Genomic DNA, 121,896 nt, shown 5'->3' with positions numbered 1-121,896 from the left:
TACGTTAAATAGATATCCCCTATTTCCTGTTCCCTGCTTTATTTTTCTTCATGATACTTATCGCCATTTGGCATGTGTTTTTTTTTTTTTTTTAACTGTCTTCCTCCCCACCGGAATGAAAGTTCTTTTAACAGCAGGGTAGTAAATATTTGCTGAATGAATTAATTTTTGAACAACTGAATAGATGAAATCTAGCAGCACCTGATATTAGGCTCAGTCTGACAGCGCGAAGTCTCCTTATGATAGTACTAATTTTGGGGGCCCTCTGCGGGGGTACACTCCCCCACGAAGGCGGAGGTTTGATAGCCGGGTCTGGGTTTCGTCAGCGCCCCTTTAAACCAGCCGCGGTCGCTGAGCCGCTAGCACTCGGTCCAGGTCGGGCTGGCCTGGCATCGCCCCTTTAATCGGAGTATCGTCCAGCCAGGCAATTTCCGGGGCGGTGTCATTGCCCGTTTAAGAGAGGAGTGCTCCGCCTTCGGGGGCGGAGCTTAGAGGGGGCTTTAAGGGGTGGGCCGGCGGGCAGCTGGGGTCCGCCGGGGGATTAGCACGGGGTGGGCGCGCGCCTCGGGCCGCCATTTCTTGGTGTCTTCCGAGGAGCCGCCCCCTTCACAGCCTTGCGTGGGACCTCTTCCCTCTCGCGTCCGCGCCCCGCGCCCCCTTCGCCTGCGCGCCGTCGTTCCAGCCCAGGTAAGCGCGAGGCCCTGCAGCCCCGGCCTCACACTCCGCTCCCGACTCCCTTCACGCCCTGCTGCCCTCACCGCTCCGGGGACTCCTTCTCGGCCGCACTGGGACCCTGCGCTCGCGACTGGTGCTGCGGCCTCGCCCCCGGACGCCCCCCCTCCCCCGACCGCCCGGTGCTTCCCCGACTGGCCGGCAAAATATTAAACACGCCGAGAGGGGAGGGGCGGCGGCGGCCAATGGGGCAAGGCCGCCGAGTTTCGGGCGTCTCCTTGCGCGCGGCGGGACCGGAGAGCCCCGGGCGAAGCCGGTTAATGTGTGCGGGACCGACCTCGCTTCTCGGCCCGACCCTTCCTCCGGGGCAGCGGGGCGGGTCTCCGGCGTGGTGGGAGGGCTGGGGCGCCCTTCACCTGCGAGTTGGCGGCTTGGTCGTCCAGCTGGCGAGGTGGATGTGGCAGGTCAAGGAAAAAACACGCCTTGGGTTTGTGTCAAGAATGCACTTGGGGGGGGGGGCTGATTTGCATTTGACTAAAATTTAAGTTGTTTGAAAACTGAGAGGCAGGGGTGCTCCCAGGAATGAAGAGGTCTCCAGGACCCTCCCCGCCCCCACCCGTGGCATGGGGCGGGTTAATGATGGGCTCTTTGGTGCGTAAACTTTAATTGTACCTGTCACTATCTTTCTGGTTACTAAGTCGTGTGAATTCTACTTTAAGAGCAAGAACACCTAAGTCTTTTAAACCGTTTGGTAACGTGTTGAATTAATATCAAAAGCTTTTTTTTTTTTTTAAGAATTAAGGGAAAATTTTCCCATAACTCCCTTGCTGTCGTAACTAACTTGTTGCTGAACCCTACCCAACATAGTAGATTATTTGTACATAAACTAATTTGCAGGGTTTTCTCCTTTTGTTAGGTGAACTTCATCAGAAAACGGTATGTTTAACTCTGCTGAATTATTGTCTTACAGACGTTTTCTGTATTGGTATTACTGAGACAAAAGATACTAGTATCTTTATAGTGTTTGCTGTATGTTGGCATATTGCTTTATTAAAAAGCAATTGCTTGCCAAAGATTGTGTCCACCGGTCATGTATGAGAATATGCACACTTTTGAGTTTTAGATAGGTATTTTTTTTAAACTTAAGTAATTTAGGTAATAAATGGATTACTTAAATTTGCATTTTTAGGGTTGTAAAGGAAACCCTTCTTGTTAGTTCATAGCTGAAAAATTAGGAATAATAGATTAAAAACTGATATTTAAAAAAAAATGTAAACCTACCATTCAGAAATTCCATTGTACTATTTTAGACAAGTTCTTTCCTGAGTGCCTAATAGTGCATATTGTTGTGCTAGCTAGGTCATAGTGGTGAACAGGGCAGACTAGGTCCCTGTCCTTGTGTCTCAGTCGGGGAAATACCCAGTAAAATAAACAATTTGGTAGTTAATTACAGTTTCCTTAAGTGTTATAAAGAAAAGACTGAGGGTACTGAAAGGAGAACCTAACTTAGAAGTCGGGGAATGCTTTTCTGAGGAAAAGACATTTCAACCAGAAATCTGATGGTAGCCGTGTGAAGTAGGAGAGGGTGGGGGAGAGGTGAAGTTGAAAAGGAACATTCCAGAAAGATGGAACAGCTAAGGTGGGAAAAAAGGCCCGCAGTGAAAAATCACTCTGAGTCTGAGTGGAAGGGTTACTAGAGCAGAGTGAGTAGAAGGGAGTGGGCTGCCAGAAGGGTTAGGGACGGAGGAGGAGCTGGATCAGGGAGCAGGCCATTAAAGATTTTTAAACAAGGATCAGATTTGTGGTTGCTAAAGGTCAGCTGCTGCAGCGGGAAGAATGGAAGTGGGAATGTGGTGGCGCGGGCCGGGGATGGGGAATAGAGAGTGAATATGGGAAAACTTTTTTAACAGAAAATTTTTAAAACTTATGACATGTTCATATATTATTACAGAAGCATTAAGTACTTCCATATGGCTCTCTCCAGAGCTAACCCCACTTAACAGTTGCATGTCCTTCTAGTCCTTTTGTGTGTGTATAAGGTATAATAAGGGTGTGTATGTATGTGTTCCACCGTAGTGTGGAATAAAACTGTATTCATTTTTCTGATTTTATTTTTCACTTGTACATTTTGTCAATATCTGTATCAGCTGTACTTTAAAAGCAACTTTGTTGTATGCCATTGTATGGACCATTATTTAACTACTTGCATGTTGATGGACGTATTTAAAATTTTCTTAAGTTAATTATGCCCTAATGATTCTTGTTTCTACAACTTGGAGCACATTTAGGAGTATTTCTTAAGGATATTCTACCAGAAATAGAATTGCTGTGTGAAAGAGTATGCACATTACAATTTTTGAGTATGGTCACATCTTCCCCCAAGTGGACATTGTGTGAAGGGTGACAGTTTTTCCCATATCCTTTTCAACACTGGCTACCTAGAATCTTTTAAATAACAGACTATCTTATTTTTTAAATTTGGATTTCTTTGGTTACTGTTGAGGTTGAACATCTTTTTAAAGAATGTTTTTATTGCTTGTCATCTTTTAGAGCTTGTTTCTTCATATCTTGCCCTTTCTTTTTCTCCTGGTTGTTTATCTTAATGATTTGTGATAGTTCTTTATTAAATTACATATTAATCCTTCAAAAAATTTTTTGCAGAAAAAATTTTAAAAGCCCTTCACCCTGTTACACTATTTGGTTTTTTTCTAGTATTCATTTCTTTCACTTCTTTAGTTCATCTGAAATTTTTTTTTCGTGTAAGTCACTTTCATATTTTTGTAAAAAGAACCTGTTGTTTGTGGCGATGAGTTTCATAGTTCAAAATACATAGTTATTAAAATTATAAATCAGAAAGAAGCTGAGTTTTTCCTTAGCAGGTTAACTCTGCTTGTATAGTGAGTCTGTTTTCAAGGTGTAGAATAAGGTAAAAGAAAACTTACTTTTATAATTCATTTGCTTCCTAGGAACCACAAATTTGTAGTACATTTTGAACACTTTTCCCTTAAGGAAACTTTTTATTACAGAAAAATTCAACATATACAGAAGTAGTCAGAAGAATATAATGAGCCCCCATGAACCCATCATCAGCTTAACAGTTATTGGCCAGTTATCTGGCCAGTTTGTTTCATCTCTCTTTCCACTTAACTCCCTTCCTTATACCTTTCATCTAGCTTCCCTCAATGATAACATCTGACAATTAAAAAACATTTTTTATTTGAATGAGGATCCAAAATAGGTCCATACATTGTGATTATTTATGTGTTTTAAGTCTTTTTGAATCTGTAGTTTCTTTTGCATCTTTTTTTTTTTTTACCCCCTTGCAATTTCTTGAATACGCTGAGTTCAGTTTTAAAATTCATTATGTACATTTTGTTTGCATTTTCTCAGCATTTTTTAAGCTATGATCTTTGATAATTTCTCATCTCTAAAATCTGAGTTTTACATGACTCGTTCTTTAATATAGTAGAAAGACCAAGATTTAGAGTCAGAAAATCAGAGTTTGAGCCCCTCTTCACTATTTACTAAATAGCGGGCGTGGTCATTTGTTTAATTTCTGCGACCTTTCGTTTGCTCATCAGAATAAGAATACTTTGGGGAGTTTTTCTGAGTACTGAGTAAGATTATTTACTAAATGTTTGTTGTGCTTGATGAAATGTGCTGGGTGGCTAGCTATTCAAAGTAGGAATTTTGTTATCAGGGATCTTATAGTAAAGGAGACAGGCATATAAATGAATAATTAAAACCTGATTAGTGAAGTAGAAAAGTATTTTCAAGGTTCAGTGGAAGTGTGATGGTGGGAGTTACTAACTAGATATCAGAGAATGTTTCTCACGGGAGGTTTGGTGGAGTTAAATTAAAAGGAATAAGAGATCCTGGACATAAGGGTGTTATAAGTCTGGAATGACAAGTACTACCTTTTCTAGGCAGCTGAAATGAGACTGGCTAGCAAGATGCAAAAGGAGCAATGCCTGAAAAAAAGAAAAAACCCTGCAGAGAAAGAGATGAGGGCCAGATACTATGTATTACTGCTTTGAAAACTGAAAAGCTATCTAAAATTTTTACCTGTTTTCTTCAGATATAAGCAAATGAATTTACAAATGACAAGTACCATGACTTTGCCAGTTTACCTAATTATGTGGAAATATTCATACTTGTAATATGTGTACAATAACTTCATACACTTTTTCATCTGATAGTATTATTTTAAAATTAACCTTTATTTTTGTAGGTTTATAAGGGTATCTAGTTGAAGAGCTCATCTGATCTGAAGGCTTCTTACATAAAAGAGCATTTTCCTGAATTCTGCTTCCTCCTCAAAGCAATGAGTTCCATGTTTTAAATAATAAATGCTACTTCTTGATTTTTAATTTCACTAATTATTTGTTGAATTCCTACTAGGCAAGATTAGTTCTTTGTTCACACCTAACTCTACTATATACTTCCTTTGAGTTATAGTTACTTTATGGTTAAGGTTAAATCAATATTAGTCTTTATGTATTATGACTAAATTATTAGCTGAGTCATGTAATGTACTGTGATTACATTCCCTTTTCTGCACACCTTGTTTTCTCTGCAATTGATAATTGTCTTTTTTTTTATTTGTTGGCATAGTTACAGGTATTTTTCTCGAACTCTTAGTTCTTTAAATTAAACTTTATGCAAGGTAGTTTTTATGATGTTTCCATTTTATATTTAACCTGTTTTGATTATTTGGATTAATCTGAATGTTCTTAATAGAGATAAGGAAAGAAGTAGCATTAGTTTGACATTGTAAAGAATTGTTTATATTAAGTAGCAATTTAAAATCTGAGTAATAGTAGAAAATTTGATAAAACTTATGTTTGAATTATATTTGTACTTTAGGTGAAATAGGTGGTTATTTTTGTATTTTTATTATGAATGCTCAGAGAAGAAATGTAACTTCTTAGGAGTGTTATTATCATCAAAGGATATCTTAGTGTATGGCATTGTCTCCTAATGTTTGTAGGGGTATATGGTTGTTGTACGTATAATTTATTGACCCAAAAGACCAGATGAACTTCATAAATATTTGCCCTCTCTTATCAGATTAGCACCTTATAAAATAGTCCAGTAAGTTTAGAAATGATGTAAGCCATAGGTCTGTTTTATGTTAAAATCTTTAAAAATTTTGAATTAAAGTAGCTAGTTTTAATTATTTTTTTCAGATTTGCTTGCCCAGGCGCTCTTAATAACACCTACTAATGCTCTCAGAACTTTACTAAATCACAGCATTTGTCTGACTGCACATTGTGGAGAGTCTTCTGATACCTTTTCTCTCTGGTTTTATAGTGACAAAAATGCTGAGCTTCTTCCGTAGAACACTTGGGCGTCGGTCGATGCGTAAACATGCGGAGAAGGAAAGACTCCGAGAAGCTCAGAGAGCTGCCACACACATCCCTGCAGCTGGAGACGCTAAGTCCATCATCACCTGTCGAGTGTCCCTTCTAGATGGTACTGACGTTAGTGTGGACTTGCCGGTATGTAGATCTTGGTGACTTACAAATTCTTTATGAGGTCACTTTCTTCTTCTGAGCTTTCTACTGATAACTTCCTGGGAGAGTTAGGTTATGTTGTTTAGTATGGATCAGGTGCTATTGCATACATGTACATGGATCAGGTGACATTAGGTATCTGGAATGATAGTATTTCTCTGGGATTAGCGGCAGTTAACTGAAACTTTCAAATGTTAGTGCAGTTATTGTCATGAGTCATTTTTGTGTGTACTTGTGTGTTCTGTACGATGGCAGTCTGTGGATTTCTCACAGTCCTTATTGAGCAGTTACTAAAGCAATGAGAATTTTTGGGAATGATGTTACATGGATACTGTAAGATTTTTAGTTCTCTGTACTTTTTTGTAATTTTCAAAATACTCTTCAGCTTTCCTCAAAACAAATATTTCCTCCACAGTTTGGTGTGCTTGTAGAAATTTTAATGAAATAAAGTGAGAAGAAGGACTTTCTTTATATACCCCTCAGCTCTGGCTGCCTAGCTCTTTGTTCCCAAGTAGTTTGCAGGGTAGGTGTTTCATACACTGTAATCTTTATTTCAAGGTTGGATTTTTAAATTATATTCAAATTTTGGATAGATTTTTTTTTTTACTGTTATGAATAATCATAACTCACAGTGTGAAGCAGTCCAATATATTTGAAAGGGGATAGCTTATTCCTTACAGGTCTTTTTTTGAAGGGAGGGGGAGGTAGCTGTATGGTTTGCAGGGAGCTGAGTTTCTGAGCTATTTGCTAAACCAAATCTCTTTCTCATGTCTTCATTCTGTATTAAAAGATTTATGTAACTGAGCTATAAGATGTGTGATTTGATGTCATTAAGTGTTCCACAATGTCTTCCCTCCCTACAAACTTTTTTTAGTACACACTCATTTACCCAAAATGCAATTTAAAAAAAAATCTCTTGGTGTGAGGTAATAGCCTGGGTGCTGCAACAGTACATAATTGAATAGTCTCTGGAAGGCCTTAAACTCAAAGAGTGGGAGATTAAGGAATTGGATAGTTTGTTTAAATGAACATTCTGATTAATTTGAATAATCTAGAATATACTAGGTATGTACCTACACATTTTTAAAATAATGTAATATAAAATTAAGACACAGGATTTCTTGAAGTGTTTTGAAGTCATCTAGTAAGTATTCATTATATTTGTACATTAGACTGGGCATTTTCAGAGTTTTTGTTTCTGAAAGACTTTAATGTGGTTTAATTTTCTTCTTATAAGGGCTTTTTAAGGGTGTGTCAGACATTCCAGTATTTGATAATTTGTGAGGATAGTTTTCATATTCATTTCTTATGTGATAAGTATCTTAAGTGTTTTGTGTACTATTCCATTAAAATATCATTAGATATGTGGTTGAAAAGCTTGAGATTGCTATGTAAGAGAGTAGAAAAAAGTTTCTTTTTGCCTAATGTTTGAAGTAGGAAGTCTCTGGGTTATTGATAGAGAGGCTGATAACCAGGAAAGTAGAATTTGAAAAGAAGTTTTCTGAAACGGCAGTGTAGTGTGGAGGAGAAAGCAGCACTAGGTTTTAAATGGCTGGTGACTGGTACAGGTCGGTTTCCTTTGCTTGGTATGCTCAGAAAGTGTGTGTGTGATGCTTGATCAAGGGCAGAAATGTTAGCTACCCTCTTATGCAGACAACTGCAGTGAAAAAACCAAGAGTTTTAGGTTAGAGTCTATGTGGAACTAGAACAATTGCCTTTTCAACTCTGCAGGTGAAATCCTAGAGTTAGTAAACTAATGCTAGATGTGTGCGTGGATATAAAATGGCCACTGCCCGCTCTCCCTGCCTTCCAGCTAAACTGTCTTACTAAAGAAAATAGGCCAGAGGAATGATAATTTCTAGGGAGAAAAGATTTTCTCTTTTTTTGATTTAGCTTCTCAACTAGTCTAGTATGATTCTGAAAGAAGATTTAGATTGTTCTTGGAAATTGGTGCACATGCTTACTTCCCATTAGGATTAGTCACTATTGATCATAGCAAGCGCGTAGAATTAAGGTGATTGCCCAGGCAATGTGTAAGGGATTACCTGTAATTAAGTAAAGAAGTTTAAATCTGTACACTTCAAATTAATATGTACTAGTTGTAATGGTCATTTTTTTTTTCTGTTCTTCTCACAATAGGGGGAGGGATTTGAATACCTTCTACTTCCTTTTTTTTAGGGACCTAGTATAGTAAGAATGTCTTTCAGTAAATGATAAAGGCAGCAGGTAGAAATTTCTAATTATCTGACTTTAATTTTCTCTTTGGAAATGCCATAATAATTCCTTTGATTTATGAGCTTACTGTTGTTTAGTAAATAGCCTTTATCATAAAACTCTGCATCTTACCAACACTTGATATTATCTGGCATTTTTATTTTAGCATTCATAGTTGGTGTGAAGTAGTATCTCATGGTTTTATTTACATTTCTCTGTTTTAAGTTTTAAATTAATAGGTAATAGTTGATTAACCATTAGATAACAATTTTTATATACTTACTTTGCTGATATGGATGCCCAAGTCCTTAAATTGTATAGACCATTACACCTTCAAATAAATGAAAAAAAATCCCATGTTCACAAATTAAAGGTCTTAACAGTGCAGTGTTAAGATGACAATACATTCAAAACTGATTTACAGATTCAACATAATCCCACCAGAATATCAGCTGACTTATTTGTAGAAATTGACAAGCTGATTTTAAAACTTATGTGGAATTTCAAGGCACCCAGAAGAGCCAAGACAATGTTGAAAAAGAACAAAGTAGTAGGACTCATACTTCCCAGTTTTGACTTACTATCAAGCAGTAGTAATCTGGATGGTGTGCTTTGCTGGAGCAAGGTTAGACACATAGACCAATGGAACAGAATAGAGAACCCAGAAATAAACCTATACGTCTGTGGTCAGTTGATTTTTGACAAGGTTCCCAAACTATTCAATGAGAGAAAGAATAATCTTTTCAATAAGTGGTGCTCAAACTGGATAGCCACATGCAGAAGAAATGAAGTTGGAACCTTAACATGTACCGTGTAGAAAAATTAACTCAAAATGGATCAAAGTCCTAAACATAAGACTGTAAAACTTTTAGAAGAAAATACAGGGGTAAGTCTTCATCACGTTGGATTTGATACTAGTTTCTTAGATATGACACCAAAAACGTGAACAACAAAAGAACAAATAAATTGGACTTTATCAAAATTACAACCTTTTGTGCCTCAGAGGACAGCATCAAGAGAGTGAAAAGATTCCTAGAATGAGAGAGAGTATTTGCAAATATGTATCTGATAAATACCTAGAATATGTAAAGAACTGTTAGAACCCAATAATAAAAAGACAAATGACCCAATTTAAAAATGGGCAAAGAATCTGAACAGACATTTCTCTCAATAGGATATGCAAATGACCAATAAGCACATGTAGTGCTTGTCATCATTAGTCATCAGAAAAATACAAATAAAAACCATGAGATACTACTTCACACCAACTATAAAAGCTAGAATAAAAATGCCAGATAATATCAAGTGTTGGTAAGGATGTGAGGAAACCTGAATCCTCTTACATTTTTTAGCAGGAATGTAAAGTAGTCCAGCTGCTTTTGAAGACAGTCTGGCAGATCCTTAAATGATTAAACCTAGTTACCATGTTATCCAGCAATTCCACTTCTAGGTATATGTCCAATAGAATTGGAAACATGTTTACACAAAAACTTGTACGCAGATGTTCATAGCAGCATTATTTTTTTTTAAAGGAGTAAAAAAATTTTATTAAAAGTAAAAGGCACAATACAAATCATAATTCATCAATATAAAAATTTTATAAGTATTTAAATAAAATTGTACTTTAATTTGTTGAAAATTTATTTAAATCTTACTAGATAAGTTTATCAAAATAAAGCCATTCACAATTCCAGCACTCAATGTCCACCTAATTGCACTATGAAGAATTATTGTTATACTTAATGTTTATAACATTCAGATCCATTGTATCAGTAAAGGCCAGAAATCACACCAGTCATTTCAAAAGCAAAAACATAAGGAATTGGATGAAAAAACTGAAAAGGAGTCATGAAAGTAACATGAAGGTAGTGTCTAGAGAAGCTACCATGCCTACGGCTGGGAGAACAAAGAAGATGCTAGAAGCTTGAAGAAGGGCACTGCAGAACTCGGGTGGAGACTAAACAGGGAAGGTGGCCTGGCTAGTGGATGTGAGGATGCTGGTTCTGGAACTGCAGCAGCATTATTCTTAATAGCCAAAAATATAAACAACTTAGATGTCTGTCAGCAGATGATTGCATAAATGTGTTATATCCATGTAAGGGAATACTACTTGACCATAAAGGAAATGGTACTGTTACATGCTGCATGGATAAACTTTGAAAACATTATACTAGATGAAAGAAGCCAGTCACAAAAGACCACATATTCTATGATTCCATTCACATAAGAGTCCAGGATAGAGAAATCTCTGGGGGGTGGGGAAGTAGAGTAGAGGTTGATTAGGGCAGATGGATGGGGAGAGAGAGGATAGTGTGAAGGGTGGTTGGGGCCAATAGCAAAAAGATATGAGGTTTCTTTTTGAGGCGATGAAAGTGTTCTAAAATTGAAGTGATAGTTGTACATATTTGTGAATGTAATACCTTTGAATTGCATACTTTTAATGGGTGAATGGTATGGTATGTGATTTATATCTCAAAGCTGTTTAAGAAAAAGAATGTATGGATTTTTGTATACTTGTGTTTTATCCCACTTAAGGTTTTTTAGTAGTTAAACAAAAATTACATACAGGTTTAATTTAGAGATGATATGCTTGACTCATTACAGGGGGAAAAAAAGCAAGCCTAGAGATTGTACAGGGATAAAGGCACAAGTAACAAAGGCTGCACACCAGTAGTGGCTGTAAGTTTGCTGTGGGAGAAATACTTTGTACATGGACATGGGAGGGGAGAGAATGAAGATTAGAAATGAGTAAAATATGGTTTGGTGTGGGAGTTATATTGATTGTGTAGAAGATCATGAGAGGGTAATCAACTCTCCTGGGGAGAAGGAGTAAAAGAATGAAGTGGGGAAAAAAGCTTTAGTGGAATGTGCTTGGAAGCTGTCTGTCAGAGGGTTTAAAAGAATTATTGGGAACAAACATATTTGAGCTCTTATAGTCCCTTATGCCTAGCAAGTGCTAAATAAATATTGTTTGGTTGTTGGAGGGAATGCATAAAGGGAAAATGGAGGATTGCCATGAGATTTGGCAGTAAAAGGAAGAAGGAAGTAACACAGCAGCTAGAGAATGGCTGGATGGGTAGATCTGAGTTTGTTTAAATGTATAGGGGAAATGTTCCTCAGGAATTGGTTTTATATACACAGATAGAGATGATAGGAGGAACATTCTTGGAGGAATACCATCTTTTGCTGAGAAAGATGAAAGGCTAATAGAAGGATGCTGTCTTCTGAGTCTTAATCTTCCACAGAAGAGGATATGAAGTGAGGATTGGGTCTAAATGAGATGGTGACCTGGATTAATTTGTTAGGAAAGAAAAGGATATAAGTAGTAAGCACTGGTCTAGATGTAGCTGAAAAATGAATTTGTAATGGGCCAGAGCTGTGTGGATCTATGTTTTCACTTTTCCTTTTTCACTTGGTTTATATTCAGTGGCTGCGAGGGGAAAGGGTACATGAAAATGAATAAGATCCTGACCTCGGAATCAGTGATTCCATATTCATATTCTATACACTCTGGCCACACTGGACCTTCTTACTATTTGCCCAAACATGGTGGACCATTTTACAACTCCACCTTTGCATTGGGTTTATACTAATAAGAATTATAAGTACAAAGTAGCACAAAGGGAGGAGGATTCATTGTGTGGCTTTTTGAAAGTAACATAGATGTACTGATTCTTGAAGTCAGAATCAAGAATTCATTAGCGACCTAAAGGGCATTCTAAGCAGAAAGAATTGCATTTTGCTAAGGCTCAGAGGTATGACTTACTGGGGAAATTATAAGCAGGTAAAAATACTGGACGGACAGGAGATAAGGCTGTAAGAGTAAGCAAGGAACAGTTAGGAAAGACTGTTTTATGCCTTGGAATCTACTTTTATCTGTAGAGGAAGAGAAATAATTGAAGGATTTTAAAGACAGAGAGTGACATTCTGTTCTGCAGTTTTAGGAAGAATCACATTGGCAACTTCTGCCACTTTGTCTTCTGATTCTTGTCTGTCTTGAGTCTGTCTCTTTCCTCAACCCCACCGTAGACTGTCAAGATTTTATGTATTTCTTCATTTTGTTTTTACCTAAGGTGACAGATTTCTGTTAACTATTCCAGGCTGAATGTCAAATATGAATTCTTCTGAGGCCTTCATTGCTTTCAGGCAAACTTAACTCATCCTCATTTCTTTAGCATTTTGTTTATACTGCAAGAATAGCACTCATGTTTATTGTGTTTAAGCTAGTTTTATATAATTTTATTCTTAGTAAGAACTTTGTGATTGCTTGAGGGCAAGTAGTATAAGCATATTTATCTATATACCTCTAGCAGCTAATACATAATAGGTGTCTGTCCAGTAATTGTTGAATAGAATTGATGGTATGTCAAAAACATATATTTCCTGTAAACTATTAAGTGCATAATGAAATGAAAAACCCTTGAGAGAGTATGGAATGGGAAAGAAACAAAAACACTAATTTAGAAAGATACATGCACCCCAGTATTCATAGTAGCATCATTTTCAATTGCCATTTGCAGCAACATGGATGCACTTGGAAGGTATTATGCTAAGTGAAATAAGTCAGACCAAGAAATACAAATAATATATGTATCACTTACATGTTGAGTCTAAAAAAATAAAACAAACTAGTGAATATAACAAAAAAGAAGCAGACTCACAGTTACAGAGAACAAATTAGTGGTTACCAGTGGGGAGGGGGCAATATAGGGGTAGGGGAGTAAGAGGTACAAACCACAAGGTATAAAATTAGCTATAAGGATATATTATACAACACAGGGAATATAGCTAATATTTTATAATGACCTTCCATTTCTGTTTTTGCTGTTCCCTGCCCTAGATTCTTTCCCAATTTAAGACCGATCTTCAAGTCTTCACTGATTATTATAGTCTCAGTGACTCTTCTCTAAAATCAGTCGGCAAATAGTTCAGTATGACTTGTACTTAGGTGTTCTAAGTTTTCTTCTTTTCTTTCCAGTTACATTATAAAGCTCCTTTAAAGTAGGGACTCTAAAAATTGTCAAGATAAGAGTCTCTCCTTGCACACAGTTTAGATAGAAAGTAATATTTGTTGATTGATAGGAAGTAACATTCTCCAGGAAAGCACATAGTAGATCACAAATTCTCTTTTTGGCCTTAAATGATTTATTGGAAAATCGTGGTATCTTACCGATTACCTGCTACAAGGTAATACTTTTGGTATTGCAAGTAATTTTTTTTAAGAGATCTTGTATAATTAAAAATATGTTAATCTTATAAGCCACTTACTGGTTTATTTTCTTGCCATTTCAGAAAAAAGCCAAAGGACAAGAACTGTTTGATCAGATTATGTACCACTTGGACCTTATTGAAAGCGACTATTTTGGACTGAGATTTATGGACTCGGCACAAGTAGCAGTGAGTAGCTGTTTTTTGGAGGCTCCGAAATGGAAAATTTCAGATGATGTGCTAAATGCTACAAAACTATTTGTCCTTAATGTGTTCTTTTTTTGTGTAATTTTCTTACTATGGTCTGAAGCTTTGACCCTGTGCTTCAGAATAACCCGAGGTGCTTTTTTTTTTTTTAAAGTGAGTTCTGGCCCTAACCCAAATTACTAGAGCATAAATCTTTGCGGATGAGGCTTTGAAATCTTGACCACTGGATTGATTCTTGGGCACACTAGAGTTAACACTGTGCAAGTAAGAGAATGCTAGGATGGGAGTTTTGTGGGCTCTTGGTAAGTGATAGAGGAGTTTCTAATTTGCAATTTAAGGTGAATGGCCTAAGATATCCCTAATATCCCTTCCAGATCTGTGATTCTGTATCTGTAGATAGATGTTCTTTGTTTGACTTGTGCATTTCAGATGAGATAACAGCATATGTAATATGGTAGGAAGTTGGAGACTTTTTCAAAGAATTGAGTACTTTAGTAGGATGTGACTGGAGGGTATTTGAAAGAGAGTAAGTAGTAAATTAAGATTAGAAGGTGGATTAGTGGCCATATCATCTAAACTGAATGCCGAAGTGTTAGTAATAGATTGGCACTATTCTCTGGTAATCGAGATTAGGAATTTTTCAAGCAGGGAGGTTATATTTTGCTTTAGGAAGTTTTACGTAGAAATACTGTGTAGGATTATTTGGAGCAGGCAGGGATTAAAGTCAGAGAGAGTTAGTGCAAATACTTTGGAGAGAAAAGTAGTATTACAGCCTGAAACACTCTACACTGGAATTTGACACATTGTAAAACGATTATAAATCAAAAAAAATGTTAAAAAAAAAAAAAAAAAGCCTGAAACAGGGCACTTACAGTAGCAGGGAGAGGCGCGGAGCAGAGATGAAGATACCAGGACATTAAGCCTTATTTTCTGGAAAGCTGATGGGGCATGTGTGTGTATTTAGTAACACAATAAATGCAGTGTTTAGGACCCATATGAACAGTATATATAATAAGAATTCTCAGGTTCCTTTTGGAGTAGGTATGTGGGAGTAGTTTTGGTGTGATTAATTAACTGGAATACCTCTATAAGACACTTTACAAAACTCACATCACTTGGAGATGAACTCCTAGACTGATTTTATAGAGCATCTTGGCTAAATTTACAGCTGTTAATAATGTTAGCTGCAGTTGTTTTCTTGATTGCCAACTCCTCTCCATTTAAAAAAATTAAGCATGAAGACTTAGGTACAGGTTATTGGTTAGGTTATTTTTGGTACAGCCTTGCAATGGAATACCTGCAGCTCATTAAAAATGGTGGTATTTTAAAGTATACTAATTGACATGAATCATGTAAAAATAAGAAGGGTTACAAAACAGTATAACTGAATTTTTCGATATTTAAAAATGTAAATTTATGCGCACACGTATACATGAACAAATTTGAAAAATTATTTCCCATAGCTGCTGCTTTTTGATTCTAACTGTATTAGTTGTTATATTGATTTGCACTTCCCTAATAGAAAAGGTGTGAGCATCTTTCCATGTACTTATTTGTCATTTGTATATCTTTTTTGGACAGTTGTCTATTCAGATTCTTTACCCACTTTAAAACTGGGTTATTTCTTCTTTATTGTTGAGTTTTAAGAGTTTTTATTTTGGGAGGATACTAGACCCTTCTCAGATGCATGATTTGTGAATATTTTCTCCCATTCTGTAGTTTGTCTTTTTATTTCCTTGATAGTGTCCTTTGCACAAAAGTTTTTAATTTTGATTAAGTTTTATTTTTCTACTTTTCCTTTAGTTATGGTTTTAGTCATATTTATAAAACTGTTGCCTATTCCATGGTCACAAAGATTTACACATGTTTTCTTCTTCATCCATTTGGAGTTAATTTTTGTATATGCTGTAAGGTTCAGACTTCTGATACCTAGTGGTCCTAACACCATTTGTTGAAAAGATGATTCTTTCCCCATTGAATGGTCTTATCATGCTTATTGAAAGTCATTTGAGCATAGATACATGGGTGTGTTTCTGGGTTCTCTATTGTGTTCCATTCACCTATGTGTTGATCCTTATGCCAGCACCACATTGTCTTGGTTACTGTACCTTTATGGTAAGTTTGGAATTGAAAAGTGTTATAGTAAGTTCGAAATTGAAAAGTGTGAGCCCTTCAATTTCATTCTTCAGTTTTAAGATTGTTTCAGCTTTTTTGGGTCACTCGTATTTCCATATACATTTTAGGATTAGCTTGTCCGTATCTGCCAAGAAAGCAATTGGAATTTTCACCAGAATTGTCTTGAATCTGTATATCCATTTGGGAAGTACTGCCATCTTAATGATAAGTCTTATCCATGAGCATGGACCATCTTTCCATTTATTAAGTCTTTATATTTCTTAAAATAATGTTTTATAGTTTCAGCTTATATGTCTTTCACCTCCTTCGTTTAACTTATTCACAGGCATTTTAATCCTTTGATACTATTGTACCTATGATTGTTTTCTTATTATCATTTTTGGATTTTGTTTGGATTCTAGTATATAGAGTTCATTTTTGTATGTGTATCTTGTATCTTGCAACTTTGCTGAACTTACTAGTTTTTACATGTTTTATGCGTAAGATTATGTCATCTACAAAAAGGGATAGTTCTACTTCTTCCTTTTTAATCTGAATGCCTTTTATCTTTTTCTTTTCTCCTATCTCTTTTACTTGCCTAAGTGCTCTCACTAGAACATATAGTAAGATGTTAAATAGAGGTGGTGAGGGTGGACCTTCTTGTCTTATTCTTGATTTTAGGGAGAAAATGTTCAATCTTTCACCATCAAATATGATGTTACCTTTGGGATTTTTATAGATGCCCTTTATCATTTTGAAGAAGACCTCTTCTATTCCTGTATTTATTTTATTTATTTCTTGGTGGAGGTACTGAGAATTGAACCCAGGATGTCATGCATGCTAAGAAAATTTTGGGGGGGCGGGGAAAGTAGATTTATTTATTTTATTTATTTCTTGGTGGAGGTACTGGGAACAATATTTTTGTTAAATATACATATGTATATATTCTGTATTGTGACACACACACACAGGTACAGATATTTGCTAAACAAGGATGAACTGTTTACAAAAAGTGTATTTCCAAAATAGATTATGTGCTCTATGTCCAGAGAGTGAATATATAACCTACCTAAATCACCTACATTTCCATTATAAATTTGACTTTTTTAGGATCCTAAGAAATTGTATTAATAATACACAGAAAGGTATAGTGGAAAATATATTTTAATGGCTCATCTAAGTCTTCATTTGGAATGTCTTGTAACACAGACTTTTAATGCCAAAAGTAATTACCTAGATAGAATAAGAATCTAGAGTAAATTGAAGTGTTTTCAGTTAGATTACAGCAGTGCAATGTAGTGATCTTCTGTTTTCATGGCATAGATTTTCAACATTTGTTAATTGTTAAAAATGTTAAAATTTGCTTTAAAAAAATCCTTTGATTCAGAGCATAAGCCTCTACTCCTCACAGGTGAACTATTTTTTGCACAGGCAATTGTTTCGAAAAATGATTAACATTTCTCTGCATTAAGTTCTTTGCTCTCTGGCAAAAGTGTTGGTGCATTTCTTTAGTAGAGCCATGTGGGTGGTTGGAAATTGGGGATCATTCATTTGAAGAGCTGTTTACAGACTGTTTGGCTATAAGGACTGGGATAAGGGTGTGTGTATGTTAGTGTTTTGGAATCTCCCTAGGTGATTCTTTGTTTGGTTTCGTGATGGCTGTGACGTTTGTGATTGTATGTTATTTATATTTTAAGACACGCACATACGTAATTGTTCTTTCATGCCTAGTTCAACAGAATGGAACAGTTTTCCTTTGAATTCTAAGTTTACCAACCAAACTTTAAAAGTAGGAAATTAGAAGGAATTTGTTTCCTTTTTATGGTACATGAGGAAAGAACCATATTAGTTTCACATTATTCATCCAAAAATCTGTATCTGCATGTTCTCACCTTTATCTTCTGTTGTAATTTAAACTCAACTCCTGAAGACCCTGATTCAAGGAAAATACTATCAGTGCCTGTCTCTGAGCTCTGAATTTTCCAGTCCCTAGGTTTGGAATGTGGAGGAGATGAAAGAAAACAGACTTGAGAGTATGCAAACATGAACTCAGACCTTCCCCAGAAGAACATCACCAGGAACTCCCCCAGCTCCTAAATTTAACTTTAAAATTTGCTTGAATCTTTATCTGAGTTTTGGGCTGTCTTAAAGGAGGGCAGTGTAGAAGCTATTACATGCAGGTAGAAAAGGGACTAAAATGCCTACTTGGAAGAAAACTGTGGTCCTTTTCTTACCAGGATGATTGTATGTTTAGTGTGCTTCTCAGAAGAGTAGGATGCAAATTAGAGATTAAAGGTACATTTATGAGACTAGCCTTAAATATTCTTAAACTAGAAATTTGTAACTGTCTAAAAAAGACTTTAGGTTCTTGAAATAGTAAATGATCTATCTTAGATTAATGTTTCCTTCTCAATATTCCTTAAAATTCATTCTGTCAAAATTTATATTTAGCTTCTTGATTTTCAGTCCATTGTTAATTTCTTTATTCTTTGCCAACACATGCAGTTTTTTTTTTCCTTTTATGTTTGAAAACTCTGGAAGGAATCAGAAAACAATAACATCCAGAGGGGAGTAGTGTTTGTGGTGATAGAAATTGGCTGTATGGGGATATTTCAGGGGTTGAGGGGACTGTTGACCATATACCTTTTAATACTGCAAAAAAAAAAATTAAGCCGTATGAATATATTACTTATATAAAATACTAAAATAAGGGATCTATAATTACTGTTTTAAGTAATAATGTGCTGAGTAAGCTGATAATATAGGAAAGCACAAAGAAAAATTATCGCAGCCGTCTCAACCACCTAGAGATGACACCTCTGTTACTGTTTTGTTACAGATTTTGTCTCAGTCCAAAAGAAAAGGCACGTTTGTGTACACAGTTGACCCATGAACAATGTGGGGGTTAGGCATACTGACAGTTGAAAATCCGCGTGACTAACTTTTTTCTAAGTCAACCCTCTGTATAAAAGGTTCTGCATCTGTGAATTCAACCAGCCAAAGATTGTGTAGTACTGTAGTGTGTGTTTAGTGAGAAAAATCCTTGTATAGTTCAAACCCTTGTTGTTTAAGGGTCAGCTGTATAAATTTCTACAATTTTGATAAAACAACTTAAAACATGTTGTAATCTGCCTTTTAGAATTTTAACAATGTATTATGATTTTCCAGATTCCTAAGAGTTTTTGCTTTCATTCTTTTTAATTGTTGCATTGTTGTATCATATTGAAATACTTTATTTAACCAATTCACTATTGTTGGATATATAGATTGTCTTTATTTTCTGATACAATTCCTTGTGGGTTAAATCATCCATAATGATTTCTGAATGTAGAATTGCTGAGTCAAAGACACATGGTTATTTTTAAGGCACAATTAAATTGCCTCCTGGAAGGTTTGTGCTCATTTGTACTCATTATGGTATATGAGAGTCCCCCCAACTGAGGTTATGTGAGACTGCCCAGGTGACCAGCCATTCGCTTATTAATTCATTGCAGTCTAATAGATGGAACCTCAAGATAGAGCGACTCCCAGATCCATGATTGTGTGGAGAAAACAGTCTAGGGCACATAAGCAAATTTTATCTCATACCCAGTATGTGATTAGCATTAGGCTGTAGTAGTATTTTGCACAGTTAAGTCTTTGATTTTTGAATATTAGATTTCTGGGCTTGGCCTGATGGATGCACTTTACACTGTCCTAGGTGAAGTATTTTCAGCTGATAGGTTGAACTATGTTCTGCTTATTGGCTGGCTTAGCATTATATTAATGGATGGATGTGTAAAACTGAACACTTGCTAGATTGAAATATGCTTAAAAGTGGGTATCCACCTGAATTTACTGAAAGACGAAAGATGGCTAAGTAGCCTACACATATGGATCCAGAAAAATATCATGCAGTGTTTAATTGCCTTTTGAATTGTTTATTGACCATCGTATTTCGACGTGCCAGAGTTACTTTGCCAACAAACTGGTGGTTCTATGAATTTCACTTTTGGATCTTGGCAGAGAATAGGGAGAAGAGGCTAGGCAAATAATTGGCAAGAAAAGCAGATGGTTACAAGTCTTTTAACAATGCGGCCTTGTTTATCCACTCTTTGCCTATCTGGATTTCTGAGACTGGATTCCTTTGCTCTGTGAACTAGCTAGCACAAGAGCACTCCTTTCCTGTAGGGTGCTTGGAATTGTAAGCATGCTGAATAGAACACAGTCATGTGTATCTTAGTGGGATGAGTGCATCCTGTCCCTGTTAGAGCTTGGTGGTGTAAAGGGATTAATAATGAGAAGTGAGCTGGGAATGGTTTATCAGTGGACGTCTCTGGAATTGGTTCTTAGGTCTGTTTGTGTTTCAGAGTGAAGAGGTTACAGAAATCAAAAGTCTATTACTCTTAAATTGTCACAACATTTTAAACTGACTATAACTCAAAAAAAAAAAAAAAAAAAGTCTGTTACTCTTGAAACCAGAAGTCTGCTAATCACAATGTTACCATTTTTTATTTGTAAAGCAAAGGAGGAAAGACCGCTTATTTTAATGGATAGGGGCTTGGTTATGACAAAGAGTTTAATTTTATTGTGCAGGCTCTTTCAAAGACTACTACTTTGCGTAGTATCTGTTTTGTAAAATATGAGTGACATTTTTTCACCAAATTTGGGGTCATGACCGGTTAATAAATCTCACCTTTTTAATTACAAGAATGAACCAAGCACTAGAATATGAGGATACTTTTCTTCTGTCTGATTGTACCATTTTTGAGACTTATCTTTTGGGGAACAGTGAGAAAAACTAAGGCCAGAATTTAGAATATCATCCTGGTTACTAAGAGAGCAGAGGAAATGTTTTAAGAAGTCATATGTCTGGTTTTAGGTCTTTTTATTATATTCATATATATCGTAAGCTTGCTGTAGAGTCTGGGCAGGTTAACCCCCTTCCCCCGAATTTTCAATCTCACTTTTATTTTTCTCTTATGAAATATTTCCTTATGGTTATAAGCAAACGCATGATGAAAATTAACTTTAATAATTAAAATGTTAAGTTCTCTCATCTGCTTAACAGCTAACTTTGTTTTTATTTTTAGCATTGGTTGGATGGTACAAAGAGCATCAAAAAGCAAGTAAAAAGTAAGTATTGAAAAAATCGTGGAAAAAAGTGGAAATCCAATTATATATAATTGTATATTATTAAACTTCTGATTTCTAATAGTTAAAGACATAAGAAATCACATTTCAGATGAGTTTCTTAGCATTTCTACTTTCTAAAAATAATTTCAATCTGATATACTGACCCATCTCTTAAATTATACACAGTTGATGGTAATCTGGATTCAAGTGCCTTTAGTTTGTACCCAGGAAAAGGCTTGCAGTTTGCAAATGAGATTGAGTTTCCATGAGATGCTTAACTTTTATGTAGTAATTACTTTCGTTAGGATTTTCCTGTTTGGCACCTGCCTTACTCTAGAAAATCTTTCAAGACCTTTAAGACTGTAAATTTTTTTTTTTAAGGAATCAAAAGAAGCAATTCACATAAAATGTCAGTATTATTCCTAGTGATAGTCAGGGGGAAAATACCAGTGTCCGATCCATAATCTGTCATGTTTTCTGTTAATAGAGATATCAGGGCACCTCAACTCTTTTCTTTACAAAATAATGGGACCACTGAGAATATAGAGGTTAGTGAAGTAGGGGAAGTGAATTAGAAAGTATGTGGGAGGATTTGCCATGTGCCATTAATAAGGTAGGCATTCCTCCGTGCCTGCAAGAAATACAGCTCTGTGGATTTTTAGGGCTGTTAGAGTGCATAGTCAAGACTTTTATTTTATTTGATATATTTGGCCCTATACTGTTAGAATTAATCTGGAGCTGTCTGTTCTCAGGAGGACAGATGACTGGTAGTAGGATATGATGGCTGGCACATTTAAAACATCTATTGATTACTCTTGTGGTGTTGGGTTTAATCAAGCCCACAGTGTAACCTGAACTATTGCCACAGTAATCTGTTACCTTCTGTCCACTTCAGTAGATTTTTGACAAATTTACTGGCTGAAAATTCTTACTATTTAAATAGCTGTATTTAAAAAATTAAAGCCTTTTTTTCTTCTTTCCCCAAATGGCAGTTGGTTCACCCTATTGTCTGCATCTTCGAGTTAAGTTTTATTCCTCAGAACCAAATAATCTTCGTGAAGAGCTAACCCGGTAAGACCATTATCTAGAGTTGTGTACAAGAGTAAAGTTTTGGTCAGGCTAGCTGAAGATGTTGGAAGATTGTCTTTATAATTCTTTCTAGTTTACAAACAGCTAAAAATGGTTACTTTGCCTCTGGTAATAAGACATCAGACAAAAGAATTTCATTTTAGGACAGTATTATTTTAAGTGCAGGATTTTTTTTTCTTTGTTTACCAGTTTTCAAAATAAAGAATTAGTTCTCTAGCATCCACTAGGAAGTTCTTTCTTTTAACTGTCATTATCAACTCACAGATTTTAAACAGGACTGATGTGTTTCAATACATTACCATATTATGTTTATTGATATTCAAATGATCTGTCTTTAGCCACTGGGAATTACTTCGAATTGGCTCCTGACTTTACCTATTGAAATGCCATTGATTAATGAAAAATGTTAAATCTTGGCTTTGCTTGAATAGTTTTGAATAACTTTGAATATGTTATAAACATATTTTTATTTTGTCTTGGCTCCTTCGTCTTTATTCACTAACTCAGTTACAAACCTGTGACTCATGAGCACATACTATTTTTATTAAGTAAAAACTTGAGTTGCTGAGTCTCTTTGGAAGGGTTTCCTCTTGAACACTCTGCTAATGAATGAGATTGTAGTTATTATCCATATGTACAGAGCTGTATCCCTTTATGTATAAGGTGGCTGTGTTGTCAGAGTAGGATTAAATCAGATCACAGAGCTCAATGCCAGGAATTCATTTTAAACCTTTTCTTTTAAGGTGCTATACAGTACTCTGTGGCCTGCTATTCCTTGCTGCTATCATGTGGACATGCTACCATCCTCCTGATGTTTATTGCCTCCTTTTTCATATTCTTTTTTCCTTTACAGACTTTATTATGGGTAAAATTCTATAATTAAGGATATTTCTTGTCCAATTAGACAGCAGGATTATTTTTCACAGCAGATTATTCTATTTGTATAATTTATACCTTTTACTTTTCTTAGGTATTTATTTGTTCTTCAGTTAAAACAAGATATTCTCAGTGGAAAGTGAGTATTAGTTTAAGGTAAACCACATTTTCTTGACTAGTTGAAAAATGATTCTGAAAAATAAGTTTATAGTTATAAATTATGAAAAAGAAATGTCCAACATAAAGCATGTATTTCCATTTATCATAAAACAAAGGCTGTGAAATTGTCTTGTCTAACAAATTTGTGTTTTGGTCTCAGGTTAGAGTGTCCTTTTGAAACAGCAGTTCAGTTGGCCGCTTACAATTTGCAAGGTAAGCAAGTTTTACCTTGACTGTTCAGAGTAACGCATAATTTTTCTATGTGTGTGTTTAAAGGATTTCAAAAGATTCAAAGTGATGTCCAAGAAAAGAAACACCACTGTTGTATAAACTTGTATCAGTATCCAACTCTGACTTTCACTTGTCTTGGAACGTTGCCTTCTTTTTCTTCCCTTTTCGCTTTATTTGCTCCTTTTCCATCTAATAGTGTTTTCAAAGAAAAATTGTAGTCTACTTGATAATTCAATAAATGTTAGGATTGGACCCTCAGCTAATTTTTTTCCTTTAAAAAGAATACAATGAATGGTATATGAGTAAATTGTTGCTTTCTTTAGTCTTATTCTTAAAAATAAGAAATACTTGAAAGAAATATTTAGCATGTATTTAAAAGTTTCTGGTGATTATTTTAAGAATTGAAAAAAAAAGCACTTTCTGGTAAATGAGATGAAAGAAAAACTCGCTTTTTTGTACCTTGTTACACTGATCAAGTACTGTTAAACCTAGATATTTTCTTCTGAAAAATGAACATTTTAGGAAAATTATAATTTCAGTCCTTATTTATAAGATGGAAAGAAATATTCTGATTGGAGTACCTGCATATACTAGAATAAAATTAATATTTAATGATTATTAAGATATTAATAATTCTGTGCTTTTTTTTTGGGTGATTCCATATTATCCCCAATCTCTCTAAATCGGTAGTATTTATTTTCCATTGTATGGATAATAATAAGACTTAAGTTTTCATGGTAAGCCTAGTAGTTTGCTTATTTTGTATTTCTCCTATTTTAGAAAGCATATTTTCCTGTTGATAGAGGACTGGTGACTGTGTTAGCGGATAGAGAAACCCCCAAGTTGGAAAGCCCATGAAACCTGTGGGCAAGCCCCTCCACAAATTTGTGGGTCCTTACCTGCTGATTGAGACAGAATTGTCAGTAGAGGCAGAAGGACAAAGTGAAAAAAAAGAGCTGCTTTATTGCTCAGAGAAAGAAGGGGAAAAAAGCAAAAAAAAAAAAAAAAAAAAAAACACCCCAAAAACTTCTGCAGAGAGCCTTCAACCAGCTCAAGACAGCTCCAGCCCCCCGTCGAGCCACGAGGTCTTTTATTGGAAAGCTCTGCCATCATCTTCTTTCTCGTGACGCCAGTCTTCTATTACTGGCTCCTTCCTCCCGAGCTCAGCCCTAATTTAAAAACTTTGGCAGGAAAAAAGGGAACAAAGAGATACTGGGGTATGCCCTTGGAATTGATGCCGCAGTTGTGGAACATAAAATGTCTTGTATGGCTTTGTCCTTGGAATCAAGGTGCCAGCTGCGGGATAAGAGAAACAATGTGTTTTTTTGTTTGTTTGTTTTTTGTTTTTAAACTGCCTGGCACTTTCCTTCTCTTGTTAATCAGCCAGGGTCAGTAAGCCTGCCTAATCACATCTCTCAACTGAAGGAAATTTCTGAACTTCAAAAATGTGCCACTAGTGTAAATTGTTATGTCTGCCTCCATCTACTATTGCAGTCTGTCTCCAGATTAAAACATGTTTTCTCATCTGCAGAATGTCAAATAGATACTAGTTTGAAGTGCTATGCCTCCTAGCATTGTAATAATCAGAAGTGTGTAATTGCATGCGTCTTCTTGAAAGCACATTTTTTTACATTTTATTAATTGCTGTGTGGAGTTGTTAATTCTAAAACTCTCAGATCTGCTGAAAAGCTGTACTTTTAAATATTTGTGTTCCACCATTTATTGCTTCATGTATTCTGTCTGTGCCTCATTGTGTAAGTTTCATGACAGCCAAAGTATATGCTTCTTGAAAATAATGATTTTTACACCTTTTTGTGTATTTAACAAAACACTCACTCAGAGTAATGCCACTAAATACTTATTGTTTGATTAATGCATGTGGCTCTATTATCTCTTAATCCTACTTACCACATTTTTTCCCTAAAATAATATCTTTCCTGCTTTTTCCTTGATCCATGGCACCCTTATTTTTATGATTCCTCCAAACTTCATGCTATGTCTTATGCATCTTTTTTGTCCCATGTATAACAGTTTACTGAATCCTACTTATTTATTATTAAGGTCCTTAATAATAAATCTGCTGAAGTATTATTCCTATCTTCAAAAAATGATCTCCTTGCTTCTCATTTATGATTTTCTATCTTAACAGAATAATTTTTATCACTTTTCTCACACTCAAGTTCAGTTTTTCTGTACCATTTTAGTATATATCCTGAACAACATTATGTAGCAAATTTGGTTGTGATCCAGACAGAAGAGCAATTTCTTTAGCAGTAAAGTGGGTGTGATATTTTCCAAAGTTGTTGTGAAGTTAAATGACAATATATCTGTAATATGTCTAGTGTGTGGAGTAGTTGCTCAGTAAACAGTAAGTTAATATCATTTTTATGATTATCTCAAGGCAGTTCTCATGTATTCTTTTTTCTCCACAGCTGGTTTTTTTTTTTATCACAATGAAATATTTTAAAGGAAATATTTTATATTTCTAAAGTATAGAAAATTAGATTCATTTTTTTCCCTCCTTCCCCAAACCCAGTCCAGAAATAACCACAGATGGGTACATAAATGTGCATTGTCCAGTTCTTTTCCTGCTGCCTTCCTTCACCAAGTACTTTTTAGTAATTTTTCTTTGTTTTATATCTTACAGTGATATTTGATGTCAGATACTGTGCATATTAGCTTCTTAAAATATACCAGCTAATTGTTCTTTAAGGATTGCTAAATATTTTTGTTTATTCAGTATAAGATGTGAAGGTATTTCTCTATGGAAGTCTAAAAGAGGTTTTCAAAAGCTAAGCATTGTAAGGTATGACTGAATTAAGAGAAAGACTTTTAACTGAAAATACAGTACCAACCACAAATACGTGATTTGTGTGTACAGACAATAAGTCATGAGTCTAAGCTAGATTTATTTTTGGTAGTGGTCTGGGTGTTATGAATGCCTGGTAGTTTAAGAAAGAATCTTTCTAATCTTCTTAGCAATTTTTCCTAATTAGTATTAAAGAAGGATTCAGCAGGAAGTAGACTTATTAACAAAATATAACTTTGTTAAAATTATGTTTGTAGCTGAACTTGGTGACTATGATCTTGCTGAGCATAGCCCTGAACTTGTATCTGAGTTCAGGTTTGTGCCTATTCAGACTGAAGAGATGGAGCTGGCTATTTTTGAGAAATGGAAGGAATACAGGTACTTGACATTTAATCACACTTTAACATCATAATAGTGGTTTCGTATTTGTTTTCTTCTATCTCAATGCTTGATGTAAAACTCATTTATTATTTCTTACTATCTTAAAAATGATTATTTTTAAATTTCAGAGGTCAGACACCAGCACAAGCTGAAACCAATTATCTGAATAAAGCCAAATGGCTAGAAATGTATGGGGTTGATATGCATATGGTCAAGGTGAGCACTGTGTTGTGATGCTTTTTAAAAAATTGATTCCTTCAAGATTCAAGGTAACTATGGAATTTTTCAGTATGAGGGAGATTATGGAGTTTCCGTGGGCTAAAACTGGGTACTTAAGATGTAAATAAATGGTTATGATGATTGAGTTTAAATACTGAATGATGAGAATCACAGAAAAGTTTATCATAAGAAAGAAGAAAAACAACCAAAATCTCAAAAAAGGCGTGTCTGTGCTTTTAAGTTTTTTTTTTTTAAGTTCTTAAAGCACTTTTTATTCTTTAAATTCCTGTTCATATCACCTTATGTCATGTAAGCTGAGTAGGCTCTGTAAAAATGAACATAATTTTAGAAGTAAAGTTGACAATTTGGAAAAAGTTTCTTGAGAGGACTTTGATAAGCTGTAGTATAATATAGCTTGTGTAGTGATTTAAGCCATTTTTGGTTTAAGAAGCTAAATTTTCCCAGAAAGGCAGTCTTTTTCAAAATTTGTGAATTGAATAGTGACTAGAATATGGGAAGAATCTGGAAAGCTTTGTCATGGCAGTGGAACTACCTGTTTTCAACGAAGTGTTTCAGTGAACTAGATATGCGTGAATTTTTCTGAGAATGTGGTTCTGGTGGTTTTAGTTGTTGAAAACTCCTTATGTATTAGTATTAGCCTGTATATAATTAGAATAATTCAATGTGAAAATAAAATTAAATTGTGTGAAAATGTGAAACCTGTTTCATGCAAGTAAAGCTAACACGTTTTGCTCTCCTTAAATTAGGCTAGAGATGGGAATGATTATAGCTTGGGACTAACCCCAACAGGAGTCCTTGTTTTTGAAGGAGAGACCAAAATTGGCTTATTTTTTTGGTAAGCAGACTTAATGTCAAAGATAATTATTTTTGTATAGTTTTTTGAATGAGTTAAAGCACTTATATGATGTTAATGCATAAAATAGAATGGGTAATCAAATAGTTCTGAAAAGCTTAGAAATGAATTTCACCTCTCTCCTGTCATACTTGTATTCATCTTTAGTTCTACTCTCCAAGGCAGTGAGGCAGTTTTTAAAACTCCTCTAGTTGTATTTTCCATTATTTTCAAGCTATGTCAGAATACATGCCTTAATAAAAATATTTTATATGTGTATTAAACATTCACATGGCCACTCTCTCCCGTCATGTAGTTATGTCGCTGTTTTTAGTATTTCTTGTTCTGCAGTCTTTTTCCTCCCTACTGCTTATTATGTAAGAGGAAGATATTAGCACTTTTACCCCCACTTTGAAGCTATGCTTCTCTTTCTGTGTCTCAACTTCTATTGTCCATACTTTAAATTATATTTACTTTTACATCAAAAATATTACTTGGATTTCATAACTGTAATTGAGTTTTTCAGGTTTTGTCTGGTCATTTCTAAAAGCTGAAAATTAGAAAATAACACTTATACTATTGTGTCTTGGTTTATATTATTAGGTCTTTGTGTAGAGCTTAGTGGTGTACTGGTGTTACATACATGGGCTGAGGATGGCTCTTGTACATTGGTCCCTCTGTTTACTTCTTCACAGCATACCAGGACTGTCAGCTCAAACTCTGCCAGTGCCAACCTCAAATTCTTATACATTCAGTTGCTTTAAATAGAGCCCAGCAAGTTTAGTTTTAGCCATTTAGAACCTGCCTGGTGTGTGTATCTCATTGCAAACTGCACTTCACATTTGTTAGCCATAGAAAAGCAAATCCTGTACCTGTAAGAGACCCCAAACCACTTCTGCCCTTCAGAGCTCTGTGGCTCAGAGGCTTCTCCTGTGCTGCTGAGTGACATTGCCTAGACACATAAGCCCCCTCTCTGATTGTCCTCCCTCCTGGGAGTTCCCTTACTCTTCTCCCCTCCTAGGTGGTGGCCCTGTTGCCACTTTATCTGGAAGGTCTCCTGCTATGAAGGACGTCCCCACTTACGCAACCCTGTGCAAACCTATCAATAAAGCTCGTGCAGTACTGCTATCTCCTGGTCCTGTCTTTATCAGCCGTGAAATCCTTGAACTCAAAACTGGGATTACATTTCCTTTCTGTATAGTTTTTTTTTTTTTCTCTAGTACTTTTAGCTCTTGTGCACCCCACACATCTTTTTAAGTGACTTGCCTTTGTTTTAAGTTTTTTCACATTTTCAAAGGTTGCATGAAATGATTCTTTTCCAGTTGGAACTGTTTGCTCTTCCAGGCTGCTCTACAGCTTTTTTCTTGGGACTTCCTTTCCCTTTTTTCTCAGGAATCTGTGTCTTCTTTCCATATTTTCCTCTTTCTTTGCTTTGTTTTTTCTGTTTTATACCTTCAAGTAACTGCCTAAGAAAAGGGTGAATGAGGTAAATTATTTGAATCCTTGAATGCCTTAAAATGGTTTATTCTTCTCTTACGCTTTCTTGATAATTGGGCTGAGAGTGGAATTTTAAGTTGAAAATTATTTTCCCTTAAAAAGTTGAAGATCGTATTTCATTTATTTTTGCATCCAAAGGTCCCTCCTAGAGACTCTCTGGGAGACCCGAGTGTAACACCTTTATAATTGTCCCTTGATGGGTGAGAAAGCTGGGCTGTGTATTTACCCAGCCCTTTAGTGTTAATTCTCTGACATTTCCAGCTTGTCCACTGGGCACATGGAACATCCTTCATGGCCAAAGAATGTCCTAGGTAGAAAGATAAAGCATCTTTTGTACTGCCTTACAAGAATCAGTTGAATTAATACATGTAAAACACTTAGAGTATGTGACACTTAGTAGGCATTATGTATTTGTTACACTTAAGTGCTACATTCTTCCCTCGTATCACACTTATTTATTTACTTATTTAGTACAGCTCTCATAAACAAGTTATATTTTATAATTGTATTTTAGGTAAGATATATTTAAAAATTAGAGTGAGAATCATGTTTTGACATTCACAGTTCATAGAAGTACAGAGTTAAATTTGGTAAATTGCTTAGGATTTTCGTACTGGTGGGAGATGGAGTTGGAAAGTGGGCCATAAAGTGAGGTTTAAAAACATTTTTTTTAATTAAACATATCTTTAACCAAAATTGCTATAGAAAATAGAGTTGAAGATCAGTAATTTGGTTTTTTAATCCCTTTTAAAAAGCTTTAGTTTTTCCTTTATCCAATTCCTGTACTGCTGCTTTAATATTAGGCTTAGAGAATCTCTTACACCATAGTAAGGGGCCTATGAAATACATGTGTATGTATTTCTTCATTTTCTTTTTTCCTTAACATTTTTGGTGTCTTACATATGAACAGCTTAAATTTTTTCAGAGGGATTGCTTTTGAAATTTTTTCTATTATCTGAACTATTTTTTAGATTGGGAGCTTTTTCACTGGACAGTACAGGTTATGTTTATCCTCTTAACCAGTTTTCAATTCAGAAGTTAGATAATTAATGTGCTTGAAGTAACAACAAATTTTTTTCAGTTTAGAGTACATGTATTTGAAATCTGGCTGTTATTCTCATATTGTTATAGGCCCAAGATAACCAGATTGGATTTTAAGAAGAACAAATTAACTCTGGTGGTTGTAGAAGATGATGACCAGGTAGGAATTATATTGTATTACATATTTAACAAGAACTGTGCTAAGTGGTAACTTAAGTATCTGAAAGGGGAAATGCACTTCATTTTATAGAGCCGTGAGATAGAAATATAGTATAACTAATAATTTAATTAAATAATTTCCTACTTTAGGTCACACAGTCCTGAAACTATAGTTTTTTTACCTTTAAGATTAAAGATTAAATAAAAGACTATTCTTGTTTCTTTGTTGTTAATACATCTTAAGTGTATAAAAATTACATTTATAAATGGCTTTGTCCCTTTAGTACTTGATTAAAAGATTAATCAATAAGAGCTACCTAATAATATTCTTTAATAAAGCCTTTTATACTAAGGATTACCCTTTTTTTGGTTAAATTTAGTTCCTGATTGATACTCATACAACATGGATGCATCTCAAATGAATTATGCTTAGTGGAAGAAGCCCAACTCAAAAGATTGTGACTGCCATTTGTATGACAACCTGGGAAAGGCAAATCCATAGGAATAGAGAATAGCTCACTAATTGTTTCAGATTAGGGGAGTGAGGCGCCTTGACTGCAAAGAAACAGTACAGAGAATTTTGGGGGAATTAGAGAACTATTCTGTGTCCTGATTTTAGTGGTGATTGTGTGATTCTGTGCATTTTCAAAACCGACAAAATTGTGAGTAAATAAAAATAAAGTAATTTTACTGCATGCGAAGTAATACATTTAAAATGTACATGGATATACATAAAAGCAAGTAGGCACATGTTAAAAAGATTTGTATACACAATGAGGTGTGAGTAGGGCTACTTGGCAGAACCTAAAAGAAGATTCTGAAAATTAGAGGAAACAGCTGTAAGTTTTTTGAAAATTGTAAGTTTTATTACTGTTCCATGCAAAGGATTGCTCTATCACACAGCTTAGAAGAAAATCAGAGACAATAATAGAGCATTTTAAAAAGAAATCTCTTCATGGCACAGATGATCATTATACTGTCAACAAATGAGTTGAAAATGATTCAGAAGAGGCAGATTTCACATCTAAAAACGATCTATTTTACAAGTATTTTCCTTTTTATGTAAGCACAGATGTGATTAAATGTTACTTGTATCTAAATCTAAAAGAATCATTCAAGAAGAATAAAATATAATTTTATGTGATAAGGAAATATGGTCATAATTTAATTGATGATTCTTTTCTTTCTGGGCCATAAAATAATTGTGCATCTTACAGTTGATGGCATTTTAGATTTGATTTAATATAGTATTCGCTTCTTGGTTATCTTTTTGAAGGGTATTTTACACACTTATACAGGCAAATGTGTATATCAGTTCTTTTTTATACACAGGACTCCATGCTTATACACTGTTCTCTTATCCTTTTTTAAACTTCACATTGTAACTTGGAATGTTTACTATATTGGTTCTTAAAAATGTTCTTCATTCTTATAAAAGCAAACTAAATTGCATAGTATTTATGGTGTACCTGAATTTATTTGATCAATTCTCAATGAATTGACATTTATTCACTATATATAATTAATTTGTAATTGGCAAGTATCTGTGCGATAATTTCCTAGAGATGGATTTGCGAAGTCAAATGGTTATGTTCACTTGTCCTGAATATAGAGAGAGCCTATCGAGTTGCATAATTTTCAGTGTACAGGGCTGTTTCCTTAGAGGAAATTAATCACATTTTCACCTGAAAGGTGAAAAATGGAATTTCATTGTAGGTTTAATTTTTGTTATTATGAGTGACACTGCATATCTTTTCATACGTTTGAGTTACTTGATTTCCTTTTCTCCAGACTTTCTGCTCCTATCCTTTGACCATTTTTCTTCAGGATTATTGGTTTTTTTCTTACAAGTTTTATCTTTTGTCATGGACGTTATACATATTTTATGTAATTGTTGTTTGTCTTTTAACATTGCTTACTGTGGTTTTGCCATGCACTTTAAGAAATTTTAAATAGGGAAATTTATCAGTCTTTTATGGCTTCTGGGTTTTGTGTCAGAAAGCTTTTCCCCTTTTTGAGGTTATACACTTTCCCATGACTTTCTATGTGTAGTTGTTGCTAAATATCATTGAAGTATAGCTTACATTCAGATAAGTGTGAAAATAAATGTACAACTTGTTGAATTTTCTCATACACTGGTATGATCAGCCCTGGGCCGAGGAAATAGGATACTACCAGAATTATGGAATTTCTCTTGTGCTCCCCACCAAGTACAGTTTCCCATGGGTAACCTCTCTCCTGACTTTAACACCATAGTTTAGTTTTTGCCTATATTTTGAACTTTATATAATGAAACCTGACTGAATGTTCTCTTTGTGTTTTGCTTCTTTATTTTAGCATTTTATTTGTGAGCTTTCTGCCCTGTTGTAGCAAGTAGTTGTAGTTGGCCCATTCTTAGTATCATATAATATTCAGTATTATGAATAGACTGGTTATTTATCCATCCTGCTGTTGATAGACATCTGAGTTATTTTTAGTTTTCGGCTGTTAAGAAGAGTGCTGCCACGAGCACTGGGATATGCATGTGTTTGGCTTTTGTGGATACTGCGAAACCGTTTTCCAAAGTGTTTATACAAGTTTGCTCTCCCACCCGCAATGTGTGAGAGTTCTGTTCTTCTGCTTGTGTTTGGTATTCTCTTTTTTATTTTAGCTGTTTTGATAGTGGAATCTTTTGGGGGTTTTAGTTTGCATTCCTCTGATGACTAGTTCAGTTTTGCACTTACTTATACATTTATCAGATGTTTGGATATTCTTTTTTATGAAGAACTTGTTAAGATCTGTTTATTTTTCTGTTAGGTCATGTGCTTTTTTCCTCATAGGAGAAGTTCTCTGTATATTTTGGATATCAGTTCTTTGTCAGATACGTATGTTGCTACTACCTTGTGATCCCTGGTTTACCTTTTGACTCCTTTTAATTGTATCCTTTGGATAAATAGAGGGTTTCAATTTTAATGGAATAATTTAAATAGGAGGTTTCAATTTTAAAAACAGAGGGTTTCAATTTTAATAGAAAAATTATACAATATTTCATTTGTGACCAGTAAATTTTGTGTCTTAAAATGTAGGGATCTTTGCCTGTATTAAGGACATTAAGAAACTACATATAAAGTTTATGAAGTATTTTTAAATGATAAAGTCATTTAAATTACAAAATATATTCAAAATATACTGGAAAGTACCACAAATTATAAAACATATCCATTTCACTCATCTCGATATAGCATTTTTTGCATTCTTGCTTCAGATCTCTTCTAGAAATACATAAATTAATAAGAGTATATTTGATACAGCTAAGGTCTAAGCCCCAGCTTGTCCCTTTCTTCCTCATTCTTGGAGGATATCATTCTCATATTTTCTAGTGTTTTGTAAATATAACCATATCATGACACATGGTAGAGTGTTTAAAAATTTACATATGTATGTATATTATATATAATATATATAAAATATATCTGAGGGCTTTTTCTGCAGCTTGCTTATTTTACCTAAACAGATGTAGATCTAGTTCATTCATTTTGACATATAGATAATATTCTGTAATATGAATAAGTAGTAATGCAGTAGTTCATCTTTTATTCATTTATCTCTGTATAGTTTTCAAATAGATCATTATTTACTTGATTGTCTTGTTTTGGACATTCAGGGTTTTGTACCAATTTTTACTATTATAAATGAGACTGTGAAGAAAATCTTTGGGTATAAATTTTGGCGTTTAGAAAATCTTTTTCTCTAGAGACACAATATAGCTTAGTTGTTAACAAATAGAGCTCTGGAGAATGAATGGTTAGGTTTAAATTCTGGTCTCCTCTCTTACTAGCTTTGTGACATTGGGCTTAACTTCATGAGCCTCAGGTTTTCTAATCTATGAAATGGGGATAATGATAATGTCTACTCATTAAAGCAATTCTTGTGAAATTCTTAGAAAAGTGTCTGTGAATGTTAACTAGTATAATTAGCTTCCTGCAAGTATTTAACTAGTAATTAAGTAGCATAATTAGATGACAAAGAATGTGGCCATTTTTAAGGCTGTTACATATATATAGTGAGACCTTATATGATCCTTTAAATTATAATTAAATATTTATTGATAAATATGGCAGATAAAGGCTCATTTTTTGTATCTGAGAAATGATATCAGTGAAAGTAGAACACTTAGGAATAATTTTATATTGGCTGAGAAAATGGACAGCTTGATTTTAATTTGCCTTTTTTTGGAGATAGCTATAAATAATGTTGGAGTTTCAGGAAACAAACTAGATGCTTTATTATTTGATTCTTGGTATTGCTGTGGTTGTATTTGTAGCTGAGTAGCAGGGGACAGGACTGTTTGAGTTACTAATTACCTCTCTTAACATCCATTTCTTCTTCAGGGCAAAGAGCAAGAACATACATTTGTCTTTAGACTGGATCATCCAAAAGCATGCAAACATTTATGGAAATGTGCTGTGGAGCACCATGCCTTCTTCCGCCTCCGAGCCCCTGTCCAAAAGAATTCTCACCGATCGGGATTTATTCGATTAGGATCACGATTTAGATACAGGTTAATGTTTATAGCTGCTTGTGACTTCTTTCATTATTTCATAGAGGCCAGAAAATTACCCCAACTCCTTGGGGTAATTTTACAATTGTATAACTGAGGCATAGAGAGATGAAGTGGTTTGCCACTGTTTTCCAGGTTCAGAATGGTTCTTTTAGGGAGAACCTCAGTGTAGAGTTTCTCTCACTTATGTGTATCTGATTACTGTAGACTTCAAGTTCTCTTACTCTCAGTCATATGCCTCATGTATTTTAGTGGGAAAACTGAGTATCAGACCACAAAAACCAACAAAGCAAGACGATCAGCGTCCTTTGAGAGAAGGCCCAGCAAACGATACTCTCGACGAACTCTACAAATGAAAGGTGAAATACAACCCTGTTTCGAAGGACTGTTCTTCTTGAAAGTTCATCCTGTGCTGGTATTGTTTCCTTGAGAGGAGGTTATCTCAGTCATAAGTCTATTCCAGTCAACTAAAGTGCTCTTATTTATTGCATTGGGTTCTAGCATAATCAATTTAATAAAACACAGGAGGAAAAACTGCTTATATTGTAGCTGAGATTAAACTTTATACTAATTGCAAGTCAGACACTGTGCTGAGTTTGTATTCAGTTTTTGTTTTTACTGTTTTTTAATTCTCTAGAACAATATTTTCCCTCTCTTTTTGACTTCCAGGTCTCATTCATGATAGTCTCTTAAATCCCCTTAGGTTTTAAAAAAAAACACACACATTGGTATATGATGAATACATTTTAAGTAAACGTTATTTTGTATTATAATAATATTAAAGATTCTGTTAAGTATAATTTTTAAATTTAATCATCAGTGTACATCATACCTAGACATTCCCAAATTCATAACTGTTACGTGCTGTTTAAGTTACTTGTGTAATAAAAAGAATGGTTTACTTTGATGAATAAACCAAAACTAGTGTTTGGTTTCACGAATCTGAGTTTACATTAAAATACGATTGAATTTTAAGTTTGTCCAATGTCAGAGTCATCACCAGTTATCCAAGAGCAACTGCTGTGACCTGATGTTTGGCAGTATCAATTTTTAGAAAAACTGATTTATAGCCATAATTTTTGATGTGCCTATAAATTAATAATATATAGCTATAAGTGAAACCACTTCAATTTGTTTAAAACCCTAAGTTACCTCTTAGACTCCACTGATGATGTTTCATTGTCACTGAGCTCACTTTAGAAGCTTGCAGGTGGTTCTGTTTCCAAAAAAAAGTGTATACTTATTTTATTGCTTTATTTAAAAATGGAAATAATTGTCATTATTCACTTTAATGATGTGAACGCTAGAACCCTTGTGAAATGAAGATTTTTAAATCTGTAGTTGGGAAACAGCTTACAAAGCAATTAATCAAGATTTACTTGTGAATAGTAAAGGTGTTTACCATGTAGGAGGAAACTAATGGGATTTTTTTTTTTTTTTTTTTTTTTGTCAGCAAGTACAGCAAAACCTGAAGAACTCAGGTGGGTAATGTCTTACAACTTAGGAATTAATAATAGAATGTTTTAACATTTATGTAGTTCCTGTCATTAAACAGATATTTGTTGAAGATCTGTCAAAGATTTATTAACTTGTCCCTGAGCATTGTGGATATAGCAGGGAACAGATAAACACATAGTGCCAGATAAAACTGACACAAAGAAAACTAAAGCAGTTTTAAAGAAAAAGAGTAGAGTTGGCTAGATGTGCTATTCCTAATGAGAATGACGTACATTTGTTATTGACATGTGAATGAGGATATAAAGATGAATAAATTATGGTTCTTGCACACAAGGAGGTCAAAGAACAAAGATTGTTTTGTAGGTAAGCAGTTCATTTTATTCCTGGGATAAATCCTGCTTGGTCATGGTGTATAATCTTTCTTTATATTATACGTTGCTGGATTTGGTTCACTAGTTTTGTAGATTTGAGTGTCTGTATTCAGCAAAGATACGGTCTGTGGTGTTCTTGTAATGTCTCCATCTGGTTTTGATATCAGGGTATTATTGGCTTCACAGAATGAGTTGGAAAATGTTTCCTTCTCTTCTGTTTTTTGAGGAGAGTTTGTAAAGAAAACTTCACACAAAGAAAGATGGCAAGAAGACTTTAATGGTGAATTCTACCATTTATTTAGTCATCTTGCCATCATTCTTTATGTGAAGTTTTTAAGTTTCCAGTTCAGTTTCTTGTTATTAGTCTATTCATAGTTCATTTTTCATCTTGAGGCAGTTTGGGAGTTTGTGTCTTTCTAGAATTTGTTCATTTATCTGAGTTATCTAATCTGTGGTACACAGTTGTTCATATTACTCTTTTTTCATTTTTATTTCTGTAAGCTTTGTGGTGATGTCCCTCATTCATTTCTGATTTTAGTAATTTGAGTTTCTTTTTCCCTCGGTCAGTCTGCAAAGGTTTGTCAGTTTTGTTGACCTTTTCACAGAACCAGCTTTTGGTTTCATCAGTTTTCTCTGTTCCTCTATTTCTTATTTCATTAATTTTCACTCTGGTATGTTATTTCATTCCTTCTGTTTGTTCTAGGTTTAGTTTTCTCTTTTTCTAGTGTCTTTTAGGTGGAAGATTAGATTATTGGGATTTGAGATCTTTTGTCTTTTTTACTATAACATTTATTTCTTTTTAAATATTACATTTATACCTTATAAATGTCTCTCTAACTAAGCACTGCTTTAATCACATTTCATAAGTTTTATCTTGTACTTTCACTTTTATTCATCCCAAATTACTTTCTGGTTGCTCTTAGGATTTCTTCTTTCACCCTTTGGCTACTTGGGAGTGTGTTGCTTATTTCTTGTATCTTAAATTTTCCCTTCTCTCTCTCTTTTTTTTTTTTTTTTTTTTTTTTTGGTAATTTTATTCCATGGTGATTGGAGAACATACTTCACGTGACTTTGATCCTTTCACATTTATTGAGACCTGTATTATGGCCTAGCATGTGATTTGTCTTGGAAAATGTTCTGTGTGCACTTGAATGTATATCCTCCTGCTAAGTGTAATGTGCTATAGATGTCTGTTAGGTCTGCTTGGTTTATACTGTTGTTCACTACTGTTTCATCACTGATCTTGGCCTGTTCTATTTATTATTAAGTATGGAGTCTTAAAGGCTCCAGCTATTATTGTTCAGTTGTCTGTTTCTCCCTTCAGTTCTTTGTGCTTCATGTATTTTGGGCTTTTTGTGAAGCATGTATATGTTTATAATTATTCTTTTATTAAAAAAAAAAGTTTCTTTTTTGTCTTATAGTCTATTTGGTCTGATGTAAGTGTTGTGAGTCCAGTTCTCTTCTGGTTGCTTTAGCATGGTTCATTTTTTCATCATATTTGGGAATTTTTCACTCATTATTTTTCAGGGTTTTTTTTTTTTTGCTACTCCTCTCTCTCCCTCTCCTTTTGGGACTCCCATTACACATATGTTGCTATACTTGATGGTACCCACAGGTCTCCGAGTCTGTGTTCATTTTTCCTCATCCTTTTTCTCTTTGTTCCTCAGACTAGATAATCTCATTTGACCTATCTTCAAATCACTGATTCTTTTGCCTGCTAAAATCTGCTTTTATGTTCCTCTAGTGAAGTTTTCATTTTAGTTATGGTACATTTCAACTCCAGAATTTCTTTCTTTCCTTTATTTTTTCCAGTAATTTCTGTGTTTATTGATATTCTTTACTTGTGGACATGGTGTTTGCATACTTTACTTTATTTCTTTACATTTGGTTTCTTTAGTTCTGGAGCATATTTAAAATAGCTGATTTAAATTCTGGCTTGCTAGAAGAGAGTTCCACCTTCTTGGCCACACTCACCTGGAGTACACCTTCCACCACACTGAACTTGGGAGAATGGGGAAAGGGAGTAAATTGTGCCTCAAATGTCAGACTCATCTCTAAGATATAGTAGATTTTCTTGAATAAATGTTTCTCCACTTGATGTATGGCTTTTAATGATTTTTTAAAAAATAATTTGACCAGCTAAATATTTGTTTTGCTGGGGAGAGGGTCTGCTATTGTCCTCAAGCCACCATTCTAGAATCAGTTAATTTTAATAGTGTATATATTACAATGTATAGTTTCATATAATGCTTCTCAACCACTGGTATGTATCAAAGTCTCCGGGAATGCCTGTTAAACTGTTAGATTCAGGACATACCCACAAATCTATTTTTTTTTTAATTTGTTTATACTCCTATGTGGTGGATGTATAACTATAGCTCATCAAAAGGAGAAGTTGTTTGTTTTGGGTTACTGAGTATGGTCAGCCTTACCTTGAGATATCCCATTCAGTTTTTTTTTTTTTTTTCCCAACTTAGGAAACCATTAAAGCCAGGCTGCGATAAGTGATTCATCACAAAAGCACTCTGCTTTTTAAGTAAGGATTCCCCTGAATTCCCTTTAACTGTCAGTAAGCTGTTAAAGATAAATAAATGGATAGAGTAGGGAGGAAGTCTGAGGGAGTCTTTCCATTGTGAATTTTTAACTAGGTAAAAAACAAAATTTTCTTCCTTTTCTGAGCTATACATTTTAATTTTCCTTAGAGTTATTTTTAAGCTATGCTTTTAAGAAAAATGGTGGAGAAATGTTAGAGGTGTTCTTTATATTTAAAGTATTTTATTCGGTTTTGTTTGCTTATTTGTTTAATGGATCATGTCCTGCTTTCCTGAAAAGGAGGCTGGGACAGAATATTAGAGCTTTAAGTGAAGAAGATTACCTGGTAAAATTAGCAGAAATGTAAACAAAGCATTCATGCAATGATATGTAATTGAAAAATCAAGGCTTTTATTTGCAGAAGTTTGTCCTTCTTTAAAATGTTCTGAAATACACATTTCTGACCAAAAAGTATGATTATATAGTTTCTTTCCTAGAATTAAGATTAATATTAATTCAACGTAAATAACTAAATGTTACTGTATCTTCTCAAGTGATGTTTTTGGCTATGGAAAATGCAGCAAAAATGGGATATTTAAGCAGTGATACTTTATTATTTTTTAATTAGAATAAATTTTTAGGAATGCAACCCAGCTTTCCTGCAGGTTATTGAGCACTACTCGTAACAGTGCTTGAGAGATCCTGAGCTTGGACTGGCGTGAATGCCCTTTCATTCTTGCCCTTACAGTTTTGTTTGAGTGGTCAGTTTTACTCCAGTGAACCATGGAAAACAGTACTGTTTGAAAAAGCACAACTCTTTGTCCTAAAAAGCTTCTTGACCTTATACTGTGCTTACTTGAATAACAGGTTTTTAAATTGGCTGATGTTAGTTTTCCTTGTACTATTCTCTTTCTAACTACTCCCTTGTGAGTCTTGACTAACATAGAGTATCTTAAGAGGTGACATTTGAAAGGCTGGTTCACATTTCATTTATTAGTACTTTTTGCACAGGCTTAGCAGATAGAGTCTTGAAGACAGAAGAGAGGACAAGAAGAAATGGTGGAGGAAAGATGAATAGAGAGGGTATAAGAGCAAAATTAGTCAGTTATTGCAGGTAGTCCTTTGAAAGGGTAGCTTAGATTGGGTCAGTAATGAGAAGCGTTTGCTCTTTTCATATTAGTGGAGGTGAAAGAAAATGTATAACTATAACAAAGTAGTGCTTTCAATATTTCAAATTGTTTCAAAACAAGGAACTGGAATCCAGTTAACATCACTTAGTATAAGCACTTTTTCTCATGTTATTATTCATCTTTTACTTATCACCTACTGGAATCATTCCCAGTTAAAGGGAAAGCTTCTGAGAGTAACCCAGGGGACCATAAAGTAGTGAGTCTAATTTCTGTCCCAGACGGGTTGGATGAGATGTCATTAATGTTGGGAACAATGAGTTATTTAATATAGCATAGTATATTCTAGGAACATCATGGTCAGTACAAAGAAATTGTGCCTGACAGGTACATTCTTTACACTGGCTTTGGCAACAGATGTACACTACACATTTTTTTAAGATTTTTTTTGTTGATTAGTTGTATTTGTCACTGTCCTTTGTGCTTTGCTAACATTTATAAAATCCTCCTAACAGTCCCATGCAAATAAGGAAACTGAGTTCAGAGAGCAGAGCTAGGGGCACAGTTTGGATTTGAACCCAGACAATGGCAGTGACGGTTCTGGTGACTTAACTTGTAACAGAGATGTAGTTAATAAGAAACAGGGTATGAAATGGGTCTACTCCTCATCACCCAATTTTTTAGCAAGGCCTCTTCATTCATGAGTTCTTTCTTATTGGTTGTCTTTCATTATCAGATCAACATCATTTGTTTTGTTCTCATTTCTCTAAGAAAGGCTCCTGTATCCGGTATTCAGAGTTTGTTTTGTGTTTTGAGAAGCTTTGTCCTTTGTTGTTGTTGTTGTTGTTGTTGTTGTTTTACTAGAATGGCATCTTGGCAGGTGTAATGTTCTTTGAGTATTCCTATGGAGAAGTCTGTGCTAACCTGATGCTGGCAGTGATTTGCTTTTAAGTCTCCTTAGGGTACCTGAAGTATTCTTTCCTTATCCTTGAAGGTCAGTAATAAAACAATGAAAATTGAATGCATTTAATTCTGTATCTCATTTCCCTGGAACAGTGTTCTCCTTAAATCCGTAGATTATTTTCTCACTTTGAAAGAATTTTTTTTTATAACATTGAATGTATTTTCAGTTATCTTAGTTAAATTCTTTACTTTAGGATACTAGCTATGCTCATAAGCATAGAAGGTCTGAAGTCAGTAAACTATTTTTTTTTTTTACCTTACTCTTTTGTGGTAGTATCTCATCTTTGAGTTCTTATCTCATTGAATATTTGTTCTTTTTTTTAGCTGTTCTGAGGTTTCTGTTTATTTTGTATTATACGTTGATTTTTTTAAAGTGCTTTCTTTTTTTTTGTCGGGGAAGGTAGGAGGGGAATGAGCGCAGCCTAAACTGAAAATTTAAAAACATGTATACCTCATTTGGAGAAGGGTATACAGAGAAGTTTCTGACTTTGAGTTTATACTAAAACCTTTCAAGTTATAAAATGCTGAGCTATTGCTGACACCAGAAAATCTTGAGTGGGTAGGAATATACAAAAGAAGTGACAGGTAAGTTTATGTGGATATTTGTGCTTGATGCCTTGTATTTAATGAATCATTTGTGCTGCTGTCTTTATTTTGTCGTCTTTGACAGACATTGTCCAGCAAATAAATAAAATTAGTAGTGAAGTGTATATCTAAAGCACAAGTGAAATAGAGGTATATGGAAATGTCAAATGAGCAGAAAAGCAAGTATTTGCCTGTAGGTATGTTTGCTTTTATAAAAGCGAATGTTTTCTGGACATCTTACATTCTTAGTTTTATGTGCCAAGGGTAATTTTTTTTCCTCATTACAGTGTGCACAATAATGTTTCAACTCAGAGTAATGGATCCCAACAGGTAAGACAATTAAAGCTTCTGAAGCAGTGGAACACTGTTGTTAATTATGACAAACTGTAGTATTATTAATTGAATTTTCACAGTGGCATAACCTTGGGGAAATTTTGTGCATTTTCTTTTTCTTATCTGTAAGATGGCTCAGTAATGTGAGACCTGTTACTTTATTTTCTAAGACATTGTAATAGAACGTGTATTCTATAAAACAATTTCTGTCTCTGTAATTTCTGTAAAATGAACAAAATACTAATGTACAGTTAAATTATCAATCTGTCTCTAAGGTGGAATAGATCATTCAAGTATTTGTTTATTACTATGTTTACTATTATATCTGTTCACTGTATAGATAGTTTCCATGTTAATGTTCTATTTATTGGTGAAGAGATCTTTTTATCTAGGCAAAATAGATGATTTTTATAATTTGTGTCCAAAGGCTTGGGGTGTGAGATCCACTCTGCCTGTGATTCCTTCTGTTCCCTCTGGTCCTGTGCTAGTAGAGATTGAGAATCTTCCAAGGAGTCCTGGAGCAGACCAGCATGACAAGAAATGGTTTGTTAACTCGTTAAACCAAAATAAAATACTGCTTGCCTGATAGTATTCTGAATCCCCAGCCGTAATCTTAGAGTACTTTAAATATTATTGAAAGCAAATTATTCATATTTGTAAGCTGAAAAGCAGCATATTACTGAGCAGTCGTATGGGGATGGGAAAAATAAGGGGTATAGATGAAGAAGAGAGTGCAGCTGTCTACATGAAGAACATCATTTCTCTCCTTACTTTGGTTAACATGAGCCGAGTGGGTGCTTCTCTGTTGAAAAAGCCTTCAGTGCCAGGCTATAGACCTTTTCCCAGATCCATAAGGATAATATATTCATTAGACGTTATTCCACACAGCATGCTGCTGCTGCTTTGGATGTGTTTCTTCATTAAGAACTGAAGATAAAGCCAAAAAGGAAATGTAATATAGTTCAATATAAACAAAGCATGAAATACTCCATTTGGGGGGAATCAGATGACAGGGAAGATACTTCATTTGTTTAGATTCCCAGAGTCTTTTTTTTTTTTTTTTTAGATTAATAGTAAGTACATAAATATGGATACTTTGTGGCTTATTGGGATTAATCAATAGGGTTCATCCTTCCCCAAATAAATGTATGTGGCGTGGGAGGCTCCTTGGGAATTATTTGACTGAATGGCATGTTGGTTGCATCATCTGTTCAAGTTTTGTGTCTATTTATGAAATGAACCTTAATAATTTATAGGATTTTTCTCTTTTTCTCTTGCTCTTAGTTTGTGTAGTACCTGAAATCTAATGAGTTTCTGTGGTGATCTCAAGGTTTTGGTCAGCTTTCTGTGCAACCAGTTCTTCCTTCATGGTGGTGGGTCAACAGTGGTTGGTGATTATTTTCAGTCTTTGCTATGTAATTGTTTTTCACTGTTTATTATGGCTGGAACTAACTGCAGGGTGCTTTGCTTTTGATGGTTGGGCATATTTTTACTTCAGTTCCAAATAACTTGATTATTTTCCAAGATTAAGGGGATTTCCTTCCTCCCTCCCACACCCCTGGCTGTGTTTTCCTTAAGGAAAATCCTTTTTTCCCCTTTCTGCTTGAGAGTGTGGTGCGGGAGTGCTTTGTGTGTACATGTGGGCACATACTTCAAGTATAAAGACTTCTAAATGTCAAATGTTGGTCTGTTTTTTTAAGCCATTAAAAAGTTTCTTCAGTTTTTTTACTGAAAACACAGCTCCGTTAGCAGCTATATTTTATCTCTTTGATGTTAGCAAGGAAACACTACTGAGACTTGAACTATAAAAGAACTCATTTAATACATGCTTACCTTTTATATTAGTATAAAATGAGAGTCTAGTGTGTTTGCATCTGTATTATGACACTGAATCTTTAGTTTTCCTGTTTTATTTTAAAATTTTTTGGCAGGGGTAATTAGGTTACTTTATTTTTATTTATTAATTTTTAATGGAGGTACTGAGGATTGAACCTAGGACCTCGTGCAGCCTAACAAGCGTGCACTCTACCACTGCACTATACCCTCCCACCCTCCAATTTTAACTAATACATATTTAATTCTGTTTAACTTGATTTGTTAGTCATTACTCAGTACCTTTGATGCAGCCTTTAAAAAGAGAATATTGTATCAGAGAGTATTGAATATCAAGAAAAATGAAAAATTTGGAGCTGTATGTCCTTCCTTTGTGTACTTGTGCTGAGACCTCCTTTGCTGAAATGGAGTCAAATGATGATCCTCAAAACCTAGTGAGCCTCAGTGTATGTTAACAGTGGCATGGAACTGAATATGGAACTGACCTGGCTTGGAGCTAATGGATTCCCCAGCCTTAATTTAAAATGTATTCTACGTTTCATTCTTTGTTTCTGCATGCTTTGATTCTTACTAATACTTTTAGATAAATATAAAACAGTCCTCCTTTAGAAAGTGATAAGTTAATAAAATTTGGAAATGCGATAAGTTAATAAAATTTAGAAATACTCCCTAGGTTTGAACAGTTGGCCAGAATAACGGATTAGTCTATTTCTGGCAGATAACTTTTAGCCAATTTAATCTATACCTACTCCCTGTCCAGTTGTTTAACTTTTTCTTGCTGGTATCTTCTGAATGACATAATTATTTCAGTGAATGATTTGATATGTTAATAACGTAGAATTATCTAATATTGAAACTATCTTTTGAGAAATAATTTATGTATTTTAAATCCATGAATTATTAATAAACAAAGCTGAATAATATTTGGAAAATCTTGCATATGTAGGGGAGAACATAAACCTAATTTAATTTCCTAAATTTTCATAGACCCTATGTTAAGGATTGTGAATTTTATGGGTTAGAGCGGATGAACAACTTATATTTCAGTTAAAGGAAAGATGATTTTATTGTAAAAAAAAAAAAAAAAAGGCTTCCAAGTTTGTTCTGAAAAATCCTGTTAGCTAATTTGTTTTTAGTTTCCTTAAGGAAAAAAGATGAAGATTCATGTTTTGGTTGAGTTTGAAAAATACTCTCATTTAAAAATCTATTCTGAGGCATTTTCTTTTTTTTTTTTTATAATTAGGATGATTTTTTTTCCCTTTGTAGTTATCTTAAATATGTGCTGCCCTTTTTGCCACATCACAAAACCTTGGCACATGTTTTCTTTCTACTGGAGGACTCTGATCATCTCTAACCAGGAGCTGCTTGTGTGCATGTTTCACTCTCTTACTTTCATAGGCTTATTTATATTGCTTATGCTTATTTAACTATTTCCTGGAGGGGGCTTACAATGTTATCACATTATCTGTACCTGTTGAATTTCATTCTGAGGTCCTATAAACTTTGATTATAGAAGAAACAGTGATTGTCCACTTAATTGGGCACATTGATGTAAACTTACATGGCCTCTGTGAGGGTAGATTTTTATAATACTATTTCTGAATTTTGCTTCTTGGATTTCAGTTTTCTGAAATCACTTGATTTGTGAAATAACTTTTCACAATCGCCCTTTTCTGCATACGGCTTTGTCCTTATGTAGAATTGTCCTTTCAAAACACTTGAATTAAGTAGATGATAAATATTTTTTCTTCTCATTAGAACCTTAAATGACATTTCTGCTTTTAATTTTGATAGTGACATCAGGGACAGATACAGTGTCTTGCTCTCTGTGAAATTTCCTCTTTATTTAATTCACTTAATTGACTGATTTCTTATACATATTTCCATATTGACATTTTTCCATTACATGTAACTTTGTAGGTTTTCCCCTCTTTGTTTATCTTGAATGTTAGCACTGCATGGAGTAGATGTTGATAACTACTTGTAGCACTGGTGCATGCTGGTCCCATTGCCTTTCTCTTTTATTACCTCATACACATTCATTTTCTCCTATTCCTATTAACTAACTGTGCTCCCCTCCCACTCCCCAACCATCCAGGCTCTCTGCTGCCAGTGACTGCCGTCAACGTGGTGGAAACCAGTGGAACACAAGGGCCTTGTCCCCACCCCAGCCTGCACATAGAAACTACACTGACTTTGTCCATGAGCACAATGTGAAGAATGCAGGAGTCCATCATGATGGTCATTTTCCTGGCCCTGCAGCCATGACTGACATATGAGTGTTAAGTCTCTTAGGCATTGGAATTCTTTGTCACGGAAGTTGATGATATACATTTCCTAGAGTTTACAGAGGATTGATCACATTAGGAAAAGTTGGGAGAAGTTATTTTTATATTTAATCACTAGTAGGGTAGTATTGTTTGTAATTGAATTCTTTTGTGAAAGGGAAAAGGATCTGAAGGAGCTATATGCCATCAATGATAATGACATGTGTTTTTGTGTTGAAAAGGATATGTATATCATAATTTTGGAAAGTTTTTTTTTTTTTTAATGATTTTAGCATGTTAACACATCACTTAGAAGATGTCTCAGGAGATTTGTGTTTACCAACAAGCTGCCCATTATCACACAACTACATGCCATACAAATAGATTGAGGTTAAAAGAATCAGACATACTAAAAGCACACATGAAAGGAAGCATTTTCAGGCATAATATATCAGCCTTTGGTGATATTTTTATAAAACTACTCTTATACAGTATTTTTTTTTCTTATACAGTATTTATAATTCTTTTAAAGTAACCCAGGCTTTAATTTCAGTTAAGTGCCTAAGATTCTATAGTTATAATTAATGTAATCTTAAATTAAGAACTTACTTTCTAATAAATACGAGTATTTTAAATTACCAGAAGGTCCAGAAATCATATTAATGTAACTCATGTAGAGAGATAATTCTGAATGGTTACTTTTGTATGATTAACTGATTAACCAATGTTTAACTAAATGGTTACATTACTACTGAACGGTTGTACAGAATGAAACATGTATTTACTTTTGTCTTTTCATTGTTCTTTTATCTAATGCATCTAGTAGATTTCCCAGGTTTGCAAATAGCCTCATAATCTGGCCTTGTACAACCTTTAAAGTAAAATTCTGAAGCCAAAACCATATCACTTTTAATAGGTTATCACATATCATTTTAACCACTTTCAACTTTTGCATATGTTACTATCTTTGGTCCTTTATTAATTTCAGAATATAATTCTATAGTTGGACAGTTAAATTGTCTAAGCTCTTTGCTTTTAATTATAGAGACAAATTAACTGGAAGAAGTATATTTCTGATGTAATAGGAAATGATATAAGGGAAGCATTTCTTTTGTCTTTTTAGAGTTTTAAAATTTTAAACAAAATTTTCAAACAAAATTTTCAAACTTTTAAACTATATGTATGATAATTTGAAGATGTTTTATAGGCTGAGGATTTATCATACTTCAAGATAATGAAGCTTCATTATAAATAAAGTAACCTGTTTACCATCCTTCTCACTTCAGAGTTAGAGGTCAGTCTTATCCATCTCTGCTAGACATAGATGAAGGTTTTGGAGGACCTTATTACTGGATTCTTGGTTGCAAATATAATATAGCTTGTCAATAGAAGACATAACTAGAAGTAAGTAATATTTAAGGAAAAATTTATAGGCAGGTTTCAGTGTGAATTTAACACAGTCATACATAAGGGGATGGATGCTCAAAGTATTCTTTAATGTATCCTCTAAGTAGGAACAGGTACATAAGTAGCCCAGCTCCCTACCTTGGTAAGTCCATCATCATTTAGTGTGCTTAAAAATGGCCACTAATATTTATCTCTCATAATTGTTTAAGACATTACATAGCTCGGATTCTAGTTGTCAAGTACTATCTTCGGTGACTTCTTTCTTAAAGGAGTTAAAATCATAAAATTTTAAGTACAGAAACTCTAGCTTATGCTATTAAAGAAAAGCTTTCATGGGTGTGAGTATGATTAAGAATCTGCTATTTCTCCAATAGAAACCAAAAAGGGGTATAATAACACTAGAGCTTTCCTTATCTCTTAAAAGGTGCTGTGGTTTGACTTCTCTCACTTTAAAATTAATCTTAAAAGTCTGAAGGTCAGACTTCTAATGCAGTGCCTTATGTATCTTATCAGAATCTTAACTTTGGGAAATATGGAAAGATTATAATTGAAGAATAAGATCTTTAGTTTATATTGAAAGTGGTCATTTTTGTACTTAGAATTAAAGTTAATACTGTTACATTTAAGTGATGGGAGAATCACATCATGGTTTTTCTTTGTTTGAAAACCTTGTTATAAAATAGTTTATATGTAAATTCCTGATGATAGAAACTGGGTTGGAGGAGTGATGGGGCAAGACAGGAAAGGGGGTAGGGGAAGTTAAGGTCTGAGAATGGAAAGTAGTAGAATCAAATTTGTCTATTTTATAGAAATTCTTATAATGCTTCAGGATTTTGTATCAAATATTATGAATATTTGTTGTTGCTACTGGTATTTTCAAGATGAATATACAACTTGTTTCCAGAGATATGAAGAATTTACAGGTAGCTCAACCTAAATTAAATAAATTGTCACCAACTTACTTATATTGTGCATTTTTATTATGCTTTAAGGGGTCAGCGATCCTACATCCTTGATTAAGGAACTAATATAGTCTAGAAACACCTTACTTGGTTACTGTCCGTTTGATCAGAGGGAGCCACCAGCCTAGAACTCCAAGACCGTGTGATTCAGTTTCAGTGCTTTGGCTAATTTTACTTGGCATAAGTCATTTTAAAATCTTGAATTAAGTTGGTTATGTTTCAGCTGCATTTTTGTAGGCAGAGAACCTTAGAGAAAGACAGCGAAGCTAGTGACCTTCACACTTTCACACATGAAAATACTTGAGTTCTTTTTTTTTAATTGAAGTATAATCAGTTACAGTGTGTCGATTTGTGGTGTACAGCATAATGTCCCAGTCATGCATATGTATACATACATTTGTTTTCACATTTTTTTCACTAAATGTTATTACAAGATACTGATTATAGTTCCCTGTGCTATACAGAAGAAATTTGTTGTTTGTCTCTTCTTGTATTTATAGTGGTTAACATTTGCAAATCTCAAACTCCCATATATGAACTCTTAAGGTCATTATTTCTTTTGATGGTAAAAACATTTCAAAGGCATTTACCTATCTCTGAGTATAATCTAACCTTTATAATCTTGATAGTGTAATCGTAGATATACTTTTAAATGAATTTACAGAGAAGAACAAACTTCATTTGTCCTACTGTGTATATAATATCTATATTTTTAAAGGCAGCCAGTTTACAAATATTGTAATATCAATATAATTCAAGTCACTTTTTTTTCTTCTTTTTTTTTTTGAGTTATAGTCAATTTACAATGTTGTGTCAGTTTCTGGTGTATAGCACAGTTTTTCAGTCATACATAAATATACATTCAAATCACTTTAAGGGGACTTTTTAATTTATATCTAAAGTATTGACTCAGAAACTGTTGCTATTTATAACACTTGGGTCAGTCTTTATTGTTAACATTGTCTGATATGTAAAAGGTGCCATATAAACATGTCAGGTTATAAAACTGAAGTGTCTCCTGAATGGAGGACAGGGAGGGGGCTTGCTTGTTTCATAGGATAAAAGGATTAGCTGAGCCTTAATTATGTAAGTTTCTCTTATTTACTAGATTTTTGCATATTTGCTTGGTTGATATGTTAAAAATTATTTTGATTTAATAACCCTGCTTTATAACTTTCATGTGTCCTAATGTCATGTATGTCATATGTCCATCTTGCCAAACAGTACAATAGATGAAAGGGGTAAGGAGTGGAGGATTATGGTGTTTCGGGGTTTCAGGAAGAAGAGTATGGTGGAAATGACTGGCTTTGCAGGCATAAGAACACTAATCCTCAGCTTTGATCCGTTTTACTTCCCTATATAGTCACAGATGTAAACTGAAAAAAGTTGGAAGATGGTTGTCCCATCTTCCAGAGCAAGCAGTGTAGCATGCTCTGATGGTGGGAGTAGTAATCATTTGAACCATGGTACTTTAACTGTTTGGGTCCAGGCAAACTCATTTCTAAACCATTGTTAATTGCTTTGAAAGGGTATTATTTTGTGTGTTAGGGTTTGAAAGTAATACCACATTTCTTTCATTTATTTTATATCCTTGGCATATAGGGCTTGTATAGATTTGCAAAAATAAAATCATCTTGCACCAGTAATATTTAATCTCTTACCACCACATGCTTCTTACATTTTTAATATAAATTATACCACATCATCAGTTATACCTTGCTTCCAGAATTTGTAAATGCTTGCATGTGAGATGCTTTTATGTAAAGGACAGAATTTGAACATAATTTTGTGATGGGGAAACTCCCTGTCTTTCTTCATCTGTCTCTCCATATGCCTCTGTCTCTTGCCTAAAATGTGATTTGTCAGATCTCTCCTAGATATTATGAATCACGTGAATTTAGCTATGATATTCTTCTTCAGCTCCCCTTCTCCAAGAATCTAAAAATTTCCCATCCTCTGTTCATATAAAGTAACTTTTACTTTAGTCACATGAAATCACTGTGAGAATTTTGTCCTCCTGAGTTGACATTAACCTTGGTGGCATAGATACTAGGACAGGAGGCACAAGGAGGATGTGTTCTGTCACTTTTTCTTCATTTCTTGACCATTTCTAGTTTGTTATATACTCTTCAGCTGCTTTGAGCTCTTTGGGCTGGTGAGAAGGATAATAATATTGGGCTCAGAGAATTAGTGAATTGATAAAGAGAAAAATTCAAAGGAAATTGATCAAAAGAAAAATGTTTGTGGCTTTTTTAATGATACATTTTAATTTTTATGCTTAAGTAGGGAAAACAAGTGTTCCTGTTATTTCTAAAGAAATTGTTCTCACAGATGTTTTGTTTTTAGATAATTACCTAAGACTCTGCTCCTAACAACAAGCTGTAGCCTTAATTCTAGTTGATGGTACGTAGTGAACTTCATACATTTTGTTCCTGACAACTGGCCAACATTTTGTTTACATTGGCATGGAGAAGAGATACCTGACCTGGAGAACAACATTCTCCAAGGAATATGACTGAAGACTCCCTTAGTGATGTAATAAACCTATGTCTCCTCCTCCGAAAAACCGGTTCAACAGCTGCAGACCTTACTTCTTGTTGAAGGGAATTCTTCTTTGTTTTGTTTTTAACTAATCTTAATAAAGAAGAAGGAAATGAGATATACCAGTATATGGTTAGGATTCATAAAACGTTGCAGATCTTAGTAAAAATTTAGTCATGACTGATGTTGTTATATTAAAAGAAAAGTATTTTAAATTATTAGGAATGGAGTAAAAGAATCAAAGTAAGAGATGATAATAGGAAGCCAATTGCTGGTGTGGTTTTTTGTTTGTTTTTTGGTTTTTTTTGGTGGAACTAGTTAGAGGAGTATCCAGAGAAATTGTGGAAACATCCCAGCATGTAAAATATCACTACAATATATATGATTACACAGAAGAGTTTCTTATGACAAAGTTGTGTTGGTAGCCCAGCAGTTTGCTTCAGTGATTATTTAATTGCAGACTTGCTAGGAGTTTGGAGATAAGACCCACTTTTAACAACTTACATTAATTCTTTTTGGCTATGGAGCTGATTCTTTCTTCTAGCATAACCTTTGGAAGTCTTTAGAAAGACCTGGGGAGATCTGGGTACTCTAGAATATCCAGGTTATCACTTTGATTGGATCTTTACAGTTATGCTAGAGTAATAGTCATTAAAAATAAGTGAGTAAGTTGGAAAGGCACTGAATATCAGTCTGAGGAGTTTGGACTTGGTAAAGAGACCTGAGGCAAACATTGCAGTTTTTAAGTGAAAGATCTTGTGAGTCATATCAGTGTCTCCTTTTTTGATTCACCTCATTATTTGCTGCATACCTATCAGAGTACCTCCTTCCTTCTCACTTTCGTATACACAGTCACTTATAATTACTCCTTTGCATGGATCCTCAAATTTCTTGACCCTTCCTCTGTGGTACACATCTAGTTTAATCCTGGATAAATCCATTTCTGTCTACTCTGCATGTAGATGGTAAATGTGAAATGCAATATTGTTAAATGGTCTTTCTTTAATTTTTGGCCAGTAAGCTCAAGTTAGGCCTTCAGTGCTATCTGAATTCTTACCATATTTCCTTAATCTATTCATTTTCCCACTATGCCAGCAGTAATTTCTCCTCTTTGAAGCCTCTACCGTCTCCTCACTTCTCACTTTTTTTTAATATATTTTTATTGAAGTACAGTCAGTTTACAGTGTTGTGTCAATTTTTGGTGTACAGCACAATGCTTCAGTCATATAGGGACATACATACATTTGTTTTCATATTCTTTTTACCATGAATTACTATAAGATATTGAATATAGTTTCTTGTGCTATACAGTATAAATTTGTTAATTTATCTATTTTATATATATTAGTGAGTATCTGTAAATCTTGAACTCCTAATGTATCCCTTCCCACCCCCTTCCCCCACTGATAACCATAAATATGTTTTCTGTGTCTGTGATTCTGTCTTGTAAATAAGTTTATTTGTCTCTTTGTTGTTGTTGTTGTTGTTTTTTAGGATTCCACATGTAAGTGATATCACATGGTATTTTTCTTTGTCTTTCTGGCTTCACTTAGAATGACATTATCCAGGTCTATCCATGTTGCTGCAGATGGCATTATTTTATTATTTTTTATGGCTGAATGGTATTCCATTGTATAAATATACTACAACGTCTTTATCCAGTCATCTGTCAATGGACATTTAGGTTGTTTCCATGTCTTAGCTATTGTAAATTGTGCTTCTGTGAACATTGGGGTGTGGGTGTCTTTTTGAATTGAGGTTCCCTCTGGATATATGGCAGGAGTAGGATTGCTGGATCATATGGTAAGTCTGTTTTTATAGATTTTTGAGGACTCTCCGTACTGTTTTCCATGTCCCTTCTTCTGAATGTTTAATTTAATGACTCATTTAATTTCTCATTTCTCAGAATACGCTGTTACAGTTTCATAAGCACCTTCCTTTCTGTCTTCCAGCACATTTAATATACTTATTTTAAACTCGTTTTTAGATTGTATTATCCTTTCTACTTACTCGGATGTAAATTTTCCCATTTCTTGGGTTCCTTTGGTTGTCTGTCTTAGCATCAGATTTCTTTACATGCTTTGTAGTTTTTTGTTTATGAGTTTATCTGGTCTTGTTTTCTTTCAGTGGGTTTCTTTTCTTTCCTTCTTGCCATGCTAATAACCCTTTCCTATAAGGCAGTTTTGAAATTGCCCCAGCCCTGACTTTTTGAAGTCCTCAGCTCTGAAGAAGGTCTTATAGTAGGATCTTTCAGAGAAATTGCCTCCAGTCCTTGAGCCAGGATATGGTGGTTTGATTGTTGGTTGCACTGATATTTCTAATTCTTCCCTTCATTTCAGGTAAGCACTTTGTTTTCATTTGAAATTGAACTTGTGACTTGAGCTTTTTTAGCCTCTGTTTGTATCTAGAAGATACAGTTCCCTGGTTTCAAGTAATCAATCTGACTCTTGTTCTCTGCCTCACAGGAGGTGTCTCATTTCCTCCAGGGAGTTGGATTTTTGATTCCAGTGCCTATTTCCACTCTCAGCTCCCTGAGTTCCTCCTGGCTTGAGCCCAAATTCATTCCTGGGAGTTTATCACTGTTGTTTTTGTAAATGGCTGAGTCCTCTGCCTTGTTTTTCTATTAATTGCTGTCTTCATCTATACAAGGTTCAACTCCTGTTTTCTCTTTCTAGGCCATCATTTGTACCTATAAAGACCATCTTATATTTAGTATTTAAAGCATACTTCAAGTTGCAGAAGGTCCAGTTCTAATCTTACACCAGTTTAAAGATTTCCCCTTCCCCCATTCTCATTCCCATGGTGGTGGTGGTTTGTTTTAATCTTCACTTTCTCCCACTTATTCTCATGGTACTTACTTTCAGGGTTGACAAAGGAGAAAGAGGAAAGAGGGCAAAGCCATTTGTGAATGATGCTGTTGTAATCCAGCTAGGTGTCATGGCATAAATACAAGTGCTAGTTCTTTTGTGCTACACATTAGTACGTGTTTTTCAGAGGCCTTCACAGAACCCATCACTTCCCCCAACATAGGCAGTACACTTCATCTCTTGCACACTTTTTCTCTCCCTTATTCCTGGTTCAGCTCTTGCCCATGAATATACTTTTATTGCTTGGGTCATCTTACCCTGGGACATTTTTCTCATGGGTGGAGTTCCACTGAATGGATTTTAAGCTGGACTTATCCTTGGCTCAAGGGAAGTTCATACGTTTTTTCTTTTCTCCCAGCTGCTTATTTTGGAAAACTTCAAGCCCACAGGGAAGTTGAAAGAATAGTGAATGAATAGCCATATGCCCTTTCCCCTAGAACCTTCACCTGTTAATATTTTGCCTGTTTGCTGACATTTATTTTCTTCACTGAACTAACTGAGGATCACAATGCAGACATATTACTGTATTGCTTAATACTTCCTTTTGCATGTATCTTCAAAACTAGAGACAGTTTTGTATATAACGTATTTAGTATACTCAGAAATGTTAACATTGTTCTGACACTACTATAGTTCATACTCAGATTTTCCCAAATGTTTCAGTAAATGCCATTTATAGCATTTATAAAGGTTTGTAGCTTTTTTCCTGCCTGATAGCTGTTTTTCTGCCTGATTCAGTATCCAGTCAAGATATCAATTAGTTTTTCATGTTTCTTTAATCATGAAAAGTTCCCCAACCTTTTTTGCCTTTCATGGCATTGACATTTAAAAAAAAAAAAAAAAGTCTATGCCAGTTTCTTTGCAGAATACCTCTCAACTTAGATTGTGTGGCTGTCTTCTTATGATTAGATGAGGCTAAACATTTTTACTAGTGTTTTGGTTAAAGTGATGCCCATTAGATTTCTCTGTAAAAGTACCTATTTCCCTTTTAATCTGTGGAGTGTGATTTTGAGACTGAATGGATATCCTATTCCCTAAAAGTCTTTTTATCTAGTGGTTTTAATCATCCATTGATAATTTTTGCCCAAATCAATTATTGTTACTTTGCTGTTTACAACATGGTGACTTTCAACTCTGTCCTTCTTCTACAAATATGAGTTGGCATTCTTCTGTAAAAGAAAGCTTTCCTCTTCTCACTTTTAAAGGAAATAATTTGTTATTAATAGACTGGTGAATTTTTAAAAATTATCATCCACTCCTGTTGTTCATTTTGATGTGTGACTTAATCCAAATTTAGCCTGTGGGAAACTGCATTCTTGCCCTGCCAAACACTGTAAATGTAGCTTTTCCAACAGCTGACCATACCCCCAATTGCCGCATATTATTAAGGTAATCTCCAGTCAGCTCACTGAGTTTGGACCTCGCTGTGCTGAAAGATGTACTTCCCTACTTGGGAAATACATTTACACATACTCTCAAACTTAGAGAGTTGTACATTACAGTTTTCTAAGCGCTCTCCCAATGCCACACCTGACATGGGCCTAGTAGTTTCTAATGCTCAGCAACACCCCCACCACAAAGTAAGGTGCCGTTCTCCTATCTTACAGATTCTTTGAGAGCCTCCATTTACGTGATGTGATTTTGCAGTGCCCTACTCTCCTGGGGAAAGGAAAAGTGCTCTCTTGTCCTTTGAATACCCTTGCAGAATGTCCCTTTGGATTTCTTATGTTTTCTTTTATGGCCTGGATAATGTAGTACTCTCAAGTTCTTTTTAGTAAGTCCTGCTCATCTTTAGAGTGTGAGATGATTTGTTTCCTAGGACTGCTGTTACAACTGGTGACAATAGAAATTTTGTCTCACAGTTCTAGAGGCTAGAAGTCTAAGAGATCATGGTATATAGGCAGGATTGCTTCCTTCTGGGGGCTATGAGAAACTGTTCTGGGGCTCCCACCTAGCTTCTGGTGGTTTGCTAGCAGTCTTTGGATTGCAGAATCATTGCCTGATCTCTGCCTTCATCTCCACATGGCCTTGTGTCTATATTTCCCCCTTTTATAAGGACATCAGTCATACTGGATTAAGTGCCTACCCTGCTCTAGTATGATCACATCCTACCTTAACATCTTCAACTATCCTGTTTCCAAATAAGATCCCATCCTGAGGTGCTGGCCAGGCATGAGGTCTTCAACTTACACATTTGGGTGGGGGGCACTGTTTAACCCATACCATGAGTATTTTTAAAACCATTGTTCTTAAATTCTTTTATATGTGGGCTTCTATTTCATTTCTGACTCATGAAATTTTTAATCTTATTTTTTAATATCATGGACTGAGTATTTGGGCTCCCCCCACCATTCATATGTTGAGATATAATTCCCAGTGTGACAATGTTTGCAGTAAGACCTTTGGGAGGTAACTTTCTGAAGGTGGAAACTCACAAATGGAATTAGTGCCCTTATAAAAGAGACCCCTCATTCCTTCTTCCATGTGAGGACACAGCAAAAAGACAGTTGTCTGTTAGCTAAAAAGAGGGCCCTCACCAGACACCATATCTGCTGGAAAGTCTTTACAGCTTATAGAACTGTGAGAGAAATTTCTGTTGTCAATAAGCTACCTAGTCTATAGTGTTTGTTATAGTAGCCTGAACAGACTATACATGTGTAGTTAAAAAAACAGTTTGTCGTGTGTCCACATTAGGACCACAGGAGATGAACTTCTACCAGTTCTCATATTCTTGTCCAAAAATATTGATATCCATATTTCTAAAAATTTATGATGAAAATTTCAAAATTATATAAAGATAGAACATATGATGAACTGCAGCATTCTCATCAACCAGCTTCAACAAATTACAATATTCTGCCTCTTTTCTTTCATTTGTTCCCTATCACCACTTTTCTTTTGATATTGTTATCCTTATTTTTTTTTTAAAAAAGCCTCACAAGTTAACACTGATTCACCCTTAGGAAGGATAACAATTGGACCAGTAGAAAAAGGCTTGAAAATGAGCAGATGAGATGGTTTTACATTAATAGATTTTTACAGTGTTCAAGATGAAATGTTCCTGAAGTGCCTTTACTGCAGTGGTTTCCAAATGAGTTCTAGTGAAGAAATTCTTCTAATTAAATTTATCTGGGAATGACAAATAAAATCCCATGAGAAAGCTACCATGTGGATACCAAAAGTCTACCACTATTTCTGTGTTTTCTGTAAGTCATGTAAGTCTGGAATCTTTGGGCTCTGTAGAACACATTTTGAAAATGAAGGAAAAGCGACTTGTCCAAAGTTGTACAGCCAGGTAGTTGCAGAGATAGGACTGGGACACAGATCTCTTGACTTGTGTATAAGTTCTCTTTCTTTGTTTTTACTTTCTCTTTTAACAATTTGCAAAAGAATTTCTTACTATTTGGGTCAAAGACACAGTATATAATTAAAATACAGCCATCATTCCTCTAGGAAAGAATGTCACTGGCAATTTCTTTCCTGCTTAGTATTAGATCAACAAAATAAGATGTATACAACCTTTGAGCATTCTCAGGGCAGGTGAATTGGGTTGAGAGTCTCATTCTCTAAAAAACTGGTAAAATAGAATATTTTGGATTTCTGGTTGAATTATTTTAATTTCACTTTCCTGCTTTCATTGCATTGATATATACAGTTGATTTGTGGGTATTGATTTTGTATCCTACAAGTTTGCTGAACTAGATTAGTACTTTCTAGTTTGAAAATTCTGTACTTGGCTACAGTTTTTTTTTTTAAAGGCAACTTTGTTTTCTATTTTTACATATTATAAAATTCATTTATTGTAAGCACACAATTCCACAATTTTTAGAAATGTGTAAAATTGAAAAATCATCACCACAATCTAGTTTTAGAACATTTTCATCATCCCCAAAAGTTCAAACTTTATAAATTTAACTTTCCTAGACACTTTATATAAATGTAATCATACAATATATAGCGTTTTATGTCTGGCTTCTTTCGTCTAGCATAATGTTTTTGAGATTCATCCATGTATCCTAGTACATTCCTTTCAATTGCTGAATAGTAATCCATTTTATGGATATACCACATTTTGTTTATCCATTCACCAGTTGTTGGAAATTTGCATTGTTTCCATGTTCTGACTGTGAATAATGTTACGAGCATTCCTGTACATGTCTTTGTGTGGACATAGGGTATTGTTTCTCTTGAATAGGTTCCTAGGAGGAAAGTTACTGGATTGTGTGGTGAATTCCTATTTTAACTTTTGAAAAAATTGACCTGTTTTCTGGAGTGGAAATGCATGAATGTTTCAGTGTCTCCACATCCTCTCCAAAACTTGTTTTTTCTTTTTGATTATAGCCATTGTAGAGGGTGAATAGTGGTATTTCATTATGGTTTTGATTTCTGTTTTCCTGTGGGCTTGTGATGTTGAGTGTCTTTTTACGTGCTTATCAGCTATTTATAGATTGTTTCTGGAGAAATGTCTATTTGGCTATTATTGTTTTAAAAGTTCTTTGTATATTTTGGATACTAGTCCCCTATCAGATGTATGATTTACAAAAAGTTTCTCTTAATCTGTGAATTCTGTTTTCACCTTCCTGATAGTGGGTTTTTTGTTTTTTTTTTTTTTTTTGAAGTTCAGGCATTTATTTCATTGTGATGAAGTCCAAGTTTTTCTTTTATGGCTGGTGCCTTTGGTACCATATCTAAAAATAATTCTGCCAACCCAAAGTCAAAGACTTTTTTCCCCTATATTTTCTTCAAATATTTAGTTTCAGTTCTTAACGTTTGACTCTGTTAACCATTTTGATTTAACTTTTATGTATGGTATGAAGTAAGGGTCTAAATTCATCTTTTTGCATGTATTTCTAGTTGTCTTGCCACCATTTGTTGAAGAACTATCCTTTTGCTGTTGATTTGTCTTGGCAAAATCAACCATAAATGTAGGGAATTCAGGACTCTGAATTTTGTTCTGTTAATTTACATAAACTGTCTTGATTTCTGTGGCTTTATAAAGCAAGTTATACCTTGTTCTTTTTGATCCATGAGTTATTTAGAACTGCATTACATAGTTTCCAAGTATTTGGAGATTTCCTAAGGAACTTTCTATTTTGGATTTCTAATTTAATTATGTTCTGGTCAAAGAACATACATACTTTGTATGATTTAAATCCTCTTGAATTTACCAACTGTTGTTTTATGGCCCAGAATATGGTCTGTCTTAGTCATTATTCTGTGTGCACTTGAGAAGAACATGTGTTTTGATGTTTTTGGTGGAGTGTTCTATAAATATCAGTTAGGTAAAGTTGTGGTTAGTGCTTTTCCCGTCTACTATATCCTTGCTGATTTTCTGCCTGCTTGTTCTATCATTAATTGAAAGAAGGGTATTGAAACCTCCAACCATACTTGATTTGCCCTTTACTCTGCAGGTTTTTCAGTTTTGGCTTCATGTATTCTGAGGCTCTGTCATTAAGTTCATAAATATTTAGGATTGTTATATTCCCTTGATTAAATGACCCCTTTATCCTTATGAAATGATCATCTTCATTTTAAGTACATTCTTTGCTCTGAATTCTACTTTGATACCAGTATATTCCCTATTGCTTTCTTTTGACTAGTGATAGTATAGTGTATCTTTTTCTATCCTTTTATTTTTAATCTCTTTGTTTCTTTATATTTACATTGTGTTTCCTGTAGGCAGCACATAATTGGGTTTTTCTTTTTAAATCAACTGGCAATCTCTACATTTGAAAATTGCTATGTTTATACCATTTTCATTTAGTATGGTTATTGATATGAGTGAGTCTGTCATATTGCTATTTGTTTTCTATTTGCCCCATGTTTCTTGTTCTTATCTTCCTCTTTATTAATCAAGTGTTTTTTTTTAATTCCATGTATGTCCTTTTTTCACTCTTTAGCTGGAACTCTGCTTTTTTTTGCTTTAATGGTTACTTTAGCATGTATAGCTTTAATTTATCACAGTCTATTTTCAAAGGGTATTAGGCCATTTCATGTATAGCATAAGAACCTTACAGTAGTATCCTTCTATTTCTTCCCTCCTAGCCTTTTTACTATCATTGTCAAGCATTTTACTATCATGTATGTTTCAGACCACACGTTCATTTTACTTCTACCTGTAAATCTTCCTTTAACATTTCCTTAATGCTGGTCTTTTGGTCATGAATTCTTTTAATAAATGGCAGTGATTTTGTCTTTTTTTTCTTCTTAAGATATAATTTGCATACCATACCATTTATCCATTCAAAGTGGGCGATTCAATGTTTTTAGCACATTCATAGAATTGTGCAACCTTCATTACAATTTTACTTTAGAATGTTTTTGTCCCCCCTAAAATAAACCCCATATTTATTATCAGTTGTCCTGCTCATCACCTATTCACCCATGTGGTGTGGGAGGGATTCCCCCACCCTATATACTACAAGATGGCCAAAAACACAATGCCCCGCACTGGACAGCAGTTTATTAGACACATACACTCATGGCTTAAGGAAGGAGGAAATCTCACAACGTATAGGGCCACGTGGGTGTTTCACTTGGAAGCAAAGTAAACAAACATGGGCTTTGGGAGCAGGCTTTATAGTAACATGAGAATGAGATGACCCCTGGTTCCCACCAGAGGCTGTGATTGTCTTGTCTGAATAGTATCACAGGCTGGCAGAGAAGTGAAACTTGTTAGGTTAAGAATCTGGCAGGATGCAGCTGATTTAGTTGATTGTAGAACCTGGAGGGGGAACCTTTTTGACTGGGAGGGAATATCTGGTGAGAGCAGGGAAACTCATGCTTAGGCCTTTGGGGCCCTATGAGGCTCAAGGGTGTCAAGGCAGCCCTTAATACTGAATTTTCATCTCAGACCTTACACCAGGCAGTCAATCCCCATTCCTTTCCAGCCCCTGGCAAACAGATCCACTTTCTGTGTCTCTCTGAATTTGGCTGTTCATTTCATGTGAATAGACTCATACAATATGTGATATTTTGTGTATGGCTTTTTCCCTTAAGATTATGTTTCCCAGGTGTCATAGCATGTGTCAGTACTTAACTCCTGTTATTGCTGGTTAGAATTCCACTCTGTGGATATGCCACATTTTGTTTAATCCATTCCTCAATTGAGCATTTGGGTTGTTTCCACTTTGGGGCTATTATGAATAATGATGCTGTGAACATTTGTGTACGCATTTTTGCGTGGATGTTTTCACTTTTCCTTGGTATATACCTAGGTTTTCCTTTGTTCAGAATTTTTTGGCTTGATATAAAATTTGGGTTGATAGGTTTTTTCTTTCAGTGCTTTTAAAATATTCCTCCACTGCCCTCTAGGTTGCATTATTTCTAATAAGAAATCTGCTATCATCCTTGTCTTTTTACTTCTTTGAACGTATAATGTTTTTGGATGCTTTTAATAAGTTTTTCTTTTTATCATTGGTTTTAAGCAATTTGGTTATGATGTGCTTTGGTGTAGTTTTCATCATGTTTCTTATATTTGGCTTTGTTGAAATTCTTGGACTTAAAAGTTTATAATTGTCATCAGGTTTTTTAAACATTTCAGCCATTTTTTTTCTTCAGATATTTGCTCTGTCCCACCCTCACTTTGGGACTTCAGTTATTCATACAGTAGGTTGCTTGAAGTTGTCCCACAGTTAACTTTGATATTCCTTCATTTTGGTGGATTCTTTTGCCTCTGTGTGATTTTATTTTGGATAGTTTCTATTGCAATGCCTTTGAGTATCTTTTCTGAAGTCTAGTGTACTGTCACTCTATTTTAATATATTTTTCATCTCACATATTGTAGTTTTCATCACTAGAAGTTTGATCTGGGTTTCTTCAGTATCTTCCAGTTTCTGCTTAACTTTTTGAACATATGGAGCACAGTTGCAGTAACTGTTGTAGTGTCTTTCTCTGCTATTCTAACATCTGTGTCAGTTTCTATTGATTGATTATTCTCTTTAGTATGGGATTTCTTTTTCTGTCTCTTTGCATTCCTGGTAATCTCTGAGTGGATGCCTGACATTTTGAAATTTACTTTGTTGGATGCCAGATCATTTTGTAGTCCTTTAAATCTTGAGTTTTGTTTTGGGGTACAGTTGAGTTACTTGGAAATAGTTTGGTCCTTTCAGGTCTTACTTTTATGTTGTGTTCTGTCCGTTTGTTGCCATGCTTAATCTACATTTATTATTCTCCATTACTGTGGCAAGACCTTCCTAATACTCAGTGCCCTTGAGTTATGTTTTTACATTCTGTCCGTGGAAAGGAGCATTGTGGTCCAGTATGAGTGTCACTAGTATTTTCCCAGCCAAACAGGATGAAAACCTTTTGGATAGTCCCCCCCACCCCCACCCCCAGCCTTAGGGAGTTACACACATTCCCTGATTAGTACTCTGCTGGATACTTGAGGGGGCCTTTCTGTAGACCTCCAGGATTCTCTCCTTGAAGCCCTGCTCTCTCCTGTCTGGTATTCTTCCTATGAATTTCAGCGGCTTGGTCTCCCTGGATTCTCAGCCTCATCTTCTCAGCTAAGGGAGGCTTGTGTGCTCTGCCTCATTGCAATCTCTCGGCACCACCGCACAGAAACTCTCTCAAAGCAATTTCATTTGTTTTCCGAAACTCCGAATCATTGACTTTTGTTGTCTAATGTCTAATGTCTTGAAAATAGTTTATTTTTTCCCCTTGGGTTATTTCAGTTGGGAAGATAAATTCAGTCCCTTTTATTCCATCATGGATGGAATAGAATCTGCCCCAAAGGATTTAGACAGATGAACAAACCAGTTGGGATATGAACTCTTAAATTAATTTTTTTTCCAACGAAGATTTTTGTTGATATTTTAAATTCTTTTCATGATAAGTTTCTTGGTGTAAGTAAGTTTTCTGTTACCTTTACAGCTTGCCTCTGAAGATTGACTTGCTAGATAGTCCAGACTTACTGGAAACAACCATTGATGATGTAATTGGGACACTTGACACTATGGACACATCCCAGGCACCAGATGAAATTAACAAAGCCACCAGGCAGACTGGATCAGAGGAACCTGAAGTTGAACACGGGAGTAAGTAAATGTTCTGTATAACATCAGTGACGTTTCTTTATTTTACTCCCCTTTGAAATGAGCTGTGTAAGTCAGTTCCTCCAATAATATTTTATGCATCAATGTTGAATTTGAAATTTTAATGTAGAATAGTTATGCCTTCTTGCCTTTTTGGCTTAAGGGTCCGTTGAAATATTTATGGTCTCACATAATTGAGACCATTAAACATTTGTATTATTTATAAGTGATTAAACATTTTCGAATTTTCAAATTTGCTTTTTGTTTCTTGAGTGAAAATTAAGAAAGAAGTTTCCTTAAAGATTTTTTTAGGGCACAGTCTTGAATAAATGTTTGAACATTCGATTAACTCCTAGAAAGTATTTTGTTATTAATGAGGGTTGTTGTTGCCCAAAACCACAAAAATAAATAAGTCAGAATGCATGCTGCTTTCCTTAACTTCTTAAAAGGTTAAAAGGAAACAGTAGATTGCACACTGAAAAATTCTATGTATTTGTGAGTTTGGTTTGATATTAAAGCGTAAACTGTCTTTAAACAGGAAGTTTCTATTGAATTTCAGTGTAAAGTGTGTTCATTTAAAAGCAGCTTATACTTATGTGACTCTTGCCAACTTTGATTTCTATTGCTAAAATTAGACTCCATCTTTAAACAGCTCATGGGAAATTGCCTGTGAGTATGCTGTTGTCTCTGAAGAGTGTGGAATACAGCAGGAGTGTTTGGTAATTTACACAGAAGTGTTAATGAGCAGTTACACAGTGCTTCTGGTTAATAGAACATGCTGAAGTAATAATGGTAATTGGCATTAAAAATTTGTTCTTCCGTTCCCTAAGTAATCACTACAAATACACGGTTAAACAAATGTTCTGATATATCATAGTTATGTTTTTATTGACATCTATCATGTTTAAATTGTGCTTGTGAGTCTGAGGTCAGGGAAACAAATTTATTATGTTGATAATTTCAGAATGGTATTCTAATCTGTTTTTTTTTTTTTTTTAAGGTAGTAGTCAGTTATTGGATTAAGAAAACTCTCCATTACTCCAGGCACACTTTGTTTTATTGCACTTTGCAGATACTGTGCTTTTTACAGAATGAAAGTTTGAGGCAACCCTGCATTGTTAGATGATGGTTAGCATTTTTTAGCAATAAAGTATTTTTTACTTAAGGTTTATACATTGTTTGTGTAGACTTAATGCTATTGCACACTGAATAGACTACAGTATAGTGCAAACAAAACTTTTATATGTACTGGGAAACCAAAAAAAAATCATGTGACTCACTTTATTGCGGTAATCTGGAATGGAACCTGTGATATCTCTAAGGAATGCCTGCATTTCTCATGTACTTTCTTTGCAACAGTTTCTTTTGGTTATTTTCTAGTTTCCACAGCCCTGCCCTGGACCCTGTCTCTTGTTAGAAATGATCACTTTGTCACTGGCAAGATGTGAGATGTAACAGACCAAAGTCATTAGGATTTAGATTCAACCAGAAGCAGGAGCTGTTTAATACAAAGTATTTTCAGGGTTAAAATAAAAAGTATCTTTTAGAGGATGGCAAGATTGATTTTATTTACATTACATTTTATGTCCATTATATGAATTTTTAAAGTTTTTAAAATTCTTTCAGTGCTGCAATAGTATTCTATTAGCAAACAACATTTACTTAGTACATACTTTTAAGGAAATTGTATTGGTTTTGGGGAATATGGTAGAACAAACTAGGGATGCCTAGAAAAGAAGAGCTCAAATGATATGTAACAACTTCAAATATTTCAAAGCCTGTTATATCAAAAACTTGACTTTATGTCATTTTATTTGTGGATCTTAGATCAGCAATTTGAAAGTATAGGGAAGCAGATTTGGAATCAGTATAGGGAATAATTTTTTAACTGTTTCAGGAGTAGATACCTAACAGTGAGGGAGCCCTTCATTCTACTGAGCAGCTTAAATGCTATAGACGTTGTGGCAGAAGAAATTGTTGCATAGTGTAGGAGTTTTATTAGTAACAGTTCAGATGTATAACATTTGCACAGGGTCAATCAATGGAAATAAGGTTTTGATGTTAAGAATTAAGTTCTTATAATCTTGGTACCCAATTTATTCTGTATTTTCTTTTGGTTGTAATGTCAAAATCCTGATTGACCTAGGTAAGTAGTTATAAATGATAACTTTTTTTAAAGAAGTTTATCCTAGAATCTCAGGGTATTTCTCAGCTAAACAGAAGGTAGGAGAAGAAGCTTTATTTCAACCAATCTCCCTCCCAAACCCAACAGTACTAATTTATCAACATAAGCTAAAGCACTGTGATCTGAACATCATGTTAAAATTTAGTGTCAAATAATTTGAAGCATAAGAAAAGCAGGAGGTGGCAATTAAGTAAATAAATGCGTATGGAAGATTTTGAGAAGATTAGTGTTGAATTAATGATTCTTAGTTTTGTTTGCACGTTAAAATCGCCTGAAGAGTTTTAAAAACTACCTACTGATGTCAGAAAACTACCTTCAGAAATCCCATGTCATTGTTCTAGGATCAGCTCTGGGAATCAATATTTTTTAAAAGCTCCACATCTAATTCTAATATGCAGCCAAGGGAAAGATTTACAGAGCTAATTGATGGACACTTTTAAAAGATCCCTTTGACCAAAAGGAAATGATTTCATAGTTGTTCCCCCCTTCTACTTGATTATATAGAAATGATTAGGCATTCAGCAGCTTTTTTGTCAAGTGGACAAGGTAAAAATTCAAACTCATACCAAATTAGTCCCTGCAAAATAAGATTATTACAACTAATGGTTGTTGATTAGAGTTCATTTAAAGCTGAATTGTATTTGTCATATTATCTTTTCAGTGGTTGGAGGATTTTATTTGCAAAGTGTTTTGCAGCTAGGTGGTACACAGAGAAGATAAAATGCTTGTCCTGCATCACACTTGATGTTAACAATAGGTATATATTGAGTCGGTGAATGAATCAGTGTATGTACTTCATCTGTTTGCTCCACATAAGTTTAGAAAGCAGTGTATAATCAGGGCCAAGGGAAGAAAACAGCAAAGTGCTAAGTTTTGGCAGGAGGAGCTTGGGTTGTGGTTATGGAAGGAAAAAAGGATCATGTCACACATGTTCTCTGCCTTTTCTTCAGATGTTTTAGCTGGTAAGCTTTCTTACCTACATATGCTATTGAGATTTCATATCTAGTGGCTTTTTAGGAGCAGTTCAGATACAAGGCAGTGTTCCTATTTAAATTAACTTTCCATTAATTTGATTAAGAATTATCTGGGTATAGAAAGAAACTTTATTCTGTGGTGATCTGGATTATTATCTTTAACTGATGGTAACTGGTGTCGGGGCAAACAAAAGCTTAAGTTTATACCCTCATGACAGCCTAGCAGACTGAGGGGCTATTTTACTTTTTTTTTTTTTTTTTTTTCCAGCATCAAAAGATGCCTCAGAGAAGCTCAAACACCGTGAGATGGAAAACAGTCCTTTGTCGTCCCCTCATTCTAACATCAATGTTAATATCAACAACCAGGTATTCAGATTTCTCCTTTATACCTGTCACACATCTCCAGACTTCCCAGAAATCTTTTCTATCCAAAGATAATACTTTTTCTTTTCTTTTGCTAGGAAATCTGTCTGTGCTGAACTCTTATAAACCTGGTTTATCATTTAAAAAGGTGAAATTTGTGGATATTTGGGGGAAGGGAGGTAACTTGACATTAATAATATAATGTCACCTCATGATTTTTTTTTAACACAGTCAAAAGTGGTACAGTTGTTAAACCTTTTATTTTGATTCAGCTCATTCCTTCTCTAATTTTGTCCAATGAGGATCTTGATTTAGTTGAAGAACTTAGTTCAAAGCCTTTTAAAATTATAAGAAGATTTGTTCGGAAGGGAACTGCTCTGTAATAAAACAAGGAAGCGAATAGAACTTCAGATGCTTAAGCCTCATCCGTCATACCTTTCGCATGATGTGGGCGGGGTGAGATATATTTAAACCAGTTAAACTTCAGTTAATTGTTTGACTGTATTTAAAATTTTTTTCATACTTCTACATTAAATAACTTATAGAGATAACTAAAATAAATTGAGTGGGATAAAAATTATTCATTGTATCAGTTCCCAGATGTCCTCACTAAGTGGAAGAGTGAATTTTAGGTAATGATCTGGAGACAACCCCCTTTTTTTCCCTATATATAGACAACAGATAACAAGGATCTGTAGAATGAATTTTGTTTTAGTTTGGTTTTAAAGAGGAAAGGGAAATATCTGACTTGTAGTGTTCTTTCATCCTTGGATAACTGGAATTTCTTCAGAGACCAATATGGAGTACAGAGTGATTTTCTTCTTACATAGTCATTGTTAAAATTGTTCTTTTTGAATCCAAGTCTGTCTTTTTTTTTCCTTCTGTTTGTTTTTTCTTAAAAATGTCTTTAAGAAGGTGATTAAATTTCAGAAAGCCTTTCATTTTTTTGATCCCTCAGTATTTTTCAATTCTGTTTCCTTTACATTGTCAGTTTTATGTTTGTTTGTTGTTTATTTTTTACTATCTCTGTAAGGTAGGGGAGTGCAGAGTGAGAGACAGAAGGGTTAATTAAAAACTTTAGGTGGTTGGCAATTAATTTGACACAAATTTAGTGGAGGCCTGGAATGAACCTAAAGAAGAATGAAGCCTGGTAAATCCTGGAGGGGTCGGCAGGGTGGGGAGAAGAGTGACTTACACTGAAGGGAGTCATGGAAATTCACTGAGTAGCTGCTTACTTTTTTTGTAAAATTCCATGCACATTTTGCTATAACTTAACTGAGCCTCTGAACCAGAGGATCTATTAAATTAGTTTTGAAGCCTTGAAAAAATGAGTGTGGGTTCAGGATAGGAAAGAGAATAAAAGAATGGGTTAGGCAAAGGACGGTATGCTGTTAAGGAGTATTTTGGTGCTCACATAGCTAGGAAAATAATAGCTAGCATTTGGTGAGTGCTTACTCAATGCCAGGCAGGAATAACAAAAAAAGAATTCAGTTTTGTATCAGCTCCACTAACTAAAGTAATTTTAGGATGAAAAATCTACTGTAAATAAAATATATTGTTCTAAAACAAAGTATCAGTTGTTGGATGGTTAGCTCTAAAAATTAGGTAACTGGGAAGCTCTGAGCCAGCCACAGAGTCTTGAGGCTCAGACTAGCACTACTGACAACAAAGTTGACTTCAAATTCATGTCCGAAGAACCCATTTTAAAGGGATCTCATACCCCATCAGACCTGCATTACCCAGGATTGATACAGTCACTTGAGAACCCGATAGATACACTGTTGATCGAGTTCTACAAACCTGTTTATTGTTTACTTTGTAAGATAGAAAATAATAAATATTGTGAGGAATCCAAGAATGACAAAATCTTGGCCCTCAGGAAACTTAGACCTGTCCCGACTAGCCCCATGGAAGTGTTGCAAATGGCCTTCTCCAGTGAGCACTTCCTATTGCAGATCTCATGCACTAATGGAATTTTCTGAGGGTAACAGCTGGGAAGTACAGTATTTGAAAGGCAAAATCAGAATCCATGAAGACTTTAACAGGCTGGAATAAAGGATTGGATTTAAGAATGTATAGTGTGACAAGTCTGACAGAAATGTAGGATTAGGGTAGGGAGGTAGAATTAACAAACATGTAAAAAAATGTTTGAGAATATGTAAATGGAGTATGAAGTGTGGCTCCCAAACCAACAGTGTTGTATTGACTGAAAGGACTTACAAAGTGAGATCCAACCATAGCATTAAAAAGTAAGAGAGGTACCACTCTTTAAAAATGACTTAGGAAAACTAAAGCAGTTTGAGAAGAAAAGAAATATGGTGAAGGGTCTTGAAGCAAAGTTACAACTGAGAATCTCAGTAATCTCAGGAAAGAACATTCAGTTATCTCAAGAGCTATAATGTGAAAGAAAGTATAATGTGAAAGAAAGTAACTTGTTTTTCAATAGCTTCAGAGAAGAGTTAAGGTCAACGAGAACATTAGAGTTATGCAGATTTCATATCAACGTAAGAAAGCATTTCCTAAAATATCTGCAAATTGAATGAGATGCCTGAGGAAGCAGCAAATTCCCCAGTGTGGGAAGTTCCTCAGGCCAAGGCTAAATTAATCACCTTTTGAAATATTTTGGTGGTTGGATGAACTGATCGTTCTTTCCAACCCTGAGATGCCCTGATTTTAAGTGTCGGTGTTGGGATTCTTCCCTCTTTCATGGTGCCTCCTTGTTTAGAAAGTATTCACGGTGTCCGCCTGACCTGTGTGTTTGAAATCCTTTAGGGCTTACTGTGTCAAGATCTACAGATTTTTCAGTTACCTTCATCCTCTTAATTACTTGAGACAATTCCAGGATTTTCTTTATCTTCAAATTTCATTTCAGGAATCTTTTTTTTTTCTTGTTCTTTGATCAGCAATCAAATTTTTTAAAATGCTTAAAGTAACAAAATCTAAACTGCATTTATTAGTGAGGATGGGGGCACAGTTAAAGCATGAATGGCCCTTAGTAACTAGTCTTTTTAGGGTGAAGGATTAAAAGTACAGCATGTTGACTGTGTTCTCTTGACCGGAAGTTGGCAGCCTGTTTAATTTAAAAGATCAGTAAATATTTCAGTCTTAGCAACTAAAGTCTCTGTCTCTAGTCTCTGTCGTTGTACTCAACTCTGCCATTATAGCATGAAAGCAGCCATATAGGGATGAGCATGGCTGTATTCCAGTAAACTTTATTTACTATAACAGGTGGTGGGCCAGATTTGGCCTCCAGGTTGTACTTTGCTGACCCTTTCTCTTGTTGTTAGGAATTTAAGCTGGCTGCAGGTTGCTACCACATATGATTTGGAATAATCTTTGTCATTTTTACTCTTTTGATTTTCTTTGTATACTTAAAAGTATAACCAGAAAGTATATCAAAAACCAGAATCTGCACTCTGAATAAAACAAAGTAGAAAGGTGAATTTATTGTGAGGGTTTTGACCTGCAAGCTTGGAAACTCCGGGCTTGGGAATAGTAAGTTCCGAGTTGCTCACCAATCAAGAGGTTCTTGTGGGATAAATACAGAAGTTACTTGTTTTTTTTGTTTTTTAATCAGCTGATTGGTTGCTTAGTGGTCTTCTTTCTTATTTGGATCAGGGTAGCTGAGTCAGGGAAACAGGGAAATCCAGAGATGGCATGAACAAACTTCGAGTATGGGGATTGGCTGGTGTTCTCTGCTGAATTCTGAGAAGAGCTATAAAAAAGATTAGGTTAAGTTTCCTTTACACGCCTTCATTGACCATCTTCATTTTGTCCCTGCCATAAGTGACTCCAAACATTTTAGTTTGGTTTAATAAATAGTTACTTTCTTTCCCTTTATCCTCAATTTGGACACAAAAGGTATGGTGATAGGTCTAACTTCCCTTTGGGAAATGGAGGCGATCTTCAGACATTAGCAGTGCAAAGGCCACACTTCTCCAGGGATCAACGAGCTGTTGCCTGTCATGTAACTTGTAAGTAGAAATGATACTTTCACAAATGCAAAGGCAAATATTTCCTATTTGACAGTAGTTGCTGTAGAGGAGGAAGTAATTTTCCCTCTACCCTTAGTTCTTGGATGAGACCCCTGTAACAAAAGACAGATTAATGAGAAAAACAAACAAGTTTATTAATATGTATACCTCCCATATACATGGGAGATACCAGGGAAAAAGGAGTACCTTTCAGAGGTGGAATTCAAGCTAAGGACCATATTCAGCTAAAGTTAAAAAAAAAAAAAAAAAAAAGTGTAGTGGAGAGTAGGAGGAAAAGCAGGGTAAACAAGTGTGAGGCTTGTTATGCAGATTTAAACCCTTGCTTTTCAGTGACAGGAGCTGTCTGCAGGGATTACATCTGTCCTTCCTGGTGAAGAGGGAAGGAGCGACTCCTTAGTAAATTTCTGTCCTGCTTTTAGGCAAATAGGGGAAGAACAGAGCTTTTCTTGTATCTGTTTCTTCTCAGTTGCCTTCAGCTCAAAATAATCCTGATGCCAAAGCGACATATTGGGGAATGGCATATTCTCCTACCCCTCGTTACCTTGACTTTTTCAGCTTAGAGAATAGTTACTAATAATATTATACTAATATTGTTGTAGGTTTTTTAAAAAATAATTTTTAAGTCTAGAAATCAGGCTATCATTCTATTGGTGGCTTACCATTTTTTAGTTTATATAGCAAGCTAGTTCTAGAAAGTTCATATCCCTTTTGTCATGGTATCAGGCATTCTTCTGGCTTCATTTAGATCCATTAAACAGTTTAAGGGGAAGAAACAGTTTATAAAGTGGTTAAAACCTTTGTGTATATTTAGTATATATTTTAAAATATATTTAAAATATGAGATAAATTGTATCTGCTGTTCTAAAGCAGGATTCTTAACTTGCAGATCATGGATCTACCCATGAATAATTATGAGGAGCGCCTTAAACCCTATAAAATTGAATACATATTCTTGTCTTTGATTCATTTATATATTTTTCTGGAAAGTGGATCCAAATTTTATTAAATTCTCAAAAGGGTCCATGACTCAAAAAAGGAGTGAACCATACCAACCTTAAAATAACTCTTTGCATCTCTGCAAGGTTATAACTAAAAAGAACTTCACTTTAGTTAAAAGACTTGTACAATTTTTTTAATTAAACAATTTCAGCTTTTCTTAGGCATTTAAAGAAGGAGCTCTGAGAAATAAGACTTCTCTGTGTGTGTAAAACAAACAAAAAAAATCATTTTTCTTTTGGGTTTTACTGTTTACACTAATTACCTTCGGTATTTGACTGTGTCAGTGCCCTACTGAAAGTGTTCACATTTCCTAGCCAAGATTGTTTCAAGAGTGGCTTCAAGTCTGTATTTGATGGCATTCTGGTTGAGAACTTGAAACCAAGTCCTCCTAAAGTTGAGTTCCCCTGCTGAGTTTATAATTAATCTCTTTATCCAAAACCTTTATTCCCTTTCTTGTCCCGTCCACGTTCCCCTCGGGATTGAGGAGTATCACAGAAAAGGGGGGATTGAAACCAAGCAGAACGCTGAGTCTTCCCGGGTACAAAAAGCCTCTTCATGTCCCCATTCCTTGTTTGTAGAAAAAAAGGCTTTAGTCTCCTAGGCTTTCCCTGAGTTCCAAAGAGCAGACTTCAGTCAGTTAATGATTAAGACAGTAGAGTCACAGGACTCCTAGTTCTTCCTGAAGGGATGCAGAAAACAATCTGGTGCATATCTTTGAGTTGTTCTACGGAAACTCAGACCCCCACCCAGGTGGAAAATAGTGACTACATGCTGACCACAAACACAGGGACCCCACACTGGTTGGAACCAGAAGGTTGAGATTCTGGAAACATCACCCTGTTACCTCACCGTCGGCCAATCAGAAGGAGGTCCACAAGTTGATCATGCATCCTATAACCCTCTTCCCTAATGTTGTCTTTCAAAACCCTTGTCTAAAAGCCTGGTCTTTTAGACCAGGGGGGGAGTTCTGGTCTTTTGCGCATGAGCTGCCTGTTCTTGCTTAGTGCCCTGCAAGTAAACCCTTACTTTGTTGCAGACACCCACTGTACAAGTTTGGCTTTCTGAGCCTCAAACACACAAGCCCTTGCGCATAACAGACTTAAGCAGACTTTGGATCGACTTAAGCTCCTAAGCTGACTCTGACAGCTGAATGACTCTGCTCTACAGTAGAGTTCGAGCATCTGATCATGTTAGAACAGGTCTAATTTGGGGGGTGTTTAGGAATCAGCGTGTCTTTTTAATTCTTTTGGTCTTCTGTTTGCCACATTTTGGCCATCTGAGGCAGATATATCAGCAGCAGAGTAACTGGCTGTCACTGGATTTACATGCTATCGCAAAACAATGTGAAAAGATTGTAAATCTATTACGTTCAACTTGTATTTCACTATTTTTTACTGTTGTAAACATACAAGATAATTGTACAAAGCACAGATTTTTAAAAAGCAGAAAATTATAAAACCTTTATTATCCCACTACTGAGAGATAACTGCAGTTAACATTTTAAAGTTATGTATTTCCAAACATTTAAATGTGATATATATTTTGTTAAAAATGCAGCATCATTGGTTTTTTTAAACTAATCGATTGTAACTCTCTTTATTTCAACAACACATTATAGATAATACTTAAACTGCATGTGTGTCATCATTGTGTGTATTCAGTCTCCTACTAGACATTTAGATTGTTGCTAATTTTCACTGTTGTAATGAGTGCTGTGACAAACAGTCTTACAAATAAATATCTGCAATCATCATTGATTATTTTCCTGGGAAGTGGAAGTGTTAGGTCAAATTTCAGGCATAATTTTAAAATCTTTCATGCTGTTGCAAAATTGCCTTCCAGAAAGATGGTAACAATCACAGGTACTTTTACATGTGATATGTGTATTGAGTTCCTGTTTTTGTAAAAGTTTTAACATAAGCAGAAAAAGAAGTATCTGGCTATGTCTGATGCAGGTTACTCTGGGAATCCTGTGACAGCAAATATAAATGATTAGCAAATAATCTCAAGTCTGCAATGTAATTGTCTCTGAAAAGAAAATGTCAGCATTTGAAGTAGCATGATATTTTCCCAGGTTTACTGAGATATAATCAACAAGTAAAATTAAAATATACTTAAGGTGCACAACTTGATGATTTGGTATAAATACGCATTGTGAAATGATTCCTACAGTCAGATTAACTAACACATCCATCACCTCACAGAAGTTACCTTTTTGTTTTATTTTGGTTTTTGGTGAGAATGTTTAAGGTCTACTTTCTTAGCAGATTTCATGTATAAAAAAACTATAACTGTGGTCACCATGCTATACATTAGGTCTTCAGGATTTATTCATTGTATACTTTTACCAGCCTCTCCCTATTTCCCCACCCCTTAGACCCTAACCATTCTACTCTCTGTTTCTATGAGTTGGATTTTTTTTCTTTAGATTTCACATTTAATGGAATTTTTTTTTTAAGATTCCACCATGCAGTATTTGTCATTCTCTGATTTAGTTCCCTTAGCATAATGCCCTCCAGCTTTATCCATGTTGTTGAAAATGGCAGGATTTCCTTCTTCTTAAAGGCTGAATAATATTCCGTTGTGTGTGTATATGTAAGTGTTTATGTGTGTATGTTTTACATTTTCTTTATCCAATTACCTGTTCATGGACACTTAGGTTCCTTCTGTTTCTTGGCTGTGGTGCATAATGCTGCAGTGAACATGGGAGTGCAGATACCTGTTCAGGATAGTGATTTTGTTTCCTCTGGATACATACCCCGAAGTGGGATTGCTGGATCATATGGTATGAACTAGCCATGATTGAAAAAGGATATAAGGTCTTCTTTCTAAAGATTAGGAAGTTATAGATATATAGAGTCTAGTACAAAGTAGTGATTCTCAAACTTTTATATGAATCAAATCACGTGGGTAAGCTTGTTAAACATTCATTGGGATCCCACCCAGAGGCAGATGTGTGGAGACCACACTAAGGAAAACCGAATTAGAATATACACATTAGTTCTATCTTTTCAAACCTAAAGGTGGTGCAGTATGTAATCCCATTAATGGTAGCTAGTCTGTTTTACAGAACAAAAGCTGTATCTGAGACTAGGAAAATACTTACAGTGAGTTTGGTATTTAGACCAGTGTTAAATGGTAACCATAATAATAATAATGGTAATTGTTCTTATTATTGTCATTCTTTTTTTTAAATAATTCCTTCGTTTTCATTGTCTTAACATTTTTTTTTCAATTTGATTTTTTTGATTGAAGTGAATTGTCATTCATTTTAAGTTAGGTAAAATGTCAGTTGTAGTGCAGATATGTTAAATTTATTAATTTGCTTTTTTCCCATTTCTTTTTGTAATAGTTAATTTATATGATTTTAATTATGATCTTCATTGACTGCACTTGTGCTTTATTTTATCATTTTCTTAAGTCTACCTGAGAGTATCCTCTTTATGGCAATATAACATAAGCTCAAATACAGTCATCTACCTGCTGACAGCTCCAGAATTACAGGGGTTACTCTGTGTAGGCCCCAACCTAAAATCCAGTTAAAATGAATTACAGCAAACAGCACAGATTCTTCATGTGTGGTTTAATTCAGGCATTTGTCCCAGAGAGTATAGTTGGTTATTCAGTTGCTTAAAGATAGGAAATTGGGCTAGATGATTTCTAGGGGTCCTTACCAATTCATATTTCATATTTGTGATTATTGAGCCTTAGTTTGAAACTACTTGTAAGAATAGTTGACAGTCCTGAAGTTAGGATGTGATGCCTAAGACGACATGATTTCCTGATTGTCTGAATATGAACTTCAGCAGTCCCTTTTCTAGTTCCATTTAATTTTAACTGATCAGAATTGCTTACAGTCTATTTTTAACATCTAGGAAGAAGTGTTGAAGTTAACTGAGAAGTGTCTTAATAATGCCATTGACAGCCCAGGATTGAATGCCAGGAGAGTTCCTCCTGACTTGAAGAGTAACATTTTGAAGGCTCAAGTAGAAGCAGTACATAAGGTAAGCTGCCTTTAACAGAGTCTTGGTGAAGAAAAAAGGAGCAAGACACTTGGAGTCAAGAGACCCTGTAGAACAAATAAAATACATGAACATTAAACGTGACTTACCTAGCTCATGATTAGAGTAGTATCAAGAAACATGCTCAAGATGGCAAAATACCTCCCCCACTCTGAATTCTAATCAAGCCAGATTAAGAGGGGTCAGTCATGGAATGAAAAGATGAAAGATATTCTAGGATATAAGAAATAAAAAAAAAAAAGAAAGTCAAATTCCTATAGAGGCGAGTCCCTAATATTTGCCACTATTATAGCCAGAAAATCTAGTTATTTTTAGGTCCCTGTCAATTATAAGTCTGTGACTTTAGGTCTTTTATCAATTTGCCATTTCCCCACCACCCATCTATTCCCTAATTCAGCAAAATTATGTTGGTATTAGCAACAGAGTGATAATTAGAAGGTGACAAGTTGGTTGACATATGGTAAAAGATGCAGTGGGTAGGGACCAGCATTCATGAAGCTTTTGGCATCCATGCTCTCAAAATACGCTTTCCCTTGGCTCTCCCTAATTTTCAGATTTATCCTCCATGCTAAAAGCAGGACAGAAGCCTGTCTTACCAAGTCCTGTTGTCAACTAAATTTTAAAATACCCTGTTTTTGAGAAGGTGCTCTTTACGCATCCTGTCCTCAAGCACAAGCCTTGAGGAGAACTGAAAGGACTTAAGGAGTATTATTCGTACTTTTTATCTACCTTCTCTCCCCCAATATAACATAAAACATAATATTTACATATAAAAATACATATAAAATATGGCAATACAGCCTCTGAAATCAAACAAGTTGCAATTGAATCTACCAACTACTAGCTTTGTGGCTTGGCAAGTTAATTTCCCTGAGCCTCAGTTTAATTATGTTTGAAAAGAAATAATGGCTTTCCTGACTACAATGTCATGAAACTAGAAATCAACCACAGAAAGAAAAACAAGAAAAAAGCAGTTATATGGAGACTAAACAACATGTTACTAAAAAAAACCAGATTCAAAGAGGAAATTTAAAAATACCTTGAGACAAATGACAGTGAAAACACACCCATACAAAATCTATGGGATGCAGCAAAAGCAGTCCTTAGAGGGAAGTTCTTAGTGATACAGGCTTTCCTCAAAAAATAAGAAAAATCTCAAACAACCTAACCTACCACCTAAAAGAATTAGAAAAAGAAGAACAAACAAAACCTAAAGTTAGCAGAAGGTAGGAAATAATAAAGATCAGAGAGGAAATAAATAAGAGATTTTAAAACAATATCAAAAAATTTAAAAACCAAGGTTCTTTGAAAGGGTAAATGAAACTGAGAAACCTCTGTCCAGGCTCACCAAGAAAAAAAAGAGAGGATCCAAATAAACAAAATAAGAAGTGAAAAAGGGTACACAACAACTGATAGCACAGAAATACAAAAAACCTTAAGAGAATACTGTGAGCAATTACATGCCAACAAATTGGACAACCTGAAAGAAATGGACAAGCTTCTAGAAACATACAGCCCACCAGAACTGAATCAAGATGAGACAGATAATTTGAGCAGATCAATCACTGGAAGTGAAATAGAATCTGTAATTTAAAAAAAAAAAAGTAACTCCCTGCAAACAAAGGTCCAGGACCAGATGGCTTCACTGGGGAATTCTACAAAATACACAAAGAAGAACTTGTACTGATAACTTATCAAACTCTTCCTAAAGACTGAAGAGGACGGAACACTCCCAGACTCATTCTATGAAGCCGCCATCACCCTGATACCAAACCAGATAAGGCATTACCAAAAAAGACAATTACAGGCCAGTATTTTTGATGAATATAGACGCAAAAATTCTCAAGAAAATATTAGCAAACAGTATCCAACAACACATAAAGAAGATAATACACCACAATTAATTTGCGTTGATCCCAGGATCACAAGGATGATTCAATATATGCAAATCAATCAATGTGATACATCATATTAACAAAAGAAAAGACAAAAACCACATGATCTTCTCAATAGATGCAGAAAAAGCTATTTGATAAAATTCAACACCCATTTATGATAAAAACTTACCAACAGCCGAGACATGGAGCAGCCTAAATGTCCATCAGCAGATGATTGGATAAAGATCATGGAATACTGCTCAGCCATAAAAAGAATAAAATGCCACCATTTATAGCTGCATGAATGGACCTAGAGATTATCATACTAAGTGAAGTAAGTCAGAAAAGGAAAAGACAAATATATATCACTTATATGTAGAATCTAAAATATGACACAAATGAACTTCTTTATAAAACAGAAACAGACCCACAGACAGAAAACAAACATGGTTACCAAAGGGGAAAGGGAGTGGTGAGAGATAAATTAGGAGTTTGAGATTAGCAGATACAAACTACTATATATAAAACAGATAAAGGACAAGGCCCTACTGTATAGCACAGGGAAGTATATTCAATATCCTGTAATAAATCACAATGGAAAAGAATATGAAAAAGAATATATGTATATATAATTGAATCACTTTATATCAGAAACTAACACAACATAAATCTAACTGTACTTCAATAAAAAAAAATTTTGAGTGATAATGTTAATAGCTACCCTAAGGTGAGTTATAAGGATGAAATAAAATAATGAATGTAAAACATGGAACAGCTCCTGGCACATAATGAACATTTAATGTGTTGATCCCCAATGTTGAAACTACATGTTGTAGTAGTAGTGTTAGTAACAGTTGTTGTCGTTACCTTACATTTCAGTTATACTTTTGGATCTGTCTTGACTCAAACAGGAGAGAAATAACTTGACTAGCCCTATATTAAAGTTATAGTTAAAACTCGTCCCACGAAGAAAAATTCAGGACCGGATGCCTTAATTGTTAGAATCTACCAAACATTTAAGGAAGGAATAATAGCAATTCTACACAAACTCAGAAAAAAAGAAGAGAAAGGAGTACTTCTGAACTCATTTTATGAGACTAGTATTACCCCAATACCAAAACCAGGGAACAATATTACAAAAAAAGAATCTATTAAAAAAAAATCTATAGACTAATACCATTCTTGAACATAGACTCAAAAGTCCTTAACAAAATATAAGTAAATCATGCTCAACAGTTTATAAAAAGGATAGTACACCATGACCAAGGAAGGTTTATATCAGGGAAAAATAAGTCGGTTTGTCATTCAAAAACCAGTATAGTTCTACATACTAAAAATAAGGAAAATTGTGTCAATTTATATGGAAAGGTATTTCACAGAATTCAACACCTGTTCATGGTAAAGGCTCACACAAACTAGGAATAGAATGGAACTTCTTCAGCCTGATAAAGGGTATCAGTGAAAAAAATCTACGGCTAATATCATACTTCACGATGAAAGATACATCCACTGAAATAACTAAAGTTAAAAACTGACCATCCCTATATTGGCAGTGATGGAGTGCCTGCAATAATGCACATTGCTAGTAAGAATTTAAAATGTTACTAGTACTTTAGAAAAGAGTTTGGTAATATATTAAACATATACTTATCATATGACCCAACAGTTCTACTTTTAGGTATTTACCCAAGAGAAATGAAAACGTAGGTTCACACAGATACTAGTACACAAATGTCCCTAGCAGGGACATTTGTAATAGCTAAAAACTAGAAATAATCCAAATATCCATCAACAGGTAAGCAGATAAACAAATTTGGGATATCCATACAGTGGAATGCTACTCAGTGCATACAAAGGAACAAATTAGTGATAAAAGCAACACCATGGGTTAACCTCAAAAGCATCATGTTACTATAAAGAGGTAGGCACAAAAGATAGGTATTATGATTCCATTTATGTGAAACTATAGGAAGTAAAGATCATTGTTTGCCATGTGTAAGTGATTTTGATGGGATTGCATTGGAAGCCTCATGGGTTCATTTTAGGGGGAGTGGAAATGTTACATATGCTGATTGTAGTGTTGATTTTGCACGTGTGTATTTTTTCAAAATTAATCAAATCATACATTTGAAATGTGTGCATTTTACTCTATGTAAATGGTAACTCAATAAAGTTGAAAAAACTGACCTCTCGAAGAATTTTTTAGAATTCTCTTCTGAAATATTCTTTGTATTCAGGGAAAAATAAAAAACCAAATGGGCAGAAGACCTAAACAAGCAATTCTCCAAGGAAGACATACAAATGATCAAAAAGCACATGAAAAAATTCTCAATATCACTAATTATCAGAGAAATGCAAATCAAAACTATAATGAGGTATCACCTCACACCAGTCAGAATGGCCTGTCATTCAAAAATCCACAAATGACAAATGCTGGAGAGGCTGTGGAGCAAGGGGAACCCTCCTACACTGCTGGTGGGAATGCAGTTTGGTGCAGCCACTATGGAAAACAGTGTGGAGATTCCTCAAAAGACTAGGAATAGACTTACCATATGACCCAGGAATCCCACTCCTGGGCTTGTATCCAGAAGGAAATCTACTTCAGGATGACACCTGCACCCCAGTGTTCATAGCAGCACTATTTACAATAGTCAAAACATGGAAACAGCCTAAATGTCCATCAACAGGTGACTGGATAAAGAAGATGTGGTATATTTATACAATGGAATACTACTCAGCCATAAAAACCGACAACATAATGCCATTTGCAGCAACATGGATGCTCCTGGAGAATGTCATTCTAAGTGAAGTAAGCCAGAAAGAGAAAGAAAAATACCATATGAGATCACTCATATGTGGAATCTAAAAAACAAAAACAAACAAACAAACAAAAACAAAGCATAAATACAGGACAGAAATAGACTCACAGACAGAGAATACAGACTTGTGGTTACCAGGGGGGTGGAGGGTGGGAAGGGATAGACTGGGATTTCAAAATTGTAGAATAGATAAACAAGATTACACTGTATAGCACAGGGAAATATACACAAAATGTTATGATAACTCACAGAGAAAAAAATGTGACAATGAGTGTGTATATGTCCATGAATGACTGAAAAATTGTGCTGAACACTGGAATTTGACACAACATTGTAAAATGATTATAAATCAATAAAAAATGTTTAAAAAAACCCCAAATATATAGCTTAACATCTATTTTTCTTTTTGTCATGTAAATTAGAAAAATTCTGGCACTGAATCTTTCTGGATTCTGTATATATTGACTAACATAGCATGGTGTCTTAAGTAATTGAGAGCTGTGTAGTAAGGTGTATGAACTTGTGCACTAATACATTGCAGTGGAAGCTTGGATTATTCTTTTGGGTATGGGGTAGGTATGCAGAACAGGTATTTCCAAAGATAAGGTATAATTACCTCTTTTTATAACTGAAACAAATTGATATTTCTATTTTTACTGGAAAATAATGCAGATGTCTTATTACTTGAGTATCTTCAACAAAGATTTAATTTTTATGATTTTATTTTCTTAGGTTACAAGAGAAGAAAGCTTATTAAGTCATAAAAATGCCAATGTTCAGGATGCAGTCACAAACAGGTACAGTTTTGGGAACTGAATTAAATTGATGTTCTTTTCCTCTTAACTTTCTTTTAAGGGGGTGCTTTTCTCTCTCTTTCCCAGTCTGTGACCACATGGTTTCAGAATATCTGTGTGAAGGATAGCTTGAATTCACTTTTATTCACTACTTAGCTTCTTAGAACCTAATTTTGGATTATTTGAAGATACTCCTAATTAGTCTTTCTACATTCTTATTCTTCTTCAACTGATTCAAACTATAGCGCAAAAACAGCCTTTAAAGATATTTTTCATCTTACACCTAATGAGGAATGTATATTATTTCTCTTAGGCATGGTAGTTAATTGTAGTGCCATACTGCCTTCGCAGTGGTCTTGTTCTTATAAACTTTCTTACTGTGAGCTGTCGCATTATTCAAGCAGATTTCTTTGCTGTCCCTCTGAGTTCCTCCTGCCTATCTTTTCTTTAATGGGTATTATGCTATTTATTTGTCTTACTAGATTTTTATCCCCTGCTCAGTGCCAGTTGTTTCGTTCAGCTCTGTGTAGCCAATGTTCTTTGCTTATTTGGTGCTAAACATTGTTGAATGAATGAATGTGTTTCTTTTTCCGTTATTCAAAACTTATTCCGTGAAGTTTTCTAATTAATTCTATTCACTTCCAGGTTCTGTAATCAACATAGCATATAGCATATAACACACTTTGTATAAAGGACTTTACAGTTACTAAACAAACATGCTAATTGGTGATCAGGGTAAAAACTGGAATTACAAAGTAATCTTTTAATTAATTCTATAAATTAATTTGTCCACAACATTTTAAGTACCATTATTATTAGACCTTTTAGAGTAACCTTATCAAAAAATTTCTTTTTTGCCAAGAGAAGGATAATGATCATGTAACTACCCTGTTGTTTAACAGAAATTTCATTGAACTCTGGAAGCTAGAAGGATCTTAGAATATGTTTAATTTTCTAAATGGGTGTTGGTGTTTTGAATAATCTATTCTCTTCCCAGGATTTAAAATGAATCCTTTAAAATATGCTTAAATTCTTATATAAACTTGAATCTATTTCTGGATCTTTTCCTTTTCCCCATACCATACCACATTTCTAAAAATTTGCTTTACCCCTTTTTTGAAAGGAAATATTTCAGGCATAGTGAAAACTATGGAGATTATATAAATACATATCTGTGTACCAGATGTCAAGCTTTGTCACATCTTCATATTTTGCTGCAGTAGATTTTGATCATTTTTCTTTTATCTTTTTTATTGAGTTATAATTCTCATATATTTGCTCTTTAGAAGTATGCAGTTTAATGCTTTTCAGTACAATGACAAAACTGTGCAATCCTTACCATTATCAAATTCTCTAATATTGTCATCACCCTTAAAAGAAACACTATGTCAATTTGCAGTCTCTCCACATTCCTCTGTTTCCAGCACCTGGCAACCACTCATCTACTTCAGTTCGTGTAACTGAAATTGTACAAGATGGGTCTGGTTTCTCTCATTTAACATAATGTTTTTGAGGTTCATCCATATTGCAGCATGTATCAGTACTTCATGGCTGAATAATATTCTAATGTGTAGATACACCACATTTTGTCTGTCCATGTGTCTGGTGGACATTTGTGTTGTTTCTACTTGTTGCTATTATGAATAAAGCTGTCATGAACACTCACATGCAAGAATTTCTGTAGACATGCTTTGAGTTCTCTTCAGTACATACCCAGGAGTAGTGTTGCTGAGTCATGTGGTAACTTTGTTTTTACCTAATTGAGGAACTACCAAATTGTCTTCCAAAATAGCTGCATTTCCCAGTCCCACCAGCAGTGTGTGATCGTTCCAGTTTCTCCATACCCTTGCCAAGGTTTATTATTCCCCATTTTAAAAATGTATACCCATCGCAATGAGTATGAAGTGGTGTCTCATTGTGGTTTTGATTTTCATTTACCTAAAGAATAATGATGTTGAACATCTTTTCCTCTTTGGATAAAAGTCTATTCTGATCATGTATTTTTGTAGTGACAACTTTATTGAGATAAAATTTCAAATACCACACAGTGCTGTTCACCCACTTACAGTGTACAGTTCAGTGGTTTTTGTTTTGACATTTGAATTTTAAAAAATTATCCATGGTTTCTTCATTTTAACTGCTACAACATGTTCATTCTTTTATTAACGGACAGATGTTTGTTCCAAATTAACATTGTGTAGTTTCTTCCTTATACACACATGTTGTAAATACTTTTCATCTGCTATTTCTTGTGTTTTGCAGCAGTGTAAACTACATAGGACTCATCTTTTCTTCCTTTCCTTCTCTTTTTTTTTGGTTTGGTCTCAGGATTCTTTTTTTAAAATTGAAGTATAATTGATTTACAATTTATATTTGTTTCAGTTGTACAATATAATGATTCAGTATTTTTACAGCTTATACTCCATTTAAATGTATTATAAATTATTGATTATGTGTAAATCCTTGCAGCTTATCTATTTTATACATAGTAATTTGTACTTTTTAATCCCCTACCCCCATCTAGCTCCTCCCTTCTTCCCTCGCCCCACTGATAACCTCGTTTGTTCTCTACATCTGTGAATCTGTTTCTGTTTTGTTATATTCGTTTGTTTATTTTTTTAGATTCCATATATAAGTGATAACATAAAGTATTTGTCTTTCTCTATCTGACTTATTTCACTAAACATAATACCCTCCAGGTTCATCCATGTTGTTGCAAATAGCAAATTTTACTTCTTTTTATGGCTAATATTCCATTGCATATTTGTGCCACATCTTCTTTAGACTATAAAGAAGTCCACTCATCTGTTGATGGACACTTAGGTTGCTTCCATATCTTGGTTATTGTAAATAATGCTGCTGCGAATTTGGATGGGGCATGAATCAAAGGTAGATGATGGTCTTTTGGCTTTTTCCCCTTTCCTCCCTGGTGTTGAAGCATCTATAAGACTATTCCTTTTCTTGTTATTCTTACCTGGGGTTAGACATCCTTGTCATTACTGCTGGGTCTGCAAGTAACAGATCTCTGGCATCCTCTCACCTGGCTTGTCCTATTTTCATGTCTGGAGCACTCTCGATGTTGCTTCTGCCTTCTGCAGCAGAGCTCTCCAGCTTGTGTCCTTAAAAGGTGACTTCTCCTTATGGTTTCCCGACTTGTTTTTTCATATCTCAGGTGTTCTGTATAACTTCTTTCCCACTGAGCTTTCCCATTTATGTATTTGATAACAGCTTTCAAAAATCAGTCTATTGATCTGTCTTTTTTTGTGTATGTCTGTCTTACCTTTTTTGTGTGTCTGTCTTTTATATAATTTCTCCAGATTTGATGCTTTTTGGAGGAGACTGTAGCATTTAATCTGTCCATAATTCTGAGACCATCCTCTTCTACTGTGCATTTCATAGTTTTCAGGATTTCCTCAAGGCTTCTGAACTACTACTGACACCCTTTATTGGTTTTGAAGTTATATGAATTTTTTCTTTTGTTAAAAATAAATATATTCTGTCATTTCATTGAGATTTAGGAAGGAAGCAAAGTAGTCTACAATTTTGATCCATCTGTGAATGAGTCCGACCTGGATATGAAAACTGTTATATGGTGGGTGGGGAAGGGGTTCACATCGGTATATGCGGGCAGCACTGACTGCAGTCATGCTCCTCACAGATGTGATTTCTTCTTCCTCTACATGAATTTGTTATTCTTTCCTAAGCCTTTTCTTTGAAAATGCTGCCTGTGCTTCCTGTGTAGGTCCTCCATGATGTGAATTTATCTTTTTTTTCTTAGTGCTGTATTAAAAGAGAGTACTGTGCCCCTCCCTGAAGAGTCTCTTACTTTGATGCATACAGCACCTGCAGAAAACGGTTCTATTCTAAAGGTAACAGTTCCTTTTACTTTTCAAGATTTCTTCCAAAGATCCTACTGAGTTAAATCCTGAGTATAACCAAGGACATTTGCTGACTTCTTACTGACACCAGATCTTAAGGTACGGGAAAAGCATTGAGCCTCGGTTCTCTTGGGAGAATCCTATTGTGAGATCCCTCACAAGAGTATCTCAGGGTTTCTTCTCCAATTTTTGTGTTACTTGTTGGTATTTTTGTTTTTTTGGATGATCTCTGTATTTTTGTTTTTTGGATGTTGGCTGTGCTTCCCTAGTGTCTCAGACAGTACATGGCATATAGCAGGCACTAAATAAATATTGATTGATTGAAATTACTTTTCTGAGATTGTATTGTAATACAACTAGCTTATCTCAACTCTTGCCTTTCCTGTATCCATTTGCCACACACATAAAAAGAAAACAGTTGAATATGAAAACAAATATATGTATGTATATGCATGACTGGGACACTGTGCTGTGCACCAGAAACTGACACATTGTAACTGACTGCACTTCAATTTAAAAAAATAAATAAAAAATTAGAAACCACCTGTATTCCCACTACCCAAACACAGTATGTAGTTAATATTTGGTCTATAATTTTTCAGACTTTTGGGTTTGGAAAAAAAAAACCAACCTGAAATACCTTCAATCAGGGGATTCCTTTCTGCTGATTAAAATTCTGAAAAGATACATCAGCATCTTGACTGATCCTTGAAAATTCTTGTGTGGAACCTGAGATGTTTTTGAAACAGAGAAGGACATTTAGTTCAAAGATTTTTGCATATTGTACCAGACAGCATGCTAGGCTTTGAAAATTCAAAAATGAATGAAACATGGCCTCTTCTTTCAAACTGCTTATAGTACAAGTGGAGAGAGAATTTTAACACACTGTGGAAGAGATATGCACAAGCTATTTTGGGGCACTGACCCAGGCCCCAGGTTAGGAGGGGCAGATGTGAGGAGAGAGAACAGGTTTTTCATGTGTATGATTCAAATTAAGTTGACATTGAACAGGAGATGCACCATGGCCTGAAGACAGATAGACAGACATATATAAATTAAGGGCCTTTTTTGTTATGTACTACACCTTAGATACTTATTTCTCTTATTTCCAGATGGGAATTTTATCTTTTATCCTTTTAAAACTCTTCCTATTCCCCCCCCCCCCCCGACACACACACACTGAAGTATAGAGCTCTGTTTCTATAAGGTGCTTCAAATACTAATTAAATAAAAACTATTAATTAACATTTATGGAGGGTAGTTTATATTATACTCTTGTAAACAGTGAAGCACCCATACATATGGATAAAGAAGCATTTGAAATTCAGGCATCTCCTTTACTTACTGTCTGCTGTGGTGAACCTTTTACCTCTTTTATCTAGTTTAAGAGCTGATAGCCAGAACAGTCCTAACCCTACCCAAGTTTTGTCTCACCAAAAGGAATAGCTATAGGAAAATTCAGGTAACACTTTAGCTTTTTAAAGTTTTGCTTGTAGGTTAGATTCCCCTCTAAGCAAAAGTGGAATCACTAACAACCACGATTCCTGAATGTCCCTGTTTGTTGAATGGGTCACTTCATACGTGTGTACTTTGTCTTCATAGGACGCTACTGATGAATTGGATGCCTTGCTTTTATCTCTAACTGAGAATCTAATTGAGCACACAGTCACACCTCAGGTAAGTACGGTTTAAAACGGCAAGATGGAAAGTCATTTCTGTCTTGAAAAATGTTCCTGCTAGATTCCAATTTTTGCCTTTTCAACAATTTAGTAAAACTTTTCATTTAATAATAGTTTCTATTTCAGTAACCCTTAGCATTGCCTTTCTAAAGTTCTACCAGTTTGAATCTGTGTGTCACTGAATAGTAACCACGTGTTACCGTAAGCCTGTTTGTAAATTCAGCACCATATTTGATAACGTGAGAGGAACATGTGGGGATAAACCAGCTTCTAAAGAGTTCAGACAGTAAGACATTCAGTTTTTAAAAAACACTTATGGAAAGGTGGGAGCATAAGAATGTTTGGCATTAAACATGTCAATCATTATTTCAGTTTGGGAGATGGTGTGTTAAGTAGTGTGACCATAATACAAATAAGAAACAGTTCCTTCCCTCCAGAGACATACAAACAAGGTGGGGTGAAAGGTATATAAATAATTTATTTAGTGTCTTATGAGTGATATGACAAGAATTGCTGTGGGAACTAGATGCCATTCTGAACCCTTGGAAGTACAGATGGTACTTTGAGTGGTGCTAGATGTTTGCTTAGACCATTAGTTCTCAAACTTGGGTGTGTTTCTGAATCACGTGGAGAGTGTATTAAAACGCAGGTTGCTGGATTCCACCCTCAGAGTTTCTGATGTGGTATGTGTGGGGTGGGGCCTGAGAAGCTGCATTTCTAACATGTTCCAGGTGATGCAGATGTGGTCTGGGAACCACCCTTTGGAACCACCAGTTTGGGTCAATAAACAAACAGATTTTACCAAAGGATAAGAATTAATCCCAAGTCTGGAAAAGTGAGAAAGCAAAAAATAAAGGGGATATTGGCAATATTGAGCCATAGTAATCCTTTAAATAGACAAAAGAGGTAACTTCTAAGATTAATGCAAGATGACCTGAAGCCCAGAAGGAATGTTTGGGGCCTCACTCAGAACACTTACTGCACGTATTCAGTCTCGTAAGTGGGTAGGTGATAATAGTAATGAAAATCAGTTTGATTAAAAATATTTCTTACCACTAAAACATTTCCCTACAAATTGAAAATTTTTTTTTGTTTTAAATTAAAATTGAGAATATTTATTTTAGACTCTGTATGTGAGCCATCTATTCTATGACACTTACCGATTTTTCAGTTGTTAGAACTGTAATACTCATCTAATAACTTCAGCTTTTTCATTGATTTTGATATGTCATAAGGCCAGTCCAGAATCATCATGCAGGTGTTCTGCTGTTTTTGCTTGTTAATTCTTTCAGATGATTTTTAGAAAAACTTTGTCAAGTCTCACCCCACTGAAAACCTATTAATTTTTACTTATAATTGCATTAAATTCATAAATTAACTTGAGGAAAGAACTGATATATTTATGATAATTTATCTTCTTAGCCAAGAATACAGTATGTTTTTCTCACCCAAGACTTCCTGTTTTTCTAAAAGTGCAGTTACAGTCTCCCCAGTATGAGCTCTACGTTTTGCTGTTTTGTTATTTCCAGGTCCTTCATGTTTTTTTGCTATTGAGATTTTTTTCCCAATTATATTTTAAGCTGTGTTTAAGGAAGCTATTGTTTTCTGAAAGTAATTTAAACCTTTCATCAATTATAACAGTAAAGCTGTAAAAAAAAAAAGTTACAGATATTTAAATATAGTATGCATTTTATTAGGGAAAGTGTTTTATTATCGTATTTTTGTGTTTATCTAGGTTACAATTACCATTCTCAAGCAGTGTCCAAATTATAATTATAAAATTCCATCTTCCCAGAGAGGAACAAAGGCAGAACCTGAAAGTTAGAGCAGGAATATCCATTACTAAGACTAGGGAGAAAGTTCTGGAAAGCACTAAGATTCTTGTCACTTTGGGAATTGGTGAAAATGTAAAATAAATTTGTGACAAGAAAGTATCTCTAAGACCAAATAAGATAATATCCATTTTTTTAAATGTTGGGTGCCCCAATTAAATTAATTATATATCTCTCAGTCAGATTATCTTTTTAGGTCCATGCAAGGGTTCTCTTTTGTTTGTTTTATTTTATTTCAATTTATCCTCCAGTCCCCACTTCCATTTCCCTTTTCCTGTGAGGCACGCTTTTGCTTTATTTGGTATATATCCTTCCAGGCCACCTTTCATACATTTATTTAGATAAACATCCTTATCTCTCTCAAGGAACAGTGGGAGAATTTGGGATATTTACTCACAAGTAGGATTGCGGGGTTGCATGCTTACATGAATACTTAATTACACTTGGGGTTGCTCCTTGCTTCCAGAATGGCTCCCACAGTTTATAGTCCCACCAGCAGTGCACACATCTTTGCTGCTTCTCTCACGTTCTTCCTTAAGCTGTACATCATGACTTTGTAATCTCTTCCATCTTTATGAGTTTGTCACATTGTTTCAATTTGCATGAATTAAATATTCTATCTCCTCCATTATTTTAATGCTGATTTAAGTTTCTTCTTTGAGCCAGTTACCTATTCATATCTTTTGCCCACTTTTCTGTCATGTTTCCTGATTTTTTTTTTCTTGCTGATTTTAGGAGTTTCCTGTAAAGTCTAGATATTAATTTCACGTCACCTTTAGATATTAAAAGTATTTTCTCCTCATCTGTGTATTAACACATCTGAAGAATTTTTATCACAGTATCATTTGTGGTAGGTAGCAGGGAGATAGAGACAACCAGTGTCTATCACTGGAGAGATGAGTTAGTGAAACAGATTTACATCCTTCATGAACAAAAACCTTTCATTCTGATGGCACACATTCTTTTTTTCCCATTATGGTTTGGGGTTTTAAAAAATCCTTCCTCATCTGCCACCCACCCCCTGAGATCACAGAGGTAGTCTTTTCTGCTTTCTTCTATTAGCTATAATTTTATTTTACCTTTCACATTTAGATTTTAACCCATTTAAATAGTTTGAGGGGTTTTTTTTTGGGGGGGGGAGGTGTTGTAGTTTTGATATCACCCAACTTTGTATTTATCCATATAAGGAGCCAGTTCTCTTAATGTTATCTACTAAATAATCCTTCCTTTCCCAGTTGGTTTGTTATTAACCTTTCTATTCTCTTCCTTTGGGCCTTCTCTTTTCTGTTCTAGTACTACTGTGTTTTTATTACTCTGGTTTTGTAATCTGTTTTAACATTAGTATATCCTTACTTATAAATTTTAGCATCAATATGTCAGATCCCCCCCCCCCAATTCTGCTGGCACTTTAATGGAGTTTGTATTAAATTTATTATTTTAGAGATAACTCGCATTTTTATGTCTTCTTTTTCTTGAACATGATATATATCTATTTTCTTATCTTTACTAGACTCTCTAAATGTTCTCTGTAAGTCTTCTCTATTCTTTGTTAGGTTGAATCCTAAATACTTTATAGTTTTATTGATATTGTGAATGGTATTTAATTTTTTACTGTTGGATTCATAAGTTGATTTTGTGTCTGGCAAACTTGCTGAATTCTTTCAATAGTCAATCTCCTGATTCTCTTGAATATGCTATCAGTTTCTGGGGTGTATTTAATGTCTACAGCTACTGATTAATCCATTTCTCACCTATTGCTGGATCTTTTGTTTTTTTGTACATTTTGAAGATAGGCTGTGGGATGCATATATATTAATGGTAATTATACTTTCTTGAGCTCCTCTTAGCACTTTAAGGTGTCCTTCTTTGCTCCTTTTTTCCTCTTTTTATTTCCCCTTTGATAAAAATTGGTAACCTTGCTTGCTTTTAAGCTTGTATTGCCTTATATGAAATTTCCTGTCATTTTGTTTTTCAGCCTTTTCTGTGTCTGTTGGTTTTAAGCGGACCTTTTATGAACAGCATTTTGCTGGATCTTGTTTTTTAAATCGTTTTTGAGAGTCTCTATCCTCTGTTTGATTTTAAATCCATTTATGTTTATGTTTACTGTAATTATGGTTATTATAGGATTTGTTTCTGCCATACTATTTTTTTGTTTACTTTTATTATGTTTCTTTTTTCTCACTCTTATTTCCTATGGTAAAAGTGCATTCTCTCAATATTGATGAGGAAGTCATGTTTTATATTTTCTTTTGGTGGTTACCTAACTTACTAAGACCTGGACTTAACATTAATTTTTCTTACCAGCATCTGTGGCCACTAGTGCAGGGACTAGTCTAAATTTCCATAAAATAGGGGGAGTTGGGAGTTCATTAGATTATAATCCTACACATAGAAGTAAGATCTAGGAAGTAAAACATTAAAAAGAATATAACAGAGGCCCCATGAGTCAGGAGCAGTATGATGTTTTTATTGCTGTTTTCTACATGCATAATTAGAAAATGAACTGTATATCAACAGGGTTTTGTGGTGTGTGTGCTTTTTTTTGCTGTCCATTTGAATTAGTCATAATCCATTGCTGAGAATGCTAAGAAGGCTATGATTATTTGTAATGAACTGAAATTTCAGAAAATAAATAAATGTTAAATTAGATGCTAGGAGTGAGGGAAATTCCTATTAAATGACCTGAAAGTAGTAGTAGCATTCGTGGAGTATTTAGTTTTTAAATTAAACAGATTCTCAAACTTTTGACAGTTCCTTAAATGGTGATACATGGCATCTGTGTTGTAGAAAAGGATCTTGGATTCAGAATCCATGTTAGCTCAGGGGACGCCATTAGGAACTGCTCCCCGCCACGCCAGTGCATTCCATACTAGAGGAAAGCATTCTTGGTATAATTATGAAAAGAAGTCAGTCTTCCCTAAAAATAAATAATGTATAACATTTATTTTAGGTATCTTCAACATCAACAATCACACCCCGTTGGATTGTGCCAGTAAGTTAATGATATTTGCAATTTTTCTTTTGGTTACCCTTTCAGAATGAGGCCTAAAGCAAGTACCAGGCTCTTAGTTTTCCTTAAAAACATGGAGTCATTATCAGTGCGCTTTTAATTGAACTTAATGGCTTCAAATTAGTGATTTATGTTTTCTCTCTGTATATGCTTAACGGTGCTGCCAAAAACAAAAATAAAAATCTGATGTGAAGGATGGTAAGAAACAAACAAAAACAAAACAAAACAACTCTGATCATGAAAATCATCTTCCTTATTCCTATAAACACTAGAGAAGATGATTTGGAACTGAAGTGCTGATTATTGGGTAGATCTTGTCACCTTTGCTCAGATGTGTCGTGTATCTTCCCCAGCAGAACACTGTCCTTTCTAAAGGACTTGCAGGAAGTGGATTATCCTCAGTGGGGAAGGAGGGACATGGTGGTATCTCGCTGATCTCTCCCCCAGCACCGTTCTTGGTGGATGCTGTGACCAGGTGAGGAAACAACTGCAGTTCTTAGGCATCTGTTAGGAGGGAAAAAATAATAATAAAATTAATTATACTTAAAGCAATAATGTCAATTCTTTAATTAAACTTAATTGAAACTGAATAAATCTTTTCTTTATCATTTAGAATAGTGTTTTTTCTTTCTTCATGTCAGTAGCAATTTTCTACAAAATTATGAAGTAGACCTTATTTTTTTTAATGAAGTCTTCATTAGATAAAGATGTTAACAGGTTTATCTTTAAAAATTTATATTTGTTTTAAAATTGATTTATGTTTTTTCCTATCATGCTTTACTATCATATTGTTCATCAGTACAAGTGAAGAGGCACACATAAGGGTGAGGTAGGGAATTCCAAAGGTGGGAGCTCTGAGAGCTTGAAACCTATTGCAAGCTCAATTTTAACATATTGCTTGCCACAGACAGAAACTGGACTCAAAAGAGCTTTTGTTCAGCATGTAGTTCTTCAACTTTAAAAAAAAATTTTTTTTTAACTTTCTTTTTGGTGGGAAGGTAATTAGGTTTGTTTATTATTTACTTAATGGAGGTATTGGGGGTTGAACCCAGGACCTCTTGCATGCTAAGCATGCACTCTACCACTAAGCTATGCCCTCCCTTGTAGTTCTTCAACTTATAATTGTTAGGACCAAAACTGTCCCTGTTTTGCAAAAGATTTATAAGTGCTCATTTCTCACCTCAGACTTTTTCCTGCTATTTCTCATATCCACCTGGTGCTGAACATGTAGGTCAGTTGAAGTGTAGATGCTTTCCTAATTAGAGGGGAAAAAAATCCTAATTATAAAGGAAAAATTATTGGAAATGATTAATTTGAGAGAAATTCATAGTTGCATTTTAACATTGTTCTCTCATCTCCATAGTCTTTAAAGTAATATAATTATTCACTTATCAAACACTTCCTGAATGTCTGTTATGTACCAGGCACTGATTATATCTGGCACTGAAGATAGCAGTGAACAAGACAGGCATGGGACCTGCCTCGGGAAGCTTACGTGTAGTTAGTTGTCAGACAGCACTTTCTACAAACTTAATAAGCTGTTTTCCTAAACATTTCTATGACTATTAATTCCCATTGTAAAAACAGAGATTATGTACAGAGGACTAAGTAATAATTCTTTGTAATTGAGTGTACACAATAAAATGTGAATTCTTGAGGGTTCCAAATTAGAAGTTACAGATGACATCAGAGCTTGTGTCCATTCCTTGCCAAAGCAAAGTAGTCATTAAGGAATTAGATAAAAAATGACAAGTAGTACACCTGAAACTAATACTCTGTTGTATGTCAGTATCACAGTGAAGAAAACATGGCAAGTAAATTAGTGAAATAGAATCCAGAAATAAACCCAGACAAACATAGTTACCTGAATTATGAAAAATGGTGGTGTGGTGCTGAAGAGGAAGAATGGTCTTTCAGTGAATCAGCTGGAAAAGTTAAATATCCTTGTGGGAAAAATTAGTCTTTTTTATTGAAATATAGTTGATTTACAGTGTTATATTAGTTTCTGGTGTACAACAAAGTAATTCAGTTTATATATATATATATATATATATATATATATATATACATACACACACACATACATACACACACACATACATACACACACATATACATACATACATACATACATACATACATACACACACATTCTTTTTCATGTTCTTTTTCATTATAGATTATTACAAGATATTGAACATAGTTCCCTTGGCTATACAGTAGGGCCTTTTTGTTTATCTATTTTATATATAGTAGTTTGTACCTTCTAATGCCAAACTTCTAATTTATCCCTTGACCCCTCTTCCCCTTTGGTAATCATAAGCTTGTTTTCTATGTCTGCGAGTCTGTTTTGTCAGTTAGTTCATTTGTATCATTTTTTAGATTTCACATGTAAGTGATAGCATATGATAATCTCTTTCTCTGTCCTACTTACTTAACTCAATATGATCATCTCCAGGTCCATCCATGTTGCTGCAAAACATTATTTCATTCTTTTATTTTTTATGGCTGAGTAGTGTTCCATTGTATGTATATGTAAATACCATATCTTCTTTATCCAGTCATCTGTTGATGGACATTTAGGTTGCTTCCATGTCTTGGCTATAGTAAATAGTGTGGCTTGAACTTAGGACGTGTGTATCTTTTCAAGTTGGAGTTTTCTCTGGATATATGCCCGGGAGTAGGATTGCTGGATCATATGGTAACTCTATTTTTAGTTTTTTAAGGAATCTCTATACTATCTTCCATAGTGGCTGCACCAAATTATATTCCCACCAACAGTGTAGGAGGGTTCCCTTTTCTCCACAGTCTTTGCAGAAGGAAAAAATTAATCTTGACCCAACCTCATACTACACACAAAAATCCATTCTAGATTGAATACAGATATAAATATGAGATATCCAGTAATGAAGCTTTTAGAAGAAAATATAAACAAACATCCTTGTGGCCTTGAAACAGGAAAAGATTTTTTAAACAGATCACAAAAAGCTTTAATCCTATAGGAAAAAACTGATAATTTGGATTTTGTCAAGAACTTGTATTCATGTAATTTCAGGCACTCAAAAAGGGAAGCTACGGAGTGGGAGAAATCCATTGCACCCCCTCTGTCCCTCTGATTCTGTCTCTGTCTTTCTCTCTCACAAAGTACTTACATCCAGAATATCTAAAGAGCTCTTATAAATCAATAAGAAGAAAACAGCTCAATAGAAAAATTGGCAAAAGAGATGAACAGGCAGTTCACAAGAGGCTATCCACATGGCCAATAAACATACAAGATGGTGTGCATCTTGACAAGTTATTGAGAAATACAAATTCAAACTACTATGTGATACCACTACATACCACTAGAATGGCTAAAGTGAAAGAGACACATAGTACCAAGTATTGGTGAAGATACAGGGCAGCTGAGACTCTGTATATTGAAACGGCCATGTTGGACATAGGTTTGGTGGTATCTACTAAACTGAAAATTCTCACTCAGCAATTTCGTTTTTATGTACATACCCAGTAGAAATACAAATATACATCCATCAAAAGATGTGTACAAGAATGTTCATAGTAGCTGTATTTATAATAGTTCAAATTGAAAACTTAAAAGCCCATTAACCGTCAACTAGACAAATGCTAGACTAGAGCGATGAAAATTAATCAACTCTAACTGCAATATAGCAGTGCAGATGAATTGCATAAACATAATTATTTATTGCTGTGCAACAAATTACAAGTGTAGCAGCTTAAAACAACACATGTTTATATAATCTCATTTCCTTGTGGACCCACGAGTCTAGTTACAGTTTAGCTGCGTCCTCTGCTTCAGTCTCTCTCACAGGCGACAATCAGGGTGTTGGCCAGAGCGAGGTTCTCATCTGAAGGATCAGCTGAGGAAGGTCTCCAGTCGTGGCTGTTGACAGAATTTAGTTCCTGAAGGGCTGTTAGACTACAGGCCTCAGTTATTAGCTGGCCCTTGGCCAGAGGCTACACTCTCAGTTCTTGCCGTGTGGACTTTTCCACTGTAATTGCTTATTTCAGCAAAGCAAACAAACAAAGAAGGCAGTAGAAAGCCTATTAGCAAGCCAGAAGCCGCAGTCTTATATATAATATAATCATGGATGTGACAGCCTGTTACTGTTGCTACATTCTGCTGGTTAAAGCAAATCATAGGTCCTGCCCGTACTCACCGGGAGGAGATTACATAAGAGTGTGAATGTCAGGGGGGTGGGGGTCATTGGGGATCATCTTAGAGTCTCCTCACTATAATAATGGTAAGCAAAATAAAGCCCAAAAAGAAGCATAACTCTTAGAGATCAAAATAATGGTTACCCTTGGAGTGGTTAGTGAATGGAAGGGAGCCCAGAAGGAACTTTCAGGGTGCTAGTAATTTTCTGTTTCTTGATCTGCGTGCTGGTTACAAAAGTGTGTTCGGAAGGGGGTATATCTCAAATGGTAGTGCACATGCTTAGCATGCATGAGGTCCTGGGTTCAATCCCCAGTATCTCCATCAAAAAAAAAAAAAAAAAAAAGAAGCTAATAATAAATAAATAAATAGACCTAATGACCCCCCCCCCCAAAAAAAACTATTTGGTGTGCAAAGGGTCATCAACATATAAACTCCTGATTTGTGCAATTCAATAGATGCGTGTTAAAATCAATTTTAAAAATGGTAATAGTGATGGGGTTGCATCTATAGATTCAGATTTACTTGGGGTGTTGCTGTGTAAAATTTTATTTCAAAGGTATAAAGCCCCAGGGACAAAGCACAGGAGAGGAGACAACAGCAACTGAGAGAACTGAACAAGTTTTGGAAGAAGCTCAGTGATAAACAGGTGGTAACCAAGTTAGCAGAGAGGAGAAAACAAATCTAAGTCTGAAAAGGGACGGGGTGGAAACTGAGAAAATGAAAAGCAAGCCAGTTCACACTGCAGTTCACACCCCAGAAAGGCTCAGGAGTGGGAGGTACCCAGTATTTGAGAAGATAGGGGTACAAGGTGAGGCTGAGAACATGCAGGTTGGTTGAAAGTTTTTACACCCATTTAGACACTCTCCCTCCCCACCCCCACTGATGCTGGTGTGATTCTGGAGGTTTCCCTCTGGAGGAGCTGAGCAAGAGAGGCTCTGGATTTGGGAATTTCTGTTCAGAGTAAGGACTGAACTGAAAATAGGGAGGTTAACTCAGCATTCACACACTGAGGAGTGAGCCCTCCAACCTTCATTCTTTTTTCAGCTTTAGAATCCTGTTGGCCAAGTGTAAATGTCTCAGGGGAGAAATTAAGAGGATGATTCTCTGGAGAAAGTGATCAAAGAGAAATGGCCCAGAGAGACTTAAGTTTGTGGGTCCCTGGATTCAATTGCCAGGAAGTCGGCCTGGTAACTCTGTGTGGAAGCCTGTTAGTTAATGACTTTTTCCCTTGTATACACAGACGGCTTCCAAACAGCATTCCAGTGCTTCATTCTTAAATGTGAACAGACTGCTTCTCTCTTAAATATGAAGAGAGCCAAAGATTATCAGATGTTTAAGGGAAGACCAAAGGAGGTAAACTTGAAAAAGAAACAAGGAGGAAATACAGGAGTGTGAGTATCAAAAACTTTGTAAAATGGTAGTGTGAGAAGGAAGATACTGCATCCATGCAACAATAACAGGAAATTTAAAAAGAAAAGGAATAGAAAACAAGAAAGTTTTCTTAGATATTATTAACCATGTTAAAAATAAAATTCAAAGAATGCGTGGAAGATAAGATTGAGGAAATCTCCCAAAGAGTAGAACAAAAAGATAAAAATTGGGAGAGAAAAGAAAATTGGAGGATTGGTCTAGGAAGTCCAGTATATGAATCACTGGAGATCCAGAAAAAAAGAAGAGAGTGAATAAAAATGAAAAAAAAATATGAAAGAAAGAAATCAAGATTTCCCAGAACAGAAGTACTTGAATTTTCAGATTAAGTGAGCCTACCAAGTACCCAGTACAGAATGAAAATAAACAACGCAAAGGAGCATCATGAAATTACAGAATAGCAAAGTTAAAGGATGTAAGTCTTCGGAGGATGAGGCAGGTGAGGGGGCGGGGAGTACATGTAAATGACTGGTAGTCAGAATGACAGCAGTTTTGCTGAAAGCCAGAAGATAATGGAGCAATGCCTTCAGAATTCTGGAGGAAAGTCATTTTTCACCTAGTGTTTTACATCCAAACTACCAATGAAATGTGAGATTAGAATAAACACATTTTTAAACATAGAGTTTTTCTAAAATACATGCTTCTAAGGCAGCCTTCCTCAAGAAGCTACTTACTAGAGGATGTGTTCCATCAAAACAAGGTGATTATCTAAGAAAGAAAACATGGGACCCAGGAAGCAGCAGTACAGGAATTTACCAGGAGGAAAGTGAAGGGAGGTTCCAAGCAGGTCTGGAAAGGATCCTGTACAGATTTGAAGAGGAGAATACAGAGTTCCCAGAAGGATATTGCCAAGAAAAAAAAAAAAAAACAACACATGGTCTACCCCCAATTTTTAAAAATTATATGACATGTCTGAGCATTCATATTGAGAACAGATCCATGGTTCTATTTGCAAGGTTAAGGAGAAGTGAGGAACTATAGAAAACTGAGCAAGCAGTTACAGCCAAAAAAAAAAGGCAGCTTTTTAGCTCAGGGAAAACAAATTGTACAGGAAAAGAAATACAGTACACTTATATTCAGTTGGGAAAATATATACTTATAGCAGACACTGAATATTAACATGATTTAAATTGTTCAGAAAACTGTTGAAAAGATAGGAAGGAATGGTTGTAGGCCTGGTGAGTGGGGTGTAAAAATGTTACGGCTTCATAATTAATAGCAGGAAGTCATTGTGGAACCATAGGGCTTTGGCGAGTAGCCCTATGTACCAGGTGATTATCTGGAGGGCTTGTTAACACAGCTTACTGGGCCTCCTCAGAGTTTTTGAGTCAGTCCGTCTGGGGTGGGGCCTAAGAATTTGCATTTATATCAAGTTCCAGGGACTGTACTCTGAGAACCAAAGATCCAGAACAGTGAAGGAAAATACCAGGAAAAACAGCTGGCATTGTCTGTCTGTGTGGGAGAAGTGGGGAAGGGTGGTGCAAGTGACTGCTGCTTCCTTCACGTTCGTTGATAGTGCCTGACACGTTAAACTCTGTCCTTTGTATTTTGATACTGTTGTGAATTTCTATGAAACCAAGGTAGGTGTTGTTACATCCTTGCACCTCTGTTCGTGCTCTTCACCTCCAGCAGACTGTTGGGCCCCCAGGCAGAGCCCGTATACTTTTTATTCTCCATGTAGCTCTGACAAAGCAGGTCAACTGGTGCAGGAACTCAGACACAACCACCCAGGTCTATGGAAAGAAGCCCAGGACAGCCCACTTCCCCTGGTATTTTCTGAGCATGTTGCTGTCTTGATATTCCTAGTAATAAACCTAACTCATTACGAAATTAACTGTCTAGTGTATTTTATTCAAAGAAGTAGGGGAAATTGATATCTTTAGACTTCATTTCAAGAAGGAATAAGCGTCAGTTATCTAGAGCATGACCCTCTGTGGAATAGCTCACTGCTAAATTAAGTGTTACTACATACTCATTTGGGTCGGTGATTTTCTTCACTCGGCATGCTCCATGTGGCACTCATGGAGAAACGCCTGTTGCTCCCAGCGCAAACGGTTTTCTTTTCATTTCAAAAGAGTGAATAACACATTCTTTCTTCCTTTTAGCTCTGCTCCAACTTTGGCTGAAGAAACCACCTTGAAGCAGAAGTGTCTGCTGACGACCGAGCTGTGAGGGGTGGCCGGCCCCTCGCCAGTGACTGGGACGCCCATCACCCCCAGCAGGCCGTCCTGAGTCCCATTTCTGCTGCAGCGTGTTGGGTTCCGGAGCTTTTTCTTTACTTGTGGGTAAAAAAGCTCACCTAGATTTGGCTTCAACTCCGTGGAAAAAAAACAGCTACATTTCCGTCCAGCTGGAAGGGTTTAACTACACTACACGTTTGCCCAAGTGAGGGTATATGATCTTTTATTTTCTATTAGGTTATAAATTCCTGAAACAAGGGAATTATTTCCCCTGTGGTTTCCTTCAAGCTCTTGGCTCCACCTAGTGGTTATGTTGTTCACAGCGCCTCCGTAAGTGGGCTGTCTGGTAGCCAGCGGCCTTTTGAATGTTACTTCTCTCTCTGATATCAGGGTGTGTCCTTGATCTGAATGCCTGTTAGAGAAATTGTACCTTCCTCTGCATTACCTGGAAATCAGGGATTTAGGAAATTAATGAGGACACTATGTAGGTCGGTTAACTATTACTAAAGAGAAGTTTTTAGCATAGGGAGGGTTTTTAGATGTCTCCCCTACTTCTGACTTTTTGCTGGACTAGCTAATACTCCAAGTTTATATTAAGGTAAGATAAACCTTGGAAAGAACTACAGAGAAACCAGTTGCCTGTCTATAATTTTTCCAGCCCCACCTTCCCACAGGAAGCACACTTGCATGTACCACAGACACATTCTGTAGCTTTTCAGTCTGGAAGGGGCGGGGGTGGTGAGAGAGACCCTGGGGCATTTCCCGTCCAGCAGCCACACTCCTCCCGAGCCCTGCAGACCCAGGGAGTGGAGGAGCCGCGCGGTCCTTTCTAGGTGCCTGTTTGGGTGTGGACTCCATTTCCTCTTAGTATAAGCTGAACAAACTTAGAGTGCGTAAACCGAAGGGGGAAAAAAGTACCAGAATAGAAATAGGGAATCGGGATTGGGGGGATTCTGTTTCTTGAACACCTACCATGTCTGAAACTAAACACAACATGTTAGAAGAACTCCCATCTCAGTTTACGTTAAGGACTTAGTTAAAAATAATTTTCTACAATTTCCTCTTCACTTTTGGTATATGTAAAATATTCTGAATGTTAAAGTAGTGCATACTAATTATAGAAAATAAAGAATAAAAATAATTACTTGCAATTTCAACACCCAGAAAAACCCTATTTTAGCTTTAAAACTTTAAAATGCATAGCGTATACCTCAGTTGTGTGGGGAATGAGGGCGATCTGGGAACCGTGCTGAAGTTATCAACCCCTGTTACAAGAACTGATGTTAAACTGTACCGCCTGGAGTTTGTGTTTTGGTTTTCTGGCCTGCGGTGTGTGTATAATTGTTAATTTATGCTGTTCACCATAAAAGAACATCCAGTTTTAAGATCTTTAAAACTCCATGGTTTGGACTATACTACTGGGTTCCCCATAGCATAATCCTGTGCTCAGGCAAACGCCCTAGTGTCTGACTAGAAAGCACAGGAATTGTAATCTTGTGCTGTTTCCCAGGGAGCTGTAGAGATTGGAAACCACTTTTGCACAAAACAGCTTTGCTGAAGGAAAGAAAGTTGGCACTTCTTGTTGGCTGCTTCCTCTTAGCCGCTGTGCTGAGCTTGTGAGTTTCATTGGCAGAGCTCTTGCCAACCCTTAATTGTAAAACAAATTTTCTCACAGCTGTAAGTGACACCTAGAACCAGGAACTTGACCCAGGACATGTTGGACTGGACATCACATTTTCAGCATAGTGCTAACCCAAGAAGTAAAAGGTTAGAAGTTGTGCAGAGCACTTTCTAGATTTTGGAATTAAGTTGCTGAAAATATTCTGTAACTTCTGTGTCTTCAGGTACCTGTATCCTTGCCTGTCAGAATATTGATAGAGGCTTTCTTAAAATTCATTTGAATCTCAAGCTAAAAGGAAACTTTTTCTCTTGTCGACAAGAAGTGGTAAATATGGAAATTAATACTTTAATGATTTGGCCATGACAGAATAGATACCTGTTAAGTATAAGTTTCCTTTCGTATCTGCTACAGGTGCCATCCCCAGAGCTCATCTGAGTGTGGAGCGAGGGCAGGGCAGGGCTGAGGACATCTGAGACCGTGTCAGATAGGGAAGGGGAAACGTCTGTCTCTGTGAGGAGGGAGAGCAGGTGTGAGTCAGTGAGGCGTGCTGGCAGCGAGTGAGATTGGAGATGATCCCTTTAAGGAGGCGGGCTGGTCACACTGAGGTGGGAGTAGGGTGGAAGGAGGGACAGCTGTGGTGTCACTAGAGGCTGGTGGCCCTCAGGGCACAGTACCTGATTACAGAGATTGTGAAGTCCACCTGTACCTCTGAGCCACCTGGTGAACTTCAGTACAGCGCTGCACCTCGGAGGAGATGGAATAGCCTGACCAGCTGTCAGAATGGCAGCTAGTTGGGCAGGAAGGTTTTCTGTATCTGCAGAACGTTCCCGTGCAGTAGTACAAGAAAGCCAAGGAGAAACATCGGCAGCGTTTAATTAAGTCAGGAGTAATGAGAACATGTTTGAAAAGAGCAGGAACAATGGTCTATTTGAGTGCTCCAGCTAGAAAGCTGTCAGCATTACTCCCTCAGAAGGCCGCTTGGAGGGGATTTATAGCTGAGATAACAGACCCCGTTTGGCAGAAATAACCAAAGGCTGCTTTAGCCACAGGCTCAGCTCTGTGGTTCTTTCCAGATTTTCCAGGGCCAGAGTTTGCTCTGGTGACTCATGAGGAACAAGGATGCTAGGACTTGGGACTGAGCAGATTTTAGGCGGGTGCTGAGAAAGTGGGGGGCTTCTTTTGCCCTCTGACTGTTGCTTCATTGCTCTGTGAGGATCTGTGGCTTTCCCATGGTTTATGTTTTAAGAAAAAAAAGTTTATTAAAAATATTACTTATAGTCTCCTGACTTTTCGTCTTTACCTTTTTCTACTGTGTCACAGTCCCAGGTGTCGTGTGGACAGTTAAGGATGGAAGCCCTGGGGGTGTTCCCTGTATCCTGACTGCTTGTTCTCTTGTGCTTCTCAGCTCTGGCTGACACTGTGCCTCTAGACAAGTCCCAGAATGAAGGCTCAGGTGTCACTTCAGAAACTTCCTTAGAGCAGAATTATTTGGCAGTCACTTTCCCATTTTTTTTACCAGTAAGGGTCTTGAGAAGCCAAGTTCTCACCTTACTTAGAGCAGGGGTCAGCAGACGCTTTCTGTGAAGAGCAGAGAGGGTTGGTCCTTCACTGGTCACTGCGGCTGCCAGGGCACAGACACAGCGTGGGCAGAGGTGAGCTCAAGGGCTCAGCTGTGCGCCAGTGCGGTCTCTTGGGCGATTTCAAGGTGGCTCCCTGGTCAGGCGGGTATTCAGATCGATTCTGCAGATTGTCTGTCACTTGGAGGCACCTGGCAGGTTTAGACATCGGCGTCCTCACTCACAAATGGACGAGATGCGGTCGTGAGTCTCCCACCTGACAGGCTCTGAGGTCTCACCATTTACTAACTAAGCTGCCCTCAGCCTTTTGGTTGCTTAGAAACCTGGAATCTTTTAATGTATGACATATGAGTCTGTATTATTTGTTCTTTCTTCCTCTTAAATTTTAAACTCTATGGTTCTTGAATGATCAGAAGAAAGTTGGAAGCTCTTCCTACCTGTTAGCCTCCAGGATGAGGATAGCTGTTTGGATTATGGAGACTTGCCCTGAGCCAGACTCTGCTGGGTTAACATGTTGGTGGCGCTGTGATTATTTCCAGTTCAAAGAGGGAGGATCCGCAAGTCACTTTATCACACTGATGGAGGCAGTAATTCAGTTTCTGTTTATCAGAGAGGTGTTTTGGCACAGATCCCTTGCCCTTTTTATCTTCCTATCTGGAAATGATAGACAGTTACGAGGACCTCACTAACTAATTTGTGTTTACTTTTTATATGTGTAAAGCTTTGCAGTAGCTTTTGAAGTGTAATTTATTTTTATATCAAGTGCACTATTCGTTCAATGTGTTCCACGGTTTTATATGACTTGTATTAGAAGCACTGCACTGAACTGTGAGTTGTTTGTACACTGAAATGACAACTGTAGATGTGACCACAAATAAAGCTTTTGTGAAACACTCATCTTTTTACGAGCTGTCCCGGTTTCTTGGAAGTGTAATATCTACATGCTGGCCTTTTTCACTCCTCAACAGAATTGTTAGGTAAGAGTTGCTGTCGTACAACGTGAAGGGGCAAATAGAAGCAGTGAACAGAAGTCACCCCAGTCCACAGTGTTCATGTTAGCATGTATGGTGTAAATTTGGGCGTGGAGACATTTTGAAGTTGGGAAACCTCATTGGTCATACTCTGCATATCCTGGAAGGCACAGCGGTGATTTCCAGGAGCTGCGCGGTACAGCAGAAACACGGCTCTCCTGCTTAACGCCCATGAGATCCTGAATAATTATAGTTGATCCTCAAACAACGTGGAGGGTGGGGTGCCTGCTCTCTGCGCAGTGAAAAATCCACGTATCACTTAGAGTCAGCCCTCCGTATCCACGGGCTCAGCCAACCTCAGACCATGCAGTACTGTAGCACATTTTTTAAAAAATTCATGTATAAATGGACCCATGCAGTTCAAACCCGTGTCATTCAAGAGACAACTGTATTTAACCAACTTGTGCCTCGGTTTCTTTGGATGACACATTCAGTGTGCAGCCAGCATCAGGTGGAGGGTAGGCAGACGTCCTCAACCTCCTCCAGGTTTGCATCGCGTCGCCCAGTGAGGGGCAGCGCTGCCAGGTCAGCATGCGGGGCAGTCGCACAGCGCTGTGGGATGTTGGCAGGGCTTCTGAGAAAACTCATCTTTCCCTCTCCCCCCTTCCCTCCTCTGCCTGGAAGACAGGCAGCTGTGGGGCTAGGAGAAGCCTGAGCTATTCTCTGGCGCTTCAGGAGCGCGGGGAGAGGCCGAGCCCAGGCTCAGGCGCCTGTGCCGGACGCTGTCCTAAAAGGGATTTTTGGCGGTAAGCAGGCAAAGTTGCTCCGACTTCACGACTGATTGGAAGGACACGGAGAGCTCTGAACCGACAGGAAGGCAGGCGGGCGGGCAGAAGTAAAGGGGAGGAAGCTGGGCTCCATCTCCGGCTGGAGCAGCGCGGCCTCTGCCTACTGTTCACCCCGCGGGCAGGGAGCCCGCAGGGACGGGAGGGGGTACCCGACGACCACAGCATCCTCAGAAGGAACCCCGCACGCCCCCCAGGAGGGGCTTCCGTGGTGGGCACCAGGAAGAGGCAGGAGGGGCTGACAAGGTGGCTGTGGAGCTCAGAGGCCCAATGAGGAACGCATTGGTTTAGCGGCGCTGTGGTGGCTTAGGGTGATCTGTCCCAGCAGGCACTCAACCACCTGTGCTTAGATTCCAAACCTCTCCCCCGCGGGAGAGCCCTGGGGGGCGCAAAGCAGGCCTTCTCACCAGAGTGGGGTCGCACCAGCACGCATCGGTTGCACGATGCAAAGATAAGGGCTAGCTCCAGCTCTCAAGCCAGGAAATTAGGATGTTGGAGTAGAAATAGATTTTCAGGATGACTGGGTCCCAGCTCCTCAGTGCACAGACGAGGAAACAGGTCCAGCGAGGGGAAGGATTTGCCCTCAGGCCACGGGCCAGGGGCAGGGATTCAGGTCTGGGCTTCCAGGACACCATCCCCCTGCCCGCCCTCAGTGGACTTCCCCTACAAGGGAGTTTCCTGCTGAATCCCTGAGGCTCTTACTCCCTGGATCCATAATTTCCACAGAAGTTTATTTCAAGCAAAGCCTTCTCAAAATAAACCTACATACTTCTGCCACCATTCAGAGCCCCAGAGGTCCTGGGATAGCCTGCTTCTCTTCCATGTGATTTGCCACTGGTTGGTCTTTTTTTTTCTCTGTACAAAAAATCTATTTCAACATATTGAAGAATCACCTGTTTTACCTTAGCTCCTCAGAACTTATTCTTCTTATATCTGAAAGTTTGTACCTTTTTTTTTAACAACCTCTCCCCATTTCCCTCACCCCTAGCCCCTGGCAACCACCATTCTACTCTGTTTCTGAGTTCAGCTTTTTTAGATCCCACATATGAGTGATACCATATAGTATTTATTCATTCTCTAACTTATTTCACTTAGCCCAATGCCCTCAAGATCCATCCATGTTGTTGCAAATGGCAAGATTTCCTCTTCTCTCAAGGTTGAATAAGATTCCATTGTGTGTGTGTGTGTGTGTGTGTGTGTGTGTGTGGTGTGTACACCACATCTTTATCTGTTCATCTGTTGACATTTAGATTGTTTCCATATCTTAGCTATCATGAAAAATGCGACTGGTTCTTAATCTAATCTTAGGAACTCTCTTGCAAGTCTGGACACGTAGGCAGTTCTGCACACAATTCCACCTGCTTGCTGACCTCCTAGGAATCCTCAGGTTGGAAGCCCCAGCTCTGGACTAACTGCTGGGAACCTTAGGCTGAAGGAGGCATTGGGAGTGGAGAGCGGGGAGAGAAGGTGGTTCTACTTGGGCAGCTGCAGTCTCCTCTCACAGGGCCGTGCTGTCTGCAGCCCTGGGCGGCGTAAAAGCTCAAGAAATGCTTGCTTAAGGAAGGCCTGAAGGCATACAAAGTTCTCAGTCTAGAATATTAAAGAACACAACACTTTAAGTCAACTATTTTACATGTTTTCATATTGAATTATGATGATGTATAAGTAGACCCTTTTGGAACACTGTCGGTCAGCCCCTCTGCCTTGTCTTGTAAATGGGGGTGAGACCTCCCTCATGGAGGAGGTTATATGAGTTAGTGCTAGGATCCCTCAGGGTGCTGATGCCTCCAAGTCCCAACAGCCCAGGTCTCTGCCTGGACCCCCTCCTGCCTCCATTTGGATATTACACACGCATCTCAGACTCAGCATGTCTTAAGCCAAATTCAAAGTGTTCTGTCATACAACCTTGTGGTTGCCAAGGGGGCGGGGGGTGGGAGGGGACAGACTGGGAGTTCAAAATGTAGAATAGATAAACAAGATTATACTGTATAGCACAGGGAAATATACACAAGATCTTACGGTAGCTCACAGAGAAAAAAATGTGACAATGAATATATATATGTTCATGTATAACTGAAAAATTGTGCTCTATACTGGAATTTGACACAACATTGTAAAATTATTATAAATCAATAAAAAATGTTGAAAAAAGTATAAAGTGTTCTGTCAAAGCCTCCCTCTGCCACACTTGCCCAAGTCGCTGCTGCTCAGTGGTCCTGATCTCAGTGAATTGTTTACCTCCCCTGGATTCCTCTTTCCCCTCCAGTGGGCCATCAGTCAAGTCTTGCTGGGCTTGTCTCTGAAACGCCTCTTTCTGCCCTGACACTTGCATCATCCAACAGCTGCCCGCTTCCCTTTCTGGGACCGGGTGGAAAGCCCCTGCCTCTTTGGAACCCACGCAAAGCAAACCTGCTTTGCGGTTCTCCTGAGAGTTGAGTGTACGCAATTTTGAGATGTTATTTTGAGTCAGCAGGGGTTTACAGTGAAGTGAGTGGGGTGTCTGGAGCACAGAGTTACTCCAGGTTCATACAAGTGCCCACCCTGCAATCATACCACCAGGAGAGTAAGGACCTCATTACATTTTCCACCTGAGCCCGTCCCTGCTCCTGAGAGCTGGATGCAGGGCCCCAGATCAGAAAAAGTATCTGAGGATCGGGCTTGGGTTATGCTTTTTAAAGGCAGCAGATCCCTTTCCACCCCATCATGCCAAACATTGAGTCTCACTGCAGAGCCTGGAAGTGGGGGTGTGTATCTGGCCCTGTACAGACCCCCTCTCAGCAGCCACAGTGGCTGTTGCTGGGAGCAGAGCCCAAGCTCAGACAAGCCTAGGGGGCTATGCCAGGACTGTCTGGCAGCTTCGGGCAGAGGGTCCCAACCAGGGAAAATTCTTGCTGGGCTGTGATGTCCTTAATGACCACATGGAGGCGCTGCTGCACCAAGAAGACATGACGGGTCCCGCCAGAAGGAAAGCTTTCTCTTCGAAGGTCACTTCCAGTTTGCAGGAGAGCAGCCCCTGTGTGGTGTAAGTGAGGCCCGCCGGAAAATCAGTGAGAATGTTATGGAATTGGATGTTGGCCCAGACGTGCCCAGGTAGAGTTTATTCACCTTTAGAAAGAGAGAAGATCAATTCTGATTCCTTCTCTCCAGACAGGGAGCACTCCCAAGACCGGGTTGTCCCGGACACGGTAGGATTTCACTGACCTCCAGGCACCGGGTCAGATCACGAGCTCCAGGAGCTGCACGCTTGGTTTTGCAGCCCAGTCCTAGGGAGTCATCCTTCTAGCCCCCGATTCTTCTCTCTACCACCCAGGGCTGCCTGGGCGCGTCCTGTGCATCCCTCCCCACACTCTCGCTTCCTTTCCCAAGATCCCAAGGCTTCAGGTTTCCATGGAGCCTGTGAGCTTCCTTCCCGCGAGGAGAGCCACCCAGGTCTGCAGACAGGCCTAGTCACTCTGGTCACTTGCCACACTCTCTTCAGCAGGTGATACGTGACTTGTGGGTCACAAGGCTTAATCTTTGTAAACAAAAAATGACTTTAAAAACTCTTTATTATGAAATAGATCACACATACCAAGAAGTCCACAAGCATGCGTGCACAGCTTAGCATCTTATTATTAAACAAATGCTCCTATAACCACCCCCCAGGTCAAGAAGAAGGATGTCTGCACCCTTATCCAGGTCCCTTCCCACCTCCCCCCTCCATACCCCAAAGGTAACATGGTCCAGCATCCCTAAACAGCAGAGTTTGGTTTTGCCTGCTTTTGAACTTCACGTAAACAGACTCATACTGGTTGCATTCTTCCAGACATCTCCAGTTGTGTGCTCCTCAGTTCATTCAACAACTATTTACTGAGCACCTCCTATGCGCCAGGCTCTCTCCTAGGCGCTCTGGATACAGCGGCGACCCCACAATGATCCTGCCTTCATGAAGCTTCCGCACCAACAATGACTCCAGAGTGGTCCCGAGGCCGTGCCGACCACAAGGGCGACAGTCCTGCCTCCGCAGACTCTGGAGCCTCCTCCTGGATTCTGCTCAGTGTTGGAGCGCCTTCTCCCTCGCTTCTCCCCAGGCCCAAGTAAAACCCGCATCTGTTTTTGTCAGCTCCAGTTTTTTACAGCTGCATCCATCCTTTGCTCCCTGGACTTGGCTCCAAATGATTTCTAATTGTTTCAGAACATCAAATTCTCCCTTCAAGGACAGGCATTTGCGACCCTGAAACTGCCCAAATATACCTCCGCAGTGACTACGACCAGCCGGTGCGCCGCGGGCGCGAGCAGAGCGCAGCGCGCACGGTGGGCGGAGGGCTGACCCTCCCGGGGTGGGGCCGCTTCCTCGCCTCATCTCCCGCCGTCCCACTCAGGTGTGCGGTCGCCTGCGGGCTGGGCTCCCGGAGTGCCTCTCTGCGCTCACCAGAGACAGACCTCGGGCTTCTGTTTAGGGCACAACCGGCCGGCAGGAGGGACCCGAGCGCTGTAAGCACCGGAGGGGCAGCCCCGCGCCCTCCACCCCCGCCCAGCAGCTACTGGAGCCCCCGCCTTGTCCTGAAGAGGTCCCGACAAGTGACCAGTCCCCGCGCGCCGACGTCACGTGAGACCGTCCCTGGCGGCCAGCCACCCCTGTGCCACTGTCCGCCTCGCGTCCTGTGCTCCCTTCCTTGCCCTGGAGACGACAGTTAGCACAGGCCCAGGGGGGACACGTGGGAACTGAGAAAAGGGCTTGTCCTGGAGCAAAGGAAGCCAGGTGTGACCTTGCCCTGCCTGCCCCGAGCTGGAGTCGGGTGGCGGAGGGAACCCGGGGCCTCCGGGTGTCTCCATTCGGCAGGGCACATCCGCCCCCAGGATTCTGGGGTAGGGGGTAAAGCCACGTCCCTAGAGAAGCTGAGGAGCCCCTGACACCTGAATGGTCTGCTGTCTCAGACACACATGGTGTTCCTGCGGGGTTCCTGGGTTCCCACCCTGTTGAGGGTGAAGCCCCTTCTGTTTGACCCGAAAGGCAGGCGGGTGGAGCTGTGCTTTTCCGTCCCCATGTGCAGCCAGTCCTGGGGTGGGCGAGCAATAAGGAGTGACTGAGCATCTCCCAGGTGCCAGGCTATTCTGTGCAAGGACTTCATATGTCCCCACCAGTAACGCCAAATCTCCCCGCCACTCATTCACTCAAACCTCGGAACAGTGACCCAGCGGACATCACACCGCAGAATGCACAGCAAACAGAGGTTCCCAGGCATCAGAACCTGAGCCCCAAATCCAGGATGTCCTGTGCCTGGGGGTGCAGAGGAGGCTCGGGGTCATTCCCTGCGGTGAGTGGAAAGTCAGGTTTGGGGACCACTGTGCAGAAACCGCAGGGAGGGTCTCCCTCGGGTGGCTGCTGGGTTATTCCAGTGGTTGTGTCCCTCTCTGTGACTGGGACACAGGAGCAGGGGGGCTTGAAAGGCTGTTTGCCTCTCCACCTCAGACACCCAGGGGTGCAGAGTGGGACACCGAGCCGCCCTCTGTCTGGTCCTCACTGATGGTGGGAACTAGGGAAGACTGCGAGACAAGGTTTCTTTCCTCCCCTCTGGCCACAGACCCAAAGGGGAACTTGCGGGCCGGCCGCTGCCCCAGGCTTCGGCTCTGTATTTGCAGGTGCACAGAGGGGGCCTGCAGGGTTGTGCAGGCAGGCCTGGGTGCCCTAAGTCGGGCATCCTCTAACCTGAGCTGGCGGAGAGGGCCGGGGCGGGGAGGGGGCCTGGCTGGCAGTGATGCAGAAACAGCTCTGTGGTCACCTTCCGGGGGAAGAGCTGAGACTGGCCCAGCCCATAGGTGAGAAGTGTCCAGAGCAGGCCAGGCCGGAGGCTAGCTGGGACTAGGTCTGGAGAAAAGCTGCCTGAGGCTCCCCGCGGCCTCATCTCCCACTGAGGGTCAGGGCTGCCACCGCCCCTGCCCCAGGGGACACCCCTGGGGTGTGGTTTGGGACAAATTGCTCTTTCTCTGAGGACTGGGATGTGCCCACGGATGTTCTTGCACGAGAGAGTTTCACCACAGCCCGAGCGGGGCCTGGCTGCAAAGGTGGCTGTCCCTGGGGCAGGAAGAGGTGGCTGCAGGAAGAGGAGAGCTCCCTTCAGGAATGTAAGGCAGGCCCAGCTGGTGGTGAGGTGGTTTGCCACGAGGTGACACTGTCCTAAGGAAAACCACTGTAGTGAGCTGACCCTCAGCTGTCCAGAACGAAGACCCTACCTTCACACCTGGGGCGTCAGGCCCAAGCCGAGGCCAAAAGCACAGCGTGGCCTGACCCAGGTCCCTGAGCCAGCAGCCTCCTCCAGGGCCAGGTCTGCGGGCCTGGAGGCCAGTGGATGAGCCCAGTCTAGGGCTGTGGGGTTGAGGGGGGCCTCTGGGGGACACACAAGTCTCTGGCTGCATCCAGGAGCCCTGGACTGAGCAGTGGGTGGGCCTTGGGAAGGACTCCAGGGGCACAAAGGGGTCGAGGCCTCAGGGCAGGCCCCCCAACTCTGATTCAGTTTCAGCCATTGGGCAAGGGTGGGAGGCAGCAGAGCCCTACATTCTGTATACTCTTCAGGGGGCCTTTCCTAGTCTCTCTGAGAGCCACAGAGAAGCCATCTGCCCCCACCCCTGCCCTTTGGCCTTGCTCCCTCCAGAGGACTGACTTGTCAAGTCACCACTGCTCTCCTGAGCGAGGCAGGGGACCCACGGTTGTGTGAGTGGTTCTGGGTCAGCTCCCCTGCCTGGACCAGCGCCCTCCAGCCCCAGGCACCCCCTGTCCAGGTGCAGGCTCCCCATTTTCCCCTCCCCAGCTTTCTGTCACTATGAATTTGACTACTCAAGGGACCTCATATCAGTAGAATCACACAATGTTTGTCTTTTTCTGACTGGCTTATTTCACTCAGCATAATGACCTCAAGGTCCATCCATGCTATTGGATGGGTCAGAATTTCCTTCCTTTTGGGGAATATTATTCATCCCATTGTTAGCACAAACCACATTTTGTTTACCCACTCCTCTGTCGAGAGACCCTTAGGTTGCTTCACCTGTCAGGGAGGAGGAACTTTTCCTCTCCCCTTCTAGGTTCTGGCTGATCTAAGAATTAAACTGACATCAAACATTAACAGGAGAAAATCCAACAAGTGCTTAATAGCAGGTAGACATGAGAGAGACCCAGAAAAACCGGGTCACTCGCCAAAATGGCCAAAGTCCTCACCTTAAATACCATCCTCAGCTAAAGGCAAAAGTGGATGTTGACGTTGGGAAGCGTCAGTTATGAGAGGTTGCTAGGGAAACCCAGGAAACAAGGGCAAGGTTGTTTGTTTAAGTCCTTACCTTCTCCATTGATAGGAATTTCTAAAGATTTGGTCAGTCCTGTCTTCCTGGTACAGTGAGGGAGACACCTTCACAAATGGAGAGTTCCCTTATAAATGTCAATGTTTCTTATAAAAGGGCAACTCTTACTTGATTTTCAGTGTTTTCCCCATGTCTGCTGTTTCTTAGAAATAATCAAATAATTAATATGCCCCAGAGACATATTATGGGGTGGCAAATCCCTGCTCCCCCTACACCTTTTAGCTATTGTGACTAATGCTGCTGTGAACGTGGGTGTGTGAATATCTGATCAAGTCAATGCTTTCAGATCCTTGGGGTATAAACCCGCAAGTGGAATTGTGGAGTCCTGGTGTAGTTATTTTTGGAGGGACCCCCAAAATGTTTTCCGTGGCAGCCGCATCATTTTATGTTTCCATCAGCAGTGCACAAGTGTTCTAATTTCTCCACATCCTCGCCAACAGTCACTTTTTTGTTTTTGTTAGTTTTTTCTTTTTTATATAATAGCCATCCTAATGGGTGTAAAGTGGTATCTGATTATAGTTTTACTTTTTATTTCCCTATTGATTAGTGCTATTGAGTACATTTTCATGTGCTTATCGGGCACTTGTTATATGTTCTTTGGAGAAATGTCTAGTCAAATCCTTTGTCCACTTTTAAATTGAATTGTTTGTTTTTTTGTTGTTGTTGAATTTTAGGAGTTCTTTATATATTCTTGATTTTAATCCCTCATTGGATATATGATTTACAAATATTTTTCTCCTTCTGTGGAATGCCTTTTCACACTGAAAATATCCAATGATGTACAAAAGTTTTTAATTTTGATGAAGTCCAGTTTATCTAGTTTTTTCTAGTGTTGCCTGTGCTTTCAGTGTCATATGCAATAAATCATTGTCAAATCCAATATCATGAAGATTTCCCCCTATATTTTCTCCTAAGAGTTTCACACTTTCTAGCTCTTACGTTTATGTCTTTGATCCATTTTAATTTTTATGCTTGGTGTAAGTGTACAACTTCATTCTTTTGCATGTAAACATCCAGAAATAATTTTGCTTCTTCCGTTCGAATTTAGATGACTTTTATTTCTTTTTCGTGGCTAATTTCTTCGGCTAGAACTTCCAATATTATCCTTGTTTTTTCCTGATCTTAGAGGAAAAGTTCTATGGACTGAATGTTTGTGTCACTCCTCAAAATTCATATGCTGGACCCCTCATCCTCAATGTGGTGGTGTTTGGAGGTGGGGCCCTTGGGATGTGATTAGGTTTAGACGAAATCATGAGAGTGGGGCCTCCGTGATGGGAAAAATGACCTGATACAAAGAAGATACCTGCACCAATCACCAAGGAAAGGCCATGTGAGGACAAAGCCAGGAAGAGGGCCCTCACCCAGCACCCGACCGGGCTGGAATGCTGATCCCAGCCTCACAGCCTCCAGAACTGTAAGAAACAAATATTTGTTGTTGAAGCCACCTGGTTTATGATCATTTGTTATTGCAACCTGAACTGAGGCAGAAAGCTTTCAGTCTCTCCCCTCTGAGGATGCTGTTAGCTACAGGTTTTACATCCATGGCCTTTATCCTGTCGAGTCAGTTTCCTTCTATTCCTACTTTGTGGAGTGTTTTTAGGCAAGGGCATTGAGTTTCATCAGATGCTTTTTCTGCATCAATGGAGACGAACATGTGTTTTCATCTTCTTTCATTTTGTTAATGTGGTATATTACATTAATTGATTTTTGTATGTTGAATCTCACATCCAGGAATCAATCCCACTTGGTCATAGTGTATAATCCTTTCAATATGCTGCTGAATTCAGTTTGTTGGTATTTTGTTGAAAATTTTTGTATCACTATTCATAAGGGATATTTGTCTATAGTTTTCTTTGCTTGTAGTGTCTTTGGCTTAGGGTCCTGAGCTCTTGACATTAACTTCCCAAAGACCAGAGCCTTCATTCACGTGCTTGTCCCTAAAACTTGCAAACTTGCATCACAAAGATGCCAACCAGCGTTCACTTACTGCACTTTTGCTGGGGGGCCCAGCCCATAGGAGCCTAAGAGACATGCTAGGAAGATATTAAGAGGATAATTCAGTCTCTGACTTCAACCTAGAGGTTTCAAAGTTTCGTTCAGGGAACCTGGACATATGGGAGGTTAAAGCTGTTTAGATAATATTGAAATACATTTTCCCTTTACTTTGTTGAAATTTTCACTGACAGTGGATAAACAATGGTGGGTAAACCTGGGCACCTTAGGAAGATCAAGGTCATTGACACCAAATTGTACAAGGATTCCACTGCCACTTGGTGCAGATTTGGGGGAGCCTAAAGCAAGGTTTGGAAATGGAAGAATAGAAAAGGCTTTGAAAAACAGAGTTTATAAATTTGAGCCCCAAAGGGAGCAAAATAGCTGCTACCAGAAATGTGTATAATTTTCAGTCTGTTGTCATATTGCTTAAAAGGCAATCAAAAGTTAGAGATTTACTTGACTTAACAAGCATCCTCGTTCATCTGTTATTTCCTGGGGCGTATGGGCTTCATGTGCCACAGGAGAGCCACTCCCCTGGAGGACTAAGCCTTTCCCTGTGTGTGTGTGTGTGTGTGTGTGTGTGTGTGTGTGTGTGTGTGTGTTTAGGGGATCAGACCACTCGGAAGCCTGGTGCCTTGTGAAGGGAGAGCAGACATGATCAGGGTGGTGGAGGACAGTCTTTGAAGCAGCTGAGGATCCTGAGGGCCAGAAAGGAAAAACAATCAGAGATGGGGAGGCACCAAAAATAAACTTGGCTTCATAGTAGTAACAGTCAAAATAGCCAAAAGGTAGAAACAGCCCAGTTGTTCATCAGAGGATGGATGGATAAACAAAACACGGTGTATCTGTACAATGGAATAGTATTCACCCACTGAAAGGAATAAAGTACGTGTTGCAGCAACAATAAGCCTTGAAAACATCATGCTGTGTGAAAGAAACCAGACACAAAAAGTCATATGTTGTATGATTCCATTCATATGAAAGATCCAGTGCAGGTAAGTCCATAGGACAGAAAGCAGATTAGTGTTGCCAGGAGCTGGAAGTTGGGGGGATGTGCTAATGGATATAAGATCTCCTTTGGGGATGATGAAAATGGTGGAACTAAATAGATTTGATGATTGCATAACATTGCAAAGGTACTAAATTCCAGTGAACTGTACCTTTAAAAAATGGTTAATTTTATACTATGTGGATTTCACCTCAATAAAACAAAAACCACTGAAGTCAGAACAAGGAAACTACCAGGAGGGAGGACCGAACACGCATTATGATAAAGAGTAAATTCACCAAGAAGACATAATGATCTTAAACAGCTATGAACTAAGCCACAGAGCTTCAGAACACTGGGAGCCAAAATTAACAGGGGTGCGAGGAGAAGTATATAAATCTCAGTTAAAGTCAGGGATTTCACTACCTCGTGTAGTATAAGTGCCTGACAGCTTGCTTTTTTTAATCATAATGTAAGTGCCTGACATTAAGCTTTTCACTGCCAAAGCATCCATTTCAAAGACACATTGCCAGCTACACCAGATAAAGAACCAGGCCGCCCCACCCATGACGTTCCCCTTTAAGAAAGCCCTGGGTGATGTAGATAACTGACTCCTGAGTGACACTGCTTTTCCCTTCTCACACTTTAGTTCCTGCTCTCACGTTTAAATTCACCAATAGTGAACCCATGAAACCTTAGGCACCACACTCTTAACCCCAGTAAAGGCAGAACCCCAGGTCCTGTTCTCTCTCTTTCTCTCCCTCTTTCCCTGCATCTCTGGTGGCCCTGGGTGCCACGTACCCTCCAAGACCTGTGAGCAGTAAACCTTGTTTTTGCGAAGTTCCCTGCTAGTGGTTGCTGAGGTGCACCTTGCAGGCATAGTAAGAACCACAAGGCCTGTCCAGCCACCGCACTGGCCCTGGTGGTGGTGGGGTAATGTCTGTGGGGGCTCACCACAAATAGGACGGGCCCAGGTGAGGGTCCTCAGGCATTCCTGGCTGACAGCATCACTATCAAAGGGCTGACACCAACACAAAACAACTCCTCTCTCAATAATGAGCAAGTCTACAGAAAATCTGGATGGATATAGACACCTTGAACAACACCATGTACGACCTAACTGACATTCATAAAACCCTTCACCCAGTAATGCTAGAATACATATTATTTTCTAGTACACACTGAAAATTTACCAGGATCCTGACCATTAGACAAGTCTTAATGAATTTTAAGAGAGTCAAATCATACGAAGTATATTGTGTGACTATAATGGAATTCAGCTAGAAATCAATGACAGAAAGATGTCTGGCAAACTTCCCAAGTATTTAAGAAGGAAAGAACCCACTTCTATATGACTTACTGGTGAAAAAAGAAATCAAAAGGGAAATTAAAAAGTGTTTTGAATTGAATGAAAAAAAAAAGCACAAAATCTCAAAACTTGCTGGCTGCAGCTAAATTAGTAAACAGAGGAAAACTTACAGCACTTAATGCTTATATTAGAAAAGGAGGTCTCAAATCAATGACTCCAGATTACACCTTCCAAAAAAGAGGAAAAGGAGAAAGTAACTGAATCCAAAATAAGCAAAAGAACAGAAATCAATTAAAAAGAAAACTAAAAAATAATATAGAAAACAAAAGTAACCAGAAGATGATGCTTTGAGAAGACCAAATAACACTGATAAATCTCTAATGAGTAAAATCAAGGAGAAAAAGACAAGTCACAAATTATTAATACCAAGAATTAGGGAGGTGACATCACAACAGAATCAATAGACCTTAACAATAAGGGAATGTTATGACAATTTAGAAGAAATGGACCAATTCTTTGAAAGACACAAGCTACTGAAGCTCATTCAAGAAGAAATAGATACACAAATGAACTTATTTACAAAACAGAAACAGACCCACAGACATAGAAAACGAACTATGGTTACCAGGGGCAGGGGTGGGGAGTGGGGAGGAAAGGGGATAGGGAGGGATAAATTGGAAGATTGAGGTTTGTAGATACTGACTACTATATATGGAATAGATAAACAACAGATTTCTACTGTACAGCACAGAGAACTATATTCAATATCTTGTAGTAACCTATAATGAAAAAGAATATGAAAAGGAATATATGTATGTACGTGTATGACTGAAATATTATATGCTGTGCACCAGAAATGGATACAACATTGTAAACTGACTAGACTTAAGCAAAAAAACACATTTTTTAAAGGAGATAGGTAACCTGAGTAGTCATATGTCTATAAAAGAAATAGCATTTGCACATGAATATCTTCCCACAAAGAAAACTCCAGGCCCAGATGTTGTCTCTGAAAAATTTTAAATAACCTTTAAGGAAGCATAATACCCATTTTATGCAATGTTTTGCAATAAATGGAAGACGGAATACTCCCCAACTTATTCTACAAAACCAGCACTTCCCTGTTATTAAAACTAGACAAAGACTTAACAACTAAAAAAGAAAACTGCAGACCGATATCTTTTATGAACATAGATGCAAAAATTCTTAACAAAAGTTTAGCAAATTGAATCCAATAACACATTTAAAAGGACACTACATGTTGCTGCAAATGGTGTTATGTTGTCATTTTTATGGCTGAATAGTATTCCATTGTATAAATGTACCACATCTTCTTTATCCAGTCATCTGTCAATGGACATTTAGGCTGTTTCCATGTCTTGGCTATTGCAAATAGTCTGCTATGAACATTGGGGTGCAGGTGTCTTTTTGAAGTAGGGTTCCTTCTGGATATATGCCCAGGAGTGAGATTACTGGGTCATATGGAATGTCATTCTAAGTGAAGTAAGCCAGAAAGAGAAAGAAAAATACCATATGAGATCGCTCATATGTGGAATCAAAAAAAAAAGAAAGAAAAGAAAAAGACAAATGAACATAAATACAAAACAGAAATGGACTCATGGACATAGAATACAAACTTGTGGTTGCCAGGGTGTAGAGGGGTGGGAATGGACAGTCTGGGAGTTCGAAATTTGTAGATACTGACAGGCATATACAGAATAGATAAACAAGATTATACTGTATAGCACAGGGAAATATATACAAGATCTTGTGGTAGCTCACAGCGAAAAAGAATGTGACAATGAATATATGTATGTTCATGTATAACTGAGAACTTGTGCTCTACACTGGAAATTGACACAACATTGTAAACTGACTATAACTCAGTAAAATAAAATTAAAAAAATAAAATAAAAGGATACTACCTAATAACTAAGTAGGATTTATCCTGGAATGAAAACCAGTCAATGTAATTGACCATGGGCAATCGACTAAAGAAGTTATATGATCAGCTCAATAGAATCAATAAAAGTCTTTGACAAAATTCAACATCGATCATGAAAAAAATTCTCAACAAACTAGGGAAAAAAGGAAGCTTTCTCAACCTGATAAAAGATATCTATGAAATATCTACAGATAAGTCACTTACTGGTGAAAGACTGAAATACTTTCCCCATACAATCACGGGACTGTCTACTCTCACCACTTTTATTCAACGTTGTACTGGGAGTATTCAGAATAGAAGCAAGAAATATTTATCCACAGACAACATGGTCATCAAAGTAAAAAAAAAATCTTTTGGGAATCTATTTTTAAAAAGCTACTAGAACTAATAAGTGAATTTATTAAGGTTTCAGTGTGCAAGATTAATAGAGAAATCATTGTATTTTTATATAGTACAAACAAAAAGTGGAAATGGGAGTTAAAGTAATAATACTATTTACAATTGTATCAAAAAATTAGGTAGCAACAAATCTGATAAAAGATGTGCAAAACCTGGATACTAAAAAATACAAAGCATTGCTAAGAAAATTAATGAAGATTCAAAGGGAGAACTAATCCATGCTCATTGATCAGAGGACTCACTGTTGTTAAGATGCTAGTTCTCCCCAGATTGGTCTATGGATTCAACATGATTCCAATCAAAATCCAAGCAGACTTCTATGGAGAAATTAACAGTGTGATTCTAAAATTCTTATGGAAGTTCACAGGACCTAGACTACGCAAAAACAACTTAGAAAAAGAAGAACCAAGTTGGAGGACTTACATCTCATGACTTTAAGTTTATAATACAGCGAAATCAAGATGGTGCAGTGTTGGTGTAAATATTATAAATAGATCAATAACAGAACAAAAAGTCTGGCAATATATGTGAACAGCATATTAGCCTTCAGGGCACGTGACCAGGATGAGCGATGCCCAGGCCATCATCTCAGCTTCCAGCAGTCCTGTTCGTGTTCCTGTGTTGGGAGTCGTGTGAAATATCGTACCGGGTCTGTGAGCATCAGGGTATGAGGAATGTCCGGACGCACCTTTCACTGTGCTGGTTCTCCGTCCCCCCACCTCCACTGAGGTCTGCCCTGGTTGGTTCCATGTGGAATGTTCCTCAATATTCTTGGCACTCTCTCATGGACAACAGAGTCCTGACAACCTGAAGTGACTCAGTGGTGGCCTCTGGGCCATGGAGGACCTGCTGATGGCCACGAGGTTCACATTGGGCTGATTCTGGAGAAGCAAGTTTTCACCAGAAACCATGGAAGCTGGAAGACAGTGGGGTTACATACTTAATGTACTGCAAAAAACTGTTAACCAAGAATTCTATATCTGGCAAAACTGTCCTGCAAAAATGAGGAAGAAATTAAGATATTCCCAGATAAACAAAAGCTGAGGTGTTCATTAACAGGAGAACTTCCTTACAAGAAATGCTAAAAGGAAGTCTTCAGCTTAAAATGCAAAGGTGCTAGGGGGTGGGTATAGCTCGGTAGCAGAGCGCATGCCTAGCATGCACCAGGTCCTGTGTTCAATCCCCAGTACATCCATTTTTTTTTGAAAAAAGGTAAGATAAATAAGTAAAATCAAAATAAAATGAGTAGGTGCTAGACAGTAACTCAAAGCCATTTGAAGGAATAAAGGCCTCTGGTAAGGGTAAATACATGGGCAAATACAAAAGCAAGTATGATTGTAATTTTGGTTTGGAACTCCATTTTTCATTTCCTATAGGATTTAAAAAACAAATGTATAAAGGTGGCTATAGATCAATGTTATTTGGCACCCAGTATATAAGTATGTAATCTGTGGCAATAACAACGTAAAGGAGGGGTAGGATGGAGCTGTGTAGGAGCAGAGGTGTTATATGCCATTGAAGTTAAGTTGGTATCAATTACAAACAGATTGTTGTAAATTTAGGATATTAAATGTAATCTCCATGGTAATCACAAAGAAAATATCTAAAGAAGATGTGCGAAAAAAGTAAATCAGAAAGGAATCAAAATGGTTCATGCAAATAATCAACTAAACACAAAAGAAGGCGGTAGTGGAGGAAATGAAGGGCAAAAAGCATATAAGATATACTGAAAACAGCGAAATGGCAGAAGTAAGTCCTTCCTCATGGTAATTGCTTTAAATGTAAATGGCTTGAACTTTCCAATTCTCTTTTTACTTTTCTTTTTTTTTTCAGATTCCACATATAAGTGATATCATATGGTATTTTTCTTTCTCTTTCTGGCTTACTTCACTTAAAATGATCATCTCCAGGTCACAACAGACTCTCAGACATAGTAAACAATCTATGGTTACCAGGGGAAAGAGGGTGGGAAAAGTTAAATTTGGGAGTTGAAGATTTGCAAACATTAACCACTATATATAAAAATAGATAAAAAAGCAAATTTCTTCTGTATAGCACTATATTCACTATCTTGCAATAACCTTTAATGAAAAAGAATATGAAAATGAATACATATATATATATTCATGGCTGAAACATTATGCTGTACACCAGAAATTGACACATTAACTGACTATACTTCAATTAAAAAAATAAAAAAGAAATGAGTCGGTGCAGCTGAGTTAAATTCTTATTTGAAAACTGTTGAAAAGAAAGAAAAAAGAAATGGAAAGCACACTTAAATTACCTGAAGAAGATAAAATAACAGATCACCTCAAGATTGTATTAAAAATCTCCAAACTGAGAAATCTGCACTGCAGTCAGAAAAATTAGTTAGAAAAGGGAGGCAGAAACTGCTCTGGTAGAAACTTCAAGTCCCGAACTCATCGAGAAAAAGAAAGAAGTGAATTTTCACCAAGTAGCCCATCTTTACAAAGCGTCTCTCAGGAAGGGCTCTCCCCCTTGGGGATCAGGAGGGAAGAGGCCTGACGTCTAGGAACAGGATAAAATGGGGTTTAATGCAATCACACAGACTGACACGTCAGGGGTCCTTATAGGGACCTGGAGACCCAGGTGTGGCTTGAGAGGCTCTGTGAGTCATCTTGTTTCTCAGGTCTGTAGGTAGCCTCCCAGGAAGGGGTCCTGCCCAGCGCCCACGCCAGGGACTGACCTGCCTCCCGGGCTGGAGGGGAGGGTTGGGGCCAGTACAGGGAGGTTAGTTCAGCCCCTGAGTCACGGTGGCAGCAGGAGCGGGCTGGCTGACCCTGTGGACTTCCTTCCTGGGCTTGTTTATGGGGCAGGCTCGGCTGTTCCTTCCCCTTCAAGGTACCTGGCTGTCAATTTCCCACACTCTTTGTGGGCCTTGGACCCGAGCCCAACACATCAAAACTCAGCAGGATGGTCCCTGAGCCAGAGGAGGTGCAGAGGGTCCCCTTGGTGAGCGTGGGGGCAGGGAAGGACTGCTGGGGCTGGTCCAGGTCCCCACACTGAGGCCTGGCCCGTCTCAGCACTCTGCTGTCCTGACCTCTCTGCTGGTGCTGCTGGGGTGGGAGTGCCACTGAGAAACACAGGCGACAGGCCTGCGTGTGCTGGCTGTGTCTGCTCTAGATGGGGAGGGCAGGGAGGTGGCCCTGGGGTGGAAGGCAGCCAGAACCCACCACTGGGGGCCACTGAGGAGCCTCAGGCCACCGTGGGCCCGGAGACCCCAGGTCATGGCCGACAGGTGGACAGACAAGGCACCCAGGATAAGCAACTGCCTTGCCAGGCCAGACTCACTGGCCTCCTGAAGACGTAGACCGTGGTCAGAGGCCAGCCCAGCTTCCTTGGCTGAAAGAGCCTGTGACCCTCCAGCAGAGGCTGCTCCGTCCAGGGAGATGGAAGGCCCAGTGGTCACCAAATACGTGTGTGGGCTCTCCCACACCAAGCAATTGTCTGTGACACTAGCTGGGTGTCCTACAATTCCACTCAGTTCTGATACAGT

General features: G+C 37.1%; 1 protein-coding gene and 1 long non-coding RNA gene across 6 annotated transcripts; both read left to right on the top strand.

Moving 5' to 3' along the window:
• Window positions 1–448: 448 nt before the first annotated feature.
• EPB41L5 (erythrocyte membrane protein band 4.1 like 5) lies at window positions 449–103,489 on the top strand. 5 transcript variants are annotated; one of them, XM_014565005.2, is made up of 25 exons: window positions 449–687; window positions 5,986–6,173; window positions 13,695–13,799; window positions 21,005–21,047; window positions 22,040–22,118; window positions 23,107–23,151; window positions 23,332–23,384; window positions 26,469–26,589; window positions 26,721–26,808; window positions 27,579–27,667; window positions 30,293–30,362; window positions 34,732–34,901; window positions 35,154–35,260; window positions 36,355–36,382; window positions 42,225–42,267; window positions 42,698–42,813; window positions 63,022–63,185; window positions 66,610–66,707; window positions 75,574–75,702; window positions 81,149–81,213; window positions 84,989–85,079; window positions 86,691–86,765; window positions 91,550–91,591; window positions 91,963–92,084; window positions 99,320–103,489. In XM_014565005.2, the coding sequence occupies exons 2-25, from the start codon at window positions 5,994–5,996 to the stop codon at window positions 99,384–99,386; spliced, it is 2,190 nt and encodes a 729-aa protein (XP_014420491.1). In that variant the 5' UTR covers window positions 449–687; window positions 5,986–5,993; the 3' UTR covers window positions 99,387–103,489. The 5 variants fall into 5 exon arrangements, with proteins under 5 accessions (XP_014420491.1, XP_032335189.1, XP_032335188.1 ...); XM_032479298.1 differs by lacking the exon at window positions 449–687 and adding an exon at window positions 989–1,159; XM_032479297.1 differs by lacking the exon at window positions 449–687 and adding an exon at window positions 1,182–1,323 and having other exon boundaries at window positions 91,966–92,084.
• An 11,718-nt stretch (window positions 103,490–115,207) lies between these two features.
• On the top strand, window positions 115,208–117,556 carry LOC116663859. The gene is made up of 3 exons (XR_004320224.1): window positions 115,208–115,402; window positions 116,224–116,231; window positions 117,545–117,556. It is a non-coding gene; the product is annotated as an uncharacterized LOC116663859 (long non-coding RNA).
• The last annotated feature ends 4,340 nt before the right edge of the window (window positions 117,557–121,896 follow it).

The sequence above is a fragment of the Camelus ferus genome, chromosome 5, assembly GCF_009834535.1.
Source record: "Camelus ferus isolate YT-003-E chromosome 5, BCGSAC_Cfer_1.0, whole genome shotgun sequence".
Lineage (NCBI taxonomy): Eukaryota > Metazoa > Chordata > Mammalia > Artiodactyla > Camelidae > Camelus > Camelus ferus.
This window is presented reverse-complemented; position numbering and strand designations above follow the sequence as displayed.

Bases quoted from the DNA above. Each gene is read 5' to 3' on its own strand.
- EPB41L5 (XM_006191478.3), top strand. From the start codon at position 1,296: ATGGGGCGGGTTAATGATGGGCTCTTTG. The intron at 22,119-23,106 runs GTAAGACCATTA...TACTTTTCTTAG, and splicing joins CTTCGTGAAGAGCTAACCCG to GTATTTATTTGTTCTTCAGT. The intron at 85,080-86,690 runs GTAACAGTTCCT...TTGTCTTCATAG, and splicing joins AAAACGGTTCTATTCTAAAG to GACGCTACTGATGAATTGGA.